Source organism: Dunckerocampus dactyliophorus, chromosome 1 (genome assembly GCF_027744805.1).
Source record: "Dunckerocampus dactyliophorus isolate RoL2022-P2 chromosome 1, RoL_Ddac_1.1, whole genome shotgun sequence".
In the NCBI taxonomy this organism is placed as follows: Eukaryota; Metazoa; Chordata; class Actinopteri; order Syngnathiformes; family Syngnathidae; genus Dunckerocampus; species Dunckerocampus dactyliophorus.
Window position 1 is genome coordinate 18,823,742 of NC_072819.1, and position 144,179 is coordinate 18,967,920.

General features: G+C 40.1%; 2 protein-coding genes across 6 annotated transcripts; one reads left to right on the top strand and one right to left on the bottom strand.

Annotated features, from left to right (window-relative positions):
• Positions 1-44,683: 44,683 nt before the first annotated feature.
• Positions 44,684-82,930, top strand: LOC129182491 (carbohydrate sulfotransferase 11-like). 2 transcript variants are annotated; one of them, XM_054778707.1, is made up of 4 exons: positions 44,684-45,169; positions 70,890-70,966; positions 71,069-71,233; positions 73,664-82,930. In XM_054778707.1, exons 1-4 carry the CDS (start codon positions 45,010-45,012, stop codon positions 74,342-74,344), a joined length of 1,083 nt encoding a protein of 360 aa, XP_054634682.1. In that variant the 5' UTR covers positions 44,684-45,009; the 3' UTR covers positions 74,345-82,930. The 2 variants fall into 2 exon arrangements, with proteins under 2 accessions (XP_054634682.1, XP_054634691.1); XM_054778716.1 differs by having other exon boundaries at positions 71,072-71,233.
• Positions 81,037-108,730, bottom strand: LOC129182480 (solute carrier family 41 member 1-like). Of its 4 annotated transcripts, none has more exons than XM_054778673.1 (11): positions 108,591-108,730; positions 106,112-106,457; positions 97,066-97,173; positions 95,296-95,367; positions 94,998-95,142; positions 94,755-94,901; positions 91,943-92,087; positions 91,668-91,747; positions 89,646-89,780; positions 87,731-87,879; positions 81,037-83,636 (listed from the first exon to the last, which is right to left on the bottom strand). In XM_054778673.1, exons 2-11 carry the CDS (start codon positions 106,421-106,423, stop codon positions 83,463-83,465), a joined length of 1,467 nt encoding a protein of 488 aa, XP_054634648.1. In that variant the 5' UTR covers positions 106,424-106,457; positions 108,591-108,730; the 3' UTR covers positions 81,037-83,462. The 4 variants fall into 4 exon arrangements, with proteins under 4 accessions (XP_054634648.1, XP_054634637.1, XP_054634659.1 ...); XM_054778662.1 differs by having other exon boundaries at positions 108,185-108,708; XM_054778684.1 differs by having other exon boundaries at positions 108,564-108,695.
• Positions 108,731-144,179: the final 35,449 nt, after the last annotated feature.

Below are 144,179 nucleotides of genomic sequence, written 5' to 3' on the forward strand. Positions count from 1 at the left end.
AATGCCTTTCGCAAGGATTTGGTTTATAATGCTAAACCACGCACCTTCGGGAAAGGTGGTGGTCTCGCCCTATTTTATCGCAAGAGTTTGAAGATCCTCCCTGTTCAAGTAAATGAAACCTCCTCATTTGAAGCCCTTGCCGTCCAGTTAAAAGGGGCACACACCAACTATTATTGCAACTGTTTATCGTCCTCCTAAAGAACCTTCCACTTTCATAGCCGAACGTTCATCGCTTTTTAACAGATTTGTGTGCCATTACTCCAAATATTATTTTAATTGGAGATTTTAACGTTCATGTGGACAATGACACCCTATCCAAGGATTTTAATTCCACTTTAGACAGCTTTGATTCTACCCAATTTAGTAATTTCCCCACACACAAAGGTCATATTTTGGATTTGGTCTGCTGCTCAGGTATTCCTTTTTCTGATTATATATATATTTTTTTTTGCCATCTCACTCCTGTGAGCGTACAATATCCTTCCACAACATTAAGAACATCAGTACCACCGAATTTAACTGTCTTATTTCCACATCATTAACCAACTGTTATACTCTGTAAATGACCTTTACAATTCCACTCTCCATTCGGCATTTGACTCCCTGGCTCTGCTAAAAACTCACACAGTCTCCTTCCTCAGATCTGCACCTTGGTTTAATCCTGAACTCTGCCAACTCAAACCTGTAGGCCACCGCCTGGAACACCTTTACAAGAAGACAGGTCTCCCTGTACATCTCCAAATGTATTTTGAACACACTATAATCTACAAATCTGCTCTTAATGCTGCCAAATCCGTCTACTATGACAACATTTTTCACCTTTCCACGATGAAAATACTACAAGAACCTTATTCTCAACTGTTAAGAAACTCCTCAATCGTCAACCTGCCATTTCTCATCAGTATCACAATGTCAACAATATCTACATTTCCTGTATGCTATGGTCAACTCAATCAGAACCTGAAAACTTCCTGTTCACCTTCGCTTAACTCCCCTTGGCTCAATCCCAGCATTGATCCATATCGACCCATAACAAACTTTCCGTTTATTTCCAAGACACTTGAGCGTATAGTAGCCTCTCAACTCTAGGACCATCTACTTACAATCTCTTCGAGCCCTTCCAGTCTGGTTTTCGGCCCAATCACAGTACAGAAACAGATCTCATTCTAATAACCAACAACCTCCCTCTTGCAGCAGACTCCGGTCTTCTTTCCATTCTCGTTCTCCTCGACCTTAGCGTAGCTTTTCATACTATATCTCACACTGTCCTCCTGGATCGTTTAGCCTGCATTGGGGTCTCTGGCACAACTATACAGTGATTCTATTCTTACATGTCCAACCATTCACAATTTATTCAAGAGTACAATGTTAAATCTTCATGCTCACCAATCATTCACGGTGTGCCCAAGGGTCAATCGTTGGTCCCCTACTTTTTAAAAATTTTTCTTCTTTCCTTCGGTAATATTTTATCTTATTTTGGTATTCGTTTTGATTGTTACACTGATGACACTCAGATCTATCTCACAACCAAGCCCTTCTCAACATCACCACCTACTGCTCTTACAGACTGTCGTCAGGCCATCACTAAGTAGATGTCCATGAATATGCTCAAACCCAATGGCAATATAAGTGAAGTTCTTCTTGTAGGCTTTAAGTCATCACTCTCCAAGGCCCATTCCTTCAACATTAAAATTGATGGTTGTATAGTTCCTACCGTTTCTCAAGTCAAGAGCCTCGGAGTCATCCTTGACAGCACACTCTCCTTCAAATCCCACATGAATAATATTTCACGCTCAGCCTTCTTCCATCTTCACAACATCTTCCAATTCCAACCCTCTCTCTCCCAGCACTCAACAGAATTTCTCATTAATGCTTTGGTCACCTGTAGCCTTGATTACTGTAATGCCCTTCTTACTGGTCTTCCACAGAAATTCACCCATCAACTACAGCTTATTCAAAACTGCGCTGCCAGAATTACTACCAACACCAAATACTCCCACCACATCACACCCGTTCTCTCTAACCTCCATTGGCTTCCTATCTAACAACGCATTCAATATAAACTCCTCCTCATAACCATAACCTGGCGCCCCCATACTTGCATGACCTGATCTCACCCCACATCCCGTCCCGCTCACTCTGTTCATCATCCGCTTCCCTGCTCGCCACTCCTAGTTTTAACATCTAGTTTTAACATGCCTACTTTTGGTGCTCAGGCTTTCAGCTGCTCAGCACCCAGACTCCACTACTTCTTCCACTACACATCTGTCTACTGGACTGTGTCGATATTTTTAAATCACAACTTAAAAACCTCCTGTTCAAAACTGCTTACTCCTCTTGACCCTGGATTTTTATTTTTATTTTTTTGAGAGTACAGCTGTTCCCCCTTTGTATTATTATTTTTATTTTTATGTTTTATTGTAATTCTTTTATTGCATGTAAGGTGACCTTGGGTGTTTTGAAAGGCGCCAACTAGTAAAATGTTTTATTATTATTATTAACATTGTTGGTGTTTTGGGGATTTTTTTATTTTAGGGCTTCATAGGTGTGTCCATTACATGCATTGTTATGTCCAACATGCTCACTGTTTTTTGCTGTTTTTCTCTCTTTAGAATGCACAGAAAAGAGAAAGACGTGGTTTCATGTTTCATATAAGGACTGTAGATGATGGGCAAAATTTTAAAAAAAAAGGCAGTTTTCCTTTAAGTGGTGCCATCAAAGATGCTTCCACATCAGGGCCTTCAAAGGAGTTATACAACAGGGCGCTGCAATAAAAGAAGGCAAGGTCTGCGAAGGGAGGCTGGGGAGACACAGGACAGATTAAAAAAATATGAAATCCAGGGTGTATTCATACAGTGGGAGGCCACTTGAGCTTCACTGCCAAGGATCTTTTCAATGGGAAATGGACCTGGAAACCAGAGAGAGAGCTTGCGTGTGTAAGTCTTGATGGGTATGTGGTTGGATGAGAGCAACATGTGCTGCCAAGGAGTGTACTGTGAGGCTGGGTGCGGCCTCTTGTCTGTCTCTTATTTTCCTCCGATCCTCTCTCTTTCCAGACCCGCCTGGCTCATCTAAGATGGGCCTGAATTGACGGTACATGAAGTTAGGACTCCTGGGCGGGGAAACAGGTGGTTGATAGCCTAGCGCGGCCGCAAAGGGGGACATACCCAGTGCTGAGCTGGTCATAGACTTGTGTGAGTACTCAATCAAAACTAAGTGTTCTGCCTAGGCACTAGGATTGGTTTCAGTAATGCATCTAAGGTTCATGGTTGGCTCACTCACACTGTCCATTTGACTGGGGATGGTACCATGATGTGAGGCTGGAAGTAGTTCCCTGTGTCCAAAGGAGGTTCATTCTCTGGATGTGACTCACCAAACTGAGTTAGTATCACTTCACCTTTCTGGTAATCATCATGAGGCTATTAGTTTTTTTGAAAATCTGGTCATGCTCTTTCGGCTCACTAACACCCCAGCGATGTTTCAAAATTTAATTAACGATGTCCTCAGAGATATGTAGAACCAATTCTGCTTTGTTTATCTGGATGATATTCTGATCTTCTCATGTAATTTAAAGGAACACATTCACCGTGTACATGTGGTACGCCAACGGATACTAGAGAATCGCCTCTACATCGAAGCAGAAAAATGTGACTTCCAAAGGGTTTGTGAACTTCTACCGAATATTTTTTCATAACTTCAGCAGCAGGGCGGAACCTCTGACAAGGCTTACATCTACTAAGATCCCGTTTATGTGGAAGCCCGAGGCCGAGGCGAGTTTTGCTAAATTAAAATTATTGTTTACCTTTGCACTCGTACTTGCTCACCCTGACCCATCTTTACAATTCTTTGTAGAGGTTGACGCCTCGGATACAGGAGTGGGAGCGGTCCTGTCCCAGCGGTCCCCGGTCAACCAGAGGCTCCATCCGTGTGCGTTCTTCTCACTTTGCCTCACTGCAGCAGAGAGTAACTATGATGTGGGCAATAGAGAACTGCTGGCCATCGTTCTGCCGTTGCTTGAGTGGAGGCATTGGTTGGAGGGTATGGCTTATGGGCCCTGCCATTCGTTGTGGTAACAGATCACAAGAACCTTGCCTACATCAGAAATGCGCAAAGATTAAACTCCCACCAAGCACATTGGTCACTGTTCCTATCGAGGTTTAACTTCTCCATTACATACCGACCCGGCTCACGCAACTTTCCATGATTTTTGGTCCGGAGGAGGCGGTCAAGAGACCATACTTGTAGCCAGAGTTCTAGGGGCTCTCCAGTGGGAGGTGGAGCAAAGGGTGACCAAAGCGGCCGTTGCAGTTGAGGCACCGCCAGAGGTGTCTCCTGATGGCAAGTTGTTTATGCCGGCAGAGATGAGGTAGGATGTGCTACAATGGGCACACTCGTCTAAGATGGCTTGTCACTCTGGAGTCCGACGCACCCAGTTCATCAAGGACCAGACGTTTTGGTGGCCTGCCATGTCATCAGATGTCAAGGAGTTTGTGGCAGCCTCCTCTGTCTGTGTCAGGAACAAGTCCCTCACCAACCGCCTTCTGGATCCTGCAGCCGTTGCCCATCCCCTCCAGCCCGTGGTCGCACAGTTCTTTGGATTTCATCACTGGTCTGCCACCCACCAAAGGCAACACGGTCATTCTGAACGTTGTTGACAGATTTTCTGAGATGGCACACTTTATCACACTACCTAAACTTCCTTCATCCTTGGAGACAGCTCGACTTCTGGTGCGACATGCGGCATCCCCTGGGACGGTGGGCCCCAGTTTGTGTGGAGGGCAATCTGTAAGGCGTTGGGGGCATCGGCGAGCCTTTCCTCTGGTTATCATCTCCAATCCAACATCCAGACAGAGCGGGCCAATAAAGATCTGGAGGCTACCCTGTGTTGTGTTTGCCACCGACACCCCTCCGCATGGTCATCTCAACTCACCTGGGTGTACGGAGTACACCCACAACTCCCTCATCAGCACGGCTACAGGTATGTCACCATTCAAGACTGCTTACGGATATCAACCCCGTTGCTCCCATCACAGGAAGCTGACATATCTATATGTCATCCATCCAACTGCACCTCCGGAGGGCTTACCAGGTGTGGCGAGAGACCCAGGCGGCATTATCCCGGACTGCTGCATGTAACCGCCAGCTGACAGATCGCCACAGAGTCCCCGCACCTGAATACGAACCGGGCAAGGAGGTGTAGTCGTCATCCCGGGACCTACCCTTGGTGGGCACCTGCAAGAAGCTAGCGCCCAGATTTGTTGGACCTTACGTAATTGATTCCAACATCAGTGCCTCTTATGTCAAGCTCAAGCTACCACCATCACTAAAGGTCTACCCAGTCTTCCACGTGTCCCGTATCAAACTGTTATCAAACCGGTCAGGTGCGGTTGAGCCGCTGCCTCTGCAGCACCTGGTTGATGACCTGCCTGCTTAGATGGTGAGAACACGGGGTAGGCGGGTGCAGTGCTTGGTCGACTGGGAGGGGTACGGTCCTGAGGAGCACTCCTGGGTTTCCCGCTCCTATATCATATCATCCAAGACTTCCACTCACTCCATCCTGATAAACCAGGTAGGCCGGCAGGGGGTGCCTTATAAGAGGGGGGATATGCAGCGCACTGGTGATCCTGCAGAAGAGGAGCCTCTAGCACACACCTGTGTGTAATCAGCTGTCATCCTTCTTAAGCTTAACAATGGAACGTCCTCATTGCCAGATTGTCTTTGTTCCTCACATCTTACCATGCTTATCCTGCCTTTTGCTTACTTACCTGTATGCTAACTTTCTGGTCCCTTTTGCCTCGGTTGCTGTGAGTAGTTGTGCCTCACAGCTTTTACAATAAAACTCTTGAATCTTGAATCTCTACAGCCTTGTCTAGTACCTGCTTGGTTCTCAGCAGCGTCTTTTGTGTTTCCACCTGTTTGGTTTTCAGCAGTTTACAATTGTAATTTTTCCTGCTAGATTAGCAGTGCTTTTAGCTCCTGTATAGTATTTTTCGTGCTATTATTTTTCAGCAGCGTTTTTTGTATCATTTTGTGGCTAAGACCCCAGTGATTTCTGTTGTACTTTTTAGGACTGTACATGTTTGCATTTTTGTATGCCGCATTGTACTCCTGCGGAGTTACCTTTTTTGTATACAATTTTTGTCTCTGCATCTTGGGTTCCATACACTGACTTGTGCCGCTTGTGACAGTATGAGTGAAAAACAGGCAATTGTGAATCTGAGATAGAACAGAAAATCAATCAGAACCATTGTACAAACATTGGTAATGGCCAGTACAACCATTTGAAATGTCCTGAAGAAGAAAAAAAAACACTGGTATACTAAGTAACAGACGTCAACAGGTAGACCAAAGAAAGGATCAGCAGTAGATGACAGAAACATCGTCATGGACATAAAGACCCTAAAACACTGACAACTTGCACAGAGGAAGTGAAGGTTATCACTATCTACTGTTGAGAAGATGCGGTGAAGCCTACTCTTTTACAAAGCTGTCCTCCATCCAAAAATACTGTTTTTGGATGTATTCACGCTGTTTCCGGCATTTAGTAAAATGTAAGCACACTGATGTCACAAATGAAAAGTAGACATGACAATTTTTATAAAGACTAACAAAATAACTAACAATAACAGTACCATGCTTGAAGAAAATATGTGCTTTTTTCCCAAAAATAAGCCAGTACATGTATGTATTGATGTTTCTTTTCTTTGCAACAAGGGTAGAAAAAGGGGGGAGGAGGAGCAGTCGAAGCGTATTGAAGATGAAAGGCTGGTGACTAGAGAGTGGACATGAGAATGAGCGAGACTATCGCTTATCATAATAATAAAACCCTCCCAGAGACGAGGACATGGGTAGAAAATGACAGAGGCTCCTAAGTGCACTTTGTGATGCTGAAAGCAAAAGGCAAGGCTCTTTGAAAGCGGCTCATCATCTGTCCTTTGCTTTCTTTTTTCCCATTGCAATGTGTAGGAGCATGCAAGCAGACACGGGTAAATAACACCTGCAGGTACCCAGTCATTGGGAACCAACGTACAAAACCACTTCAAGATCAGACAGTTCTAGTGTTTGTGTGCTCACTGATGTGTGAACTACATGACGACTTTCACACAAGGAGTCAAACCACTCTTATTTTCAGTTGTTTGAGATATCCGACATGCCCATAAACACAACACAAACTCTTTAAATATGTTTTTGAAGGTTATTGTTGGAGGGTGGGGTATTTCATACAACAATTGTCTCCGATAAGAAAATGTGATTTGTTTTAAATAAATTAAATAACTTTGTTGTACAGACCCCAATTAAAATTAAAAAAATTGTCAGTCCTCCAGAGACGCTACTTCTAACTGGTTAAATAATGTCATAATGTTAACCAATCACTGGTGTGGCTGGTGTAATGATTGGCATGTGGACTGGCCAATGACTGTACTGCATGCCGACTGAAGTAATGAAGTCCCAGTGAAACTGCAGTGCAGATCTTGGTCATTTTCTTTAATACCGTGCAATGGTTCTCAAACGTTTTAGACCACATACCACCTCACAAATAATTTACTATGCAAGTACCACCACTTAATAAGGCTGTCACGAGACACCCAACTCACGAGACAAGATGATGCACAAGATTGAGACAAGATTTTAACATAAATTTTAAGAAAAGTACAATTTTTTATTAACAGCAGGTGCCTTGTGAAATGCTTCTTGTCCCACAAATTAACGCTCAAAGATATTGTCAACATTTTTTCAGACCAAATAAACCACTGTTATGATAATATACCCTATAATAATAAATAATAATAATAATGCAGCTCACTGTTTTTCTCTTATCTACTTGTCTTTGTCTATTCACATCAGGGCTGTCGAGCTGTCCTTTGAAATTTAGAATTAGAAAACAATTTTTAATAAAAAAAACATATACATACGTGATACATACATACCAACATTAGTACCAACATTTTGGCTTTTTCTATTTATATTATGCTTTTTTGTTCTATTTTCCACTTTTGCTGGGTTTTTGTTTATTTTATTTCTGCAATGAGTCGTGTTCCACAAATGGCCCTACGCCACACTTTGGACGCCCACAAGTGTTTTGCCAGGAAGGTGTGGTGCAGCAAGGCGCAAAGGATCGTGTCCAAGCTCTTACTTCTTGGCTCTGTTACATTGTGGAGAGTTTTTTTTTTTTTTACAGCATTCAGACATGCATTGCACAGCGTCACTCCCGCTCGCCTGCTCGGCAGATTCTTCACCTTTGTTGATGGCTTCTTTTTAATTACCGAAGAAATGCGTGATAGAAGAAACACTTATATGCACACCCTTACTGGCTAAATATATCGACAATGTCGCTTAATTGTTAACACTGATCTCATCAACTGTATGTATGAGGTGTGTTATGAAACAGATGATTGCCAGAACTTGAAAGTTGGCACTGAGCCATATGAAATGAGCGTCAATAGAAGTTCCCTGAGATTAAAGGGTGCAGACAAGTCTGAACATCTACGTGGGTTGATCTGCCTAATCTGAAGTAAAGTTGATCAAATGTGGAATAACTACAGCTTCTGCTTGGACATGAACAATTAGGAAGCAGCTTTTTTAACTCTGATGAAAAAAAAGCCACATGTCACTCACTGACGCTGATGCTGGGAACACCGAGGTAAGTTGGATTGCCAGGTGTGCTTAAAGCACTTAATGTGCGCTTCCAATAATGCGTTGCACCCTGCCACTTTCTTATTACTGTATTATCATTCAAAGTAGCCATGCCATAGATCTCAATCTGATTGGCTTCTGGCTGCCCTGCTCTCCCGATAGTTTTTCTCCGAACGAGAAAACTCTACCACTTAACCATTGGTTTAGCCACAAATGTGGCTTGTCCTGTAGTCATTGTCTTGACGCATATGGAGCAAGTTCCATCCATAAACATGAATATCTCAGCAAAGGGAATTTGAATTTGAATTCAATTTCAACAAAACTTTGGATAGTAAATATGTATTTGTACGATTATTTCAAATGTATGTGTTTCTAATTTTATTTTTGCCATGAGAGCCCACGTACCACCAGTGGTACTTGTACTACAGTTTGATAATAAATGCCATAGCGAATACTCGATGCGAATTGATGTCAATGTGAAAGCTGCCTGTCAGGTGTAACAAAAAATAAATGATTATCGATGCACGCGATCACCTACAAATTAATCTGATTTCTTTGGTGTAGTGGCTCTCCCTAGTAGGAAACATCTATCTGTCTGTCCATTCACATACACATAATATACAGTAAGTAAAGGATAAGTGCAATGTGGTAAACCTGCCAGAAAGCTTCCCACTATTCCTTTACTGTAATTGGTCAAATGTAGCTGTTCCACAGCAGAAGAAGATGTGAGCGTCTTCATCAAATACACAAGAATGGACAGGCGACAGTGCGCAGAGATAGAGCGGGAGACGAATATAACGGCGAGCCATTTGTGAGGTCTGATTTTTTTGTGAGGCATTTTTGTTATGCAAATTTATTAGTGTTCCCTCGTTTATCGCCGGGATAGGTTTCCAAAATAGCCCGCAATACTTGAAATCTTCAAAGTAGCCAACTTAATTTTTTTACAATTATTATATATGTTTTACGTCGAGAAGTCCAACCTTTTGTGTGATGGTTAGCATCCTCCTGTTTTGTCGGCATTGTGGGTTTTGTCGGGGAGAATCTTGCAAACATACAAAGACCGCAAGCTGGCAAGCAAGCTAGCGATGACACAGGAGATATGGCAGGCCAGTATAAAGGAGATTGTTTGACATGTCTACAGCCAACCAGGCCACAGACGCTACAGGAGTTTGAAGTCCAAGACCACAAGGCTGGCAAACAGCTTTTACCCACAGGCCATCAGACTTCTCAACGAAGCACTCACACACGCCGCACGCAACACACGCACACACTCATAGCACTTTATTTATTTATTTTTTTCATTGCATGGTATAACTGCTGTTTTACCATGCACATGACAATAAAACTCTCTTGAATCTTGAATCTTGAGAAGACAATGGGCGGTGCAGACAGATGAGCGAGGGAAGAGAGAGACACTCAACTTCCCACAATGCAATTCTTCTCAAAGGGCCAGGCTCGGCCTGTAACAACAAAAACACTTAAATTGCAGTAAAAAAAAAATACGCAAAAGCGAGTCCACGAAAGACGAACCGCAATAGAGCGAGGGAACACTACTCTCTTGAATGCATATTGTTTTGAGAAGCCAAACTCTTTCCTTAAATGGCCCCAGCAAACCAAGTGGAACTACGTTCCTCATCACGGATCTCCAAACAGAACCGGACTCATGGGACCAATTGGGGGCATCATTGTTGATGTACCACACTGCTGATGCGGATGTCATACAACTTAATGTCAAAAATTCCAAACTATCCCTTCAAGCTAGCTCATGTGGCCGCATGGTGAATCACATCACATTTAAGAAGCTTCAATGTACACCGTCTGGCACAATAAACTTTGCAACAATACTTAAACATATACAAACACAGTAGATCAAGGATGTATATTTTGGACACATTGCTAACCTGTAAAAGCCCACAGAAGTAATAAAGCGAGCAGCAAGATGTGTTGTCTTCTTTCCCTGTCTGATAAAAGCCTAAGAATGCCTGCAGTGGTTCACTGAGGCAGAAATGCCCCCTCGTGATTAAGCGGAGATACAACTCCCAACGTGAAAGTTCATATAGTGCAGTACTTCTCAAATACTGGGGCACGATGAACTGTCGGGGTGGTGGGGGCGTGAGAGGCAGGACTGTCAATATTAGTGCAGACCTGCCGACATGTATCAATTTGTCGTACTCAGCATGCAATGATGCAACATGACTCTTGAATATGTTTGTATGCTTCACTGCTCTCCATTTTGTTGCATTTCGTTGGTTTCACTTTCGAGGTCAGTCGTAATGACAAATATGGTACTCTATGTCTGTCTGTCCATTCACAAAAGACACTCTGTCTGTTGCATTAACAATATACTCTGAGTTGATTTGATTTATTTGAACATTATGTTTCACTTCAGTGCACATCACATCATATAATTCCACAGGAGTAGTAAGCAGAGCTTATTCAATCCTACCCCTTCTTTTTCACATCAATTGCTAATACATCTGTTAATTTCCCCTTCAACATGTTGCCTTTGCCGGCTCTGAATAACACAAGAAAATGATAAAGCAATATAACTATGTATTAAAATGAAGTTGAGGTTTGTCAGCCTGCATGGATAAATTGCATGAAGTGCAGGTGTCATATGGTTTAGCATAGTATTTCCCTGTGGTTCAGGACTCCTCTTCCTTATACTTTGTAAACATCAACTGCTTGTACTGTTTCTTGAAATGGCTCATTTTAGTCCATTGTTTGAGTTCTTTACTCAATCCGTTCCATAATTTGATTCCACATACTGATATGCTGAAGGTTTTTAGTGTTATGCGGGCATATCAGTGTTTTAAGTATTATTTTTTTCTAAGGTCATATTTCTCTTGATGAGAAGAGTTATATTGTGTTATTGGATAGCATGTTAGTTTTTGCTTTATGCATAATTTTGTTTGAAGGTTTACCAGGTCAACAAATTTTAAAAGTTTGGATTTTAGGAAAAGAGGGTTTGTATGTTCTCTATAAGCGGCATTATGGATTTTCATTGCATCTGTGATTTTTTTTTATTGGCTTTACAGATATCGTTTATGTATAAGTTGAACAGTATACATATATACTCGATATGAAATGCTTTTAAGTCCATAAATACTGCAGCTGCACACTCGCTGCGGTCTATAGAGTTGGTAATTTACTCAGTTATTTTAATTAGTGCCATGGAAATTGAAATGTTAGCTCTGTATCCGAATGAATTAATTCTTATTTATAAATGTATCAAATCTGTTGCTGAATAGCTTTTCAATTATTTTTGAAAATTGTGGCAATAAAGAAACTGGTCGGTAGTTAGTGAATTGATGTTTGTCTCCATTTCTGAAAATTGGTACTACTTTAGCTACTTTCATTCTATTTAGAAATATACCAGTCTGAAATGATAAATTATTGATGTACGTCAGTGGTTCCGCAATCTCGTTAATGACCTTTTTTAGCGTTCCTGTGTCGATTCCATTACAGTCAGTTGATGTTTTTGCTTTACTTTTATTGACGATAGTCCTAATTTCTTTTTTTGTCACACCAATGAGGAACATGGAGTTAGGATTCCTGCCTATACTTTCATCCCCTTCTTCCTTTCTTCCAGGTTTGGTCCAATATTTACAAAGTATTTATTGAACATTTCAACTACCTCGTTCATGTCCTCATTTTTGGTATTTCCATGTATAAAATATTGAGGGTAATTTGCTTTCTTGCATTCATTCTTGATAATACTGTTCAGAATGCCCCATGTTGCTCTAATGTTTTTATTCTTGTCAAATAGAGTACAGTAGACGCCCCTACAACGTAAATAATCCGTTCTGAGAACGTTTACGTTATAGGGTTTTTACGTTATACGAAGCGTAAAATACATGAAAATAGCCTAATCCGTTCCAAGATCTTCCCAAACTCACCCCTTTGGCTCTTCAAAATATCAGTCCAAATATAAATATAGTCCACCAAGCATGGTGGGAAAATATAAGAAAACGTTAGCATAAACATAGTAGAGTAACATTCCAAGATAAAATAAGGTAATAAATAAGATTACTGTAAATGAATAAAACTGAAAAACAAAACCAATCCTACCGTTCACGAGATGTCTTGATCAGGAGCACAAGTGGAGGCAGGAAGGAGGAGGAGGACTAGCCTGAGTCGAAATGCGACTCAAAGAGTCTAAGAGTCAGCTGGTCTCACAGACAAACGCACACCCACTACACGATAACGCTGTGTGCAAAATTTAAATTTGCAACTTAACTTAATTGTTTAAGTTTCAGGGGGACTACGAAGAGGAAGGAGGTTGAAGGGACAAGCCTGTCTCTCACACAAACTCACGTACGTGCTGTATAACTCAGTCAATGGGATGAGAGCGTAGGCGGTGCCCCGATAATCAGCCAATGAGATGAGAGCGTAGGCAATGCCCTGATAATCAGCCAATGAGATGAGAGCGGAGACGGTGCCCCGAAAATCAGCCAATGAGAGCGTGAAGCGTCAGAAGGCGTCACGAAGTGTTAGTCTGAACTTGCACCGACTTGAGGCATTAATAAAGTTGATTGAAAAAAAAAAGACTTGCACTGACTTGACGCTTTATGTTATATGGAATTTCTTCTGTAATACGATGCAAAAACTTTACATAAATTCTTTATGTTCAGTGGAATTCATGTAAAAGGAGGTTTTTGTTATGTGAGGTACTACTGTACTATAATATTCTCTCTTTCACACACTTGTTTTCGTACATGAACTCTTATGAACTCCCCCAACTGCCAGAAGGCTTCCTGCTATTTCATGATTGCAATAGGTTAAATGCAGATGCAAGGTGGTCTCTATGCATATATGAACAACAATAAGAACTGCGTTGTTCATCTTAAATCCCAACATTCATCCATGGCTAACATCACAGACTGTTGTCTATTGCTCCACTGGTCCTAACACCTCCCGGCCCCTGCTCTTTGTGATCTGACAGCTGTTGAATGGCAGCAATAGAGAAAATGTGGACTTTGCACTGTTATGATATTAGACACCTTCTTCTTGCTGTCAGCGCTACAACAGCAAATAGATTGCTTTAACACTGCACTTCACACGTTCCAATAGTTCTCTCTTTTTCCTTTCTCTGGAGCTTCTCTTTTTTTGCTTCCTCTCACGTGTCATCTCTGCAAAAGTTGCATTTTTTTTGGACTTCTTCCATATTAGCAACATGGACTTGACAATAACGATAAATTTGTCAATGCACTGTACATCCAGTGTTATTGCCCGGGAGAGACTTGTAATCAAAAAGCGTATTGATCCACAGTGTAATTTTCTTGCTTGCTTTGAGTGTTGAAACAATGTCACATAATAACACATGATGAATGGCCGAGGCATCATACTTATAAAAACGGTATTCTGTAGACCAGTGCCACCATATTATGCCTGTTTGTCACATTGCTCACATACACTCATATTTCACATACAAAACACACTTAATATCACTGACATGTCCATTCACATGCACAGTATACAAAGATAATCCATTCATTTATACATGTTAACATCTGCCTGTCCATTCACATACACGCATAGCGAGACATCACTCTACTCATTTGCATACAGTACACACAATCTGTTCATTCACATACTGTACACATAATGTCACAAGATATCTGGCTATCCATTTTCGCATGCAGTACAAATATCATTCTTTCCATTCACATGCACGCAATGTAAATGTCAGTATGTCAGTTCATCTACACAGAGTAAACATCTATCTTTCCATTTACATACACCAGTGCTTCTGAAATAGTGAGTCGGGCTCCCCTGGAGCAGCACGGTGAGGTGTCTGGGAGGCGTGAGGGGCAGCAGGCAGCGTCCCTCGCTACATCTCGGTTTGAACATCGCTCCCTCACTCTTATCGCGGTTGTAACACCCACCAATGTAATAATGTCCACAAACATATTGAACAAGAAACGTTATAAAATATGTGCAGCTTTTAATGTGATAATCCTGCAAACGTACATTTTCCCCAAACGTAACACGTGACTTGCCACAAATGTAATTACTATTACGTTTGCAGAGATACAGTATATTATGTTTGTGGGGAAGTGAAAATCTTCTTGAATGTTGTAATAATTTGCCAGAAACGTAATAACGCAATGAATAATAGTCGTTGTGTTGGTTGTTGTTTTTTTGCCTACTACTGACCGTGGGTGTGAAATCCAGCTGCTGACTCTCCGCTCCACGATCACGGACAGCCCACCCTCTCACCATGCAAACAGCTTTGTTATTTTCAGTTCTCTCTCGCTCGCTAAATTGACTTGAATGAATAAACCTTTAGATTCTTGCCTATTTAGACTGATAAGTGTTGTGTTTACAAATGAGCAATCGATCCAGATTTCTTCATAATTTTTTTATAGCCGATGGGATTCAAAAATATATATTATCAAGCTGTCGCCCTCTGTCAATCAACAATCTATGCCCTCTGTCAGTATCAGCCCTGCCAATATCCAATCTAAACTAGAGCTTATCATTTGAATGTAGACCAGGGTGTATAGCCTACATTAAAGATGGGATTGTATTCATTATGAATCACAGAAAAATTCTGAAAAGCAGAACATCTGTGTGCTTAAGCTTCACCCATAAGGACAGTGCCCTATTAAAAAAAAATAAAGGACGCACTATACGCTCTCCATGTGGCTCAACTCAGCTGTCAGAGTAGCTTTGCTGTCCCTCTCTCTCTAACCAAAAAATTCACCAAAAATCACAAGCACTTTCATAATGTGACGTGTGTGTATTTTATTGTTATTTCTGTAAAACAGACCGTTGCCAACACACCGCTATGGATGCCGTTCTGGTCAGAGGAGCACAGAAAAGACCTTATGTTTCATTTTTACCATCATTAAACTGCTTGGGACTAGGCTAATTGCAATGACAGATGACTTCTAAATTGTTACAGGGAGAGTGGGGGTTCCTGGCTAAAAACCAAACCTACTGATCAGAGGCGCATACCCGGTGTCACGGCTCTCCTCTCGTCTCTGTGACACCACGATTCCGTGGCTCAAACACACCCCGTAAACTGTAATCTCTTGTTTATGACGGATATGACAAATACACACATCATAACATGTAATATGATAATGACAACATATGAGTATGGTCACCGTGAGGAGGGGTTTCTTACAGCAGACAAGTGACCGGACTTGCAAATTTGCTAAATGATGCAATTTAGGCTATAAGTCGTATGTTGATCAATCTTTAATTATTTAGTTAATTATTTCACTTGTAAGCCGGAGTTAGTTAGTCTCCATAACAATTTAACAATAAAAATCCTAAAGATCAATGATCAAATTGTAGAAGGCAGCTTCTATTACCGGTAAGTTTGTGGAAAATGTATTACTTTTGCAGGATTATTACATTAAAAGCTGCACATTTATGTAACGTTTGTGGTTTATTACATTTGCAGACATTAATACATTGGTGGATGTTAGTTTTTCAGAAATAATGAATTAATAAATGATCGCTCTTTAAGGGTTGACTATTTCTTATTATTAGTCAAAAAATATTCTGATATACTGTTAAGAAAATCATATGCATTTTTTTGCCCAGATGAAGCATTTTCAAGCATAAAAAAGGCGAAATTAACAAAAATACCGTATAAGCCACTGACATGATTTATCAACTTTGCTTAAATATGTTCTATATTGTTTGTAATTATGTTCTACATTGTTTGCCTTTTGAAAGTGTACAGTAAATTCATAAAAATCGCATTTTAGTACGTGGCGGGAGACATATTCGACTGTCCACCGCAAAAAAGGGGCCTTTCCAGAAGTGACGTCGGCGAAGGCGTATATGTCTATGGGCTCAGCGCAAACAAAGGCTTCCAGAGGCAGGATGTCAACTTTGTTTGTTTATTTTTCATCAAAAAAGTAGTCATGCCAAATCGTGTTGCTGCTGGCTGTTCAGTGTTCAAGTGGTACTGTAAGTTTGTTTTCTTTTCCAAAAGACGTAGGTTTAAGACAACAGTGAACGAAGAAACAAATGGACCCCCGCCTCGCATTCTGTTCTTTGCAACGTTGATTGAAGGCTGGTATGCAGCAACACCTTTACAGGAAGCATTTGGCTTGAAAGTACGGCACAAACACATTTTGGATGCTGTTGCTTATGCTATGCTACCAAGGACAAAAGGAGCAGGACGGCGTCGGTTGCCACAGAACAGAGTAAGTCATGTCTTTACATATTCTAAACACTATGCCACCATAGCGACAAGCATTCAAAGCATTATACAAGTCATAAAACATACTTTCACAGCGATATGTTGATGGTGGTGGGCGCGACGGCGACAGCGACAAAATACACAATAAAAAAGGCTCTAAAGACCTGTTTACGCTCATTAAGAAGACAATTTAAAACAATAATTGAAGGATAAGCACCTCCAAGGTAATTTACACTTTTGAAGCCGACCACTCTTCATCTCCATGTCTTTGTCATTGGACACCTCCGCATCAGACATGCTAGTTCCATTGTCGGTGGTTCGAATAATAATACGTCTTAATTCCCTGTTCTGCAAGTTCTCTATTTCATCCCCAGATGTTTCTTACTCCTCAAAAACTGTTGATACATCACTCAAATCTCTGCTATTATGACTAAACATCTTCTGTCTCATACATCCTCTCATGTTTGTTTACTCTGCTTAAGATGGGAACTGCACCTTTGCCAACGTCACTTCCGGAAGCGCCCCTTTTCTGCAGCGGTCAGTGAACATGTCTCCCATGTATGTGTGTAAATAGTGTAAATATCAGTGTCTATTTACATACATACATTTTAAAATTACAGGTCTGTACTGAGGCACTTCACAGCAGGCTCAAATCCAGATTGAAATTAATGAACCACCTAAACAAACACAACTAGCAGGTTCTGGACTAAAGTAAGCCTCCATCACAGTACTAATGGAGCGTGTGCTGCATTCATATTTACATTGGGGATCATTTAATTCCTTAGTTTCCACGTAATTGTGTCTCCAAGGACTTGCGTGGATGTGGATGCATGTGCACCTCAGCATGACGGGTTTGTTTGTTCCCTGGTTGCTGATATCACAGCGGAGTTGTGTACAGACAACACACATTGGATACTTCTTTCAGTCTCATTATTGCAGTATCCAAGTCTCCACTGTGAAGACATGGCAGGAGCTACTCTGTGTTTCTGCACACACACACACACACACACACACACACACACACACACACCAGTCTAAATAATGCAATTACATCTGCGAAGCTCATCCTTTTAGCTCACATGTAGAGTTTCGAAGAGAACAGTATGTCCAGTCAGCTGTCCATTTAGTTACACACACTCTAAATGCCAGTATGTCCATTCACATATACACTAAGTAAACATCTGGCCATTCACATAGGAAATATCTGTCTGTTCATTCACTTATACTGTACACACACAATGCAAATGTCAGTATGTCCGGTCAGCCTGTCCATTCACATACACATAATATAACTTGTTTTTCACACTTACATTTTAACAATATTTCTATCAGCGTTTACTTATATAAGACACATACAAATTCCTATAACTCCTGCTAAGAAATGAACCAGCTTCGTAGTATGGCATATGTGGATGAAATGTTAGGCAGCGGTCCTCTCCTTGTGTGTGAGAACCAAGCAAACACACGACATCAGCATGTAGCCTGAAGACATACCGTATTTATTTGTCATTACAGACTGCAACCATGAACATCACATCACCGAAGCCAGGCTTCCTCATTATTACGACGCCATGGGTGTTACGTCACTTCCTGGTGCAACACATTACAAAATACAGTAAGAGCATAGTACACAACAACGCAGATGACTGCCAAATATATCAACCACCCACAAAAAATGACCATGCCCCCCGACACTGCTCCTCAAGTGCTTAAGTGATATCAAGTGTGTTTTTACAGCTCCATGAGGGGAAGACTGAGGTTATATTACTGAATCACAACGGCCCCTTTTTGGATTTGGGCCCCCTCAAGAACCAGGTATGTCCTGCAGCCACCAGCCTTGGCGTCACGATAGACAGTGATATTGAGTTTAATAAACATATTAGCGCTGTTGTAAAAAAACAGCTTTTATCATCTTCAGCTTTTATCGAAAATCAAATAATTTTTGTCTTTGCAACATTGTGAACAAGTCATAGACGCTCTTTTATTTTGTCATGTCTGGACTACTGTAAGACACTTTACACTGCCACAATGCAATCTCTCGCTTACAGTTAGTAACATCTGTGGCATAGCTTTTAACAGGAACCAAAAAATGGGAGCGCATCACCCCAATTCTTGCCTCCCTGCACTGGCTGCCTGTTCGTTTTAGAATTGTTTTTAAGATTGTATTGTTTGTTTTTAAGGCTTTGAATGGACTGGCCTGTCAATACATCTTGGAACTCGTATTTACTTTCCATTGCGCTCACTGAGGTCGGAAGGCCAGCTCCAACTAAGTGTAAATTGTTATTGTAAATTGTGAATTTTTAATTTTAAAAAGTGTGAATTAGTGCATGTTGAATACAGGAAGTGAACAAATATTAGCGATTGATGTAAAACAGAGGGGGGGTCTGCTTCTTCCTATTCCTTTTTGGATATGTGGAATTGTGAATTGTAACATGAAGCATTTCAATGTAAACGGTACACATCCATCCATCCATCTATCCATTTTCTATACCGCTTCATCCTCATTAGGGTCGCGGGGCATGCTGGAGCCTATCCCAGCTGACTTCGGGCGACAGGCGGGGTACACCCTGGACTGGTCGCCAGCCAATCGCAGAATGGTACACATGTTTTAAATCAATTAAACCATAACCACAGCTAGTGGTGCCCAAAACAAGACTTAAGACCAGTGGAGACCGGGCCTTTTTTGTAGTCGGCCCCAAGCTGTGGAACACTCTCCCCCCTCATGTAAAAACAGACCCTACAGTTGACTGCTTCAAGTCTTGTCTTAAAACCCGCTTTTATTTTCTCGCTTTTGATGTCAGTTGTGTGGTCAGGGTTTCCGCTACATGTAATCGATGGTGGTGGTGCTCTACTACAAAATAAAAGCCGCGGCACCCTAAAAATGTGTTGTTTTTTTTACTTGAGTAAGTAATATATTGTGCGAAACAATATATATACTAGCTATATAGATACATGTATGGCTTATTATTAACACACATAATGACCACAATTAGTTTGAAAACCATTTAAAACATCAAAATGTTTCACTGTGCTTTATTTTGATAAGCCCGAACTGGAATCACCTGTCCGCCTTGCTGGCTCTTGCGCATGTGACCAGATACGCAGCGCCCACACTTCTTGTGTTGACTTTCACTTTGTTTCTTATTATCGGGAGAATGAACAGTAACCCATACAATGTGTAGTCAATTGAGGACAGCTTGTGAGATGCTAAGCCTAACGATGCCAGCGTGTGTGATCGCTCATGTTTCAATCTCATTCCAATTTCTGGCATTTTTGTTTACATGCCTTGCTGGCGGCGTCTGACTACCTATGAGCTACGTTCATGCGATTCATCAATCATCGATCATCATCACAACGCACTTTTTTAAAGTGTCACTTGATCTTGCTCTCTTGTTATCATTATAATACTTATGGCTTGTCTCAAAATGCTAGCTGTGTGTCAACGTTGTGCAACAGAAGCACATAGTATGTACAGCTGTAAAGACAGTGACGCTATCACAGGGGTCTCCAATGGGTAGCTCATATGCTAGCATTAGCTCACCAGCTGATGTTGAGTAGTTCACCAGAGAATATTTGCTTCACTTCTTAGTATTTTTATGTTTTTATGATTGCTGTTCTATTCAAACATGACACCTGTGTTTAATGACAAATGAGCACAAAAGTAGAGATGTGCTTTGTAAATAAAGTGCAATTTAAATGTTGGCAGTGCTCTCAGCAACTTTGCCATTAAATGTTTGCAATGTTCTAGGATCATGTTCTGGTAGTTGTTGAAAAAAGTTAAATAAGTTCATAAATAAATAAGTCATAAAAAAATTGCAGACGCAGCAGCGGCGCGGCGGCAGCCCGCCCTCCCATGCAACCCACCACCACAGCTTTAAAAAAAATCCCAAGGGAAACCCTGATGGTCTTCTGCGTCTTTTATTGTTTTCTTTTTTATTATTTTATTAGTTCTACTTATTCTACGGTTTTTTTTAAATTCAATTTTATTTATTGTTCATAATATTTTTCTTTTTATTTGAAATAGTAACTTTTATTGTATTAATTTTTACTTTTACTTTTTTTATATTTACTGTTTTGCTAGTTTGTGCTGCACTTTGTAAACTGTGTTTATAAAATGTGCTATATAAATAAAGTGAATTGAATTGGACATTCCGGATGGCATGTGTCGATCTAACATCATTTAATAGGTAGTCAATCGATTGCATCGATACTAGAAAATAAAGCATTAGATTTAAACACAGCAGGCTTTATATGGGTGTGTTTTTTTAGCACTTTTAATGACAAAGATGATAAATGTTACTCGATTCAGTCTGCCTGTCTGATGTCATCGCCACGCACCAGCAGACAATAAAACGTGGCATGGCAGATGGCAGAGGAAAAGCTGGAGAGTGAGAAATAATTAAGCCACCATTGGGGTCCAGTGCGTGGAAACACTTGGACTTTTGTAAAGAGGGAGATGTTCTAAATAAGTCGCTCTCTGCTTGTAGGCTATGTAAAGGTCAAGTAAAATACCATGGCTACACGACAAATCTCTCCAATCACCTACTAAGGCGCCATGGGATTTCACACAACACTGACCATCCAGGCACCTCTCGTTCCTGCTGATGCCACGCGACCAAACAGTGGTTGAAAATCCAGGGTTCTGTGAAATTATTCAAACATTGGAGCCACGGTACCAAAAACCGAGCCGACCACACTTCTCAGAAAATATTATCCATGCATTGTACAAAAGTACACTAAGTCCTCGACTTTCGAACATCCGGCATGCGAACTTTCGGAGATACGAACACAAGCCGACTGGTCTATTTTTTCATGTATTTTGCCTTGTAGTACTGTACTGTAACTCCATATTTAAACTGCTACATGCTTGACCAGTAGAGGGCACTGTGACACTGCTAATGGGACCAACAGAGGAAGAGTTAGACGCTGGGCAGAGAAAGCTAAATGGACAGAGCAGGAAGGCCGGAGGACAATCAGCCCCCGAGACCGGCGATAGACCGGGCAAAAAGAGAGGGTGAAACGTCGGAGCAAGGTGCATTGTCACTACGCCAGAAAAGTAGTTCCTTGTTGTTAGCTCCTACAATAACAATGTCACTATTGCTTGGTTAATATTCAGGTCACTGCATGTAAATTAAGCGTTATCGGCAGTTTTTAGATTTTTTTTGTAGAGGGCTTTATAGGCGGAATAAGTGAATTACAATTATGTTTATTCTTAATGAAAAACTGCCAGCATGAGGTGGCTATCTAGAAAAAACAGAAAAGGGAAAGACGTGTGTCCTTGTCTCACATAAGGATTGGGGATGATGGGCAAAATTCCTTTTTAAATAAGCCCTGCTTCTTCCTACTCCTTTTCGGATGGTGTAAACATGTGACCTTGTATGCATGTTTGAAATAAACTAAAGCGTGACCATTACAATTAAGAATGCTAAAATATTTCCTGTAATGTAAGTGTTCGACGGAATTTCAATATCTGGGACTAATGAATTATTTTTCCATTATTTCTTATGTAAAATGAACTTGAAATCCAAACAAACTGAAGTGCAAATAGAAACATTGGATTACTATTTTTCTCGTAATTATTCCAAGGACACACTCCTGTCAAAGACACTTGCTTGTACCGCATTTGTCCCCCACCCCGTCATAGCACAACTGTCTTGATCTTCTTATGTGAATTCATTATCATCACAAACCACAGCCGCGCAGCAAAGGCAGTGTGCTGCTCGATTAAACCAAATAAAGAAATATTTAAATAAACAAAATGTCACCTCGCTGGAGAATCTCTCTGGGGACGCTGACGCATCCCATGTGGCTTTAGCGCTTCCACTTGTCAACGAAAAGAGGAACTATAAATCTAATCCCAGCCCCTTCATCACAACAGTGGCACTATTTCAGGATTATATGGAGTTAGCATACATCAACCTCCTTTTTAATGCTTTGCATCTTTCCTGTTTGTCCTTTTCTCAGACTTAAATGACTTTATATCTGCACCTCATTGACACATTACCACCTTTTCTTCCCCTTTCCTTTAAAGTGTTTTGTCTGTTGCACCAATACATCTTTGGCTTGTTCTACTCCAGGCAAACACCTTTTTGTGCCGATCAGTATAAACTTGGCACAGCTAAAAGCCAGCACCTGCAGCAGTTGCTTAGGAGACAGGCGCTCCCCAAAGTGTGAATATCTGTCAAAATGAAAGCATACTCCTTGTCGGCCTTGAGTCTAATGACTAACATCGAAAAAACAAGATTTCAATAGCAGCCAATGCATTGACATTAAAATGGTAGGCTTTCGACAGACAGACTGCCCTCGTTTACCTTTAGAGAAAAAGCATCTCAAGAAGGACACACAAATTACAACATTTAGCTACAAACACAACCTCAATGAATGTGCTGGACGCCACATTGTTTGAAGTGTTCAATTCAAAGCTCTGAGCGTCCACTTCACACAGAAAAGATTTAAAGAGGAGACGATCTCACGGAGCGTTTTTATACTCTTCCCCCAGGGGAGCAGCAGCAGAAGGGTTTGGGAAGTATTGATTTATATAAACCTCAATGTTCCCTGCGCTGCTCGAAAGATGAGTGTTTGATAAGAGGTCGCGAGTGAAAAGCAATCGGATAAGATGACCTGAAGGTTCCAATTCTTTTCTGCTGTACGTTTTTATCTTCTTTTCTCGTGTTTTGGATCTTGTTGAATACGAGTGTTAACAATTGGGTTCTCCCAGACCCATCTAAGCCTTTAGCACCAAACCTTGTATGAATTAGAAAAACTGTAAGTGTAAGTGAATGCTGTTTGCAAGACAAAAGATATAACTAATATAACTGAAATCACAACATGTCCAACTATTTCCATAAGTAGGAGACATACTTGCAAGCCTCCTTGCAGGGCTGGTGTAGCCACAAGGGCACCAGGTCCTGCCCCCAGATGTCCAAAATGTAATTGTTTTGTACCGTATTGACCAGAATATAAGACTGTATTTTCTCCCTAGAAAAAAAGTCTGAAAAAGACGAGTCGTTTTGTATTTGGGGTCCAGAGATAGCCACACAGGTAGCCACACAGTCAGGAGATCGGGAAGACCTGGGTTCGAATCTCCGCTTGGGCAACTCTGTGTAGAGTTTGGATGTTATAACCGTGCGTGCGTGGGTTTTCTGCAGGTACTCCGGTCTCAACCCACATTTCACTTTTTTTTTCCAAAAAAAACATGCATGTTAGGTTAATTGGCGACTAAATTATCCATAGGTATGAAGGTGAGCGTGAATCATTGTTTGTCAGTGCTAGTTGTAACTACACTAGTATTGAAATTTAAAAGATCATAAAAAAAAGATTATTTTGTCGTTTTTGACATTGGATTTTCCAAAAACAGGTTATGAAAAATAGAGTTCATCTTATATTCATGGTTGTCATTCAGGTCAATACAGTGTATCCTTTGTCCTTGTGCATTATCTATTTATCCAAGAGTGGCTAATTATTTCTTCAATGACTTTATTATATTTCATTATAGACACTCCAAACAATTGGTCCTTTTTTCTTCATATTGTCAATAATCTGTCCTGCTTTCCGAAATCCAATTATAGTACAGTCAAACCTGTCTTAGCGGCCACCTTTATAAAACGGCCACCTGCCTATAGCAGCCGCTGAAAAATCCCCCGCAGCAAATTTACATTTTATAGACCCTGTGTATAGCAGTCACCTGTCTAATGCAGCCAGCACCACCAATTTTGTCTCCCTTGGTCAATATCTGACTGCATGTAGCAGCCAAATTACCAACTCAAGTAGAAGCTTCATACACGAAAAAGTTTAGTTTTTCAATCAATGAAGCCGTCGTGTGTAGACTTTAATTACTGAGTCCTAGCTCAGTCACAATCATTCACAAGATCCACACAAACTGTCAGTTGTTCCACATAAAAAAGCCGTCTCCTTTTGAGCTTGCTATTTCCTGGTCAAACATGTAACTTTAAGAGCATTTGCACCAAAACATTACCGCAAATTAGGCTGGGAACAGGACGTGCTCCCAGCGACGCTACAATAAAAAAAAAAAAAAACATACGCTAGAATGCATGCGGCAGCGGGAGCAAAACTGAGTTTGGTTGTACCTAATTGAAGTATTTTAGAATGTACTCACGTTATTTTTCATCAATCCTCATCCACAAATCCATCAAAGTCCTCATCTTCTGTATTCGACACAAACAAAGTTGTCTTCTTTTCCGTTCGCTACTAGTCTGTTAACTTGTCAGTGTTATTCAGCTCCGAAGCAAAGAAGGAAACTTCTCCTGTTGCTTCTGCCAACTTTATTTATTGAACACACACACATCTCTCAGCATCGTCTCTCCTTCCTGCTTGCCCACAAGGCAAAGGTTAAACAAGCCCCACTACATAGCTGTCCAGCCAATGCCTGTAAGAAATGACACCGTTTATTTCCTGGTGTGCACTGGTCAATACTGTAATGCCGCTTGTTGTGGGGATGGAGAGACTCACGTCGCCGATGCACTTTAATGGTTTTATTAACAGCGGAGAACACTGCAGGACTTTACATCCACGCCAACATAAACACACTTCCCAACTCTCTTGAAACTCACAGCTAGCACTGAGCCTAGCTCTCCTGCTCGGGACCCCACCGTCACTTCCCGTCACTTCCTGATGAACTAAAGCTGTAATGACAACTCTGCCATATAAAAAGTAAAATATTTAAAACAAGCGTAAGACATTACTAGCACAGCTTTGTTCTGTGGGTCGTGGATATATTCTATCAGTTATTATTAAGCCTCTAGCTTCCTTTTAGTAAGTAAAAACCTTGGCTATGATTGCACTACATTGTCATGTAGACCTACAAAGTACACTTGGAAGAACAAGAGGTGAATAAATGTATTGCAACTGATGTGAAACTGATGAGGGGTAGGATTAAATAAGCTTTGCTTCTTCCTATTCCTTTATGGACATGCAAAATTGTGAATTGTACTATGTGATGTGCTACTGTTTGACTCATGCATGTTCAGGATGAATTAAAACCATGAACCATGAACCATGATAACAACAAGCCTAGTAGTGCCGTACAACTTTTATCCGCAGTGCCCTCTACTGGTCAACATTATTATTATTATTATTTCCCCTTTTTTTTTTCTTTTTTTTCCTCTACTGGTCAACATTCAAACTGGATGCCAACCTGTCTATAGAGGCCACCTGTCTATAGCGGCCACTTTTGCAGACTCCCTCTCGTGGCCGCTATAGACAAGTTTGACTGTATTTACAATTAAGATACCGTATGCGTGTAGAGACATTTTTAAATAAGTAGTTTTGTGAAGCACTTTATTCCAAGTCTAACAGAGGATATTATTTTAAGAATTATGTCATCAAATGATTAAAGGAAATGATGCATTCACTGTCACCTGTTGCACACAGCCTGTTTTTTACTGAGCATTTTTAATTTATTTTATATGCATTTATTATTTAGCATGTCAAACACAGGAAGTAAGCAAACTATCAGTAATTCCTGAGCTGGAGAAGGGGTAGGATTAAATAAACTCTGTTTCTTCCTACCCCTTTTCAGGCATGATGTACTGTACTTCAATGCAACTTTGTTAAGCATGCCCGAAACAAATAAGCCGTTATCGTTCCCATTGTGTGTTGGTTGTCTGCACATGACATTGACATTGACATTTGAGGTCTCAAAAGGTTTCTAACATTTGAATACCTGTATTGTTATCGTAGCAAAAAAAAAAATAATTTGAATGGCGAATGAGATCAGCAGCAGACAGGAAAACTGTTACATGCAGGCATTTATTGCTGAGAGCATACTGTAAATGATTATAGTTACTAATGTGAGCATAACATTTAGATACAGAAAATGATGACAGTTATGTATTTCTAAAAATACCTGTCAGGCACATCAAAAGGATCAACTAATGTCCATGTCTCACAGTGTAAGGCTGCTTATCGAAGCAAGTGTAAGGGCAACTCCCGTATTATCATACTCCCATCAGGAGATAGATTTTTCTGCAAAGAGGCCACGCTAATTGGACCCCAGGTGGTTTTTAAAATGTGGAAATGGCGGCATCATGTGGACAAAAAAGTAAAACAGTGGACTCGATCAAATCCAACACAATCTAATTTGGTTTATTTACAAATTGTTTGAATAAAAAAACTAAATCTCCTAGGAAACAGTCTCTTTCAGGGTGTAATTGTCATCGTCACGAAGTCTTTATTCACGGTACAACCAAGGTTTTAACTATTAAGAGAACTTCACCAGTCTACAATAACAGTAAAACTAATTGTCCTTTGATGACATTAAATGATCAGTGCAGTCTCCTGTCAAGCGTCCGTGGTCATTTTCATGCTAGTCATTTAGCATGATGCTATTTACAGTAGCATCTGTTTTTAAATATCAATGATTGTATTGCTCATATTGTACTGAGAAGCCAGCCCCATTTGTATGTCACAGTAAATTTGTCAATTTGTCAGTTTTATGGTTATCATATTTTTTCTTGTTGTCAATGGGACCTTTTCTGTGGTGGTATCACAAAAAAGCCAAAGAAAAAGCCAGTTAATCATCCCAATGCTCACTTAGCTGAAGTCTGACAATATTTACAGACATCTCGCATGATAATGGTTTGAAATCCAAGTTTTTTTTTGTACTTTTGAGACTATTTTTTCCAGAAAACTTTGGTTGTGCTCCAAATTGAAGACTTTTGTGGCATTCAATTTGGGAGAGCCCACTGTATCTGTATGTCATGGACAAAAATAAGACTCATTTTGTCAGCAAATAAGACATTTTGTAAGAGTTCAAGCAAAACTAAGCATGCCAACAAGGTAGTTCATATGTCGAACTACTACTAATAATAAAGCTAATTCCTCACAGAGACTAGTGAAAATGCTTTTTGCATATTATATATTTAATTTTGTGTGTAAATAGATTGGAGGATGAGGGCCAGAGTGATTTATCTGTTGCCTAGAAACCATTTAGACTCATGCAGCTTGTGCATCATCTTTTGGACTTTGATTTCCTCGCAAGCCTGCACATATACAGGAATGAAAACATGACCATTTATTAAAGATTTATAGTTCCTCTGCTTCTGTTAAGCGTGTTCAAATTAAGAACAACAGCCAAACTAAACAATTACAAAGTATGCTAAGAAAAAATGCATATCAGACAGCGGTGGCATCACAAACAATATTGCAGTAAAGGATGTTCTGTCACAAATGATTGCTAATTTTCATCCGTCATCACAAACAAACGAGTGGTTTATACAATGGAAGCAGAACCTTTGTGAGACAGGAGCTGTCATCACAAATAACCTGCTATGTTTACACAAATGCATGGAAATGTTTCTGTGCAATGTCTAGTAAACTTGTAACGTGTGATGACAATGTGTGTATGATATCATATAAATCTTTAAAATAAATAAAAATTTGTTGATCTCCAAAAAGAAAAGAAAATGTAGCATGGATGCTAAAACAACTACAGCAAATGTGTTAGAAATGAAATCAACCTGAATGGAAGAGAGGTGGTCAGATTGTCCAACCATGTAGGATAGTAATTCAGTCCATCATTTTCTATGCTGCTTAATCCTCATTAGGGTCACATGGATATGCTGGAGCCTATCCAAGCTGACATTGGGCAGGAAGCACATAGTAATGTTTTTTTGTTTGTTTTTTTGAAATCTGAATTTATAATGACCTATGATATATACCTGTAATAACCTATGGTCATGAGCTTTGGGTCATGACGAAAAGAACAAGATCACGGATACAAGCGGCTGAAATGAGTTTCCTCCGTAGGGTGGCTGAACACCCTAAGAGAAAGGGTGAGGAGTACAGTCATCTGGGAGGAGCTCAGAGTAAAACCGCTGCTCCTTCACATCGAGAGGAGCGAGTTGAGGTGGCTGAGGCATCTAGTCCGGATGCCTCCCGGACGCTTCCCTGGTGCGGTGTTCCGGGCATGCCCAGTCGGGGGAAGGCGCCGGGGCAGATTTAGGACAAACTAAAGGGATTATGTCTCACAGCTGGCTTGGGAACGCCTTGGTGTGCTCCCAGTGGCGCTGGAGGATGGTGGCCGGGGACCGGGAAGTCTGGGCTTCCCTACTGAGACTGCTGCCGCCACGACCCAGACCCGGATAAGCGGAGGAAAATGGATGGATGGACGGATATAATGGGAGAATATAATAATTCTGCTGCAACTTATTTAAAGTTAAGCCACATATGCTGGGAGACGGGCCATAAAAAAATTTAAAAAAATCACAGTGACCCCATCCCCCCACCACCCCTTGGGACCCTTGGAATTGTCCTAACTTTTTCCCCTATATGGTGCCCCTGCTGGGAGATACTACTAATCGCAATAATAATCATAATCTTCATGACTAATTGGAGATTCTAAATTGTTATTTGAATGGTTATTTGTCTACATGTGACATGCGACTGGCTGGCGACCAGGCCACACTGCCTCTTGCCTGAAGTCAGCTGAGAGAGGCTCCAGCTTACCCGGGTCGTGACCCTAATGAGGACAAGTGCTATCGAATATGGATGGATAGATAAACATAGAACATAAAAACATGTCAATTCTATTTTTTTTTATTTTACTTTCTTTAAGGCTCATGGTGTCTTTATGTGGTCAATGCTGGCCCCTAGTGGTGAACTGAGACCTGTTTGTATTGAGCGTGTGCTAGACGGACGGACAGACAGACAGACAGACAGACAGATAGACAGATAGACAGACAGATAGACAGACAGACAGACAGACAGACAGACAGACAGACAGACAGACAGACAGATAGATAGATAGATAGATAGATAGATAGATAGATAGATAGATAGATAGATAGATAGATAGATAGATAGATAAAGGTTTTAAGGTCACAATTCAATTTATTTTCAGTACAGTAAGGGAACAAGATGCAAAACAGAAAATAGCTGTTATGTTTTATGTTTAATGTTTTTTAATTAAACATGAAAAAATGCAATTCATGAGCAGGCAATTCTCCATTAAAAACAATTTTCAAATAAAAAATAAAAATAACAAAAATAGCATATGGAAAAACTGAAGGATGAAGGGAGCCACTTTGACACATTTTATACATTTAAGATGCTAAATCCAATCCAATGTACGTCAATACTGTATAGTAAATTAGTGTAATATCTAATAAGCTATCACATTATTACATTTTTTTTCGAATTATCAAGAATTTTAGAATAAGCCGTGTATGTCACACTCCGTGAGTTAGCCTGTGTGACAGTTTGGTTTGTGTTCACTTTTATGCCTTACAGTAGTTCCTGTTTTATGCCTTTATTTCGTTGTATTTCCTGTTCTGTTTCTGCATGCGTTGCTATTCCTTTATCACTCGCACCTGTTGCTATCTATTTAATTCAGGTGTGTGCTTCTTCTGTTGTCGTTGCATTGTGCGGTTTAGCGCTAAACGCCACTGCAAGACAGCTATTATTTAAACATTTTACCTTCACTCCTCTGCATACTGGGGTCTCCGCCACAACACCATCAAGCCAACAAGTGACAGTGTAAGGCCAATCAAAAAAAAGAACCCTCCGGGTCTTCGGACATACATGGTTTACAATTCTTCTTTCTTTTTAAGGAAAGTGCAAGTGCCACAGTAACAGTTTGAACTGTGTGAATTACACCGAATAAAACTGGAACACTTTTGTTACCATCTTTCATGAGCTGAACTCAAATATGTAAATGTTTTTCTATGTACACAAAATGTTACGTTATGGTTGGTCTGGAGCTGTAGGAAGCTTGCCCCCCGATATGCAGAGACGAGGCGTTTGGCGTGCAAACAAAAAAGTCTTTAATTGTACAGGTGCAGGGATAAACAAAAAGTGACAAAAGGTGCAGATAGTCCAGATAGTAGTGGATAGTTCACGTGACAGCACTAACTAGGAGACGAGAAACATGACTCGCAATGGCAATGAACCAGCGCCGCACGTACGACGGCGCGGGCCTTTTAACCGCCGCCAATGACAATTGGCCGCAGCTGTCCGGCCACCAAGCGTGAAGAGGCTGTCTCCGCCACCACGCAGGAAGTACAGCTCTCCAAAATAAAGGCGCAGGACAGGAAGAACTCGCTCCTGTCCTGCGAAACCTAACACAAAAGGCCTATTTCTCTCGAATATTGTTCACAAATCTGTCTACGTCATAAATCTGTGTTAGTGATCACGCGTTAGCTGTGTCCCATTTCGGGGTCTGCATCCTTCAAAGGACCCAGCATATGCGGGCGATGAAGGCTGGGTCCAGAGAGAGAAACCATTTTTGTAATAATATTATTAACTATGTAGTTACTTAGCTAATTAGCCCATTTGTACAGCACTTTGTGGTCAACGTGTGTTTTTTTTTAAATGACTTTATTTATAGATTGGATATTTATAGATGGATATCTACAAGTTATGTTTTTTTTTAAATAGATCATTATTATATTATTAATTTATATTTTAACTGGATGGTTCAGAAAAGTCTGACCATTTTAAAACTACAGTCAAACTTGTCTATAGCGGCCACTAGAGGGAGTCTGCAAAAGTGGCTGCTATAGACAGGTGGCCTCTATAGACAGGTTGGCGTCCAGTTTGAATGTTGACCAGTAGAGGAAAAAAAATAAAAAAAGGGGAAAAAAAATTATAATAATGTTGACCAGTAGAGGGCACTGCGGACTGCGGATAAAAGTTGTACAGCACTACGAGGCTTGTTATTATCATGGTTCATGGTTCATGGTTTTAATTCATCCTGAACATGCATATGAGTCAAACAGTAGCACATCACATAGTACAATTCACAATTTTGCATGTCCAAAAAGGAGTAGGAAGAAGCAAAGCTTATTTAATCCTACCCCTCATCAGTTTCACATCAGTTGCAAAACATTTATTCTCCTCTTGTTCTTCCAAGTGTACTTTGTAGGTCTACATGACAATGTAGTGCAATCATAGCCAAGGTTTTTACTTACTAAAAGGAAGCTAGAGGCTTAATAATAACTGATACTTACTTTTTATACGGCAGAGTGTCATTACAGCTTTAGTTCATCAGGAAGTGACGGGAAGTGACGGTGGGCGTCCCGAGCAGGAGAGCTAGCCTCAGTGCTAGCTGTGAGTTTGGAGAGAGTTGGGAAGTGTGTTTATGTTGGCGTGGATGTAAAGTCCTGCAGTGTTCTCCGCTGTTAATAAAGCCATTAAAGTGCATCGGCGACGTGAGTCTCTCCTTCCCCACAACAAGCGGCATTACAGTATTGACCAGTGCACACCAGGAAATAAGCGGTGTCATTTCTTACAGGCATTGGCTGGACAGCTATGTAGTGGGGCTTGTTTAACCTTTGCCTTGCGGGCAAGCAGGAAGGAGAGACGATGCTGAGAGATGTGTGTGTGTTCTGAGCTGCTGTCTGGTGGCCGCGTTCAATAAATAAAGTTGGCGGAAGCAACAGGAGAAGTTTCCTTCTTTGCTTCGAAGCTGAATAACACTGACAAGTTAACACACTAGTAGCGAACGGAAAAGAAGACGGCTTTGTTTGTGTCGAATACAGAAGATGAGGACTTTGATGGATTTGTGGATGAGGATTGATGAAAAATAACGTGAGTACATTCTAAAATACTTCAATTAAGTACAACCAAACTCAGTTTTGCTCCCGCTGCCGCATGCATGCTAGCGTATGTTTTTTTTTTTTTATTGTAGCGTCGCTGGGAGCACGTCCTGTTCCCAGCCTAATTTGCGATAATGTTTTGGTGCAAATGCTCTTAAAGTTACATGTTTGACCAGGAAATAGCAAGCTCAAAAGAAGACGGCTTTTTTATGTGGAACAACTGACAGTTTGTGTGGATCTTGTGAATGAATGTGACTGAGCTCGGACTCAGTAATTAAAGTCTACACACGACGGCTTCATAGATTGAAAAACAAAACTTTTTCACGCATGAAGCTTCTACTTGAGTTGGTAATTTGGCCGCTATATGCAGTCAGATATTGACCAAGGGAGACAAAATGGGTGGCTGCTGGCCGCGACAGGTGACTGCTATACACAGGGTCTATAACATGTAAATTTGCTGCGGGGGATTTTTCAGTGGCTGCTATAGGCAGGTGGCCGTTCTATAAAGGTGGCCGCTAAGACAGGTTTGACTGTACTTGTATTTAATAGTTATGCATTAGTTTATAGAGGGTTTCTTTTGTACTTAGTTTGTGAATGTTGACTTTGACTTATTAGTTTGTGTTTATATAAAAGCTTTAGTATTTTAATTTGTTTTTATCAGACTTGTTTCTATTAATGCCAAAACTGAATTTTTAATCATAAATAATCCCTTGTCCCTACAATATAGTTTTCCAAACCCATTATAAATGGCACTGTACATGTGAATATTAAGTGGAATAGATCATGAGGAGTACCGGTAGCAGAATTTATTCCTGAATCTTTGCAAGGAAATTCATGACATCACAACAGTAGTTTCAGCACATTATTAACAAGCATGGATGAATAAAAACAACAACTCTGTTTACAAATGATCTTCCAAAGCTGTAGTGTATATACGTTTTTATAATCCACTGCTTTGTGCATGGTCTGTTGTCCTTCAATTTGTCTTGTGAGTCCATTTACTCCTGGAATGTTCTGAACAGAAAACACAAGATCACATTAACAACAGTTATGTAAACATTCATAAAAGTTAACATTTGCCAATAAAGTTAAATGCATATGATGTCCACAAACAATACTATCTCCATCCTGTCCATTTACGTCCGTAATATTTATAGTGCATTTATAGTGCAAGTCGTTTAGAAACGAAAAACTATTTCACAGTTACAGATATTAGTTAGACATCAGTCAAATTCACACAGTATAACAACTGAAGTAAAAAAGTACAAGAGTTATGACTTTACTTCCAAAGAAAAAAAGCTCCATGCATGAGGCTGTTGCCCACTTACACAGCTCCGGTATGAGACTCTCTCACTGGGTAAAGAGCAGTGAACACCACAGTGGTCGGTCATAATTGCGGTAGTCAAGGGCTCGTATTTTAACACAAATTAAAATTTCAAATGTCACACTAAGCTTTACATGTACGGTGTTAAATGCTGTAATGAGTAAATAAATCTGTACTTACGTTACAAGTCATTATTTTTCCCTCCATGCTGCCATATTGAAAAATGTTTTCAGAGCTGGGCGCGAAGGATCTTGGCATATGGAAGGCCGGTAAGGATGGTCGCGATAAACACTTGGAGCTAATGGCAGAGGAGGACACTTTGTCTGCAGCGTTTTTAGGACCCTTGTAGCTTTTTCGAATTGGGACAGCTTGCTCACTTGAAGGATGCAGACCCCGAAATGGGACACAGGTACAATTCATAATCCATCCACCTTATAAGTGTGGCATATCAAGACAGCATGATCAGGCGCGGATTTAGAGGGGGGTGTGGGGGGTGTACACCCCCCTCTGTTTTGAGGCACCCACGATTTTTTTTGCCTGATTCTGATGTATGTCCATATGGACATGCATCTGAATTATGGGCGCGTGGTGGACATAAAATTGTACTCAAATCCTCGGAATTCACAGCTGCTTCAAATTGGAAAATATTTCAGGAAATTGAGCTAAAATGGGTTTCTCCTAGTACCGGTAATTTTATAAATAGAATGTTTTGGCTTAAACGATATATTCCAAGCATAAAAATAACAACAAGCTCTTGAAATTAAGGACATAAAATTGGCCTCAGATATCACCATATTGCAGGAAATGAGGTCTAATTTTAAAACATTTTATGGGGGACGGCCCCCTGACCCCCCGCTCCAATTCCAGCGCCCAGGCGTGCGGCCTCGGCCACACCCCGCCTTTTCAAAAAAGCTCGATCAGCCCCTGATGATTATTGCACAGGTGTGCCTTGGGTTGGCCACAATGAAGGGCATGAATGAATGCTCACAAACATTTGCGTTTATATTTCCTTAGAGTACTTTATTTTTATTTTTTATAAATTAAAGTTCCTTATTGGCTTAACTGTAGTACTAATAGTTCCAGCTTATAGCCCCGTTATCGATCTCTACTGAACAATGGCTTCTCCTCGTTGTCTGTTTACAAAGTGGTCAAAAACAGAAGAGTTTAACAACAGAAGAGGGTCTCCAGGCTCTGGATTCTCCTTGGCACTATCGCTAGCCAAAGGCTGATTTCATCTCCGCGTCTGTGCAGAATGTCTCATATTTTCATCTGCTTTTAGAGACGCTAAAAAACCTTGTGGAGGTGCATTGCAAAGCCGAATGTACACTGCCTGTCCCTCACTTGCGTTGTGTACAGCGTGAGAATACATGTACCCTTACAGCCCTAGTAGTAGTGTCTATAATAAACACAGAATATTTTTTTCTGTAACATACTAACCAGTTGGTTAGCTTTCATTTTTTTGTTTTGGTTATCAAAAGGTCTTGTAAAAAAGTCGTCCAACAGCATCTCTGTTGCTTGCTGCATTGTTTTTGATGTGAACGTGTATGAAAACATTTTAATTTAACATCATTGTTGCATAGCAATGCAGAGCTGTAAACCTTTTGTGAGGTCATGTTTTTGGCACCTGTTTGAGCAAGTCACCTGGTTTCAGGAGACTAATAAAATAACACAATGTATATAGCCAATCGCTGGAATTCTAACTATGTAGTGTTTATTATGTCAGTGCAAAAGCATGTTTGCCTACATGTGGAAAGCACTAAACTGAAATACATGAAAGTACTTTGGAAATTGTAGATTTCACAGCCAACTAACATTCAAAGCTGTTATAAAGAATATGTTCCATAACTTATTGTATTGGGCACTATAAACTGCAAAAAGACAAATTTTCCTCCATGACAAAATTGATAGTCAGTACCAACATCTGCAACTTTACCACATTGCAACACAATGATCTAAAACTGCCATACATGGCAAGAAACACTTGTGCCAATTTGAAACACTTTTATACTGTCACACTATTATTTTTTTCTCATGGTCTCAATATGACACAACGCAAAGATGTCTTTCTTTGCGTTGTGTCAACATGATGTTCTTATGTTTCAAGTACATGGGCCAGACGTGGCCGTCAAAGAGGCCGGGGGGGTCTGGTACTATGTAGTTCCTTGTGCATGCTTACTTCAGTGTTGCTTTACTTCCACGTCTAAATTGGCATGGTGATGAAATCTTCAAGTTTTTAAAGAGATGTTTTGATAAGTCTGACAAGCTGATAAGTCTGACGACTATGAATATGTGCAAAGGTAGAACCCTAAACGGTGGAGCACTTCAAGGCTCTGTCCTCTGCCCTTTCACAATTAAATTAATCTTCATGTTATTTATACTACTATGTAAAACATCTGTCTGGCAGAATTCTGCTTTGTCTTTGCATAAAATGGTAAAGATTTTTATAATGAATAACTTATGGCTCAGTAGGATGGTATTTTGAAGACATTCTACTCTGATGAGACAACAAGGGTGTGTTCACACTTGTCATGTTTGGTTCAGTTAAAATGCTGGTGATTTGCTCTGCTGGTACGGTCCGTTTGGTCAAGTGTGAACTCGATCTTCCTAACCCTGATGTACACCGAACAAGTGAACCAAAACTACTTGTCTCGGTCCCTTGCAAGTGAACCTTGGTGCAGTTTGGTTTGCTTGAGCTCAAATGTGAGTGCCACGCAAACCAATGTTAAAATGACAGCAAAAAAATGCAGCGATGACAAATATGGAAGTGTTGTCTCTCCCTCTGTGTGACAAAGGCGCTCAAATGATAGAAGCTGTTAGTGAAATGTAAGATTGTAAATATTGCGGAATATAAAAATATGCGACCAGTCCAGAGTGTACGCCGCCTCTTGCCCGTAGTCAGCTGGGATAGGCTCCAGCATACCCCCACAAACCTAGTGAGGACAAGCGGAATAGAAAAGGGATGAATGGATAAAAATATGTCACAAAAAAGTCACGACAGCTGTCCTATTACGTCCTTACTTTATTCATATGATTTTTACTGTATGAACGTTAAGCGAACGGCACCAAAGTGCGCACTTATGATAAACCGATGCGACCGGATATCTGGTTCAACAAGTGAGCGATACGGCTTCGTTGGAAGCAGCCTCCTGAATGGGTACGAATCAGCCCTAAATCCTTTGATTAATCAACTGTGGGGAAATGCGAGAGCCTGGGCTACCGGATTGCAGCACGCTAGTGCTGGCTAGTCTCTCCTAAAGAGTTTTCAAGTTTGGAACATCTTTGGATTATGCAAGAAGGACGGGAAACTCAATAAAAGCATGCAAAAGCTTTGCAGAGCAGCTCGGAAGTCCACTGGTAGCCCAACAAATCTTAACTAGCGAGGCCAACAGACAAGTATGGTACCCATTTTTTTTAGGGCTACCGCACGCTTACCTTTTTTGGTTTGTAACTTGTTTACTTTGAAATGCTGCACATTTAATACCTACCTGGAGTGTTGAAAACAATATGCTCAGGCTGAAATGTTGCACGCTTACCATGACATTTTGAGGATAGGATTGTTTACTTTTCCAAGCTAACACAGCATTTTCATTGCACCCACGTGACAAATAGTTCTATTTACCTATCTTGGCTTGGACACATTTTTGCCGCTTTTGAAGAAATGTGTCATTATGTGAGGACTTTGCACTATTTTTTATTTATTTTTATTGATTGGACTGAAGGCTAAGATTTGTTTTTTTATTGATATATTTGATATAGATCCCATCAAACAAAACGATGTTCATTCAGCCAGTCCTTTTTTGTCGAAAAATAAATACATTTGACATACGATTCTGTTGTTTGTCTTTTTCCAGTGCTTTACAGCATGTTTGGGGATATGATCTTTTGCTCTTTCACACATTTGAAAATACTGTAAGAATGCCACTTTTATAGAATTGGCTTGTTTATTTTATAATACATACAGTATACACCTGTATAACTTACAAGAGCAATTACATTAAACATAAAACAGATTGTTAGGCAATATACATAGTTATCCGCTTGGAACGGACATTACCCATGAGCACAGGACTGATTTGCCTCTAACCAACTACGTTACAGTCACCCCTGGTTAACAATCTCGTATTGGCTCGATTGTTATTTTTCTTCTGTATAAAAACCTGTCATGGTGGAGGGGCGAGTCCATTCAGAATCTTATAAACAAGATAGACATCCAAGAACATCTGATAATTGTCCAAATCTAACATATTATACTTACTAAGAATATTACAATAATGAAACTGAAGAGGCTTTCTTGAAGAGAGACTTGATAGATTTTAGTGTATAATTTAAAGTCTACATCTACAACCGTAGAATCGAATCAAATAAAATTCTATCAAATCACATTGGATGGTATCGTTTGTATACTGTGTCAAATCGTTCTGTTTTCAAAATATATCGTATTGTAACACATGTATCTGGATGAGAACCGAATCATCTCTCACAAAAACATTTAAAACCCTAGTGCGTACCAAGTATATGTTTTTTTTAAATGTTGGTCCTTACCAGACGATCACACCACAAGTATGAATGCAGAGCACAAGAGCGGGCTGGGAGCTGATTGGCTAGACACAAGAAGGTGGTACTAACAAGACAAGATTAGGTAAAACTAATAATCGGACAAGGACAGGGAGTACAGTCGTCCCTTGTTTATCGCGGTTAATTGGTTCCAGACCCGACCGCGATAAGTGAAATTCCGCTTAGTACGATTCAATATAAATAAATGGAATACTTTCGTAGTTAGAGCATGGAAAACATGTTTATGACCTTCCAAAAATTATTTATAACATTATTATAGAGCCCTCAAGACATGAAATAGCACCTCTATAGTCAGCTTTACACGCCTATTATTCTTTGTTTACGCCACATTGCTAATGCGCAGGCAGGGGCACAAGACAGTCACGGCTTTAAGCATAGCATAGCGATTTATAGGGAAATTTATTTATTCTAAACTAAAGAAAGGGTTTCAAACTGTTGTATTTTACCCTTTGGCACGTTGAATCTTGTGGTATTACTAAGGTGTGGATGGACTACTCCCAGCTTTGCTTGTTTATTAAGCCATCTTGGATCACACACCCAACACCACATCTCGCAATACTTAGTTTACAAAGTACTATGGTGTCCTGTAATGCTCACGCAAACTCAAATGAGAATGTTACACAAATTCAGTCAGTGTGCGCATCACCAATAAGTTCCATCCTGGCAAACAAATAAGAAATCAAGAAAGCTAATGTTGTGAAAGGGCTAAAGGTGTTAAAACAGAGCTCACAAACGTTTCAAGATGTTGCAAAGACGTTGTAATGTGGATCTCCTCCACTCCTCGCTGTATTTCCCAGCAAGTCTCAAAAAATAAAATGTTAGTTAACTGTTAAATGTTAACGGTTAGAAGTTTATTTATCAATTTTATTCATTATTATTTTTTGTATTGTTTTCTGCATGTTAAACTATAATTAATCTCTATAAAATGTATTATCTTGAGTGTCTGGAAGGAATTTGTTGGATTTACATGATTTTGTATAGGAAAAACGGCTTTGGTTTTAGTACATTTGAGTTTTTGTCCGACCTTTACAAACAAATTACGATAACAAACAAAAATTGAGGTACCACTGTATCTTGCATTTGTATACAACATTGTAAGTAATCCCAGCATTCAGTCTTCCCACATATGAACAATATTATACACCACTACTAATTCTTGGATGCCAGGGAAACTGATAAACTGATCGTGTACAATGTCACTTATTTGCGGACTACATTTCCATTCTCAGACATTTATGACAACAATACGCACTGATTGTGGAGAAATTTTCATGCAGGTTTTGTGATAAAAAATGACAAAAAATAAATTATTCACAGTTCAGTTAAAAAACAAAGCTTTAACTTTCTAAGACTGTAACATTGTGCCGTGATTTGGTAATAATTTGCCATTTGGACCTATTCATAATTCACTCCATTTCACTTTACTAGATTGGAAAGAAAACTCAAGTACTCTATATCCAATGTAGAACTTGCTCAAGTCCCATCCGCATCCCTGTTAAATGATCGTTCACAGTTTTAAAGTACACAGTCAAAATAAACAAGTGTCAAGATGGGAGTTAGTTAAGGGGGCATGTGCTCTCCTGGGACCACAAATAGTCATCAAATGGTTCGGAAACTGTGGAAATGAACCCAGAAAAAAAGAGCATGCAGCTCTTCAGATGTCAATCCAGTGGTTGAAGTAGGACTCTGGTTTGTCATATGAGACCTGGTATTTTCCACTGTGATTAAAAAGTGTTTGTGTGTCACCAGATATAATTTTTGGGCTATTTTAGTCAGTGACACGCTATTGTGCTTCACAATTTTTATTTTAGAGAACTTCTGTTTTTAGGTAATGAGTGCACATTTGCACACACATACATTAATTCAAGATTCAAGAGTTTTATCGTCATATGCACAGTAGAACAGGTAGTTCTGCCATGCAATGAAATTCTTGTTCTGTTCATTCTCCCAACAGAAAGAAAGAAAGAAAAACACAAGAAAATGAATGAGAACAGGAGAAACATTAATAACAATAAATTAAGCAACAACAACAGTAGAGACATTAGCTTTTCCAAAATGGGGACTTGGAAGAGCCTTCAAAGCACCTTTCATTTTGCTGTAGACTTTGTTACAGGATGCTATTTGCCCTCGGACAAACAAAACACAAATATACTTAATAATCCTTATTACTATTTTTAAATTTTTATAAAAAATTCTACCTTGGTGGGGATCTGCACTCTACTGAATGACCTTCTGGTTTTATATGGTCATTAAAGTATTGCTAAAACAACACATCTAATGATGGCCAAAGACTTTTGCACAACCCACATATCCAATTCAAAACAGCAGCATCTCCCTTATTATGTATTTGCTGGTAACGTTTGGGGAGAGCAGTCCCAAGGCTCTGTGTCCACAAGACGCCGCCGAAGTCCGATCTCCCCAGCAAGCGGCAAATGTCCCCAACCGGACCGCCGAGTCCGGTATATCCTCCGTCCAGCCAGGCCTCCGCGAACACACAGCACTCTCCAATCTCACGTAGAGCTGCAATCCTTGCTGTCAGCTCGTCCATCATGCTAATTCATGCTTCCTATTGGCTCATCTAATAGTTTATTTATTAGCAGGGTTTGTGCGATATAATTATCACCCAAACTAAAAGAAATAGCCTCATTTGATGAGTAAATATACTTCACAAATACTCCTTACATACTGACTTTTTCCTTGTAACCTATTCTATTGGCTTGCACAAGCTATTCCATCAATACATTACACTGTTTTCATGTACTGTGCATTACAGTGTGGATAGTTCTGTCTATCTAGCTGTACATTGTATAAAATAATATATAATGTGATATTACATGATACACTGAACTGGGAGGACTCATACATATTTAATTCAAGTCTGTGATTGTTGTTAGTTAGCAAGCAAATAGGCTACTTTCTGTTTCAGTGATGGGACAAAACATATTCCTCTATCAGTAATTAATCGATTTTGTACTAAACTTTTACAAGTTGTGTCTCTACACAATTGCCACCCAAACATGTGCCAAAGTTTAATTGCAGTCGGTTGCTAAGTTTTTGCGTCATTGTGCTAAAGCTAATAAACATCAACCAATTATTCACTAATTTATAACACTTCATCCAACTGAAGAAAAAAGTGACTTATATATTTAGCATTGACAAGAAATGCCGTATTGACCCGGATATAAGATGAACCTCTTTTTTAAAGACATAAAAACACAAATGAAAATGTTTTCAATATCAGACAACATGAGACAATATCAATATAAGACAACTTGTTTTCAATAACTGTTTTTAAGACAAATCAAAGACAAAAAAAAAATCTAACTCAATAAAAATCTATTTTTCAAAATCAGACTCCGTAGATAAGACAAAGACTTTTTTCCAGTGGAAATAAGACATCTAACATAAATACCAAATCGAATAGTATTTGAGGCATGGGTCATCACATATACAGCCGGGTTCCAGCTACATGTTTACATAGGCAGAACTGTTTGGTTGTATTGATGTCATGCTGATTAGGGGGTTTCTGCACAGTGCAACGACGCATAGTCATTACACAGTGAACATTAAAGTCAAAACAAGGTTTTTCATGTCATGTTTTTTTTTTGCAGGAGGCTTTTTGTTGTTCTTACTTGATAGAAGGAGGGCAGGGATCATTGGCAGGTCCTTTTCAAAGGATGTCTGTTCAAGACTAAATGTGGATTGGACGTATTGAGTACTTTACAAATACAGTTTACTTGTTAGAAACTCCTTGATATTACACAGATTATTACAGGCTGGAGTCGCAGACTTGTGATTAAACACTTTCAGAGATGTAAATATAGAGTCCAGTTTCATGTCCGGGAAAGTGTCCCTTCATGTAGCACAGCATGTTTGGAAGGCCCTATCATTGTCTTTGTAGCTTTGCCGGGTTATGTCTAAACACTGGGCCGGCCATCCTGGGCCCATCCCGGAACCACAAATAGAAAACCAGATGAGATCAGAGGGTTGCATTCAAGCGAACTGCTAACTTGAGGCATAACAGCAACCTGCACATCCCAGAGGGGAAACTACAGTACACATTATTACCTCCCTAAAGTTTGCATCACTTTTAAATAGGTTAAAGACTGCTCATTAAAAGTCCTAAATTTTTACAGAATCAAACAACCCACCTCATTTATTTTATTTATATAGTGACAATTGACAACAGGAGTTATCTTAAGGCACTTTGCATATAAGCATGTCTAGAACCACTGTCTAGAAGCACTTTGGTGACTGAGACAGGGAAAAACCTTTAAGGGCATCTTTTTCCTGACCAAAGACCTTCTTCTAAATAAAATCTGATTTTGACTTGAGTGTTAACAAAGAATACGACGGTCATAATGCGGTTTACATGTCACATGGCAGAGATTCGTAGAGCATGTACAGCACTACAGCCCGCCATAATGTCTTAATGCCGCTTATTTTTCATTGCCGTCTTGGAGTAGTAGTAGAGTGACATTATCTTACTGAGACAACTTTGATGAGGACGAAAATGAGATACAGCAAATCCCTGCATATCTGCGACCCCGCAAATTTGCAGATTTTGATTAAAATGTTTTTTTGTGTGTGTGGGGGAAAAAAAAACCTGCCATTTTGTGCTTATGTCCATAATTAGGGTGTTTATTGGTCGAAAAATTGAAGCTCTATGGGGACATTTTGAAAGTACAGGTAAGGTTTGAAAAGGAATTTTGATCTACATATTCACAAAAATTTGCTTTCAATGTTTTATGAAAAACCTAGGAGTTCAAACCATCATTAATGCATGATATGCAAGACAATCGGAATATCTGAAAACTCAATATACCTCATGCCATGTCTCGGAAAATAGTAACAAAACATTTTTTCATTTTTAATATTAACAGAGGTTAACGTCTCTGTACGTGAACACCTCTGATGTTACGACATTGGTGATTTTGACCCTGGTTTTCCTGAAAACTATGCTTCTAAAGCTGCGAAAAAACGTTGTATTTCAAACCACCATTATGCACGCTACTATGCGAAACAACAGTATATAATTTGAAACATCAAAGTACCTCATGTGAGCTCAGTCCAGCAAACTTTGACAAAACACCTAAACAAACGCCTCCGAAGTTGTACAATTCAGAATTTTGATGTACATTTTTATGAAAAATATGCTTTTAACGGTGCAAAAAACAGAAGTTCAAACCACCATTATGCATTATATCGTGCAAGACATGGGTATGTCGGTCAAAACCTCACCGGATACCTCATGAGCGCTCAGATCAGCAAATGAATGCCCCATACAATCCGTAATTATGACCTACATTTTTACAAAAATATTTCTAAAGTGGCAACATTTTGGATATACTGATTTGTCCTAAAGACAAAAGTCCCGGAGGTCGTACAATTCGGAATTAAAAATTCTAATTTTCCTGAATACTATGCTTCTCAATTCGAGAAAAACAGAGAACTGTGAAGAAAAACATGAGGGCATGATGTTATGTAAGACTGCATATCATTGAACATACCTAATGAACCAAGATAAATTCAGCAAACAGCGAAGGTTCGGGTCATACTTACACTAGGCCATTCGTACCGTGCTACACTTGAGCCCAATTCCCCTTCCCTCTCCTGGCCCCCGCTGGCCTGCACTCACACTGAGCATTCATGCTTTGCTTGTCCCATCACTTCAATTATGCCGTATTACTGCAATTTCCCTGACTTTGTGGATTAAATCCAGTCTTATTTCATGTTGCTCTGTTTATTTATATTGTGGAAGGTAATGGCTGTAATTAATTACTTGTGAGAGGAGCAATCACATTAAAAGCCACATCTTTATTATGCACACTAATGTATTGGCGTCCTAAAGTTATGTTATGACTTTTAGTTTATTGAGTATTCCAGTTTATTTCTGTTATGAATTCTTTCGCTTATTCTTAAGCACTGGGAAAGAGCGATCCCGTTAATGTCATTCTATGACTCGGCTACATTGCGCACATACTTGTGCGTGTGCATGCAATCATATTGTGTCCTGGCCCACTTCTTCCAATGGTGGTGGGAAGTGTGGGGTGCTTGGGCACAGGTCAGAGCACTCACATTAGACACTAAGAACTGGTGTACAGGTGTTTACATCTTAATATCATGTTTTACAATAGTACAATAGCTAAAATGTTGAGATGCTACTTTAAAAAAAATGCCTGTACAGGTTCTTATTATGGTGACACCTTGACTAAAGAACAGATGAATTCTATTAGTTCCCTATGAAAGCATTTTTCATGCATAAGAAGTGAGGAAATATTCAATAATAATGATATAGATGAGTATATAGTTAGACTTTGGAGCATCATAATTATAAAGTAATAAATGAAAAAAAGTTTCCAAGAGCTGGGGGGCGGTTGTGGGAGTTGGTGTGACGTCATTATTTGCAGCCACGTCCATGTTTGGTGATTGAAGAAGTCGGTAAAACTTGGATAAAATGGACACGTCGGTACACTTTGTGACTATATTTGTGATTTTGTAACTTTTTTGGCTAGTATTAGCGACTAATGTGTTCCGTAAAGCGTGACGTATTTTTAAAGCACACTTCGGCAGTGAGTCACCAATGTCTCACGGAGTCTTAACGGTTAAAAAGCGCAGCCCACACTTGTTTCGGATGGCGGCTTACAGACACTTTTCGGCCCATTTTATCCACGGAAAGCCTCCCCGTCCCCCCACGGCGAGTCGTTCCCGTATTGTATGAACTGTGTCGGAGGAGGGCAGTGGCGAGAGGTCGCATGGCCGGGGGCTTCGCCGCCAACATCACTACCAGCAGCAGTAGAGCCGGCCGGCGGGGCGTCACTATGAGGATGCCCCGAGGAGGACGCCTGTTTCTGGCGACGTGCCTCGGCTCACTCGTGGTCCTGGTGCTTTACTACCAGAGTATCAGCAAGCCCGGTGAGTCACTAGTTAAAACCTGAATATAACCTATTTATTTCATTTCCAATATAACTAGAAGGCTATAGTACTGTTGCAATTACAATTTAGGTGACGTTTAAGCTACACCATTAACTTCTGCAATAGAAAACAAAGTATTAAAGTTACTCTTGCGTCTTTATAAAGAAGAGTATTCTTTTACATGAAAAATGATGGCTATATGAAGTGTATCATCTGAAGTACTCCTGTTTTTGACTCTATTTTTCACGTAATTAAGTGGCTTTATATGGCTGCATACATGTATGATGCACACTTTATTAATGGATAAAAGACATGCGTCCATGTATGAAAATGCACTTAGTACTGAATTTGTGTTATTTGGTTCACTGTGGTTGTACAGTAGATAACACTTCTCGATACTTCCAAATATTGTTTCTCATAACAGAGCTCAGTAGTGATAAGACGCCCATCAAGTCCACACAATCCTAAATTATGTCAAGATTCATGCACTATATAGTTCTGAAAACCTGAGGTATCACTGTAAATACAATGACTCATGAACCAGATTTTTACCTCAGAGATGGGAGCCAGAGAGTATGAATAAGTGCACTGTGCAAATGGGAATGTTTTGAAGGCCCCCCCCCCCAATCCAAGAGACCCCCTGCATTCCTCGCCTTCACCCACACCCCCCACCCCCTTTTGTTTACTGGATTTAGCCCCCTTGTGGACTTTGGAGGGCAGATATTGGTCCCCTGGGGGACAAGCAGACTTCTCTCTGGGAGAGGAGTCCTAATCCTCAGAGTGAAAGAAAGAGTGAGGAAGTATAGCCTTGATTGATTAGTGCTAAAAGAGCTTTTTTTCTCTCTATATGTAAGTAAAGAGTGGCGCGGCAAGGAGGTTCAGACCAGGGGCCTCACCTACAAAGCTTGCGTACGCACAAAACAGAGCTGAAAAGTTGCGTACGCCGTTTTCCATGGCAAGTATGTTCCTTATAAAAACACAACCTGGCGTGAGAATTTGCGCACCGGTACGCACCCTTTATAGTTACCATACGCACTTTTTGGAGACATGGCAAAAAGGCGACGCACATTTTACGTGGTGAAGTGAAATCATATGTTAGAAATAAACATGCAATGGAAGCCAATAAAGATTTATCCATCATTGTATGAAAATATCACGCCATTATTGACTTAAAACATTTGTGGAAAGTGTTGTTATTTTACATGACACTGATGGATATTATTTGTCATTTCTCATAAACACCGTTACGCACGAGCATATAGTATCCGGACTAAAAGATACTTGAAAAACACAACGCAGCGCTTGAATACTTAATTGTTTTATTGTACAATCATGATAATATTATTGGATTAATAGTTAATTAATGTATTAATTCATTAATAATTAACATTTGATTCATATTAATTATAACAAACCAATGATTCTTGGGTTTAGGTTTATAAGACAGCGCTAATATGTCCTTAGTGCTCTCTTTTTCGCTTTTCTTTGGACAGTTTATCGTTGCATACGTCAAGTATGTCATCAATAGCAACATTTATTTACCATGCACAGCCTTTATTTGTGTGGACAGTGTCAGGGCCGTGTGTGTAAACTTACTCTTTCCTTTTCCACAAATGATGGGGCTTCTTTTGTTGTGCTTTGAAATAACACACATTAGTTCCTCATAAAATAATTACAGTAAACATAATAGTTTTATGGTGTTTATGTCATTATTAAGTTAATATTAATTAATTATTATGAAGTTATTTTAAAAATATCCATCTGGAATTGCAGCAATTAGTTTTCAATATAACCTAATACCCGTTTGGAGTTTTTGCATCCACCTTTAAATAAAACAGATTCTGCTTCATCTAAAATGTGGCATCAATTAGGACAAATGTAGAAACAAGCTCACTAAAAATGGAAATGTGTGCCTTGATATCGGACCTTTTTTTTGTTTTTTGCCTCGGTTGGCCCCATCATTCACACAGATGGCAGCGGACGTGCTGTCACTCTCTTTGTTTTATTTGTTATGCCACTGCTGTGTCTTCCAAATAGGACACTTTTTCCAGTATTTCCACCTCCATTTCCGTGAAAGCCAGCTTTGTCATCGTCGTCGTCTTCCCACCAGTCGTGATTCCAATGCAATCAAAGCTCTTTAAATATGGAGGCCACATTCATGATGCACTGGACCTTCTATGGCGAAATGGAGGCGTGGAAAGGGCGTAACTTGAGGCGGAGTTGCGTACGCACACTTCTCCTCAAGGTGGACTCTATGAACCACAAATTGCGTGAATGTGTCCGTATGGCACGGATTTTAAGTCTGAATATTTTTGTCCATTCACACATTTTGGGTCTCTGCCGTGCACAGACTTTTAGTCAGATTTCCACGCAGGCCCCAGATCTTGGAGACTTTGTAGGGCCAATGAATTGAGTTCTACCAATCAATATGAATTTTTTAAGGGTGCATTCACACTTATTGTTTCCCTTCGGTTTGCTTCCTTTTCAGACTGTAACCAAAGTACTACACCGTTGGTTATGTCCCAAAACAAATTCGATAACTATCTGATAACACCAGATCAAGCGAACCGCCCATGTGGGAAAATGAACAAGAGTTTTGATAAATACTGACTAAAGGGTGCTAGTGCTGAAGAGTATGATTTGGCACCTATAGATTGCTTTTTCTGGTCAGAATCAGTTGGTTAGGTTTGTAATCTTTATCTGTTTCCACCCGGTTACTTTTACATAGTAAAAAAAACAAAAGCGAGTCAAAATACGGCACTTCAAACTACGGACAAAACGGTATCCAGTGTATCGATAAACCGTGATAACTAAGGGTGCACCGATGTGAGGAATTGTGACTTCATACCGATAAATTTGATAACGGTAAAATATACCTCAATAACCAATAATTAAAAAAAAAACTCTCCAATGAGGCGAGATTATCCATACTGTGCTGTAGGTGAGTTAGGATGAGCAAATCAAGCGCTCCTTTTCACCTACGTGTGATGTACTGTAAAAACATGCCGTAAACAAACATGCTGTTGATTGTGTGGGCCCTCCCAACGCAACAAACACTCCGCAAACACTTTGTGATGAGAGAACAACACATCGACCCTCAACACACCAATCCCCACCAGCCACCTGAGATGCCAGCATTGCCAGAACGGCCCCCGAAAGCCCCCGAAGAACCAAAGAAGCTGCCCTAAGGCCATGGTGTCCTCCACCATCCACAAAGATAAGGCCCCCATCAACCAAAAAATATCTGAAGCACGGTTTGTTCTTCCGAGCCGCCGCTACTTTTATTTTATTTTTTTAACTGCAGTGATGTCATTATATTTGGTAAGTACAAATCTACAGGTACAGTTTGTCAAATCCAACTCAATTTGAGTCGTTGTGCCTCCAGGTATGCACAAACTGTGGTTAAATTGTGAATTAAAAAATAATAGATATAAAAAGTTATTGGTTATCAATATCAGTATTGGTCTTGAGAGCAGGTTATCTGTATCAGCTTGAAAAAAAATCCTACATTCATAGTGATAACATTTAACGGTTATTCTACTGTTTCAAAATGTATAAATGTATAAGCCGTTCCTTTTTCTCAAACTCGCGGCGTTGCGTTTGGGCTAATTTATGGCTACGTTCTAATCTCTTGACATCTCCTTTTCTTCATAACTACAACTAATCGTTTAAATACTGTGCCACTCGCAAGTCAGTGAGGAAACGGCAGCTCTGTCTTTGGCGCGAGTAAAGCTTCAGTAAACGAGCTAATGACGAGCTTATCAGCCCATTGGAAATCGCAGGAGGACATTAATCAATATAACAGTTTGACTCACTGTTTCATCTTACAAAGAATGCTAAAATCATCACACAGCAACTTGACACTGAAAAGGTAGCTACAGTACTGTAAGTACGAGTATGAGTTTAAAATAAAAAAATCAACTATTTTCATGTTTTCTCATAATGCATTTCTGCATTAATAATGCAATAGCTACCTTTTCAGTGTTAAGTTGCTGTGCACTGGAGAACTGTTCATTTAATGGCAAAGGACTTTTGTACTATTTGACACAAACCTATAAATTTAATTTGATGCCTGTTTTAGAGTAATACGACTACATTGGAAATGAATTGTTGAATAATGTAATTTTTTCAAAATAACACAATTAACAAAATGACAAATTACATATTGTTGTTATAGAAACCTCTCCTGTATAAACAGTATAACTTGAGAGTCCAGGGTAATGATACCACAGATGTATCCAACTTGCACCACTACGCAAAACTACTTTGACAAAAAGAAAGTAGTTCAAACAAGTGTTTGAATAGAACACTTATAAAATTACTAAGAAGTGAAGCAAATATTATTTGGTGAACTACTCAACATTAGCTGGAGAGCTACTGCTAGCATACAAGCTACCTGTTGGAGACCCCTGTGTTAGCGTCTAAAGCTTTACACACTACATGTTTCTGTTGAACAACTTCGGCACACGTCTAGTGTTTTGAAGACAAGCCATACAGTAAGTATTATAATGATAATGAGACAGAAAGCCTGTTAAGTGACACTTTAAAAAAGTAAGTTTTGATAATGATCGATGATTGATGTATCCCATGAACGTAATAGCCACTTGCAGCTCGGGACAAAAATGAGCTAGATAGATGCCGCAAGCCAGGCAATATGTGTGAACAAAAATGCCAGAAAATCAAATGAGATTGAAACGTTAGCAATCACACACGCTGGCATCGATAGGCACCTCGTCAATTGACTACACATTTTAAGGGCTATTACTCATTCTCATGCCTGGTCACGCATACACAAATGCCAGCAAGGCAGACAAGCGATTTCAGGACATGCTTATGAAAATAAAGCACAGTGAAACATTGCTAGGATATTTTAAATCGTTTTCGTAATTGTGGTCAATATGTGTGTAAATAATAATCTATATATGTATCTATATAGCATATATATTGTTTCATACAATATATTTGTTAAAATTATTTTCAAGTAAAAAAAAACAAATTTTCAAGGTATGACGGCTTTTATTTTGTAGTGCCGCATGCCACGATAAATTACATATAGCGGAAACCCTGGTCTAGACATCAAATAATACCCATATAGTCACCTTTCCATTCGTATTACCGAATATAGTAGATATAATTAGAGAAAATAAGCCATTTAAGACAGTTTACCTTGTCCGGGAGCAGAATCGATGGTGGACAAGAAGTGATGTCGGGGGTTCACAGTTGAGTTTTAGCTTGCTGTAGGCTATGGCTGCAACAGTAACCCGTGTTATTATTCTGTTATTATTATTGTGCCTGTTGTGAGATAATTTAAACCTGCAATAAAAGCCGGCTGTTCACGTCTGGCCTTCCGGTGGTGGTCTCACCAAAGAATTACTGACGCCTAGTGACCAATGTAGAATACTACATTCACAAGTTGGTGCTCCTGGTCACGATAAAGAGTGGGGGACAAAATGATCGACTCCGACTGAATCTACTGGATTGACAAAATCAGCAGTGTAATAGTAGTGGTATTAGCCTGTGGAATCACATACTAAACTTATATTGTTGTGTGTACTTAAAGTGATTTATCCAGTTGTCTTAACAGTTCTAAAATATTGGACTTTATTGAAGACCAAGTGCTAGCTATAGAGTTACTAATGCACCGCCTAAACAATGACCTCAATGTCCAATCACAGTGCAAGTCAGCTTGCTTTGCTTTTGTGTGGATGGACATGATAATTGATTACTTGATTAATTGATTGTTAAGAAGAATTTGGTAGATTTTGTAAAATCAATTGTTGAGTAGTCATGTTTTTTAAGCAGTTGGTCAAAATTGTGTGCACTATTTGATGCAGCAGAGGCACTGTTAATTCAATTAGTTTGAGACCTAAAGGACAATGGGATGTCAGCTCTCGGAGAATGCAAAATAGTAAATTAAATCATAATGAGAGCCAAGATGCCAGTACAAGGTGTAAAGCCACATTAACATTTATCACACATGACAAACCACACCTGAATAGCCGCGAGGGCAGCGGTTCAACACCACACATACTGTTTTGTCTTGTCTTGTCTTGTCTGCTCAAAAGACTCGCCAGTAGCCACTTGAGGCCCCAGCGAAGTTCATCACAGATGTCAACACACAGGATGTCATCATTCTCTTCTCCCGATTTGACTAGTGCACAAGGAGGGGAAATAGTTTGTCAGCAAATATGAAATGGGAAGAATCTCTTCAAGTATGCGCCACAGTGTTTTTGTTTGACATTGCTCATTGCTCCCAAATACTGGACAGGAAGCTTGTTGAGTATTATGGTTGTGCACTATTGTCTGACTTCCTGAACCAACACCCTGGTGATGGCGCTCAGGAAACAAATACAAGCTCTATGCAGTGCTAATATAAACTCATCAGTCATGTCAGACTCATTGCACTAAAGGGGATGTTATCTATGAATTTCAGTCAGATCGATGTGTCATTTTCATTTTCATCATTTTCAGTTCAGTAGTACCTTTGTGGTTGATGTGCTAATTTTAAAACCTAGGGCTGGATGTTGCATGAAACACTTCATCAGAAGAAATGCATTCAGCTGAGGTCAGAGATTGCTCTGCCATACTGCCATACATTTGTTTACCTTATAAAATGGCGAGTGTAGTGAGAAAAAATGTAAAACAGAAGCAATATGTTTATGCTAGTGAAAGATCCTCTATATCAGTGGTTCTCAACTGGTGTGGCTGCGAAACCCACCATCACCCTTCACTGACAAGTGGCTAACCCAAATTACGGACATTTTTGACGTAAACTTCTGAAATATCTTATTTATTTAATACATCACATTTATTTACATTTTAAATGTAAAAAGCCTGTTTGCAACGGTTAACTTCTGAACGTGTTGCAAGCATTATATCCCACCCTCTTCCTGCTGAGAGCATGTAAGCTGCGCCCCAGGTAACACACACATGTGCAGGAGCCTTTGCCAAGCGCTGGCGGTGTCATTTTGAGCCAGTTGCAATCAGTCCCTTCAATGAAGAGACATTAAGTGCAGTTTGAATTTGAGATTGTGAAAAATAACTGAAAAATAAAAAAAATAAAATAACTTTGTGCCAGCACAAAACAACTTTTTAGCCACAATTTTTTAATTTATTTGAAAAAAAGTGTGTGTAAAGGTTTTCAGTACATATTTTATCTGGGGAGTTGAATAACAGCTTTATAAAGAATAACAGGCAATTTCAGTGAGTTAAATATCAAATGAAAATCAGTCCCTCTGCCTGGGCCAAGAAATCAAATTGGGCATGAATTGCCTTCCAGTACCGTCACACCTTACCTGTTAGTCTTCATTGTGGGTGGAATTTCCCAAAGCGTAACACAATGTGAGCTTTCGCTTTATACCACACTCTCCTCCAGACGTCAGACGGATGGCGCATTAATTCCACAGTCGATGTCCTTCCCCTTCCGCTCAAACTTGACCAAATGTTGCCTTGTGGTGGAGTAGCAAGAGAATAGCACTGACGCGAGGTGCGTTCACAGTAATGATGTGGTGGTCGCAAATAAAACACCTCCAAAAACCTCCCACAAGGTTTTATGTTTTTTATACGCATGCTGTAACCATGTAGTAACAGGTACAATCATGATAACATGCAATACTTACAGTATTTTGCTGTATTTTGGTCCTTTTAAGCATTACCGGAACTTCTTTCCTGGGCGCATTGATTTCACATAGCAACATAGAAATGAACACCGACACCTAGCGTTAACTTTTCCAAACGCAAAAATATGTAGCTTTACCTTTTTGGTAGTGGTCTGAGGCATTGGGCAAGTGTGTGGTGAAGCTAGTCGTTAGCCAGCTAGTAGCTAGCCGTTGTGGTGTGGCGACGTGTCAGTGCACCGATCAGCGTAACAATGTTAATTATGTTAGCAATAATAATAATAACAATAACAATGTCCCTGTGGCTTTGTTAATATGTCCCATTACGTCACATTACATGTAAATGGAGCGTTGTTGGCACTTTTTGGAGTCTTTTTCAGAAGGCTTTATAGGAGGAATATGCGTTTCCCATTACATGCAGTAATGAGCTGTCTCTTTTTATCTATTTTTCTATCTTTAGAAAGCACAGAAAAGAGAAGAACATGTGTTCATGTCTCACATAAGTAAGGATTGTGGATGATGAACACAATTCCAAAAAAAGTGCAGTGTTCCTTTTAAGGTGTTACTCACTTAACATCATAACAGAAAGGAGAAACTGGATCAGCCCCTCAAAGCAGAGGCACTTGATTTTATTTTGAATGCTACAACTCTTACCTGATTGTTGCTTTTTCTTTGTGTTTTGCACGTTTTAATTTGTGTTTTGTTCTGTGGTGTTTTGTTGACGTTGTGTTGTTTGATTGTAAATAGTTAGAAATTTGCATGCAGAGATTTGACCTTGTCTATTGAGATGGGTCTTTGTTTTTGTATTTTATAAGATATTATTATAATATATTTTTTGTGGTTAAATCAATTTAAATAGTACACATATGTATTTTTTACATTAGTAATTCATTTTACACAATACATAATTTGGTAATAAATTAAGACAAAAAAATCTGAGGAGCCACTTGGGCTCTTTAGTGAGCCGAGCCAAAAGAACTGGCTCTCTAAAAAGAGCCAGAATTTACATCACTAGTTCACGGACGTCGGGTCATGATCAGCTTATATACAGCCTATTTCACTTTGATTGTTGTTTGCAATAAATTGCTGACTCAATTTTTTTTGTCTCACTCCCATTTTTTTTTCAATCTGAAGCTTTACTTAGAACCTCCTTAAGTTACAACAGTGCAAAATGTAAATCCTTCAAATTCCTCAATTTCAATTTTTGGTTTCAATTCAACTGGTCTTAAAATTTTGATCAGGAGTGTATTGCAAAATCGAAAGCCAAAGGTCTTCTGTGTGAGAGAAGTGGTCTGCTGTTTTCAAAGACCTACTGCAAAAAATGCTTGTCAAAGATCCCCTCCATATGACAGGAGTGCTCTGCTGTTTTTAAGGGCCAAAACAACTGTGGGCCGTCAGTTGATGAACCCCAAACAATCCGTTCAGTGATGCTGGTCATTCTTTAATTGGTTCAGCTTTTTAAACACTATTTCTCATAGAGAATTATATATACATTCCGTCCTACAATGTGTTGTCCACCATGGCAACAAGAAGTCATGTGGTTGTTAAGCCATACGGTATGAAAGCAATGGCACACCCTGCAAAACCAATATAAGCTGGATAATTGCATATTAAATGTACAGCATGGTTGGCTAGTCAGCACCATTCATGCATACATGTAATGCCCTTCAGTATTTCCCACAAGTCTGATGTTAAACTTTGGCGCTTGGTTACAGGGTTTAGATGATGTCATCGTCTAATTTGCATAATTGGCTAAAGGAATGGGCCATATGTCCTTCCATATTGCAATATACATTGCAACCTCTTGTGATAACGATATATATCACAATATATTCTTTGGCATATAAATTATAATACTGTATAACTATTTCACATAACTTTGGCTGCTGCCGTATGCAGGTTTTCAGATGTGTGGGCTCAAATTGTACTTGCTATGTGTAAATTTATTATTCTCTCCTTAGACTTGTTGATCTACTTGCTAATTTCCTGTTCATAGCTGGTTACTGCCAGTTGTAATGAAGTTTCAGGTAGACTTCTGTTAGAGTGTACTAAGCACTTATTCATCTGATGTTTCGCTACTTTACATTCAAGCTAGCCTAGCTGTTAGCATGGCTTCTCTGTCTCTTCCTGCTCGATGTGTCACATGATTAGCTATTTCTTGTCCTCCAGTGATAATTATACTTGTAAGAAATTAACTTGTAAGAGAATTAGTAACTTAACTGTGGAAGGACATACTTTAGCCACACAACTTGTCATAGTCAATTTTGCAGGACATGGCTGGATTCCATTATCAAAATACATGATCGCGGTAGGGCGATAACATTAGTTTCTATTGCATATTGTGTATATTGCCAGTTTGTATATCTCACTATATTGTAGCGTAGTGCATTGTCGGTACTACTGGAGTACCCAACATGACGTGCGAGCACTTTGTAAATAACAGTTAAAGTTATGTGTTTGTTGTTAGCGCTTGGTTGTTGTTACCCACATAGAGGGGTAGTTTGTTGTTGTTGTTGTGTGTTAACTTACCTTTTACTTGTTATGCTGTTAATTTTTTGGTTTTGACCGTGAGCAAGACTGTCGTTCTGTTCAAACACTCTCTCTCCGTTCGCACTCCATGTCAAGCTAGTCAGTGGCTTTTTGCTTACAAATGAAACAACGTCCTACGCAAGCTCAAGTGCGCCTGCTATATAGAGCTACACTGCCATCTACTGGCTGAGTTTGTAACAACGATCCATTCAGTCACATTCATGTAATGAGAATGTGTGCAGATAGTGTCAAATCTTAAAAATAAAATAAAAGCTAGCACAAAATCTATCTGTGGTGGCCTAAATGTAATTGTCGCGGGCCAAACATAAATGAATTAATGTATTGAAAACACAGACTTTAATCATCCTTAAATCATACATGGAGCCAACAATGCATTTGTGTGTCACACAGTAATTCAGTAAGTAGTTTGAAGTATCCCAGCATAGTGTGAGGGGGCGGTGTGCACTTGTTCAAGTGAACTTGTGTTTACGAGTGAAAAACCACCAACTCCCATGTGCTAATTTGCTAACAGTTCCTCCAAAAATCAACCAAAAGTCAACACTGTAAGTGTATGTCAGGACTAGACAAGTTTCTCATTGATGCTCCACAGTGGCAAATACCACCCAGTAATGGATTCCTCCTTGCAGCTTTAAACATTAAGAACTTTTCTGATTGAGTCAGCTCACCAATGCCAATTTTAGCCCAAACCTACTGTTGCATAAGAACACAAACACACGCTTATGCACACACAGTGTAGTCTTCTAAACTGGACACGTATTTACCCTGAAAAATGCACGGTACACACCCTTTACACTACACCTCTGAGTGTAATTGAGCACATCATTGGTACTTTATGTGCATGGCCACCTCCTGTTTCATGTGACATTGACATGAACAAGACCATAGTGAAACAAACAATGTACTGATGCCTGTAAAGTTGCTTATTAGAGAATGAAGCACAGCAAATGCTACACCAGCATCCATAGTCACATGTCTACTGGGTAAACAAGTACAGCAATAATGCCAAGGAGAAGCTACAGCTCAAAATCCCTATTCTGTCATTAAAGTATCCTGTTTGGGAAAACATGTGAATGGACAAAGACATGTGAATAAGGCGAAAGTGTGTTGGTATTGTTCAGTGGCAATCAGGAGGCTACAAGCTTCATTTTTATTTGAGAATTATATTTATTGGAGAATTACCTGCCAGCAATTTGTATGTTTTTATGTTTCATTTTCAAATTCCTTAAAGCTGTTTACACAAAAGCGAAGCAGTTTTATGTTTTGCATTTTGTATGGTGTACTTCCTCTTTCCAGAAGCACTGTTCCCTTGGTCAAGGCAAAATGTATATTGTAGACTTTATTGGTCCTATTCTGGTATTTACTAGCAGCATTAACAATTACATAAAGCAAGCAAACATACTGTATATGCCTATGTACAGTCATAGGTAAGCGGTAATGGGCGACACACACGGGAGGCGACTGCGATTGGCGAAACGTATTGTCAATGCGTAGCAAACCATTCACACGGGGGGCGATGAGGGGCTATGACCAGCTACACTGGTGAGCAACGTGTTCACATCCAGAGCGAATTGTACGAGTCTCCCACGGTTTTGATTGGCTGTCAGATGTGGAGGAAATTTGGGGGTATCAAAGTAGTTCAGTGGAGGAAAAGCGGCCGGTGTTGATCGATTACTCTTGGTAGTACGGGATCTTGCTAGTATTAAAGGTAAACCTACATAAATGCCCGTTTAAGTAAATGTAAACTTACCCACTATGTTTACTCTGGCACCAATGAGTTCCCATGCCGCTGAATTTTTTTTTAATATCTCTATATTCTTTTTTTTTAGAAATGTCAAATGGAAATCTGACACGTTAAGTATAGCGTACTGATTAGCATCCTGTCTGCTCATTGGTCGATCAATGAAACCCCCGCTGATTGGTCCTCGTCTGGGCGACAGCGATGAAAAGTTGAACATTTTTCAACTTTCTGGGATTGCACAAACTTAAACTTTCACACGCACGAATTTCACGTGTCGCTTGGCTGCGCGGTGACACGCGATAATCACCCTATTGTGCAGGTTCCATTGAAAATGAATGGAGTAGAGGTGATGTTGCCTCCCATAATACTTATAAAAAAGGAAGCATGAGGTAAAAAAAAAAAAGTATAAGGTAATTTGTGAAAGTGATATAATAGATTAAAAGTTGCGGGATGATAATACAATTGAGCATAGCTAGTAATGAGGCGTCTTTCAACTGCCTGTTTATACACTCTCTACTTGTATATCAATCTTGCAAAGGGAGATGGTCTACCATCAGGTTTAACCTGAGTCAACTCGTAGCTTGTCAAACCAAGGTATTCTTTCAGTATGTTATGTACATAATTAGAGGGGCCTGAAGGTCTGTTTCAAGATAAATTGCATATTTTTGCTAAACTACAGTAGTATTTCTTTTGCACTTTTGAGCCATTTGAAAGTGCAAGTACTAAAGCTTCTTCCGACACAACAGGTGAGCATTAGCTCACTACTCTAAGGCCATCAAAGCACTCAAATGTCATAAACATTTTTGCAAATCATGCCAAAGCATGGTATGCTTCCCTGACCCCAACATGGTTGACTGTTAACAGCCTGGTGTTTATGCATTGTCATGTACCTCAAATGGGTTACTTTGGTTTGGAACCCTGCATTACATGTCCCTTTTTGGTTGCTCCAACCTTTTTACCTCTCCAAGTAAATATTTATGTAATTGATGTCACACTATGTTCTCAGCTCTTAATCATGATCACAGAGGGGAAGAGGTTTTTAAACAGGGGAAGCTAATTTGCCCACAAAGTAGGACAGAGATTTGGTGATGTACTAAAGATAAAAAAAAAGTCCCATCTCCTATTTCCACCCATTGTTTTAATGTGGTGTTGTCCTTTTTATATCATTGATACCATCACGTAGGCTTAATGGAACCTTGTTTATTTGGGAGCTACAAGACCACTTGACAGACCCCCATGTTGGAACACTGGCCTTTTGGTGTGTGTATATGTGTGTGTGTGTGTGTGTGTTGGGGCTGCTTTGCTTCAACCATCTGCCTTGCATCACTTCCTGGGTTTAAGAGGAAGTGGTGGTTTTCTGGTGTGACAAAACACATGACGCAGAAAATGATGTGGTTCATAAAAATGAGAATGTAGCACACTCAACCTGTAACTCATTCTTTCCTGTGAAGCAGGACCAGTTCAGAGAATATTTAATTAGGTGGTTCTCTAGTTGTTATTAAGCTTGGTTCGACCAAAACTGGCCACTCAAATGTTATCAAGCTGTACAGGGCAGCAGTGCCGGAAATCAGACACAGGAATGGCATGTAGCGGCTGGAATGCAGTGCCGGAGGAGGTGGCATGAAAGAAAGTTAACAAGGCAAATTTAAAATGAGGATAGAAGACAAAGATAGATGAACAGATGCTCACTCTTGATAGTGAAAGGAGGGAGGGATCGAGGTAGAAGTGACAGTATGAATAAAACATTCAAGTACTATCTGAACTCAATTCTTAACATCAATCTAATACTTTTCAGTTGTTGGGTACAAACAATTAAAAGGCCATTAATGTCAAAATGATGTCAGTATAAATCACAGCATAGTCTGTAAACTCTAAAAGCTCCCACAGTCAGCCAGGAAGAGGATTTGCACATGGAACGTACAGTGGAATCTTTACGATGAACATCCCTGAGGTTGTATGATTCTGGTAGGGCTGGGCGATATGGACCAAAACTCATATCCCAATATATTTAGGTTGTATATCGATATACGATATATGTCCCAATATCGTTTAAGCAAAGTGAGTTTAGACAAAATGAAAGCCAAACATGCATGTCAAGTTGTTTTATTAAAATAATAATAATAAATACTTAACATGAGGATGTTTTTTGAAATTTTAAGCCTTCATGCAAGTTGCACATAAAAATCCATCCATCCATCCATTTTCTATACCGCTTCTTCCTCATTAGGGTCGCGGGGGCATGCTGGAGCCTATCCCAGCTGACTTCGGGCGACAGGCGGGGTACACCCTGGACTGGTCGCCAGCCAATGGCAGGGCACATATAGACAAACAACCATTCACACTCACATTCATACCTAAGGACAATTTAGAGTCGCCAATTAACCTCACCTGCATGTTTTTGGAATGTGGGAGGAAGCCGGAGTGCCCGGAGAAAACCCACGCGCACACGGGGAGAACATGCAAACTCCACACAGAAATGCCCAGGGGAGAATTGAACCCAGGTCTTCCCGATCTCCAGGCTGTTCCTGTATTGGCCAACGTGCTAACCACTAGACCACCGTGCGGCCCGCACATAAAAATATCTAATCTAATTTAAAAATAGCCTAATAGCTATGCTCAAATCCTCAGCTAATAGATGCCCAGTTTAAGAGGAAATTTAAAAATGTCAGCAACTCAAAAATTGAACTACTATATATAATACTAAATTGAGCGGTAGTATTTTTTTAGGTAAACATTTTTAGAAGACACAAGCAAATGCAAAATGTCCTTATTTTGTGCCAGGAACACCAACCTGTCAACTGCATCAGGCTTAGCAACTGTCTAACTTTCTTGTACATTTGTGGTAGAGCTTGTCGTGCTAAATAATTGTGACTGTGAAGCTCACTGGACATCACGGGTCCATCGTTGTCAGCAGGTTTTTAAAGCCGTTTTTTCCACTGTTACAACGGGGACCATATCTTAGCAATGTGATAGGACACCTCTTTACAGTATAATAGCACTTTGCTTTTCCTTTCATGAGGAACGCAACAGGAGCGCAGCAGGCAGTGCGTAGCTTCACACATTCCTTGTCTTGGAGTTTGTGCCAAGTTTAAGGTGGTGAAAAAGATATTGATTTTTTACACTTGTCCGTTAGCGTTCCCTGATGAAAGTGTCTATGAGCGGTATAGATTTTCAGACAAGGGAATAAATTTGTTCACTTTGTAAGCCAAGCGTCAGGAATAAAAGAGAATATAAAATATTAATTCGGCCAATGTTAGCAGAGGTATATGTCACAGCAGTCCTTGCGTGAGTACTCAGCCCGTTGGTCTTCTTATAGAACAACATTCGCTGAAAGAATATGCACTCTGAGGTATTGATCAATGGGAAAAAAATCACTTTTTTATACTAAATAAAGAAAAACTTGTCAGAAAGGAAAAACTCGTCACAAAGCAAGTCGACACTGCCATCTAGTGGTCAGCATTATTCCTCCTAATTCTTCAACTGTCTGAGCATACATAAAGGACGTGAACATTCCTTGGACCTCTGTGAGCGCCATCAGACTTGCACACAAAATAAAAGCACATGAGTACTACATGCACGTTTAAGCCACATATTCAGTCCAGACTTTTCACTCAGAAATAGCACACCTGTACAAAACTTGAGAACTTGAGGTAGTCCAACTTCAATTCTGTGGTATTTTGTATTTGAGTGGGTTCAAAAGGACGGTAAGGCGTATTTCACAATGTAGCGTTCTTTATTGTGAACCTTATACAAAACAAACTGTGAAACTATCTCATCCAATTAATGATGTGAATCTTGTAGGAAACCTCTAGTTTATCATTTCATTTTCCTTTTGTTTTCTTGTTTACCATGTATTTTGGTAATTATGTATATGTTAATTTCTGTCACGATCTATGTGTTAGCCTGCGTGACAGGTTAGTGTGTTTACACTTTTATGCCTTAGTTCCTGTTTTATGCTCTTATTTTGGTAGTACTTCCTGTTTTGCCTGGTTTGTGTCCGCCTGCTTTGCTTTCTTCTTTATCTCTTGCACCTGTTGCTAATTTGAGTTGTCCTATTTAGTTCAGGTGCGTGCATCTTTCTGTGGTGTTGCATTTCGTTTGCGTCGGTGTCGGTGTCTGTGTCATGTAAGCTTGACACGCTACTGCAAAGCTTTGTTCCTTTTGAGTTCCTGCCGCTGCGCTGCAGCCACCATTAAAAGATAAGTTTTTCCTGCAATTTGTGCCTGCTTTCTGCATACTGGGGTCATCGCCACTATGCCAAAGACAAGACGTGACAGAATGCAACAACCAGAAGAAGATGACCTCGCAGAGAGCGATTTTTGGACCTGGCAGACCCTAAAGGCTATGGAAGAGGAGTGCACAATGTTCTCCCCAGAGGAGCTGGAGGACATAGTGTGGGGACCGGACGGCACGCTTATTCCTATGGCGTGGGTTTACCCGGGACCCACCAAAGGCACATCTGACCATCCGCGACGCCAAGGCTTGTTTGGACCGGCTCAGCGAGAGGTTCACGGCGTAAAAGGGTGAAGCCACTCAACTCCTCCTCGCCACGCCAAGCAGAGGTGCAACTCCCTCTTTGCAATGTTGCTGAGTGCCAGCTGATGGCTCAGCCCATTACGGTCCCCGCTCAGCGTCAGCACGACGAGCTCTGGCTGCCCCCCTCCTCCGTTTCTCCGCTTCCCACGCAACGCCAAGAGGAGGTCAGTCTCCCTCAGATCCCCGCGTCCCGAAGCTCCGAGCTCCAACTGCCCTCCGTTGTTTCCAAGTTGCTTCCCAGGCAACGTCAAGAGGTCAGTTCTCCTCCCACCCCTGCACCTCGGCTCAAAAAGTGTCAGACTCACCCTGTGCCCACTCCACGCGGTGTGAAGTCACAGACGCCGCTGGAGCCCACACCACACAGCTTCAAGCTTCAGTCCCTCCCGGTGTCCGTGCCGTGTTGCTTGAAGTCACAGACTCCCCCAGAGGCCACACCTGGCTGCCTCGAACCTCATAACCCCCCCGTGCCCACCCCGCGGCATTTCAAGCCCGTTCCAAGACCACGCCTGAGGCCACCTGCAGTTCGGTTCGGGAGGTCAGAGCAGGTGGAACTACCAGAGGACGAGACTCCTGCATATGTTCCGCCTTCAGTTCCTGTCCCGGCGTTTCCCACACGTCAGCCGGCTTCGCCTGGAGTTCCCGTCCTGGCGTCTCCAACACGCCACCGTGCCCCAACTCTCGTTCCTATTCTGGCATCTCCCACGCGCCAGTTGTCTTCTGCTGAAGTCCCTGCCACTGCTCAGCTCTCCTGCCAGCTCCGCCAGGCTCACCATCCTGGCCGTCCTCCGGAGAGGTTCCGCTACTCACTCCGCCGGACCTGCCATTCTAGCCGACCGCCGGAGGGGTCCCAACTCCTCTGCCAGGCTCACCATCCTGGCCGTCCTCCGGAGAGGTTCCGCCACTCACTCCGCCGGACCTGCCGTTCTAGCCGACCGCCGGATGGGTCCCAACTCCTCTGCCAGGCTCACCATCCTGGCCGTCCGCCGGAGGGGTCGTGCCGCTGACCCACCACCGGTCCTCCCACCACCCATCCCTCCTTTCTTTTGTTGTGACTTTGGACTTTTCGGACGTCTAGGATCCGTCCTTGAGGGGGGGGGCACTGTCACGATCTATGTGTTAGCCTGTGTGACAGGTTAGTGTGTTTACACTTTTATGCCTTAGTTCCTGTTTTATGCTCTTATTTTGGTAGTACTTCCTGTTTTGCCTGGTTTGTGTCCGCCTGCTTTGCTTTCTTCTTTATCTCTTGCACCTGTTGCTAATTTGAGTTGTCCTATTTAGTTCAGGTGCGTGCATCTTTCTGTGGTGTTGCATTTCGTTTGCGTCGGTGTCGGTGTCTGTGTCATGTAAGCTTGACACGCTACTGCAAAGCTTTGTTCCTTTTGAGTTCCTGCCGCTGCGCTGCAGCCACCATTAAAAGATAAGTTTTTCCTGCAATTCGTGCCTGCTTTCGGCATACTGCGGTCATCGCCACTATGCCAAAGACAAGACGTGACAAATTTCCTTATTTCTAGGGATGCTCCGATCGGGGTTGTATTCTACCGATTCCGATACTGATCATCCAGGACTGAAATCGGCCAATACCGATCACATGAATTACTGTAATTATGCATTTTTCAATGTATTTATAAGTCATTAGCATTATGATATGAAAAAAGAGAGTACATTGGTGAAGAAGCTCTAGCAGGGCTTCCAGGTGAGTGAGAGAGCACTCAGCGAACCCGGTGTCTTCCACTGCTGAGAAAGGCTGGTCATCTCGTTCGATGAGTTTTGTTAGTTTTTATTCAATTAATGACTAAAGCCCCCGCAAGATAGTTTTCGTGGCATGTGTTGGCAGTTAAGTATTCTATGCTCTATGAAAATATTTGATTTATAAGTAAGGATTTCTACTTCGTGGAAATTCTTTCATATTGCAGTCGGGTACTTAGTGGAATTTCTTGCCTTATCAAAGGGGTTGGAACCATGGTTGTGTTGTGTGTGTCCAAACGTTTGGCCTGTACTGTACTCATTTACATGGTCAGCAGTTTTCTGCCAGCAGTCCTTCCTTGCTCTATTGGCGGCAACGGTGTTGCTTTTGGCAGTGATATTTTTTTTTAACTCCTCATAACGCTCCATTATAAGTACTTGCTCCTCTTGTGTAAAATGCACTGTCCGGGATCACTCAATTTTTGCAGAGAAGTAGAATAATATGAAGTCAAACTTGTCCTTTAATGTGAACGCTCACTGGGGACAAAGCCAAGACCCGGACATTAAAAAGTGCGTTGATAACAACCAGTACTCTTTAAATCTGATTGGGCAATCATGAGCATTATGAGCACTAAAGCCTGGGCATGTTGAGCCATTTAAGCAGTACGCCATTTAAGCAGCAATCAGTAACTCATGGTTAATGACACTCCCTCAAGCTCACAACATGAGGATGCAGAATCAGGTCTTTGTTTTTGCTTCAAACGATCTCCAACCACATCTATGGACAGTTATTAGTTACTGTGTTCACAGCACAAGAAAACAAAGGTGCAAGAAGGCACTTCAATGAAATCTTGCAACGATTAGCGCTTAAGGAAGTGTCCTGGAAATGAGGTAGTGGGCACTGCCAGCTAACAAAAATACACATCTGGTAGACGCTCCTTCACTCTCCTTTAAGATTGTTCATCAGCTATAAAACCCCACTCTCGTCCTGAGCAGCCACATAACGTCTCTTGCTTGCATTTTTGCTACAGAAAAATGCTGCCGACTGCTTTGAAAACGTAACTTTTGTGAGCAGTGAGAGACTCAAGTAAAACCATAAAACAGAAGCTAAGGCAGCTCAAGGGCTTCTATAAATCTCCAGTTGCAGAGTTAATGTGAACCTGGTAGGTTGATGACAGTGAGCACACAATAGTACATGTGACATTAAATTAGTACAGCCTTTTGAGTATAGTATTTTTAGCAGCATGTAATACATGTGGACTAAGGCTGTAATGGTTTGTGTATTTGTATCGAACTGTTTAGTATGCAACTTTAGATTTGGCACGACACTGGGGCGTATTATTGGGCGCAGGATATTATTATATTTTTTATTATTCAGTTTTTGCGAGCTGAACTATTTAAAATATCTGTTAATTGTGGACATACCGTATTTCCCGGACTATAAGTCACACTTTTTTCATGGTTTGGCTAGTCCTGCGACTTGTACTCCGGAGCGACTTATATATGTTTTTTTTCACACTAAAGGCTCTTTAGACTTGTGTGCCAGTATTTGCTACTCCTGTCGCTCCTGAAAATTTACAATGTAAACATCAACTTATAAAGACAACTGAGGGGCTATCCACACGGAAAAGTTTTCAGGTCAAAACGGCAAAGTATTTTATCATTTCAACGTCTCATCCGCACGGGAACGGCGTTTTGGCTGACCTGACACAGTATTTTTTTAAAAAGGCTTCCAGACTGGTAAAATCTAAAAATGCCGGCTTGTCGTTGCCGTGTTACAGGCAATACGAGAACAATTACGTTACCGACCCGCCATCGCCTCGTCGCCATCACGTGACCAGAAGTGAGCTTTAATATGGACATGACTCACCTCAGTTGACATTCTCCTGATATTTTGTTGTCTTATACTCCATAATGACTCGCAGAAGTAATTCCACTTGTAAGTGGAAGACGACAGACTTATCCGTTCTTTCTTCTTCTATGGTTTGGAGTGTCACATGGTTCCGTCTGTGTGCCTGTTCCTGTTCAAATAAGTGTCTGCGTGCCTGTGAAGAGCATGGACCTGCAGTATGTGAGCAGGACCTATGAAGACAACTGAGAAAGACGGAACACATCCATCAATTTTCTATGCCGCTTATCCTCATTAGGGTCGCGGGGGTATGCTGGAGCCTATCCCAGCTGACTTCAGGTGAGAGGCAAACTCTGGACTGGTCGCCAGCCAAATCATATTCTGCAGATTACAAGCAGCAAGTAGTGAAATATGCAGCCGAAAACAGTAATCGAGCAGCAGAAAGAAAGTTTTGAGTGAAGGAGAAACGTGAGGTACTGGCAAAAAGCGGAGGACGTGGCTAGATGGCCACAGCTAGAGGAACACGTTCACAAATGGGTGCTTGAACAACGTGCTGCTGGGAGAGGCTTGTCAACAGTGCAGTTATGGTAATGGTAATGGTTTAATTCATCTTAAACACACAAATTACACTGGAGCACATCACATAACACAATCCACAATTCCTCATGTCAAAAAAGGAGTAGGAGGAGTAGCAAAGCTTATTTAATCCTACTCCTCATCTGTTTAACATCAGTTGCAATATATTTGTTTGATGCACAACCGACTTTATGATGATAATAAAGTGATAATAGCTGATGAAATAGTTCAGAGACACAGTTTGATGATGAGTGAGTAGAGACAATGTACTCACCAGAAATTAAGTTAGTTGTCAATGTAAGACTTGTTAGACATAGCATTGTATGTGCACAGGGCATCAGGTGTCTTCTTTCTTGGACTATAAACATCAACTGCTTGTACTGTTTCTTGAAATTTCTCATTGTAGTGCAGTGTTTGAGTTCCTTACTCAATTCGTTCAGCAACTTGTTTCCACACACAGAAATGCTGAAGGTTTTTAGTGTTGTCCGTAGCCACGTCCAGCCAAACCACACTTCCAGATGAGCTGAATGAGTTCTATGCCCGCTTTGACACCCAAACTCCTGATGAGCAGAGAGGGTGGCTGGACTTGGGGAGCACACAGGACTCACCTCTCATGGTGACATCAGCTGATGTGCACAGGGTTCTAAACAAAACAAACCCACGAAAAGCAGCAGGCCCAGACAACATCTCAGGACGTGCACTTCGGGTTTGCTCATCAGAGCTAGCTGATGTGCTTGCCGACATATTTAACCTGTCGCTTGCACAAGCATCTGTACCGACCTGCTTTAAGTCCACCACCATAGTGCCCGTACACAAGAAGAGCAACGTGACCTGCTTGAATGACTATCGCCCTATAGCACTCACTCCTATTGTTGTGAAGTGCTTTGAAAGAATAGTCATGACCCACATCAAAAAGAGCATCCCGGCGGCAACTGTGGACCCTCTACAGTTTGCATATCGCCAGAACCGGTCCACGGATGATGCAGTCAACACTGCCATCCACACAGCCCTTTCTCACCTACAGGGCCAGGACACTTTCGTCAGAATGCTATTTATAGACTATAGCTCTGCTTTTAATACAGTCTGCCCCCACAAACTCACAAATAAGCTCCTCACACTTGGCCTGTCTCCCTCCCTCTGTAACTGGGTGTTTAACTTTCTCACAGGCAGACCCCAGTCAGTCAGAGTCCACAATCGCACATCCAGCTCAAGAATTGTGAGCACTGGGACCCCACAGGGGTGTGTGCTGAGTCCGCTCCTCTACACGCTCTTCACCTATGATTGCGTGGTCTCCCAGAACAACACCAGCATCATTAAATTTGCGGATGACACGACAGTCATCGGACTGATCACTGGTGGTGTTGAAACATCATACAGAAGAGAGGTGGCGGACCTCATAGCTTGTTGTTGTGCTAACAATCTCCTTCTCAATACAGATAAGACTAAAGAGATGATCATCGACCCAAGAACAAGGGAAAAGGAGCCGCATAGACCCCTGTTTATTGATGAGACTGAGGTGGAGAGGGTGAAAACCTTCAAGTTCCTTGGCACACACATCAGCGAGGACCTCACCTGGTCTCACAACACCCAACAAATTATGAAGAAGTCCCAAAGGAGACTGTACTTCCTGAGAAGACTGAGGAAATTTGGGATGTCCACCACAATCCTGAGTTGCTTCTACAGATGCACTATGGAAAGTGTCCTTACCGCCTCCATCACTGTTTGGTACGGTAACTGTACAACACGTGATAGGAAGGCACTCCAGCGGGTGATCAAGACCTCACAGAACATTGTTGGGGCAGCCCTCCCCTCACTGCAAGAAATTTATAAATCTAGAGTCCTACGCAGAACACACAACCTCATCAAGGACAGCACACATCCACAACACTCATTATTCACACTCCTACCGTCAGGCAGACGCTACAGGAGTTTGAAGTCCAGGACCACAAGGCTGGCAAACAGCTTTTACCCACAGGCCATCAGGCTTCTCAACGAAGCACTCACACACGCCACACGCAACACAAGCACACACTCATAGCACTTTATTTATTTATTTATTTATTTGTATTATTTATTTGTATTAATGTCTCTTCTGTTTTTGTTGCTTAATTTATTGGTATATATGTTTATGTGTTTATGTTTCTTATGTTCTTATTCTTTCTTGTGTTTTCTTTCTTTTCTTGGGAGAATGAACAGAATAAGATTTTCATTGCATGGTATAACTGCTGTTTTACCATGCACATGACAATAAAACTCTCTTGAATCTCTTGAATCTTGAATAAGTGTTTTGGGTTTAATTTTCCCCTAAAATCATATTTATCCTCTTTTGTGGGAAAGAATTGTTTTACATTTTTGGGTAACATGTTATTGATTCCTTTATGCTTAATTTTAGATGTTTGAAAGTTTACCAGATCAGCAAATTTTAATAATTGTGATTTTAGGAATAAAGGGTTTGTATGTTCCCTGTAAGCGGCATTATAGATTATCCTAACTGACCTTTTTTGTAGCAAAGTTAATGAGTGAACTTGTACTTTTATAGTTGTTTCCCCATGTCCCCCCATAATAAGTTAGATATGGTAATACCAGAATGCATAAAGACAACGAGAACATTGCTTGAGGGGAGATGTGCTTTGTAAATAAAGTACTGAAATGTTGCCGGTCACATAAAACACAAATAACTCACCTCTCCTTTTTTTTTTGTCAAAGTAGCTTTAATAGTGCTGGAAGTTGGATGCATCTGCGCTAGCGTAAACCTGGACACTGTATTCATACTGATTTTATATAAAGTCATATTTTATTCTGCTAATTGTGTTATTTAGAACTAAAAAATAAATTATTGAACAATCCATTTCCCATGGATTGGCATTACTGTAAAATATGCATTAGATTAAATTCACGTTTGTGTCAAATCATACAAAATTTGTTTCACACAAATAAAAGCAAAAAAATAAAAAAAATTACAGTCCGTTGGCCCTTTATTTATTTATTTATTTATTTATTTATTTATTTATTTGTCAGGGAGCTGGCAAACCTAATAGCAGCTGATCCTCAACTGTACTTTGTAAAATATTGTCTGGCCAAAAATACGAAAGTTGATGATGATAAGTGAAATGAAAGGAGGTGCTGTTTCTGTTAAATGCTACTCTGATGGCTCCTTTTGCCAGTAATGGTGCTTTGACACAGTGGTGTTCTAACTTATTTTAGTATTTCCATGTGATTTACTGTCTCAGTTCCTCATGCAGTCATATCAAGAGTTGAGTCACATCATGACAGGAACTGACTGACTTTGACTTAATATTCATGGGTGGAATGTCCTCCACTTGTCTCTGTCCATGAAAATGGTCTTTGCTTGCCACATGCTCTTCTGCCACCATTCTTTGATATCATCTAGCCATTCTTTCTTGGGTCTGCCACATTTGTTGTTGCCTTCAATGATGCCAAAGACCGCTGATTTGACTAGTCTCTGGTCTGGGATTCTGCAGATGTGGCCAAAAAATGTCAGCTTTCTCTGTATGACAGTTTGTACCATGTGTTTCTTTTGCCATCCATCATGCTACCCTCTGCCATAGCATTTCATTTCAAAGGCGTTGAGTTTTGTGTTTTTTTTGAGTGTCCAGGTTTTGCGGGCATACAGTAAAATGCTGAAAACACATGTCCTGAGTACATTGATTTTGGTCCCCAGGCTGATGTCCTTACTGGTCCACAGTTTGTTGAAACCTGGTGCCCCCGTATGCCATCTCTATCCTGCATTTGATTTCTTGGCTGCAGTTGTTGTCCCATGTTATGACAGGAACTGCAGTATGCAAAAGACTTGTAACTGCTTGGAACTTATGAAGAATGAGACGTCACCTTTTTTGCCAGGCGTAATACTCACTTTTCAGTCTTACGCATTTATTTTTACTTACCACACATCCTGTAAATTCTGTAATTATGGCGTACAGTTTTGAATTCAAAGCAGTTTGGAGAAAGGCTGTTATTTCTGGATTGTGAAAACTCATTGTATATAACAACTAGGGATGCTCCGATAATATCGGCCACCGATTAGTATCGGACGATTTCCGTAAAAAACACGTGATCGGCATACGCTGATAAATGCCTTCCTTTCAAAGCCCATCACAAATGCCTTTTCAAAGCGGTTCGCCGTACGGCGGCGACATGACAATTCATGTCATGACAACACAGACATGACAAGAATGTGCATGTGTGCTGTGTGACATAGGGTGGACAACACTCATATTGAGCCGACAAGGAATGTACTTTGTCCCGTATTGCCATGAGAATCAACACCAATGCTATAGACCACAGAAAGTGTGCAGCTTCAGTATTTATAGCTCTGATTTCCAAGCTTTTGATACAATTAATCACAGCATCCTAATTACAAAATTAAAAAGGTACACAACCTTGCAGCGCGTTTTTCTACCTCTGTTCCAAGTCAAATACCTCCAAATGCGTAATATTGGCGGGTTGACGTTGTTTCCCCGTTCATACACTGAAAAACAAGTTAAGCAATTAACTTGAGTATGTTGAATTCTACCTTCCGTTCGTGTACCAAAGCATACCTCTGCAATCTGCACCCTGAGAAACGATTTGGATCAGATACATTTAGAAACTCCTTACACTGAACTGAACTATGCTGCTTGATGGAAGCAAGGCATAAATGGCAAACCAATTTAAGGGTGTCAATTCATACAAAATTCTTTCTCTAAGACCCTATCACATGTACAGTAATAAATGCCTGTGTCCTTCTGTAGCTTTGTGTAAATTTGTGGAGCAAACATTGTTGAGGCAACATGTGCAAAACAAATCACTCTTGCTCAGCACCATTGACTTCTTTCACCATCATTGGGCCTGGAAGGGGGGGAAAGGACAGCAGAATGGAATAAGCGCTTGAGGAAAAAGCAAGTAAAGTTCAGATCTTTCCAGTCTGTTGTTCTGTGCTCAGCCCACTGGGACATATTTTGTTACATTATGGAGTGTAAGTGTAAAAGAAAAAGAGGACACACTTAAGCTGTGTCATCATTACAGCACCATGCTGTTCTTATGGAATTTGAACAAATGCAGACTAGAGCAGGGGTTGACCCAATAGGATATTTACAAGGACCTGAGCATCATTATGCAACATCCATTGACTTTTTATGTATGTGGCTTGTTAATATGTATTTGCATTTGCAGAAGCCAGTGTTGGGGCAGTCAACAGACCAGGCAAAAGCAGGAGAAGTCCCCTGCAGACCCTCTACAGTGGAGACCAGGTGAGAACTCTCCTATCCTCATGGTCATGCAACTGTTCCAACACTGCTTACAGTATGTTTCTTCAACCCTTGCCTCCCCACCATCCTTTCTTGTCCTACAAGCAGCTTGAGCTGTTGGCTGATCAGAGGTCACTCCAAGGTCGCAGGGAGCTGTTGGACCAAGCCTGTCTGAGTCATACCAAGAAGCGTCGGGTGCTTTCTCCAGAGGATCTCAAACACCTCATAGTGGATGACAAACATAGTCTGATTTACTGCTACGTACCCAAGGTTGGTGCTGATGACCTTTATGAACACAGTTGGAAGTACAGTCGTTCCTTGCTACATTGAGGTTCAAACATCATTCTCTCCCCCTATCATGGTTTTTCAAAAATTAATACATGATCACTGTTTTGTGGATGACTATGGTCTATTAGTCAAAAAATATTGAAAGACAAGTTATATGTAGTATTCTTTTCATTAGGCGTCAGTAGTGTTACATTGATGAGTAACATCAATGTAACATTGACAAAAGTGGTGCACAATGTAGTGTAAACAAAGCTAGCAGTATTGTCGGAGTGTACGTCAGTGTATGACAGATTAATGTCAGACTGGCTGTCCTGTGTATCAGTCAAGTCACAAAACGTCATAGTGAGGATAGATAATAGGCTGATGTTGATCTTTTTATTTTTTAATGCTATGCGATCGACTCAATTTCGTTCGAGATACTACAACAACAATGCCAACGGTGAGTTACCGTATGTCTTATTATTGCTCATCATGTCTACTATATTAATACAAGTATGAAGGTGACTACAGGGCTCTAATAATGTGTAGAAGGTCATAAACAGGTTGTCTATGCTTTAACTACAAAACTACAAAAAACTACAAAAGTATTCAATTTATTAATATTGAATACTACTTTGAGGAAATTCACCTATCACGGTCAGGTCTGGAACCGACGAACCATGATAAACAAGGGATGACTGTGCAGTAAAGGTTTTTGGTTAAATTAAAATGTATTTCATGAGTTGAAATGAACATTGAAACAAATGTTTTTGTTGCCGAAATAAGTACAGTATAAACAAATTAGAACCTTTATAATTAAAGTATTTTTAGATGAATAAATCCAAACATTGAATTGGAACATAAAAAAATAAATGTCCAAAAATAAAAATAAATACTGCACACTACCATGAACTATTAAACAGTGACTTGAGTGATGTGTTGGTCGCGAACAAAACAGCTCTAAGAGCCCGGCTCAGGAGCCGGTTCGCGTCGGTGGGAGCCAGCTGGGAGCAGATTAGTTTTTCCCTCGTCTTTTTTTTTCCCTGTTAAAGTTGAATGTCATTGGTCAACATGTGTGGCGGCATCTCTGTGTCCCTACTGAGCAGGGGGAGTGGCGGGGTTAAACACGCTGTGTTGCTCTTAGAGCCGATTCATTTGTAAGAAATTTGCATGAAAGGATTTGACCTATTTTGATCTAATTTGTCTATTGAGATGGGTCTTTGTTTTTGGATTTTATAATATATTGCTAAAAAAAAAAAAAAAGGGAACACTAAAATAGCACTTCCTAGATCTGAATGAATTAAATATTCTTATTAAATACTTTGGTCTTTACACAGTTGAATGTGCTGACAACAAAATCACAAAAAAATATCAATGGAAATTGACAATTTCCATTAATAATTCTAATAATTTCCACTGATCATTTCTATTGATGAAATTGATTGTCAATCTGTTTTGCTTCGTAAGGGGTTTCACAGAAGTGTGATTGACTTGGAGTTACATTGTGTTGTTTAAGTGTTCCCTTTATTTTTTTGAGTAGTGTATATTATATTTTTGTAGCTGTTCATTGAGGTTTAACTAAATCAGTTTAAATAATAAACATTTGATATCTTGTATTTTTACATTAGTATTTTACACAATACACATAATTTGCTAAAAAATTAATTTAAGACAACAAAAAAATCTGAGGAGCCACTTTGGAGCCGAAAGAGGCAGCTCTTTTTAGTGAGCCGAGCCAAAAGAATCAGCTCTCTAAAAAGAGCCGAAATTTCCATCATTACGTAATAATAATTAATTTGATATCCATACATAAACAATGACTATGCAAGACCATATTGAATACAATTTAAGACCCATTTCACATCCACACTGGCAGAAAAGTACAAAAGACATGTAGGAAAATTGGAGGCCTGAGGCGCACCCACAGCACATTGGCTGGTTGTGCTCGATACGTTCTTTTTTTCTGCTTTTTTGTGCTAAATAAATTCTGACCTGGCTGCACAGGTACTTTATTTCCGTTTTGTAGTTGAAGTTTTTGCATTTGTTTTAAATTTTGCAGTAACATTAATACATTTTCAGACCTTTCAAAATCATATTTCTGACATTTTAGGAAATTTTAAACATTTTAAGGTCCTGAATTCAAATTATTTGATTTTAGACTTTTTAAGACCCTGCAGATACTCTCCTATGGTAATACACAAATAACAAATTTAACCGTGCACACAAAGCTTATATGTACAATAGACGTTATCGTAGATATATGATTATCAATCACAACAAATCTGATGTTGACCAGCATCCTACAAAAGATTAAAATACACTCCTGAGGTTGCATTGTAGCCTGTTTGAAATATTTTATTAATTTTTTTGGCTTTGACTTCATGGGATGTTATTGTATGTAGTGTGTCTCAAAGGAAAAGCTCTCACTTTCAGGTCGCCTGCACCAATTGGAAGCGCGTCCTCATGGTCCTTACTAGTGACGGCCGCTACACCGACCCCCTGGCCATTCCCGCCAACGAGGCCCACATAGCAGGTAACCTGCGCGCACTGTCCGAGTTCTCTGTCCCAGAGATCAACCGCCGCCTCCGCACCTACCTCAAGTTTGTCTTCGTGAGGGAGCCTTTCGAGCGCCTGGTGTCAGCCTACCGCAACAAGTTCACACGCAGCTACAACACAGCTTTTCACAAACGCTACGGAACTAAGATCATCCGGCGCCACCGGAGTAAACCCGACCCAGAAGCCCTGGAGAAAGGGAGCGACGTGTCCTTCCAGGAGTTTGTGCGGTACCTTGTAGACCCCCAGACTCAACGCGAGGAGCCTTTCAATGAGCACTGGGAGAGGGTGCACTCCCTCTGCCAACCGTGTCTCATTCACTACGACATTGTGGGCAAGTACGAGACTCTAGAGCCAGATGCCCAGGCCGTACTTTCCTTGGCAGGGGTGGAAGACAAGCTTCAGTTCCCCACGTCTGGTAAAAGCACCAGGACTGACGGAAACATGGCGGCACGCTTCTTTAAGCACATTAGTCCCTTTTACCAGAAGAAACTCTTCAATCTCTATCGTATGGACTTCTTACTATTCAACTACTCCACACCGGAGTATCTTAGAACTTGATGATAGCTTAGATTTAATCAATTAGGATGTTTTATGATGTGAGCAATTGTGAATTTGCACTTTTTCATCACCATGCACTCCTCTTCCCTGCTGGATGACGAGCCTCCACTGCAGAGAGTTACGTGATGGTTCGAAACAGAGCCATATCACTTTCCAACTAGAGCCAACATGCCTTCCTCTGCTGACCACCACCACGAGGGATCAAACATGAGGAGTTATTTATGAGGAGCAGGTTCTCCTCTATGAATTTTCTATGACTATGAATTTTGAGCTGGATTTAAACTCCGGGTCCAAGTACCAAATTCCCATGTAATGAATTTATATTGTGTTTTTTAACCGTTTACCGTGATTTCCGGTGTAAAAGGCTCTACTTTTTTCTAACTTTGAACCCTGCGGCTTATACAGCGGTGTGGCTCATATGTGGGTCATGTTCTAATCTTGTGACATCTCCTGTAGTTCAGAACTATTACTACAACCCCTGGCAAAAAATTATGGAATCAGCAGGCTCGGAGGATGTTCCATCAGTTTAATTTTGTAGAAAAAAAGCAGACCACAGACATTACACAAAACTAAAGTCATTTGAAATGGCAACTTTCTGGCAATAAAAAACATAACAAATTAAGAAAAAAATTGTAGTCAGTAACAGTCACTTTTTTAGACAAAGCAGGGCGAAAAAATAATGGAATCACTCAATTCTGAAGAAAAAATTAAGGAATCACTCTGTAAATTTTAATTCACAAATCTAACTCCTGGATAAAGATAAGATCTACTCGTTAGTCTGCAGTTAAAAAGGAGTGATCACACCTCGGGAGAGCTGTTTTACCAAGTGGACTGACATGAATCATGGCTCCAACAGGAGAGATGTCACTTGAAACAAAGGAGAGGATTATTCTTAATTAATTAATTTCTTAAAGAAGGTAAATCATCATGCATGTTGCAAAAGATATTGGTTGTTCAGTCAGATGTGTCTACAATCTGGACTAAGTACAAACAACATGGGAAGGTTGTTTAAGGCAAGCATACTGGTGGACTAAGGAAGGCATCAAAGCATCAAGACAGAGAACTTAAAGCGGCATGTCTTGAAAACAGACAACATATCAAGAGGAAACAGAAGTCAATGTCTGTGACCGAACTGCAAGAAAGCACCTAAAGGAAGTGGGATTTACATCCAGAAAAGCTAAACAGAAGCCATCATTAACACCTAAACAACGCCTCGGAGTATTACCAAAAGCTTCAAAATCAAAACGAGAGTGCCAAGGAGAAAGGACACTTAACCAGAGCCAAATCCACCTCAGCAGGGGCCTGTGTCTGTAAGTTTTCATTACTTACTTCTGGCCAGTACATCGATCATCCGCAGTGGACTCCGACTGGGGCACATGCGCGGACGTCTCGTTTTGTGCCACCATTTGGCGGTATCATCTGCCATTACGGCAGTGGTACACAAAACCAAAAATGGTACTGGTCCCACTTTTCCTGAGACGAGTGCCGGTAGTGCGGCTTGTTAGCGTATTAGATCAACAACTCGCTTCCTGCTCCATCGATGTCTGCCTGCTGGGACAGCCACCGCTGGGCCTTCGGCCTTCCACCACCAGGCCCCACCAACTGCCACTGGGCTGCCTTCATCGCAGGGTCTTGAAAACTGCCACCACCGTCACCACCAGCGATGTCTAGTGCTACGAAGCTAGTGCTGCTAACATTAGCTGGAACAGCCACCACCGTGATTCGCCAGCTGCTGCTGGGCTCCAGCCCTTACCACTGGGATCACACCTGCAATCACCAGGCCAGGTTGCAACTGGCAAGATTTTGAGAGAAGATGGCTACCAAAAGGGGCATAGAGGAACTAAAATGGTCAAACGAAGAACTGAAGAAAGACTAAAGACGTTGTCTGTATAGAACACCTAAGTCAAGCATTGAAATATTCGTGGACTGGATCAAAGCAACCTTCATCAGCCAAAAATGGTTACGAAGTAATCTTCGTATGTAGAGATTTCAATATTCCATCCATTTTGTATGCCGTTTCTCCTCATTGGGGTCGCGGGGGTATGCTGGGACTTCGGACGAGCGGCGGGGTACACCCTTGACTGGTCGCCAGCCAATCGCAGGGCACTTATAGACAAACAACCATTCACACTCACATTCATACTTATGGACAATTTCGAGTCGCCAATTACTTATCGTTCCAGACTGGTAAATTCACAAACAAAATGAAAACAGCTAAAACAGTTACAATTTTTAAAAATGGAGACAAACATCAATTTACAAACTGCCGACCAGTTTCCTTATTACCACACTTTTCTAAAAGCATTGACATTTTATTCAAGAACAGGTTGGACAAATTTATTAATACAGTCTGAATGATAAATGATAAGTTACTGATGTACCTCAGCTGTTCTGCAATTTCATTAGTAACTCTTTGTAATTAATACAGTATGAATGATATGCCTAGTGGTTAGCATGTTGGCCACACAGTCAGGAGATCGGGAAGATCGGACAGCCAATACAAATTACAATACAGCCAATACAGAGGAAATTACCAACGCTAGCTGCAGCTGCAGCATTTATGGATTTCACAAACGCCTTTGATACAATTAAATCACAATATCCTAATTGCAAAACTAGAAAGGTATGAACTGGGTTAAAAGCTACTTAGCAGACAGGAGGTAATATGTGAAGCTAGAATATTCGTATAGAATATACAAGCTGCAAGCTTAAACATATCATGCGGCGTACCCCCAGAGTCAATACTGGGACCAGAACTGTTTAATCTATATATAAACTACATCTGTAAAGTCACGAAAGACTTAAAGCTAGCACCGCCCACACACACACACACACACTGTGGTCGACTGCCTGATACCAGGAAGCCTCGCTGCAAGACGTCCCCTACCGGGGACCCAGGGCGCAGCGGAGTAGGGGGCCCCGGTGTCCCAGACACACAACCCAGAACCCGAGGCGTGGAGAACGCAGACCACCAGGGAGCAGGAAAACCCCAGGCCACCCTATCCCAACGGCAGGATGCTACCAGCAAGGCAGACAGAGGAGCAGGCAAGGAGGAAAGCCAGCAAATGAGCAAGCGGGTGAGCAGCCGGGCGAACCACCACACAGGGAGAATAACTATAAAGGTACACTTCACTCAGTAACTGTGCTACAGAAAGATCAGTTAGGATAATCCATAATGCCGCTTCCAGAGAACATACAAACCCTTTATTCCTAAAATCACAATTATTAAAATTTGCTGATTTGGTAAACTTTCAAACAGCTAAAATTATGCATAAAGCAAACAATAACCTGCTATGGAAAAACGTAAAACAATTCTTCTCAACAAGAGAGGAGAAATATGATCTCAGGGAAAAATGTAACCTAAAACACTTATATGCTCGAACAAGGCTAAAAACTTTCAGCAATTCTGTATGTGGAATCAAGCTGTGGAACGAATTGAGTAAGGAACTCAAACAATGCACTAAAATGAGCGATTTCAAGAAACAGTACAAGCAGTTGATGTTTATAAATCACAAGGAAGAAGACACCTGAACCACTGTGTACATACAATGCTATGTCTAACCACCATTACACTGACTACTAACTCTTCATTTCTGGTGAGTATATTGTACTGTATGTACTCACTCATTACCAAAGTATGTTTCTGTCAACTATTTTATCAGTTATGATCAATTTATTACTATAATTACAGTAAGTATAAACCTTGACTGTCATTGCACTATATGGTTATACTGCCTTATCACTTTTCTAGGTATTTACAAAAGGCAAAAAGTACATTTGGAATACAGGAGGTGAACACATGCATTGCAACTGACATGAAACTGATGAGGGGTTGGATTAAATAAGCTTTCTTCTTCCTACTCCTTTTTGGACATGCAAAACTGTGAACTGTGTTATGTGATGTGCTCCAGTGGAACTTGTGTGCATGCTGAAGATGAATTAAACCTTTACCATGAATAGAAAAAAACAATGTTACAATGGGCAAAGCAATGAAAAGCAATGGTGGACGGTGGATGACTGGATGAAAGTCATATTTAGTGATGAATCGCAAATCTGCATTAGGAAAGGTGATGATGCTGGAACTTTTGTTTGGTGCTGTTCCAGTGACATTTCTGAAGACGACTGCCTGAAGAAAATAGGCAAATTTCCACAGTCATCGATGGTATGTGGCTACATTTCAGGTAAAGGCACTCATTAAATCTTCAATAAATAGACTTTTACTTTTCTTATCCCATCAATTGAAAGGATGTTTGGGGATGATGAAATCATTTTTCAAAATGATTATGCATCTTGCCATAGAGCAAAGAACAACACATGTCTGAGGTCAATGTCAGGGCCTGCAAATAGTCCAGATCTCAAACCAATTGAAAATCTGTGGTGGAAGTTGAAGAAAATGGACCATGAGAAGGCTCCAACCTGCAAAGCTGATGTGGCAACAGCAATCCCAGAAAGATGGAGCCAGATTGATGAGTCCTGTTTGTCACTCATTTAAGTCCATGCGTCCAGAATAAGTCCAGAATAAAAGCCAGAGGTGGTGCACCAAAGTACTAGTGCTGTGTTGAAGTGTTCTTTTGTTTGTTTGTTTGTTTGTTTTTCATGATTACGTTATTTTTTCCTCAGAATTGAGTGATTCCCTATTTTTTCCCTCTGTTTTGTCTATAAAAAAGTAACTTTTACTGACTACCAGATAATTTTTTCTTAATTTATTTTAGTGTTTCTTAAGGCCAGAATGTTGCCATTTGAAATTACTTTGGTTTGTGTCAGGTCTGTGATCTGCTTTTTTTCTACAAAATTAAACAACTGAGTGAACATCCTCCGAGACTGGTGATTCCATCATTTTTGCCAGGGGTTGTAATCGTTTAAATATGTATTTCGGAAAAAGCTATTACCAAGACAGTCCATCATAACGGAAAAAAAGTTCAGGAAACAACCAAAAAATGCAGAGAAGCCACCATTCTCTGCGTTTGCTAACCCTGTCGCTCTCGTTGAGTGGAGCCGAACGCACACACTGCAGTTTACAGTGAGCAACAACAGGCACAATTTAAACTAAAATCAAATGTAAAACATTGTTGGATTTGGATTATTCAATAAACACCATAAATATACCGCCAAGATTGCAAAGCCTGTTATGTTGAATGAAAACAAAAAGGGAAAATAACATATAAAAGTGGGGACATGTTGGAATTTGTGCAGCAATCGCGTTGTTGAGACATACCTGCATCCGCCGGGGGATCTACACACTATGGATGACTCAAAGGCAGACCATGGTATCCCTGGACCCACTGCACCGTGGTTCTTATTATGTAAAAAGTAAAATGAACCCGAAGCTTCGAACCTTGTGTCAGACTTCCTGAATCACACTGCTTCGAAATACTGTTTCAGAGCTTATATTGGTCTACAAATATAACGTGATCAATTACGTTGGAAGCGTCATACGTCAAAGCGCACATTGACAGTTTGAAATGGATTGATGGCTGTCATTGCTTCGACAGGTTATTTTGTCGCTAACTTGTGTATGTAATAACCACAAAGCTATAGCTCAAAGTTCGCTTGTAATGAGAGTTTTGGCGAGTTTGTTTGTGCGATTTTTAATGGCGACCTGTGTTTCACTGCGTTTGGTGACATAGATTGCTTTGACCTCACTCTTCCACCGGATGTCGTTAATGTAGCTTTTCACTGAAGCACCAAAGGTCCGAATCTGTTGCGGCACAATTTGAAAGAAAGCCTCAACGCTTCATGAGGCTTCACCCGCCCGTCTCTAAATCATATTAAACAAAACATACAATGCTGTGTTATTGGAATCTAAACAACCGCTGTCATTAGTAGTACAAACTGTTTAAGTAGCCGTGTACTGTTTTGCACTGTTTAAAAAGCATTTATTTGATTAAACGTTTTTAAAAAATCATTCTGTGTAACGTCTTTATGTGCACTAAATATCCCATTTTATGATGTGCACGACTGCGGCTTACAGTATTGAGTGGGTGCGGCTTATACACCGGAAAATACGGTACATGCATTTTCAAGTGCTTTAAATGAAAGTAACTTCAGCATTACTCCACTGACTGCTGTCTGCAGTTGTTGGTATTTAATGGTCTGGTTTTGCTGTATGGTGTTACCATGGTTGTGTTGTTTGGGTAGACATGCGTATATTTAGACTACGAGCATCGACAGATATCTGAGCCATATCTGATGTGGCGTTTGACATTTCAAAGAGGCCTGTTTGTGTTTTTCCTCTGAAGTGTGTCACTTGAACCTTGTTGTGTAAATCCAGCCTAAGTTAATGTTTCCAAAGCAGCTCTTATATCTGAAAGGCCTTAAGTTATACATTTTGTTGGATGAGGTTTTTTTGTGCAGAAATGTCTTTCATTCTTGTTAATTTGTGGTGAGAATTGCAGGTTTTCAATAAATTTACAACTTTTTGTCCATTTAGCATGCACAACAATCAAAAGAATATATATAACAGATGGGTTATATATAATATTCAATCTGTTAATTCAGTTTAGGATTCTGTCAATTGTTTGGAATCGGTTGTAGATTAATATCTTCTTCAAGCAGGGGCTTTCTAAAAGAAAGTTGTTGGTCAGCATTCCCGTGCTCAGTGGCAACAATTGACATGGAAACAACAGTTCAGAACATTCAGAGAGATTCTCAACAAGTAATATTTTTAAAAATGACAATCGATTCTCCTTAATTGCAACAATTGCATCACGCAAAAGCTCATCCCTAAATCATTTAATAAAAACATTCACTTAGTACAGACACAAACTGTTATGAGACAAATTTAGTCGCAGATATGAAAATCTACTATTTCACTCATGTTGCACATTTCCTGTTTTAAAATGTTAAAGCGGACTTACGCTTCAGCACACATACATGAAATAGCAGTTGTTAGATATTTTGCTACAGTACAGGTATATGCCGCAATAGTCATATTTTGTCCCACCCCTATTATTAATGGAGTTTGGGTGCTGATGTTGGGTCGTTTCCACTTCAGCTTCCACTCACTGCCTAACTTCCAGTAAAAGCCTGCAATCCCACCACCTCTACCACGGCCTGTTCTGCATTGAGCAGCCTCGCTGAATAAACAAGTGCATGACTGTGGTGGGAGCTCAAGTGAAGCCCGGTCGGGTCAGAGCTTCCCTTGTTGGCTTCCACCACATGGAGCGACTGAATACACCTTTAGCAACAGCACCGCCGCATAGCAATGTAGCCATGGAATGCAAATATATCGGTCTTTACACAGATGCTAGTAAGGCTTTCTGGTTTGGTATAGCTTTTTTTCAACACAATTACAATGGTCTTCATTTGCAAAGTAAAGTTGTGTACTTTATTCTACAGTTTATGACAATGTCTCCTAAAAGAAATGTGTCGTTTTATATCATTTCCAGGTGTCACAATGATCGCTGCAGATCTACGTTAAAATCTGCAGGTGAACTACAAGTAGAACTTTAAAGTGCAAACCTTGATATATATATTTTTTTTCCATAACAGCAATGTATTTTTTTTTTCAATCATTCTCACCGACATATCAGGTTTCGCTTGAGATGTGGGTGCCAAATTACTTTCAGCACACTGTTATGTTTTTTTGTAATTAAAATATAACAACAAAACAAAAGCACACAAATACAAATGTGGCAAACATCACATTTCGATTGAACACGTTTTCTTTCTGTGTTTTCATTTTGCAGGCATAGAGGTTGAGGTGACTGTATGATCTGTAAATAAGGCATTTGGAAACCCTGCGTACATGTGTAATACATGTGAGCATGTTGCCATGGTTTCCCACTACACAATTACAGACGCAAAAACAATACTATATTTCCTCATAGAGTGGCCTGGAGATTTAATTGGATCAACAGCAGAGAGCGCTGTATGGGGGGGCATTGTCTAACTTTTCTCCCCCATACAGTGCTCCTGGTTGCAATAGTTTTTATTCATATTTTGAACACTAAGGCTGAGGATGTAAGAAAGGGAAGGGAGACGCTTTGTGAAAAACATTCTTTATGATAAAGTGCATTTTTTATACTACTGAAATTATGACTTAACCTTTCCGAGCCAAACTTTCAATGTACATCCAGGCCTCGATGCGTCATTCGCTGATCTGACCTTTTATTGTCAAAAACTACAAATTAAAACCAATGTTGTAATATAACATGAACCAATGTAATCTAATTAAAACAATGTATGTTTCTAATAATCATGGTTTAATTATGCCAATGTATACAGTTAATGATTGTTTATACAGTGCAGCTGGCAGAAAAGTGATTTATTGTTGAATTAAAATTCTGCCAACCAAAAATATTTCCAATTTGCACAATTTTATGTTGTTTTTTTTCCCATCTGGACCTTACTTGCTGGATTTAGTCTTATTGTTTGACAAATGAATGTAATGAATGTACACGATATCTAATAAGAGATCTCATTAATAATTCATTTTATTTTTAAGAATATGCCAAAAGCCAATAAAAATACAAGCTGTGAGTTGAAAATGCCCACACTGTGGACACCCTTGGGTTAAATGATGGAGTTTGATATCAAGCTGCAACGGCCAAAGTGCTGCCAACAGTGGGGTCACAGTGCTCTCTGGTGAACACACAATGCAACAAACATGTACTGTAAGACAGGACTCATGCCTCCTTTTTTAGAACATTTTTAGAAGATAAACGATTTTGACATTAAGAAGAATTCACTAACTAACTACAACTAACTACATTGAGCGTTCCTACAAATGTCTGTGCACAGCATGTTGTCACAGCGGAGGCGGAATTGAAAGGCTTCATAGTCACCAGTCTTGTGGTTGCACACATACAACAGCTTGAAAATTCCTAAAAAAAACAAACAAGGTGGGAGACGTGGTGAGCATCCCACCCTTCCCCTTCACTTGCTTCTAAAATCAGAGGAATGGTCGACAATGCAAGATACTTTTAAACAATGGGAAGGCCCCATGGCGATGATGGCTGATAAATGTGTTATCTGTGCAGTCTTTCCATCTGATAAATGTAATGACTTTGCTTCCCTAGCATGGCAGGAAATGCTTATTGTCCATCTGTGTGTATAGAGGGTAACTGAGGGTAACGGGACAGTGTCGACGTCAGTTTGGAGCTAAAAAGGAGATGATTTAGAGCTCTTGATCGTGAACCAGTGACACGCAGCGGTAGCACAAGGCCAGAAAGCCTGTGCCCAGCAGGTCCCCCAGGGCCGTCAGGTAAGGGATGGAGAAGTTGTCAGGGTCCAGGGATCGCCGCCACATCGTGCGGACGATGAGGTCAGCCGCATAAAGCAAGATGGCCACCTGTGATGACAATCAGTTTGGACCATAAACATTGTGATATCAGCAGTAGTAAAGCGGTTGTAACGGTACGCCATAATCACAGTTAGGTACAGACCTCGATTTAAGGTCACAGTTCAGTTAATTTTTGGTACATTAAGGGAAGAAAATGCAAAATACACCGTAAACTAGGGATGTCCCAATCCGATCTTCGGGATCGGCTGCCGATCCGCTGTATTTTGAAGATCGGATAATATAGGCTTCCGTCACGAGATCGGGCCGATCCGGTTGCCGTGTAACGTTCGTAAATCTAAATCTTATCTTAGTTTAGCAGAGTGTGCTAGTGCAGCTGTGTGTGTGTGTGTGTGTGTGTGTGTGTGTGTGTGACTCAGCGTAGATGAGTTTATTTTCACTGGGTTGTGTTTTACTGCTTTAATGTAAGGACCATTTAACAACGCCCACTGACGACATGCAGGTTCTGAATGAAGAAAGACGAGAGGCACGTTTATTCTTGCACCGTGGTGATGTGTTGGTCGCAAACGAATCAGCTCTTTGAAATGAATGGCAGGAGCTGGTTCGCGTTGTTGGGAACCAACTGGGTGCCGATTAATTTTTTCCTTGTCTTTTTTTCTGTTAAAGGCGAATGTCATCGGTCAAGATGTGTGGCGGCAGCTCTGTGTCCACACTGAGCAGGGGGAGTGGTGGGGTTAAACACGCTGTGTTGTTCTTAGGGCCGATTCATTCGTGACAAATGTACATGAAGAGATTTGACCTAATTTGTCTACTGAGATCGGTTATATTATTATATTTTTGTAGCTCTTCATTGAGGTTTAAATAAGACAATTTAAATAATAAACATTTGATATCATGTATCTTTTACATTAGTATTTGACACAATACACATCATTTGGTAATATATTTATTTATGACCACAAAAAAATCGGAGGAGCCACTTTGGAGCCAAAAGAACCAGCTCTTTTTAGTGAGCCGAGCCAAAAGAACCGCCTCTCTAAAAAGATCAGAAATTTCCATCACTATGCACCCAGTTCTTATCAACCGTCAATTGCAATTCTCAACACACACAACCACTTCTGGCCTTCAAAATAAGAGCGCTGTTTGTCATATTTGTCTAATTGTGTCAACAAAGTAAGGGCGTCATAAAAATATCTTACATTAATAATGTGATTGAAATTACATCAGTGACTACATTTTCCTTCATCACAAGCACGGGCATTACACTTTGTTGAAGACTTTGTAGCAATATGTGCTGAGGCTGACATCCCATTAGCTGACATCCCTAATATAAACATGAAAATGCATAGCTTTTGTGTAAAAAAATGATTTTTAAAGTGCAATTTTGCATGTTTTTTTAACAGTGTATGAACAGGCATTGTGTTCTGCATCCTTGTGGTGTATGAGAGCAATCTATCTGTGCTCTGTTGTATGGGTCTGATATTGTATTTACTACTGCTACCAGTAGAGGGGGTTGTATACTCATGTGAAAGTTGAGGTTGTGTGCAGCTGGAGTAACGATGTAGTCCCTCCACCTCATCTCAGTGTGCGTTTATGTGCCTGTTCGAGCCACAACAGTCCTGATTGGCTAAGGGAGAACCCACGCATTGTGTTCTGCGTCCTTATTGGCAAAAGGAAAACCTGCTCATTGTGGTCTGTGTCCCGATTGGCTGTAGACCATTATACATCAATCTCCCTGGTGCCGTTTCCTTTTGTGGTCTATGGTCGCTAGCAAACTAGCTAACCGTGTGAGCTGCTTGCTAACCGGCTTTAGGGTGGCATGAGCCATTTTAACAAGGATACAAAAACGCTACAGCCAAACGGCGCCATGATGGGGCGTGGTCAGAGGAGTGAAATACATGTGAGTCACTTAATACTTGCTTGTGCCCAACCTAGTAGGTTGATCATTAAAATTCAAAGGAAGGTTTGAACTGTTCTGAGTGTTTAAACAAGAGAAATGTGAGAAAATGTTTATGCCTGGTGAGGGGTTTTATAGCCGTAAAACATATACTTGTATAATAATTGTAAAAAAATAAAGCTGGCTATGTCGCGGATTTCACTTATTGCAGGCTATTTTGGGAACCTATCCCCCGTGATAAATGAGGAAATAATACACATATACATAAATATATATATATATATATATATATATACATACATATACTGTAGCTACCTATCTATATCAAAATATCTGTCTATATACACACATATAAATATGTATGTGTGTGTATATATAGATATACATACATCTATATACTCTCTATACTATATACTCTCTCTATATATACTGTATATATACATATATAGACACACACACACACACATATATATACATATACACTCCAGATCAAAATCTTAAGACCAGTTGAAAAATTGCTAGAATTTGCATTTTGCACATTTGGATCTTAATGAGGTTTTAAGTAGAGCTACAATATGCAAAAACAAGAAGGGGGAGTGAGACAAAAAACACTTTGAAAAAGTAATTTATTGAAAACAACAATTACACTGAAATAGGCTGTTTGTTCTCAGTAGGACTCAGTAATGAGTAGCTCCACCGTTCTTGTTAATCACTTTAAAAATTGCTTTGGGCATGCTGGATGCGAGTCTTTCCAGGAGGCTAGTGGGAACACTGCTCCAAGTGGTGAAGATGGCTTCATGAAGGGCATCAACTGTCTGGAACTGATGGCCATTTTTATAAACTTCCCTTGCCATCCATCCCCAAATGTTCTCTATGGGATTTAAATGAGGGGAACATGCAGGATGGTCCAAAAGAGTGATGTTATTCTCCCTGAAGAAGTCCTTGGTCAAGTGAGCATTGTGAACTGCAGTGTTGTCCTGTTGAAAAACCCAGCTGTTACCACACAGACGAGGGCCCTCAGTCATGAGGGATGCCTGCTGCAACATCTGCACGTAAGCAGCTGCCGTTTGACGACCCTGCACCACCTGAAGCTCCAGTGTTCCACTGAATGAAAAAGCACCCCAGATCATGAAGGACCCCCCTCCACTGTGCCGGGTAGAAAACATCTCAGGTGGGATCTCCTTGTCATGTCAGTAACATTGGAAGCCATCTGGACCGTCAAGGTTACATTCTTTCTCATCAGAGAATAAAACCTTTTTTCCACCTTTCAATGTCCCATGTTTGATGCTCCCTGGCAAAGTCTAAACGGGCAGTTTTGTGGCGTCGAAGGAGACGAGGTCTTTAAATTTGTGTTTTGTTTTTTAAACCCTTTTCCCGCAGATGCCGTCTGATGGTTATTGCGCTGCAGTCAGCACCAGTAAGGGCCTTAATTTGGGTGGAAGACCGCCCTGTGTCTTGATGGACAGCCAATCGGATCCTCCGGCTCAGCGCAGGTGTGATTTTTTTGGGTCTACCACTTGACTTTTTTGTTCCATAATGCTCAGGATCTTTCAAAAAATTTGAATGACTGATTTACTGCACCCAACCTCAGCAGCAATGGCACGCTGCGAGAGGCCTTGCTTATGCAGCTCGACAATCTGACCGCGTTCAAAAAGAGAAAGCTTCTTAGCTTTAGCCATCAGGAGGGCATGACAGTGTGACTACCTGACAGAAAATGACAATGTTGAGCAGATTTTTACTTTTATAGCCTGTGGTCTTAAATTTTTGATCAGCTGATAAACAGCCTATTTCAGTTTAATTGTTGACAGTTGATGCCCTTCATGAAGCCATCTTCACCACTTGGAGCAGTGTTCCCACTAGCCTCCTGGAAAGACTCGCATCCAGCATGCCCAAAGCAATTTTTAAAGTGATTAACAAGAACGGTGGAGCTACTCATTACTGAGTCCTACTGAGAACAAACAGCCTATTTCAGTGTAATTGTTGTTTTCAATAAATTACTTTTTCAAAGTGCTTTTTGTCTCACTCCCCCTTCTTGTTTTTGCATATTGTAGCTCTACTTAAAACCTCATTAAGATCCAAATGTGCAAAATGCAAATTCTAGCAATTTTTCAACTGGTCTTAAGATTTTGATCAGGAGTGTATAGATATATATTCAATGTATGAATATCTGTACCGTTACACCCTGTGTGATTCGGAGAAAAAACATCCCCTGTTATGTACAATGGGGAAGGTGCTTTGTGGATGTTACCTGGAGCAGAGCAGCACAAAGGTAGCAAGCGGCAAAGGTCAAAGTGATTGGCACTTCATCACCTTGCAACAGAGAAATGGCGTAGAGGAAGACCAGGTGACCTGGCATGACCAACATCAGCAGCACACGTGCTGATTTGGAGTTCAAACCTTCCGGATCAGACAGAGGAGAGTGTTAGTGAACACATGGCCTCTATTCAAAAGATCAATGGGTTAATTCTGCGCATGTGATTTGCTTTTCTTGAGCTTTTTTGCACCACCATCATGCATGACTACAGTTGAGCAAGAATCAAATGATTCACTCTGCTTTTCTGGTTTGCTTTTTCTTTGTCTTTTTGTGCATTTTTCATGTGTTTAGTAAGACTCTAGTCCAGAGGGTTTTTAATGTTTTACAGTGGTTAACTTCTTTCTCCACATGTACAGTGGATGTCCGCACGTTTGCGATTCAGTCATCACAGCCCCGTAAATTTGCAGAATTTTGGTTAAAAAATTATTCTTATTTTGGTTTTCTCCAAAAATTGCCCGTGTTTTCTGCAGAAAACACATCTCACTCACCATAATAATAATAATTTATAAATACATGATAATACAGGTAAAATGAACAACATGCACTGTACATGTACCACTGTTAGAAAGCCCACAAAAAAACATTTTTATGGGCGTCTCAATTACTTGCGACCTTTTGCCATTCGCTGGTGGTTCCAGAATGAAAGCCCAGCAAAAAGTGGGGATCTATTGTATAATCGTAAAAAAATATGATCAAAAGTTTTTTTAAAAATTGCCCGCTTTTATGATGGACACAGTTTGAGTCCTGGAACAGATGAAGTAGCAAATACACTGTTTCCATTACAATCTACTATAATTTGCATTGTCAAGATAGGATATTTTCGGAAAATGTTCTGCCATCATCTTATATGACTCATGTATCATGTATCACATCATACTAGGCTTGTCATGAGAACAAATATTGCTGGATGATGTCCTACAAATTATTGTTGATAATCGATATTATTGACAACTTTTTTTGAGACCATTTTTTATATGGCATCATAATGTGAGTACATTGTATCAAAAGCAAATTAAACAACATAATAAATTAAACAAACAAAAAAAAGACCAAAAAAAACCCCAACGAAAATAAAATGGACTCTCAGTCACTTTTAGCAAAAATTGCACTTAAAACTCACAATCATAACCAAAAACAACAAAAAAATTGACCCTGTCTCTGTTCAGAAAAAAATCTCATTCCAACAAAAAGCACACACAACAATAAATAAAGTGGAGTTTCATTAAAAAAAAAAATAGCTTTGTAGTTGTATGACTGTTACCCATAGTGCTTTCCTTCAAGAAGTGCAAATAGAGATTTAAACTCAAAAGGGTAACATACATTTTTTTTTCCGGAATATTTGACCTTTTCCTCATTTGCCATATGGTGTCCATTACTGGAAAAATGTTTTCCAGGCCACATAAGAAACCTTGAGGGGTTAACGTGTTGGTTCCCTTAATTCTCATTTTTTTGAAAGATTTGTTTTTATTTTCATGTGTCGTGCCATTTTAGAGACTTACATCACTGATATAATTGCGTAATAATTGATTTCTTTGTCAATCAGTGGACTTGAAGACAATGCAGTGTGAAAATGCCCCCGGTGGAAGGATGTTAAGGACTGACATTTTATACACTTTGTCCTGAACACAAGCGCTCACTGCAGATAAAATGGATGCTCATGAGTGGGGACACTGACTGAAAAAGCTCCAGACGGTAAAATCAAAACACTGTGAGAGATAACAGCACTAAATTGCCTCTATGCATTATTGTCTCTGCAAAGAACAGCCAACTTCTATATAAATGTCTACTTTTAAAAACGACACCTTTGCATCTTCATAGTGCAGCATCCATTCAAGATGGCAGTGGTTACCTGAGGAAAAGAATGACATGTAGGGATTGGGCCAGTGCTGCCTCATCTTGTAGGGTAACACCCCAGGGATGCTCCAGAGGTGCATGTAGGTGGACAGTCTGCTGGCCTGAATGGCCACCAAGTTGCCACCAACCCCTAAAGCAGTCAGATTGAAAAAGACACTCTCAGACCAGTAATGGTGATATGCAGCATCTGACAAAAGTAAGTACACCACTCACATTTAAGCAAGCATCTTTAATACAGTACAATATATCTTCTTGAAGGACAGTAATATAGAAATGAAACTTGGGTATACTAGAGTAGTCACTGTACATCCTCTAGAGTGGTATAGATTTACTTTCAACTGAAAATAACTCAACACAGAGACATTATTGTTTCAGTAGCTGCCACTAAGTTATACAGTGGTGTGAAAAAGTGTTTGCCCCCTTCCTGATTTATTGTTTTTTTCTTTGTCACACTTAAATGTTTCAGATCATCAAACAAATTTAAATATTAGTCAGTGACAACACAACTGAACACAAAATGCAGTTTTTAAATGAAACTTATTATTAAGGGAGAAAAAAAAATCCAAACCTACATGGCCCACTGTGAAAAAGTAACTGCCCCCTAAACCTAATAACTGGTTGGGCCACCCTCAGCAGCAACAACTGTAATCAAGTGTTGCAAAAAAAACTTGCAATGAGTCTCTTACAGCGCTGTGGAGGGATTTTGGCCCACTCATCTTTGCAGAATTGTTGTAATTCAGCCACATTGGAGGGTTTTCCAGCATGAACCACCTTTTTAAGGTCATGCCACAGCATCTCAATAGGATTCAGGTCAGGACTTTGACTAGGCCACCCCAGAGTCTTCATTTTGTTTTTCTTCAGCCATTCAGGGGTGGACTTCCTGGTGTGTTTTAGAGGATTATCTTGCTGCAGAACCCAAGTTGGTTTCAGCTTGAGGTCATGAACTGATGGCCGGACATTCTCCTTCAGGATTTTTTGGTACACAGCAAAATTCATCCATCCATCCATTTTCTATGTCGCTTATCCTCACCACGGTCACAGGGGCATGCTGGAGCCTATCCCAGCCGACAGGTGGGGTACACCCTAGACTGGTTGCCAACCAATCGCAGGGCACATAAAGACAAACAATAATTCATGCTCACATTGACAGCAGAATTCGTGGTTCCATAACAGCCCCAGACCATCACACTACCACCACCATATTTTACTGTTGGTATGATCTTTTTGTGAAGTGCGCCGTTACTTTAACGCCAGATGTAATGGGACACGCACCTTCCAAAAAGTTCAGCTTTTGTCTCGTCAGACCACAGAGTATTTTCCCAAAGGTCTTCGGGATCATCAAGATGTTTTCTGGCAAAATTGAGATGAGCCTTAATGTTCTTTTTGTTCAGCAGTGGTTTTTGTCTTGGAACTGTTCCACAAAGGCCATTTTTGCCCAGTGTCTTTCTTATGGTGGAGTCATGAACACTGATCTTAACTGAGGCAAGTGATGACTGCAGTTCTTTGGAATTTGTTATTGGGTCTTTTGTGCCTCTTGGATGAGTCTTTGCTGTGCTCTTGGGGTAATTTTGGTTGGCCGGCCACTCCTGGGAAGGTTCACCACTGTTCCATGTTTTTGTTCAATTTGTGGATAATGTCTCTCACTGTGGTTCGCTGGAGTCCCAAAGCTTTTAAAATGACTTTATAACCTTGATGACTGATAGATCTCAATTAAATTTAAAAACTGCATTTTGTGTCCAGTAGTGTTGTTATTGACTAATATTTAAATATTTAAAATATTTTTGATGATCTGAAACATTAAAGTGTGTCAAATATGCAAAAAAAGAAATCAGGAAGGGGGCAAACACTTTTTAACACCACTGTATATCCAATTTAATTTATACCCAAGTTAAAGTTCTATAGTATTGTCCCCTGACAAGATATGATCAAATCCTTGCCAAATGTGAGGGTTGTACAGTACTCACTTTCGTGAGATATTGTATTGTGTTTCTTTAGTAGTTATTCTTAGCCATCTTACCATTTATAACTGGTGTAAAAACAGCCATCCCCTCAAAGTTGGGATTACTGACCGTCTTGTCCAGTATCAAGCCTCCAAGACTGAAAATGAGCAAAATGGTGGCAATTAATAACATGTGGAATCTCATCCATAATGAATTACAGTAGGAGGAACACTTGTATGGCATACTAAAACTGTATAATACTTCTTCATCTGTCTGTATTTTACATCAACACATCCGCTTAAAAATTGGTATGATCATGAATAACATTGACAAAGTGTGTGTGTGCGTATACCTGCTAATACACATGGCTACTAAAACAGGATGCCACCCCAAGTAAAGAACCTCCTTGCTCTGAGGGTTCTGCCGGGCTGCCACCACCCAGAGTGGAATCAGAGCCAGGAAAACCACACACACCAGGGGGGATATGTACCATGTATCTATGGATGAAGAACAGCTAGCAATTAATTTAATTAAATATTACATTATGAAACGATGAAAGAATCAAGATATGGCTGAAGTGTAGCATTTTAGCTTTAATTTAAGGGTATTTATTTATTAATTACAGCAGGAGATACATATATGGTGTTGGAACTGCACTGCTCTTGATGTGTTCAGGTCAAAATAAAGTTATAAAAGAGCGTCAGACTCTGTGTGACTGTGGGGAGCTACACCGTGCCGCCGTATGTTGCCATAACAGAAAGCCGTGGCTTGCCAATGCGTTAATTACCGTATTTTCACGACCACAAGGCGCACTTAAAAGTCTTAAATTTAGTCCAAAATGGGCGGGGCGCCTTATAATGCGGAGCACCGTATGTGTGTACCGAGTTCCAAAATCTGTAAGAAAATCTGTAAGTGTTGCTGCGTGACTTTTATGAGCGCTCCGCTCGACTGACTGGGAGCCTGCCGACACGCTGCTTGTATGGAGGAAAGGAAAGGTGGACGTGACTGAGGACGCTAAAGGCACGCCCCAGTAGTTATGTAAGTATATTTTTATTATGAAATGGCGCCATCTATCCATCCAACTACATCACAAACATGGACGACATGCCGCTCACTTTCCATATCCTGGTGAACCACACTGTAGAGAAGACCAGCACGTTCGCGATACACACAACGCGACACGAGAAGTCGGCATTTACTGTTGTGCTTGGTTGCCATGGTAATGGACAGAAACTGCTACCTGTGGTAGACGCTGACGCTGCCTAAAGAAAAGTTTCCAGCCGGACCAATCGGCTGGAAGGAGAAAATGGCTGAGTGACGTGTACGGAAAGAAACCGGATGTTTTTTTCACACGCGTCACCACAAATGAACCTGGAGCTTAACATCATTCCGGGAGGCTTGACAAGGGAACTCCAACCACTGGACATCGGTGTAAACACGGCGTTTAAAGTTACGTTGCGAGCGCCGTGGGAGCGATAGATGACAGCTAGCGAACACTGGAATGCAGCGCCGTGCTAGTTTCGCCACAATTTGTGAATGGATGTAAACACAGCGTTTAAAGTTACATTGTGAGCGGCGTGGGAGCGATGGATGACAGCTAGCGAACACAGCTTCACTAATGGATTGTGGATGCTTGGGCTAACATGTCTGATGCACTGTTCGAGCCTTCACAAAAGCCAGCATCATTTCTGAGGCGCCGCACGGCAACGAGACTGACTGACAATGACGACAGGGAACCTGGCGTGTTTGATGGAGAACTTGCCCCGCTGTTCATTTGGGATACAAAAGATGAGGACTTTGATGGATTTGTGGCTGAGGATTAATCAAAAATAATGTGTGTACATTGTTAAATACTTCAATAAAGTACAACCCAACTCAGTTTTGCTCTCGCTGGCTTTTTAAAAACATACAATAGCAAGCATGCTAACGTATTGTCGCGTCGTTCCCCGGCGTGCTTTGCGGTAGTGTTTTGGTACAAATGCTCTTAAAGTTACATGTTTGAGCTAAATAGCTGTTAGTTATTGTTCTGCAAAAATTTAGGTAATGTCTTGTCTGTTTTTGCGTTGCTGTGTGATGTTTTTAGTTGTGCACCATGACTGAGACTGTTGTGTTGAGTGATGACCATCCTGATTTCAGGTGGGCTTGTTAAGTCGGTATGTGTTACCGTGCATACCTGCGCCCAATAGCACGGTGCGCCTTGTGTATGTGTTAAATACAAAAATAGCACCTGTAGCTGTGACTGCGCCTTTTAATACAGTGTGCTTCATGGTCGTGAAAATACGGTATGCAAAAAAAAAAAAAGTAACGTAATTAATTAAATAAATGTGTTACCGCCCTATTATTCACATTTGGACACAGTCAGCCAAAACTGAACAAACTATTTCACACATCAACACAACAAAGCTTTTTTTAGGACAATAACCAAAAATCAAGCTACTGTCAAACTTCAGTTTTCGCATGATTCATTTTTTCAAAATTTCACCTCGGTTGTAATACACTGTCTGGGTAATCATACAATATAGCACGTAACAAACTGTTGTATTTTGCCTTTCGGTACATTGAATCTTATGGTATTAATAAAAATGTGGACGGGCGATACTCCCACCATGACTTGTTTATTCAGCCATCTTGGATCACACACCCAATGCCAAATCTCACCATACTTAGTTTACACAATATTACAAAAACTCAAATGAGAATGTTACAAAAACTAGTCAGTTTGCTGCATCAACAATAAGTTCCATCCTGGCAAAGAAAGAAGAAATCATGGACGTTTTTGTGAAAGAGGTAAAGATGTTAATACAGAGATCACAAATGTCTGAAGATGTTGAGAAGTTGTTGTTGGTGTGGATCCCCCCCCTCTCCCCTCCCCATCCTTGCTGTCTTTGCCAACAAGTCTTCAATAAAGGTAAAAGTGATGTTAAATGTTCCATTTATCCATTTCACTCATTATTTCTAATTATTTTGCATTGTTTTCTGCATGTAAAATTATAACCATTCACTATAAAATATATTTTTGTTAATATGTTTGGGTGTCTGGAACAGATTAATTAGATTTACATTATTCGTATGAGAAAAAACGCTTCAGTTTTCAATTTTTCTCTGCGCTTGTGGAATAGCTCAATAACAAAAAGTGACGTACCAGTATAGATGTATATTCTCACCTATGTGCTCATAAAGGATGCTGCTGACTCCAGCCAGCAGGGACAGGGTGATCAAATCCCCCAAACTGGCAGCTATAGGGGTGGCCACATTGTCTGGGTTGATTCCTACCTTCTTGGAGCCAATGATCACACCGACCATCAACAAGCCTGAAAGGGAGAGCATACCAAAAGGAAATAAAAGAGACAGTGCAACTGGTTGTCCACTCTTAATCTTATACAATGATCGAGTCCAGGGTCACTCACCTAAAGAGAGAGCAGCCACAAACGCCGTGACGATGCTACTGGCACACAGAACAGCTGCCTGGTCCAGTTCAATTCCCCCTCTGGAAATTGCACCTAAACAAACAGCTGCAACAGCAGCAAGGAAGCCTACAACCGTCGCTTGTACCTGCAGAAAGTGCAAAATGAGTCTAATGAGTGTTTCATCAGTAAAAATAGACTTGAAAAATAGATTGAAAATCGATGACTTGCTTTTTATTTTATATGTAAACTGACATTACTTAATAACCTTCAATCACATGAATTTCAGTGTGTACAGTACCTGTATTAGTGCTAGATTGCTGCACACCATGGTCCATTGTTTATGTGGGTCATCCATTTGTCCCGTGTTGGCCTAAAAGACAATTCAATTCAATTCAATTCAGACCTCACAAGATGACCAAGACGCACAAATGGACAGATGCAATTTTATAATCAGATTTCAAAAATAATACTGCTCAGGGTTGCAGGGGAGTGAAGCCTAAGGAGGACTACAGTACATCATGATCAGTCACATGGAGATTTTGAATGGGACACTAAGAGGGAATCGAGCCTGTGCCAGCTGCATAAAAGTCAGCTATGTGGACTACTGCACTACCAATGTTACTTTTTACCATGTGTGCTTGGCCTTGGCTGGACCCAAAGAAAAGATTGGAAAAAAAGATGAGGGAAATGTTAATGACAATTCTGAATATACAGTAAGTTAGTGTGGTGTTATGTATGCATACACCTTCAGTGGCATTCTAGGTACTTGTCATGTTCGGTTGGGTTAAAATGAAACTCTGACGCGTTAGCTCTGCTAGTACAGTGTAAACACAATCAACCAAACCCTGGTGTGTGGTCTTGGCCCGCTTGTAAGTGAACTCTAGTGTGGTTTAGTTCACTTGAGCTCAAATCTAAACAAACCAAAGACTTAGACCAGTTTTAAAATGATAGCAGAAAGCATGCAGAAATGACAGCTATGTAAGAGAAAATGTGTTGGCAGTGCTCTGTCTCGAATCTGCTCTCTTCCCCTGCTTGTATAACACTGACACAGTGTATTTTAGAAGCTTTTCATGAAATCGCATGACTCTTATTCAACCCAGCAGACAGCATTTTGAAATATGAATTATGTCACGAAACATATCATGAAAGCTGTCCAATCAGGTCTTTACTTTATGGATATGGTCCTTACTGCTCAGCCAAAAATACCAGAGAGACTGCTAACTGAACCACATCAAAGTGGGCACCAAGTATCTTTTTTTACGGTTACATGAATTTCCGCAAAGCTGGATTCAATATTAATAAACAGAATACTTTCATACTTAGAAAACCTACATATAACTTGTCTTTCAATATTTTTTTAGTAATAATATTGCTGATTCACTTACAGTATTTAACCTGATAGGACATTTTTCAACATTTTTCTTCATTTCTTAGTGAATGCATGCATGCATTTAAATAACAACATCAAGGTATACACAGATGTTAAAGCCTTATACTTGGGTGGTGATCCGCTACAATTGCAGTAAAATATATATTTTATTGATCAACTTTCTAGCAGCAAAATATGCTTTTGTGTCAACATCGGGCGTCAGAGAGAAATATGATCTTAGAGGAGAAATAAACTTAAAACACTTATATGCGAGAACAACGCTGAAATCCCACAGCATTTCAGTATGCGGAATTAAATTATGGAACGAATTGAGCAAGGAACTCAAACAATGTACCAAGATGAGCAACTTCAAAAAACAATACAAGCAGTTGATGTTTGCTAAATATAAGGCAGAAGAGTCTTGATTATTATACTTACTGTTCTGTCATGATTGTTTTTTATTCTTTATTATTTACTTATTATTACACTGATTATTATATGGAATAATATGACATGGAATGCAGGAAGTGAATAATATGTACAGTACAAGATGTAAAATGCATTGGGGGTAGGATCAAATACGCTTTGCTTCTTCCTACTCCTTTTGGACATGTGGAAGTGTGAAATGATGATTCATGAGATGTCTTCCATTGTAATCTTTATGATTGTTCAAATAAAATTAAACCAAACCAATCTTACAGCAGTGGAGAGGCGGGCAGCTAGGGTCATCTCAAGGTTTCCTTTGAGTCCAACCAGTGCAGGTACCAGAATGAACACCTCTGTGATCACCTTGAACACATCCCAGTGCTGAAAGACACGTAAAAAAAAGACATTTTTAGAAACAACCATGATTTCTCCTCCTTTTAAAAAGAGATACTTCAAATTCATTCAAGATGTACCCCATGAACCTCCCTGTCTTGCAGACATCTTAAATAAGCACATTACATATTCAAAACGAACCCACTCGCCTACTTTTCCCTCATTCCACCTCTCCGGTCATGTGACAGAAGAAGGTTCACCGAGTGCACAGAACGTATGGCTTGGAGCCCGCCACCACTTTCTGACTACAAGTGTACTTGGCAGGTCCATGGGGTTTAGAGCTTTAAATAGATGCACATAGAACAGAGGACGGCAGCTGCTAAGAGACAAGTGATGTGGAGGAGAGGTGCAGGGAGGGTGGGCAGGAGACAAGGAAAGATGCGGTGAAAGATTAATGCATCTGATGCAAAAGTATTACAACTTTCAAATAACAAAACTATATGCAGGCACTCTTGGCTGCAGTTTCATAATATAAGAATTAAGAAGCAGCAGAAAAGGTTGCTCTACATTTTAACTTGATGTACTTTAATTGGAGGTCTTGTAATTTTGTGAAACCTTTTATTTATTTGGCAAAAAAATTGATTGTCCCCAAACATACAGAGAAAATCCAAAGTTATACAGTAGGATAAGGGCATTCAAGGATATTTTTAGACACAACTTGGAGAGCTTTTTTTTAGCTAGACTAATTAATTAAAGACTAGACACAGCTAAAATGCAATTCTGTAGGTTTGCTCCACGCTGCCATGTCATATAAATCCTACTTTTAGCATGACAACAACATTAAAAAGGGCTGTAATACATGTGACCTAATGCATGTACCATATTGATCCGGATATAAGTCCTAGAGAGATGCAACCGTGACACAGGCAACTGCAGGAAAAGTGTCTCAAAGGTTGTTAGCAAATTAGCAAACAACAGAGGAGTTATAATGCCAATTTTATGATTATAGTGATCAATGAAGTAGACTTGTTAAACAACTGTCCAGCAACTAAAAAAAATATATCCTTTGTGACTGTTGTGTCCAAAAAGGAGTCTTGGAAAACAGGTGTCGTCTTACATTTAGGTCAATAACAGTAATGTGCCAGAAGTAACTAAGTCTATCAATGAGGAATGAGGCTTGAATTATACACGTCACACAAGCAATGGGGACTATTAGGCGACTGCGAGGTTATGTCGGGTCATGGCCCGCTGCAGCAATAGTGCTCCTGATGATGCTGGTGGGTAAGGAGCCAATGATTAAACTCCAGACACCACAGGAGAAGGTATATGTCTGCCACAGACCTTGCCACTGTCAAGACTGGTATTAACAGTAGCGATGATTAACAAATGACAGAAAGACAAGGGGATTAGTGCTAAATCCCCTTCCATAAAGGTGTAATGATGGTTAAGCAAAGCTTGTAAAACTGTATTTGCCATCAAATGATTATTCAACAAATGATTTGGAGCATTGATACATTTCAGTACAAATGCCTCAAAAGTGCTTAAAGTGCTGATTTTGGCTCTCCATTCAAACTACATCAACAACTGTATAGCAATTGTACAATTGTACACCTGTCAAGGAAGTTGGAAAATGTTTAGGTGTATTAAAGAATCATTTCTTTATCAAATATAAATAATGAAGATAAAATATGCATGTTACAGGGTTTTTTCCCCAGTTTTTCCACGTTACAGTTTTTTCCCCAATTTTCCCATCATTAATACAACATAGAATTAATTACGCTCGTTTGCATACTTGTATGATGTCCATGACGACACCAGCAAAGACCAGTCCAAGGCCTGACACCAGGAAGGGTACCACGACCTGCAGAGCGATGAGCCACGAGCTCTCGGGTAGAAATCCATGTTCTGAGCGTGTTAGCTTCCACGTCACGCCGCGTAACTTATTCCCCTGGTAGAAAAGCTCCAGCTCAAGATGAGTCACTGCCATGTTTGAGTGACAGGGTTACTTCAGGTTAATGTACGTCATCACGGGAAATGTAAAGATGTGACTCAGGCAGTTGAAGCCTGAAATCAGCCAAAGTTTAAAGCAATGAGGAAAAAAGGACAAAAATCTTTTGGATGCTGTACTGAGCTCCAACTGATCACAGTCAAAAGGTCTTGTGGTCTGTCCATAAATAAAGCACTACATAATTAAAGGTCCAAAAGGAGCAGCTGCATGTACTTTCACTCCTGGAGAAGCTCATATGAAATGATGCATCAGTCAAGGCAAAACAGGTCAAGACCAGATACTCTCATGGACTGATTGGTGAGTCACTTTATCGACAGGCAAAACAATAACCTGAAACAGTTACATAAAAGCTATGCTTCCTATCAATGATAAAAGTTCATTGTCAAAATAAAACTAATAGGATGTGCTTGGTGTTAACTATTTAGTCAGTGATGATGCATTTCATTTACAATGGATAATTATTAGTTAACCTTACTTTAAAAAACATGCAAAACTATTGCCTTGAAAAAAAAACAATGGAACCTAATAGATGTTTACGTTTTTCTTGGTACACTCCAGTGAGATTAACTTTTTTTAAAATAAGTTTGTTCTACTTATTTATCTGAGTTGACAGTGCTAGTGGGTTTTACAGCATGTAAACTAGACATTTAAGTACAATACAACACTTCAAATTCAGCAGATTTAACTTAAAATGTTTAGGGTTCAAGTGACACATTTACTGTATCTCATTTAAAATTGAATACGTTTAAGTTACAATGTATAGTTTAGGGTTTAGTTTAGTTTATGGTTTAATGACTCACTCTGTTACACTGAAGTGTTTAAGTTTGCATTCAAAAGTACATACATTTTAAATCAATCATGGCTTTAGGTTAGTTCCTCTTACTTATGTTACAGTTAAGTGTTCAGTAAGACATTTTGAGGTTTGCATTAAAGAGCTAATACGAATTACAATGTCCTTTGTAGGTTGTTATGCTGTAGAACTGTAACTGAACTTGTGAACACTAACTTGCAATGTTTTAGGTTAGCTTTTCAAACTTCTACTGTTCAGTACATTTATTAAGTATTCAGTGAGTTCAACTCTGGTCTTTGGTTTCATTCAAGAGGAAATGCAAGTTACAATGACGGTTTTGAGGTTAACGGTGTTCCCATCCTCCATAGAATGATGCCTGGTATCACTGACCTGCTAGTGAGTCAGCAGTGATGAGGTGATCCATTTATCAGCACCAACATGAGAACATTAACACCATTTTGCCTACTTATGTCACAATGTTTGTCTTGTTGCTTTACTCTTGCTAAACTCTTATGGAAAAGTCTTTTAGTAAAAAAAGGTTATTCAAATGAAAAATACAGATAGAGACAGTACGAAGAGTACTGGTTTCCCATGAGCTTCAGTTGCAGTTAAGTCTTTGTTGTATTTAGTCCTCAATCTTTTCGGTCCCATCAGTAATAAACTTGACCTCCTGAGCGACAGCATCTTCCAGAAAAAAAAACAAAAAAACCAACGGTGTGACTGTTCAATCAGTTTAATGAGATGTCATTTGTCCTGGCAATAAGAAATCCAAAAGGTCCGGTAATAAGATGCAGCAGCTGGTGTCTGGCAGTGAAGTCTTCCTCTTGTGCTTTCAGCATCAGGATAGTACTGCTCTGCTCAGCTCTGCTGTGACGTAGTAGATAAAGAGGCAGGACCGATTCCACTGCACGTCATGCTCTTCCAGATGGGAAATGACAAGCTTACCGGCATACACTTAACACTATTCCCTCTTGCTTAGTCCTACTTCCGACAATATACAGTGGTGGGAAAAAATGCCCCCTTCCTGAATTTTTTTTTTTGTTGTTGTTTGTCACACTTACTGTAAATGTTTCAGATCATCAAACAAATAAAAATATTAGTCAGTGACAACACAACTGAACACAAAATGCAATTTTGAAACAAACTTGAGGTTCTGCAGCAGGACAATAATCCAAACCACAGCAAGTCCACCTTTGAATGGCTGAAGAAAAACAAAATGAAGACTTTGGAGTGGAGTGAATTCTATTGAGATGCCGTGGCATGACCTTAAAAAGGGGGATCGTGCTTGAAAACCCTCTAATGTGGCTGAATTACAACAATTCTGCAAAGATGAGTGGGCCAAAATTCTTTCACAGTGTAAGAGACTCATTGCAAGTTATCACAAACACTTGATTGCACTTGTTGATGCTAAGGGTGGCCCAACCAGTTATTAGGTTTAGGGGGCTTTTTCACACAAGGCCATGTAGGTTTGGAATTTTCTTCCCTCTTAACAATAAAACGTTTCATTTAAATCTGCATTTTGTGTTTAGTTGTGTTGTTATTGACTAATATTTGTTTGATGATCTGAAAGATTTAAATGTGACAAACATGAAAAAAAAGAAATCAGGAAGGGGGAAAACACTTTTTCACACCACTGTATTTCTACTTCACTGGTCTAATAGCATCCTACTAATCTCCTTACTCCTTTTTTAACCAACCATCCTTATGTCATGACCAGCCTATGCTTTTATTCTACCACTTTTCAACCTGCTATATGTTTACCCTTATCCTGTCGTATGCAAACACTACTAAAACTAGTTTTCAAGACACTTTTCTCAACGTAATGTCAAAGCTAATGATTGAAGCGCCACACTTCAACAACACCTACAAACTGTTGTTGCTGTAACAGTTGCCAGTTACCACAACAAAGACCTGTTGGTGTCGTGTGCATGTTTAAACTGTTACCTACGGTGGCTGACAGGGGCAACGCGCAGCAAAATCCAAACGCTCCAAAACCAGAAATGCACAAACACCATAAAACACATGGAAAAATGCTGAAAATTAAAAATGCTGCAAATCACATAAAAGCTGCAGGATAAAAAAAAAATGCAAAAGTAAAATGCTGCAAATTGCAACACACACAAACCCCCAAAACACAGGCATGAAGAGAAATGCTGCTTCATGGAAATTCACTAAATGGAAGTCAGACCTGAGGAACATCCGTCTCTTATGACTTACGTGATATTTTACAGTCTTATACAGCAACCAATTTGTACAGCCAAGGGTATTATGACAAAGACAAAGAAAATATCCTTGGCGGCCCTGATAGACTGGCTAAACTCCAATTTTCAGAGTCTAGCTTTAATTAAAAAAAAAAAAAAAACATTTTGATACACACTTACAGGCTGGAGTGGATTTAAAGTAAAGCAGATACTGTAAATCATTAAACTTGTTTGGCCAGCTTCACTTATTTATACAATGGACAGTTTTAAACACTGAAAGATGTGTCTTCATTCAAGAAAAAATAATCGTGCAACCTTGGTTATTGTATGCCCCGGTTTTCAACCAAAATTATTGCCAAAAATAAGTCTGTTTTTGTAAACTGTCTCAGTTATTATACGGCCAAACAGTGCCCAAACAAAGCACCCGCGCGTTGGTAACTTAGTCTCTGTGAAGAATGGACAGTGGTTCTTTTAGAATAGGGACACTACAGACAGATTCCGGCCAGGGAATCCTTTAATCATCTTTATTATGTGCGTGTGGGTGCTTTAACTGTTCATAGAACGCACACAGAACGATGAAGAAGTCATTTTCTCCTTTCTTCCTTGGACAAAAGCTGTGCTGGGGAGGCATTCACTTTTTTTTTTTATTATGGTTGCAAAATAACCCCACCATTGGGCCAAAGAAAGTTGCAAGTACCAATACTTTGATAAAGTAGGGGAGAAATAATAGGCAAGAAATAACTCATATTAAAAGTACAAAAGGTAGCATCTGCTACAATAAAAGTGAAATGTAATGTAGGATTATAAACATTTCTTAACACAGATTGCAGGGGGAACAGTTTAAAAGAGACACAATACAGTAAGGGTGACTGTACCTGCTGCTGAAATTTACAGTAAAATTCAAATGAGCAAGTATACGGCTCTAACCATCCTCCCACTCTTTAATGTTTGGAATGGATGAGAGTCAAATAGCGTCCCTGTGGCTCTTGTGTCTACCTCCCACCCTCCTTCCACTCATCTCTGTCTTGAATAAAGGTAAAAGTGATATTAAATGTTCATTCATCAATTTCATTGATCATGTATATGTACAATATTTTGCATCGTTTTCTGCATGTAAAATTATAATTACTTTCTAGAAAATGTGTTTTTTGTTCATATTTCTGGGTGTCTGAAACAGATTAATTGGAATTGCATGATTTCCTATGGAAAAAAGTTAGTAGTTTTTTGTACATTTCGGTTTTCGTCTACCTTTTAGAACAAAATAACAACGAAATTCAAGGTTCCTCCGAACGTAGTAGTAGTAGTAGTACAGCCATCCCTCACTACATCGTGGTTGGAACATCGCTCCCTCACTCTATCGCGGTTTTTGAAAAATTCATTAATTAATAAATACATTATTGCATTTTCGTGGTTGATTATGGCCCACTACTAGTCAAATAATATTGAAAGACAAGTCATACATGGTATTCTGGTCACTAGGTGTCAGTAATGACACAAAATATTGATGAGACATGACACCTTCACACATCCATGACATGTCCGACAAGATATAAGTGAAAAAGGTTCTCTCATTCCATGTGGAAGTGGTAAGTTTTTGGCTTCTTACTTTATCCTTCTTCCCCACTCTATTTGAAACTCTTTCTTACGTTTACAAAAAATACATAAATTGGAGGCTAACTACTTAGCTCGCTAACAAAAAGCATAGTCCCTGCAGTGATACAGTAGCCTGCGTATTAGCAATGTGGTGTAAACAAAGAATGATCGGAGTGTAAAGGTGACTGTAGGGGTGTTATTTCATGTCTACAGGGCTCCAATAATGGCACAAAAAAATAGGCTTTCTATGGTCTAACTACGAAAATATTCAATTTATTAATAATGAATTCTACTTCAAATTCACTTATCGTGGTCGGGTCCGGAACCAATTAACTATGATAAACGAAGGATGACTGTAGTTGCGAAATTATTAATTCAGTTACAAGAAATGCCTTGATGCACTCTCAGTGCAAAGTGCGGTGGACCTGAGGGATCAAAAAGGGTTACTAGTGTTCCATGACATGCAGGTGGCACTGGCAACCCATGCTATGCAATTGATTTGGTAACTCTTTAATGTCTGTCCCAGAACCGGTAATGTACCGTACATGACAACTTAGAATCTACTGTGACTTTTCCTTACTACACTAAGTCCCCTACTAACAAACATCCGACGTGCGAACACTCGTAGATACAAACACAAGCCGACTGGTCTATATTTTCATGCGTTTTGCCTTATAAGCCAGCCCATCATTATTTATATTTAAGTCCATATTTCACATGCTTGACCAGTAGAGGGCACTGTGACACTGCTAATAGGACCAACAGGCGATTAAGACCAGTGGGAGGAGACTGAAGAAAAGCTAAATTGGAGCTGAGCATGCAACCTGGCACAGCTTGTGATTAAAGTTTACGAAGAGTTAATAGGCCTGCTTATAATTCTACACCACCCACGGAACACTACCTCTTTTAGAAGAGTCTAAAGACACGATTTGTCCTTTTTTCAATATCTCCGCCTCCTCCTCCACCACCAACGACGTATGCTCGACCACTCCTCTTCAAAGGTAAATAACATTTATCATTACGTTTTGTTTTTTTTCATTAATTATTACTACTGCATCCAAACTCGTATTTACATACATACGCATATACTGTATATGTATACACGTACATCTAGTACCCATACCATTGGTACTATTACCTTTTCCCCTACTTAAGAACGACTCGACTAGCGAACGGTCGTCTGTAACCAATTGTGTTCGTTAGTTGGGGACTTAGTGTATTTAAAAAAGGTACATACAGACACACACACACACACACGTCTTAGTACAGTCATACATTCTGTTGATGTTCTTGTTAAATCCTGGACACCAAGGAAAATAAAAAGAGTCACACTACACACACATCCTCAGATTATAATAAGAAGCCTAAAACAAAAGCCTTTTTATTTGGATGTGCTTTCCATTCAGACTGCTCTGTCCTTTTGAATCTCCCTGCAGACATACCATTCATTCAGTCGAAGCCACTACGCATTGTCCTCTATCAGTCACAGCTGAGAAACTGATGAGCGACTGACGAAAAGCGAACGGTAAGACCCAATGGAGGATAAAATGTGTTAATCGGTGGAGGGTAAAGTGAAGGTGACCCACATCAGCGATTACCTTATCGCAAAAGCACACAGCAAGAATTTCCCAAGTCCAGTTAAATTGAACCGCAGATGAAGATTAAATGGAATCACAGGCTCATTAAAGGTGCTGTCTGTCATTGTTATGTACTGCACTGAGGGCGCTAGCGTTCAAACTTACTATATCCTGCCCTCTTCCTGCTCAGAGCATATGTAAGGCACACCCCACATAACACGTGCAGGAAAAGGTGACTTGAGCTGCTCTGAGACTGAGTGTACGTTTATACGTGCGCACACGATGGCATGAGCTGCAAGTGAGTGACAGCCATTAACTACTAGCCACTCCTACTTTTCGGGCTGAATGACAAATATCAACCGTTTTAATCCATAATTTAATTCTCCAAAACCACTACTGATAACATATACATGATATTTCAATCAATCCTGCTGAAATTCTATACACGTGCTTGTCAGTCCCCTAAAAGTGTGTACCAAATTTTGTGTTAGTTTTATTTGCAGAGCTGTGTGAGAAATTCTATCTGAAAGTCAGTCGACTTATGGGGTTTAATAACAGCACCACCATGTGGTGTATTTGTCAGGAAAATAAGCGCCAGCAATGCAGTAGGGGTGCATGTTTCGACACATTTTCACCCTTTTGTGTGCAGCGATTCAGGAGTAGAAGAGCTCGCTCACACTAATACATCCAGTAATGTGAAAACACAAACGACATTTTCCCCCAAAACCTCAGGTGACATTTGAATTTGTAGGTTCCACTACATATCTACATTTTTAACCATGATGTATATGCCATGAACAAAACTGCCTCAACTCACCTGTACACTAGCCAGCACCATCCCAGCCATCACCATTCCCATTCCAGCCAGCAGGTAAGGGAAAAGAACCTGCAGACATATCACTAGGGATGACTCCTCTTCCACTTTTGCTACAGATACTTTTGGCCTCGCCTCTGATGGCTTTTTAGAAAGCGGCTGAAGGATGGGGGGTAAGGTGAGCTCATCATGTCCATTGAGGCTATCTGCCTGTCCAGCACTGGGACTAGCACTGGAGCTCTTCCCTTTGGGCCGTGACTTTTTGGTCTTTTTCCTCTGGCGGGTTTGTTGTGGTGGTTTGTCATCGCCTGACATGATGGCTGTGCAAACAGTCTGGCACAGGATTAATCTAGAAAAGCACAAATGATATGATTAGGAATCAGAGAATACAATAGCGCAATGTGTTTTCCACCAGAATGGGCCTAAATGTTAGCATATTAGCCAGCAGGATTGCACAAAACTATTGAACCAATTACCATCTACTGTAGAGGGTAAGGCATGTAGCAAAGAAGAACCCATAACCATCCATCCATTTTCTATGCCGCTTATCCTCAATAGGGTCCCGGGTATGCTGGAGCCTATCCAAGCTGACTTTGAGCAAGAGACGGGGTCGCCAGTGGTCAGTCAATCGCAGGGCACATATAGACAACCTTTCACACTTATGTTCATACCTATGGACAATTTAGAGTCGCCAGTGAACCTAGCATGTATGTTTTTGGAATGTGGGAGGAAACCAGAGAAAACCCACGCACGCACGAGGAGAACATGCAAACTCCACACAACTGCCCAACGGAGATTTGGACCAAGATCTTCCCCATCTCCTGACTGTGTGGACAACATGCTAACCACTAGGCCACCGTGCGGCCCTTGAGCCCACTACATCTACCGAATTTAGCAAACAACAATTCTGGTATACACAATAAAAATCCCACCTGCTATACATACTGTACTTAATGAATTGCAATAGTGGTCACACATGTGTGATGTTTTTCTTTATTTTTCTCGAGCTCCTCTGCCCTGACGTCTTCTGGCACTTCCCTTATGCCTTGAAAATCTTTCTTTAATTGAGTAGAACTGCAGTTATGGTACTTTTCATTATCATGTACTATGCATGCATGCATTGTAAAGCTCGCTAATAGCTAACAGCATTAGCAGTTAAGCTAGCTGTTTGACCAAGGGGGGACTGACCAGGTACAAATACAAATACAATGCAATACTTTGTAATATTTAAACGTGCAATAAGTCAATGTGTGGGAAAAAAAAAATATGAGAGGGTAAAACATCACACGACATCAGTCTGACCTTAAATTGCAGCATTTTTAATCAATTCAAGTCAAATCTTTGTTGTATGTTCGTGAATATTGTAGCAATGTTACAACACTTTTAAATTTGTACAATCAAGTCTGTGATTCTATCCGATAAGGCATGACTTGAACTTTAATTTGATACCTCATTCACTTCTCTACCCCAAATATTAAAGACGTTAGAGCAGATTTTACACCCGAAAATTGTGCCTCTGGTCCCCATTGCTTTAACATTGAGTCAAGAAAGAAGCTGTGATCCACCCAAGTGACCTTGGCAAGTACAAATGTACTACAAAATATATAACTTAGGCTGTGAAAATCTGTTTTAAAAGTCAACAGAGTAGCATTTTACATTCCTTTAATAATAAAAAAAAAAAAAAAGTTCAGGGAAGAAAATCAAGCGTCATGTTTTTCATGCAGGCACTGCAGTGCAGCAGCAAGCTTAGTATTCGTTTTCACCCCACACTAACCACAAGAAATAATTAGCTAACATTGATGACAGGAATGTATAACATCCACTCCATATTTGAGAAAAATCTATGTTTTTTTGGCATGATTTTGTTATAATGAAGCGGCACAGAAAATGGATCGATGGATATCTAAATTATCCATATTTTATTTGCTTTTATATTTACAATCAAGGCATCCATATTGAAAATAAGACAAACAATACAAACGTGACATGTAGTATTTCCGGGTCAAAAAAAAACATATTTCTCACAATTTTAGTTAAATTTCGTCTGCAGATAGATATTAAAGTACATTAATATACCTTTTATCGTGTCCTGAAGCTCCGGTCCATGAGTGTGAAAGGCTTAAAGTTGTACTTAACTTTCCAAGCACTGATTTGCCTTGATGTGGTCCAACACTCAATATAAATCCGATACGAAATTGAAGATGACAAACATGTATACGAATGAAAATACACCTATCATATGAAAAAAGGCATTTTTAAGGATGACCCCACGGACTCTCCTAACAGAGCACTCACGCTCAGTTTCAGAATTTTTCATCACTAAAATACGGGTTTTGTAACATTGCTAAATATTGCCTCTGTATTGAGGTGTTTCATGTATTATCGTCGTAAGTGACAACATCAAAACATCCACACTTCATAACCTAGACTACAACAAATGAATTGAAATACATACGCTATACAGCGTCAAAGTCAAGGATACCTGAGAAAATACACTCATTTATGGCGGTGTCTATTAATGCCTTGTAAAAATGATATAAGAACGAGTGTGGTCTAAAAAGAAACGGCTGTTGACACCACACCGGAAGTATCCATGATGATTACAGCCATCCCATAATGAAGGACTCTAAATGGCAAGGACGGTGTCAACTCGGTATTACTTCCGTAGTATTCCCTGCGCAGGTTTGGCAGCCATGATGGTGAGCAGAATCCGGAAACATTGCATGGTGAACATATACTCGGCACACTGTTACGCCATTAATTGAGCCAATAGATGGTCCAAAAGACCACATTTGTCATAATTAGGGTTTCCCAAAGACAAAGACAGGTATGTGTTATAAAAACGTTGTAGATTTATAACTGCGGTTGTTCTAAATAGCCAAGACTGTGGATAAGACTCACAAAGTTTATATTGTGTGGGACTCACACAATAGCGCTTAAAGTCACTTCGTTTCTCTGGGTGATTAGTTGAATTAATGACAAGTCAGTGATGATGATTTAGGCTATAGTCTATCAAATGTATTAACATGTCATTACTGAAATAAATGTTGGCTTCCATAATTATCCATATAATATAAGTATTATTATTTTGTATATTAATTGTCAAGCATTGGTAACACTGTAAGGAAGGAAAAAAGTAAAATAAAGAAGGAAAAGGTTCATTTCATACTTCTGCTCAGGTTTTTATTGACATCTACATGTAGGTCATATTTGTCGAGTATAATAGATTTTTAAACCTCTCTCTCTCTCTCTCTCTGTATATTTACATATATATATTCATTCTGTTCACAGCGCATAACTTTATTTTACAATCAGCTCAGGGCTACAGAATACATTGTACACATATTGTGCGCCAAGCCCGCCCACCTCTCTTGCTCACCATCATGGCGGACGTACTGCGCGATGGCGTCCCACAATCTGTTACATGCGTTTACATTTAGAGTCCTTTGCCATAATACAGCTATCGTAACCTCTACTAAAAAAAACAAGGCGCTCTTTGATTGGGTGACTAAAAAATGTGGCAAAGCGAAACCCTGCCCCCATGCGGATATACGGAGTAACTAAACCCTACACATTAATCTGTATTCTAAAATATCTATATTTTACTCAATATGAAATGTTTGTTTGTGATTTAAAAAATGCAAAAAGGAATCTACTGTAAAAATCCATATAAAAACATTTCATGACACAATAAGGTTCTAAATTGGATATATGTGTTACAGTGTTTTTCCCAGGACAAACATGTCTCCCACTTCAGTAACATGCTCTCTATGCTAAGTCTACATATTTATTACGTCTTGGAAAAAACCCTGTTCTGTTGTCCTCCCACAATACAACACACATACAGTAAAAAGCTATAACAAACAGTGCATAACAAACTTTAATGTGAGGCTGAGATTTAAATGTATCGCCCTTACCTTTTAACTGCAGAGCTTGTGTGTGTAGCCAAGCTAGCCACACATTTCCAAAAATAACTGCACTTTTGCTGTGTGTGTCAATTTAGCATAAAAGTCGATCTATATTAAGTTTTTTTTCTTCAGCTCACACTGTGTGTCTTGTGTACTGTAAGGAGTACATGAAGCAATGTGCATGCATCATGGGACACCGGCTTGAATTTCATGGTATTAGCAGTTTAGGATACCCCCACCCCCATTCCTCCTGTCTTGTTCCTTCTCTGCTGGCAGCAGGCAACACAACTTGCACGTCTGAATGGGCCTCAAAACAGTTTACTTCTATGAATGAGATCTAGTTCATTGTAAATGGAAGCCTCATGTTCCAAATCTACAGCTTTAATGTACTGTGAATTGTTCTCTTTTCTTGCCTCAACAAATGGCAAATCCAAATTAATAAATCCATTAATTAGAACACAAGCAATATGTTTATCCTAGTCAATGATCTTCTATAGGGCAGGAGTGCTCTGCTGTTTTTAAGGCCATTAACAGTTGCATGTAACCTGCTGCATGTGTTGAATTAGTGACATTCAGTGACATCTCCAATATGCTGCGCCAACATGCAGTCAAAGTGCTGCATGTAACACAACTCGCCGTCATGTGGAAAGCTGAATGTCATAATAGTTATGTCATGGAGAGGCTGCAAATACATGTCAACCAAATGGATCTGCTTGTATTTATACAAACCGTAATTTGATGTTATTTTTTTTTTAATCCTGACATGGACTCAGCACATTTTTGTGGCAAATCCATATGGTAAACATTGTGGTGCTTATGTCATTTGACAGTGTTAAGAAATGTCTGAGAGCCAGATGCAGTCATCAAAAGAGCCACATGTGACTCCCGAGCCATAGGTTCCCTACCCCGATATAAGGGATTAACTCCACAAGTGTATAAAGCCTTTTCTTTTGCCTTTATGTGATGCCACCACAGGAGCGTAGAAAGAGAAAATGAAATGTGATGTCATGATATATATATAGAGAGCCATACATGGAACTTAAAGTGACATGGAGAAATCCCATTATTTAAACATCCATTACATACAACATACAATAGATTAAGCACATGCTAAAATATGTACAAGTACTTTCCATCCATCCATCCATTTTCTATACCGCTTCTTCCTCATTAGGGGGGGCATGCTGGAGCCTATCCCAGCTGACTTCGGGCGACAGTCGGGGTACACCCTGGACTGGTCGCCAGCCAATCGCAGGGCACATATAGACAAACAACCATTCACACTCACATTCATACCTATGGACAATTTAGAGTCACCAATTAACCTAAGATGCATGTTTTTGGAATGTGGGAGGAAGCCGGAGTACCCGGAGAAAACCCACGCGCACACGGTGAGAACATGCAAACTCCACACAGAAATGCCCAGGGGAGAATCGATTCTTCCCGATCTCCAAGCTGTTACTGTGTTGGCCAACGTGCTAACCACTAGACCACCGTGCGGCCTACAAGTACTTTATACTGATTAATTCCAGGAACACCTAAAAAAAAAAATGACAGTACTGCTCTGCAAGCACTGTCCTGTTTCTGTCTGTGAGCAATGAGTGAGTAATTTCAATTTATGTTATACAGGTATAACTGTTAAGAATGTTCAAAGGTAACAGAAAACATTGTCTGTGCAGTTTATAAATGAGGAAGACATTGAACATTATTTCACTTTACATTATTGTTGTATATTTTTTAGTATCTATGGGAAATTTTGAAATGACATACACATACTATTACAAAGATTGTGTCATTTTAATTGCATTTAATAATTTGTCATAGTGGGTACTGTTATATTAATGCGTTGAAGTATCACGTGATTATGAGTTGTACAGCACAGCTGTTCATAATACCGCCACTGAGTGGCAGCATAAATCAATGACAGCGCAACTAGCACTAACACTAAATCACATGTCCTTTTTATATCCCTCTTGCAGTGGCGGCTGCTGGTCATTCAAGGAGGGGAAACCCTTTTTTTCCCCGGCCTACATCATAAATGTGTTTATTTATTTATATCTAAATTCTAGTAACTGCCATAATGTGCAGCTTGCTAGCTGCTGGAGCTGCTTCGCGAGGCTATTGTGTGACCGACATGAGTGTGAGTGATCGTAATGGGGGGAGGGAGAAGCCGCTTTAAGTTCCCTGATTCGCTCATTTCACTGTCAATCAAAAAAAGGATTCTGCCTCCGACAGATCATCCAATCATCAATAAAGTATCTATCTATGCCAGCCCACTGCCCCATAGACCCCCAGAGACGCTGTCACTACCAATACGTACCGGAAACGCATTCGGTTCTACGCACGTGCAGAATGCGTTTCCATCCGGTGGACCTATTTTTCAGCAGGCATATGTTAGGCATGTGTAATCTACGCAATCTGTGTATTTCACAGCAGCAATACGCATCCCACCCACTCCCAAAAACGTTGTTAAGATTTGAGAAATTACAACATAAGAAATATTTTCTTTCTTATATCATAACCAGAAAGATATTGCTAGAAAGATACGTTTGGATGGATGGAATTTCTCCATTCCTCAAGATTACTCCGTCATTGGAGTCTACTCATGGGTGTTTACACTGAAATATCACTGCATTTTATGTGTTTTATTCAATTTATTTATTAGTTATAAGTAATCTGATATGCCTTTACATCTGCGCTACGTGCATTGCGTACGTTTTTACCTAGTTCAACCTTGTTGGATGTCATGGAGTGACGTAGTTCTTGCGCATGCGCTGAACCAATTGTGTTTCCGGTACATATTGTGACAGACGCTGAGCGTCCGATGGGCGGGACAAAGCCCAGCATTTATCCAATGACCATCCAGTTTCGCTCAGTGGAAAAACCCACTCTACGCTTCCCCATCAAAGTCAGCCACTGATCTGTATAATATATCTGGTTAGCTCATTGGCGATGACTTGTGAAGGCAAACGGCCGCCATATTGCTACTCGCAAGAAACACTTCTCAGGCAAGCTTTTGCATTCGTGGTGAACTTATTTTATTAATTCGGATTGGACACAAATTTCGACTTAAGATGCCTGCATGTGCAGCTATTAACTGCACAAATCGCCAGTTCAAAGGCTGTGGACCAACATTTCACCCTTAAGTATGATTGAAATGTAGATTTATGATGGATAATTTAAGGGTTTTGCACTGTCGATCTCTCAGATATTTATGATCCTGTAAAATTCCTCTGATTAAATGTATGTCCAGAATTGATACGTTTATATAGCTCTATAATAGCTGAGGGGGAATTTACATACTTTTTTGTTATATCATGATATATGTATTTCTTTAAGGGACGAAGGTTGCATTACTTGAAGGAATGGGAGAATCTCACTGTTTCCATGATGCTTATCAGGCATTGTACACGGTGCAGTTAGCAAGCCAGTTTGCATACAATTGACCCGGCATGACCCTTCATTTGGATAAACAACAATTTTTTTTTTTGCTGCTGAATGACTGATGTAAAAGGATTCATTCATATGATATGTTCTGGAAAATAATATTACTGAACATGCATACCGGTATGTTTGAGGTTGCAAACAACGTATTGTCTTTGGCGTCTCTTTGGCTTCAGCGGCTTGCACTCCGGCGTGCGACGTATGAGCTATCCAGACTTATTAGTACAGATCAGTGAAGTCAGCAGATGCTCAGCGTCTGACTGTGTAAAAATGCTGTGGCGCTGCGGGGACGAATGAGATGGAAGTTGTGTCAGTTACCTGTGATAAGTAGCTGATTCTGAATTAAAGATGAAGGTATTTTAGTGCATATTTAGTCAATGAAGTGTACGCACAGCAGTACATATTTCACCACCTTTTTTGTTTGACATTTTACGGTTAACTGAACATCCCTTGCAGTCTTAGAGCAATCGCCACTGCCCTCTTGTATATATAATTTTGAAGACTTGGAAAATGCACATTATTGGAACAAAAGTATTAAGACACAAAGCCACACATATAGGAAGTGGAGTAGAGAAGAAAAAAATGGAGGAGGGGCTTCCTTTGCAACTAATGTTAGGTTTAGGATTTTGCGTGGTGTTTTTATCCATGATGGAGGTCAGACCTCACTGATGTTGGGCCTGAGAGGGGGCATAGTTAGCTCACAATCCTTGTTTTATATGTTTGATATGGTTAAATAATCTCCAGTGCATTTTTAGTACCTGTTTAGCTGGGTGTGCCAAGTATCCTGTGCCAATACCATACGGATAATCTAAACCCCTGCTGGTTGTTAATTAATCAAGCAACCGTGTCACTGCATTATTTTAGAATACATGGCTGAAAAATGACAATTACAAACACACGTGCTAGCATTAACTATTAGCTGTTGCTGTGCCTTCGATCTGGACGCTGCAGTATTATGCTAAATAATCTCCACTTTGCAGTGTTCCATTTTCTTTCTGCCATCAGTCTCCTTGAATAAAATGTATTTCCAAACAGTCATATGCTAAGAATAAACACAGGAGACCCTCATTCTCCTCCATTGTTGTTAGCTAGCTTGTCTTGTTCCAAAACAATGCAGCAAGGTTTTTCTAGCTTCCTGCCATGTCTATTTGAAATGAAAAACTGACCTTTGCCACAAAAGTGTAACTGGATCAGTGCTGACACAAAGCACCCCAGTATAGACAAAAAAAAGCTTTTTGGACAATATCCGTGTACATAGTGTTTCTTTGTGAAGCAACACTGCCAACTAGTGGCCTGGCATGTATTTCACAGTATTTTTCAGTTATTTCTGGAGATAGGGAAGCATTTTGACAAGTATTGCAGGTACCACAGACACAATGGTCTCTTTAGGGCATAATGTCTACAGACCCTTGTGTAGTGCAACATCACGTTATTACGAATTTTGGCCATTTGGTGAGGTTAAAAAATAGAAATATGGCAGAGCCTTGCACTGACTGGTTTACATATCTTGAACATAAACCAGAAGCTTCCCTTTACTTTTATTTCTTGGTTATTTCTTGGTTATGGGTTATACAATATGATGTGGAGTACAGTATACAGGGATTCTGTCATTCTCACCACCTCGTTAACACCTTATTGCAGACATGTTGCACACACATGCACAGGCTGATAAATGTACCATGACATAGACAAGAGTATATATGGAAACATACAACTACTATAAGCGGGACAGTGTGCGTCTTTCTCCGTTTTACGAGCTGCCACTGATAGAGCACTTGTGTGTTGATAAGCATGGTGCTTGATAGATAGGTGGTCATGTGTTTCCACAGTGTCTGGCATGCGTGGTGGAAACTAGCATGGAAATTTGCAATGTGGCTATAAATAAATGTTGGAGTCTCGTGTTGCCAGCTGTGATATCAGGGTAGCCCTTTGGTCAGTCACTGGTAAGGTATCATCGCAGATCTTTAAATTTATACTGCAACCTTGTTTAAAACGATTGCATTTTGGTATCGCTCCAGATAGTAGATGCAATACTTTTGTTACTAAAAAGCAGATTTATTTTCCACTTTTATTATGCATTACTGCCACCTACAGTACTGGAGTGGAACATCATCTACAACAGCAGTTCAAAGCAAGGCTGTAATTGTTTAGGTCTTAACTTTTCTGGACACAGAACACATTTCCAAGTGGCTTGACTGTTTTCTGCATACTCCATTCTCTATTTATTGTATGTCTATTATATATATATATATATATATATATATATATATATATATATATATATATATATATATATATATATATATATGTATGTATGTATATATATATATATATATATATATATATATATATATATATATATATATATAATTAAAAATAGGTATTAAAATGTCAGATAAAACTAATAATGGAAGGAAAATAATAAAAGAACAGTCAATTTTAAAAAACACAATTTGCCATGTGTATGTAGAAATTAAATGCTGTAATTTGGTCTGGATCTGGATCTAACCCATATTTTACAGAGAATTGTCACATATGACTATCGGAATACAGTGGTGTGAAAAAGTGTGCCCCCTAACTGACTTTTTTGCATGTTTGTCACACTTAAAGGTTTCAGATCATCAAACAAATGTAAATATTATTCAATGACAACACAACTGAATGCAAAATGTAGTTTTTAAATGAAACTTTTTAGTATTAAGGGAGGAAAAAACAAAACAAAACTACATTGCCCTGTGTGAAAAAGTGATTGCCTTCACTGTTAAAACGTAACTTAACTTAGATTAATTGAGATCTATTAGTCTGGAAAAGGTTATAAAACCATTTCTAAAGCTTTGGGGCTTGAGCGAACCACAGTGAGAGCCATTATCTACAAATGGAGAACACATGGAACAGTAGTAAACCCTCCCAGGAGTGGCCGGCCAACCAAAATCACCCCAAGAGGGAAGCGACGACTCATCTAAGAGGTCACAAAAGACCCCACAACAACATCCAAAGAACTGCAGGCATCACATGCCTCAATTAAGGTCAGTGTTCATGACTCCAGCATAAGAATGACACTGGGCAAAAACGGCCTGCATGGTTCAAAGACAAAAGCCACTGCTGAACAAACAGAACATTAAGGCTCGTCTCAATTTTGCCAGAAAAAAACATCTTGATGATCTCCAAGACCTTTGTGAAAATACTCTGTGGTCTGACAAGGCAAAAGTTGAACTTTTTGGAAGGTGTGTGTCCCATTACATCTGGCTTAAAAGTCACGCCTAATTTCAGAAAAAGAACAAAATACCAACAGTAAACTATGGTGGTGGCAGTGTGACTGTCTGGGGCTGTGTTGCTGCTTCAGGACCTGGAAGACTTGCTGTGACACATGGAACCATGAATTATTCTGTCTACCAAAAAATCCTGAAGGCGACTGTCCGGCCATCTGTTCGTGACTCAAGCTGAAACCGATCTGGGTTCTGCAGCAAGACAATGATCCAAAACACACCAAGTCCACCTCTGAATGGCTGAAGAAAAACAAAATGACGACTTTGGAGTGGCCTAGTCAAAGTCCTGACCTGAATTCTAATGAGATGCTGTGGCATGACCTTGAAAAGGCGGTTCATGCTGGGTGCAAACACTTTTTCACACCACTGTATATTGTTTATGAGACACTTATCTATTAAGTTACTTTGCTTTCAGTGGTAAACCTTGCCTCTTTTGAGCTATTAAGATCCTAACTGTACACAGTTTTACACTGTCACAGGTTTGACTATCATATTGACTGTACAATATGACGACAAGATTTACAGTATAGACCAGCCAAGTATGTGAAGCAAATTTTACACACTGAATGCTTGAGACTGATTGTGTTTACCTTCGAGCACCTGCTGCTGATCACACCAGCTGTTGTTGGCCTGGTGATACGTCACTCACTTTATCTCCCCCCCAGATGCACCACCGCCCCCATCCCCCGCCCGTCCCTACCCACACACACACGCACACACACACACACACAGACTTACTGTATTTCACCCACTTTTGCAACCATAAAAACTCTCTTCTGTCTCCATCTTCACTGTGTTAAAGTTGAGTATGTTTCTTAATTTAGTTGTCCACTTAAGCTGGATGAAAGATTCCATTATTTTACCTTTCCACACTTTTGAGCACATGTTTACACAACATTTTAAAACGCTGCGAGTGGTCATGTGTGGTCAGCATCCAGCAGCTTTAAGTACCTCTGCATATGCTTTAAAATGTCAGTCGTGGTAGCTGTTTGTGTGTAACTCACACGTTACCCTTGCCGTGCTGTTGTTTCAGTGGACTCATCAGCGCTATCAATGCTGGCTGAGCAGTCTGTTCCTAACCACTATTACAACATTGGTTCTGTTTCTGCTGTGCTGTGCAGTATACTAGTTAATAAATTACCTTGTTATTGTGTACTTCCAAATAAAACCCCATCCTCTTTGCGGTTTAGGTAAATACACAGTATGCTACAATTCTAGCATATACGGTATGTAATGAGTGTTTTTGCTGATCGTAATAGCTGTGTATTGTACAGTGTTGGGCAAATCACTTTTAAAAAGTTAGTAACACCGTTATTTTTAACACAGTTACTCCCAACTCTGGTAGTGTACGCTGTGTTGTGGTTGTGACATAATCATGTAAAACTACACTAAACGTCCACACGAAAATGACATTTGAAGCACATTTTCATATGTTTGCATTTTTAGCCTCCAAAACACTGTTGTGTACTTTAGATGAAGGATGGCATGTTCATGCCACAGCAATGGAAGGCACTATAACCTTTTTCCGCCAATGAGCACCCTGAGAAAGTCATTAATGCGAGCAGGAAAACAGCAAAAGGTAGGTCACAGGAAAGGAACATCTACCACCTATCTAGCATGTTTAAGTTGTCAAATTAACTAAACCAAAACATATCCACCGCATTTTTCACCAATGCCCAAATGCTGACTGTTGAATTTTGTCTGACTAGGATGTCCATGTGTGGATTTGGACTCCGTTTTAAGCATCCATGGGTTTTGGACAATTGTAAGACGCTCTCTGCATTGACACTTAGCTTGCTCTGATGTATGGCGATGAGTCACAATCTACATACACACATTGAAAAAAAAAAACATCTGTCATAAAACAAAACGCAACTGTAATGGCATGCTTGCAGCTGTTTAACACAGGCAAGTGGACCAACATAATGCTCTCTCTTATATGCTGTATGGTCTTTAGCATTGAAAAGGAAACTTTTTTATTTGTTTTGTTTGTTTGTTTACATGGCAACTGTGTTTTGGATAGTGAAAAGGTTTCCATTTATTTCTATTCAGTTAAATTCAGTTTTAAATGTTATCTCTAGGCACTTTACACATGGATTGGGTCTATGACCACGCTCACAAATTAAAAGAGAAACCAACTTAAACGCCATATGAGCAAGCACTTGGCGAAAGAAGTAAGGGAAAACTCCCTGTGGGGAAGAAATCTTGAACAGAACCCTAGGTTCTATGGGGTGGCCGTCTGTCTCGACTGGTTGGGGTAAGATATGGTAATGGAAATGGCAATGGTTTAAATTCATCCTAAACATGCATACAAGTTCCACTGGAGCACATCACGTAGCACAATTCCCAGTTTCGTATGTCCAAAAAGGAGTAGGAAGAAGCAAAGCTTATTTAATCCAACTCCTCACCAGTTTCACATCAGCTGCAAGACATTTATTCACCTTTTGTTTTCCAAATGTACTTTTTGCCTTTCGTAAATAGCTAGGACTGTGTTAAGGCAATATAACCCTATAGTGCAATGACAGTCCAGGTTTATACTTACTGTAAGGAAACTACAGACTTAATGATAATAATTGATAACTGTTCAAATGGTTGACAGAATCATAACTTGATAATGAGTGAGTACACAACAGAATGAAGAGTTAGTAGTCAGTGTAGTAGTGGTTAGATATAGTATTGTACAGTAAGTACACAGTTTGTTCAGGTCTCTTCTTTGTATTTTGTGAACATCAACTGCTTGTACTTGTTCTTGAAATCACTCATTTTCGTGCTTTGTTTGAGTTCCTTACTCAATCTGTTCCACAACTTGATTCCACATACAGAAATGCTGAAAGCTGTTAGTGTTGTCCGTCTATACAAGTGTTTTAGGTTTAATTTTTTCCCTAAAATCATATTTCTCCTCTCTTGTTGATAACAATTGTTTTACACTTTAAGGTAGAAATTTAAATCTCCACATACAAATATTCTTTTTTGGCTGATGTCTGTGAATGTTGCTTTGATTCAATCCTCAAATATTTCGATGCTAGACTTAGGTGTTCTATATAAACAACTTTTTAATACCTTTTTACTTTTCTCTTTATTGATTTCAATAGTTATGCATTCTAAAATGTTATCAATAGCAAATGACATGTTCTTTACAACTTTATAGTTCAGATGTTTATCTACATACACGACCGCTCCTCCTCCACTTTTGTTGTTTCTGTTGATGCAGTTTATGTCATAGCCTTCCAGCTCAAAGTCCATGCACTTGTTTCTGAAATTGCCATTTTTTTAAAGGGTTCCTTAAATTGACTCACTTGAATTGAAAGTTATCATTATATTGTTCGTCTGTGTAGTAGCAGCAGTCATTTCTGAGAAAAGAAGTTTGTATCTGGATCTACAGGTATATCTTCCTCCAATATTGTTTGTATATGTTGTGAAATTTAGCAGTTTATCGTCCACATGTGTTAACCAGCAACCATTAGGTCCATGAGGTCCACCATAGGCTATTATAAATAAAAAGGGTTGCATTATATTAGTTTGTCCTTCAAACTCCTGACCATTAATACTTTTGCTTGTTCTGTTCTTTTGTACATTTTGCAGTTGGAGGTCCACGTTGCTTGATTTTTTTTTCTTCTTTTAGTAGATATGGGTCTCTCTTTGTTATTTCCGCATTGTTTTTAGTCAGGTGTTCATTGAGGTAAACATTTGTTCCTTTGAAGCATCTTATCTTGCCGCAATAACTAATTTTTAAATTTTCTGTTGACAAACCTCATGATAATGGCCACTGGTTTGCATTTGTCTTTCTGTGGGAGAGGATGACAGGCTTCTGTGTTGTCTATGTGTATATTAATTCCTTTGTCTTGCAAAAAAATCTACCACTTGCTGCTTGACCAAGTCCAAATCTTGATTCTCATAAACTGTTCCTTCGCCCTTGGCATCACTGCAGCAGCAAATGCCCAGGGTTGTGTTGGTAACCCAGTACTAATCACACCATTCATACGAGTATATTGTTCTACTGTAGCTCAGACTGTCACGAGCTGGTAAATACTGAGTTTGGGACACTACACTACAGTGGTACAAAACGTTTAATACAAAATAAAAAGAAGAAAAAAGGAAAACAATAAATAAAAAAAACTGGGAGCAGATTCCAGACCAAAAAAACAAAAAATAGACAAAAAAAACAGAACAAAAATAGACGGCGAGCAAAAGGCTGCTGCATAAAAATACTAATACGAGGAACAAAAAATTACTGTGGACAAGCCAGTTACTGCCAATAATCTTAGCATTAATTAAAAAAAATGAGGGCATTGCTGGAAGTTTATAATAGGATAATACTCACGACCAAGAATACCGAAAATATCAGAAAGTGAGGGAAAACAGGATAATTGGCAGGCAGGTAAAGTTGCAGGCGAAGAATGAGGACAATCTGGCACAGAGCAGAAGCAAACACTCAGTATCAGAAGTAACTCTAAGAAGTAACACTAATTGCCCGCATGTGTGGGCTGGCAGCTCCACCTCAGGAGGACCGCATGCATTGCAACACAAGGCAGAAAGGCGGCAGATCATGACACAGACAATATACTTTCCAGATTTGCAATCACGACATCTTTCTCTTCATTTTGTCTCTTCAACTCTTTGATTTCCTGAATCGTGTTAATTAATCTGTCTTGCTTACTTGTTACATCTTCCATACGGTGACTAAATTCCACAGACTTCCTTAGTTCTTTGTTTGACCTTTTTAGTTCCTCCATGTCCCTTTTTGTAGCCATTCTTTCTCAATCCTTGCCAGTTGCAACCTAGCCTGGTGATTGCGACTGTGATACCGGTGGTGAGGGATGGAACCCAGCATGCAGTTGGCGGTTTACGGCGGGGAAGGCTGAAGGCCTTGTGGCGGTCAGCGGCGCTAGCCGTCGATAGCAACAAAGGCTATGGCGGTTGTCAAGACTCGGCGATGCAGGCAGGAGCCTGGTGGCAGTTGTTGGGGCCGGGTGGTGAAGGCCAAAGGCTCAGTGATGGCTGTCCTAGCAGGAAGCGAGTTGTTGGTCCGGAGCTAATACGGCTAGCAGGCCGCGCTACCGGCGCTCGGCTCAGGAACTCTGAAAGATACACACAGTGGCCAATACCATTCATAGTTTTGTGTACCACTGCCATAATGTCAGATGATACTGCCAGATGATGGCACAAAACAAGACTTACTCGCACGGGCTCCGGCTGGAGCCCGCTGCGGATAATCGATGTACAGAAGGAAAGCAACAGAAACTTACCGACACAGGCCCAAACAACCAACGTGTAGGCAAAAGTTCCTGTCATCTGAAAATTATGTTTATAATCTGCAGCTGACAACTAGCGACAGCTAGCAAGCTAGTGACCCACCAAGTATTTAGTTGTAACTTTATATTTTGCATGCTAATAAATAATAGAAAGATATAATAGAATAATAGAAATAATAGAAAGATAGAGTACAGCAAGAAAATTTAATTAGTAACACTGTCAACATAAGGACTTGCCTCTTTGTGATTTACTTTTAGGTGTCGCCACAAATGTCTAGTGTTCTTTGCTTTGCTGGTGCCGGAGCCCTGGCTAACTTTCAGACTGCAGATATTGCATCTAATGTAACGCCTGTTGAGTCTTTTGTGAAGTGGCTCCACACCTTACTCTTCCCCTGTGCCTGTGAAATGAAAATACATACATTTAGTGCATTTTGGTAATTTGCATTTAATTCATGGACATTTTGTTTACTGACACAAAGATCACACACTCTATGGTGGTAAAATAAGTGTAAAAAATAGCAGTAGTAGTACTAGTGGTAGTAGTAGCGGTGACACTGGCAGCACACAACATTGACAAGTTGGATGCTGTGAGGAACCAAAACAACACGTCCATTTTTTGAATGTAAAATGCAAATCATTCAATAACTCATACTTTAATAAACAATCACAGCATAGATGCTTAACAGTTACAAACCAGTTTTTAGTAGAGCGCGCATTTCCATTCTTCATTTAGACCAAGGGTGTCCAAAGTTTGTCCAAAATTGAAAATGAAAAAATTTAGTAAATACAGCTAAAGGCACTATGTAAAGATAAAACACTTGAATGTTGATACTGTTAACAAATAACACAAAGCTTTGTCTTTAATTATACTGTCCATTTTGTTTAATCATTTTACAAACTATAAAAAAAAAAAAACATCAAAGTGGCCCCTGCATTCTTTGACTTTTCAGTGTGAGACCCTCGGTGAAAAAAAAACAACTGGACACCCCACGTATGTACAGGTTTGTCGCTTAAACATAAATAGACCACACCACTGTTGTAAAACTTACGTGTGCTTATGTTAAGCAAAGTGTTACTGTGACCAACTACTCGCCTGATATGCACATTGTACTCATTTTGCAAGTCTATGAAAATGTCATGCAACAAAATAAAATAAATTCCCCTACTTAGTAGACCAACTCATACTGATCCAGGGTGGTTGTATGTGCTTGTATTTAATAACTTGACAGGTACACCACACGCCCACATACATTGCCATGATCTAATGTTGCTGTCTGTACAGTATGTGCATGTGTAGTGAGTGTGTGTATGTCAGCTGTCTGTGTGAACGAGCCAATGGGAACACGTGTCGATGCGCTGTAGCATGTGTGCACACAGAGAGTCTATGCCGGTACATGTTGCGTAATAAGGCTGAGGTTTTGCAGCATGATGGATGACTGAAGCTACTTACACACTTGTTGCGCATGCCAACACCTTTGGTCAAGGATGTTGTGTCATCACACACACGCACACACACACATAGTGTATGTTACAAAATGCGGCCAATGTGGCTTGTGTTGAGAAAGCTGCTATGGCAACTTTCACATTTTTAAAACAAACTAAATGAGGCTTTTTGTTTGCTCTGTTGATGTTAATTCTAACCACTTGTTTTTGATTAATGAAATACAGAGCATATTTTCACGTTAACCACAGGAGGGAAGGTTTTTGCCTTGACGCTCATCCACAAGAATGACATTGATTTACACTGCATCTAATGCTATACATTTGAAAATTAAGAAATGGGCAGTCGCAAAGAGCGAGCTCAATGTGCCAATAAGCTAATGGCATGACTGCATGCTGCACTTCAAGTGATTGGGTTCAAGAGGAAACTTGCACAACGATAAAAAGGTTTTTAGGTGCGTGCCACTGAGGCATCTGAGGACAGACTCACAGGGTTAGGGTCATCCAGGTTGTGAGTAATGTGTCCTGCATGGGAACCAGCCAATTGCAGGCCATTTTATCAAGATCACACAACCCCCCCCTATACACACGCACATAACTTATGTTTGCTCTGTGTCCTTTTTCCGCGCCTTTGTGTTCTTTAAAAATTATTATTTCAGGAAAAATGTGATACAATTTCTTAAATCTTGACATTACACGAACAATGAAGGACTCTCAGAATTAATACTCCATGCTCATGCGTGGCTCTACCCATGTCATGTCAGGTATCACTTGAAAGCTGAGAAGCTCCTCTTCCCATATATGGTCAGTGCATGTTGTTTCCCACTAACCAAGCAGTGAGACAAAGCCTGATGTCCTATTTCACAAGTGTCAAATCTTGTGTTCATGTTCCAATATTTCATCAATCCTCAAGGCTATTCTTATCAAGTGCAACAAATACTTTCTTTCTTGTTGTTGGCTTGAGCTTATCCACATGCTTTTACGATGAAAACAGATGCCATGGCAGGGTATATATATATATATATATACACTTGAGGTGGGCACCTTGATGTCATCTACTGGTTTTCGATGAGTGGCATGAGAACAGCTTCAATGCCGTTTTCTGTCATTTTGTAGTCAGTGCAAGCTTCCCAGTGAGATTTGTCACGCCGATGAAATATAGTGTTTTGGAACCTAAAAACAACAAACTGTTAGCAACTAACTAACAGGGATGTTCAGAGTCATTGCAACCCACCGTTTGTGTTTTATTGGCCCCATGCGTAGTAAAAGAAATTCAATCAAATGGTACTTAATCTTGTGCTTCCCTGCTCTGCACTTCTTACTTTCAACACTGGATGGTGCTGGACAGGAGGAAGTCATTCAAGGTAAAATGGGCATGGTGTGAAGCAATCGACGGCGACAATTACTTTCAACACAAGAGACCAGGAAAAGAGGTGTCATAGGTGTTAAACTTCAAACTCCGGTCCTAATATCATGAATACACCTCCCAAATCTGTTGGGACTCCGATACTACCTCAGAAGATAGGAAATTTGTGGGTTATCTTCAGGTAGCATCTGTATGTTTCAGCATTCGTTCACTATAAATCTCAGAGGCCTGAGCAGTTGCTGACTCTGTCACAGGTGGTGTGATGACACCAGCTCATGTCACTCACATATCATATTAAGTTTACAAACGGCATAAGAACTACTGATGAGATTAATTCTGGCTACCGGTATTCACATCATAATAAATACTATGCACAGAAATATATTTTTTTAAATGGCTCAGATGTTACCTTGCGTAATTTTTCTATCCAGGAAGTGTGTTTTATTGTCATAAAAATCTGTATTTATGTTGTTAATTTTGGTCTTAGGAAATGATCAAATAAATAAATAAATAATAAATAAATAATAATAAATAAATAATAAATAAATAGGTACATTTTATCATTTTTAGTATTTACAAAAGTGTCGTGTCAGACTTATTTTTGCATTTACACGATTAACTGTGCTAAAATGTTATGTATATATGTATTTTATGGTATGTCTATTGTAATGTTAGTTGGTATGGTCTGTTAGCTTGTGTGGTCCATAGGTGGCAGCTTGTTGGTTTAAAATGGAGATATTTTAAAGTGCTGACAATAAGGTAGTGGTGCAGTTATATAACGAAGCAGGCAGACTCTTTGATTCCACCCATAGAGCTGATTGCCTGCTGTGAGTAAAGGGAAGCAGCCAGAACTGCTTGGTTGTAAAACATAGCAGAAAGCAGACAACCCCCCCCACCCCCACCCCCCCACCCCACCCCCCACCCCCGAAAAACATCCACTTATTCTCTGCTGTCACTTAAGTGGAACAGCTGCATGTCAGTGTGTGTTTTTATTTTGGTTGAAATGTCAGGACCTTTTTTGGACATTTGATATTTTCTTTGTGGAATCACATTTGTTTTTAATAAGTGGGACTTCTGAGTACTCATGCCAATTTTATTTGCCTTGCATTTGCTCCTTTTGAACGTCAGCATTTTCAACTGATCTTCCAGGGTTCTTATGTCAAACCCAGATACTTTTTACAAACTGCTGATGATTACCAGTGTTACCAAAATCCCCATACTGTATTTGCAATTTTGCGATTTTTTGGTAAAAAAAAAAATTGTTTTATTTTTTTCTCTAAAAATAGACATTTTTTTCTGCAGAAAACACACAAAAACAAATTCACCCTAACCCGTAATAGTTAATAAATATGTGATAATTAAGCAGAAAATTTACAGGATACATATAACGTCATTGCAAGATGGCGGCGCCCTGTTTGTGTCGTTACACCAGCACTAGCTTCTACAGTCAACTTTCTTCAACTTTCTCAAAACTTGTTTGATTCTTGGTTTGTTCATTTAAAATTGTCCATCACTTAATCAAAATAAAATGATTTTAATATTTTATCTCAGCCAGCGCCTACCACCTTTTATCTTGCAGTTAAGACTACTTCTTTCATCACACAACGTTCTTCCATCACACGTTCTGACACACTGACAAGTCCGAAGGAGGCTTGACTGTAATGACTAGTCAATTAATGAAGACAAACATGAAACAGGGTGCGATCCACCCCGGCGGCATTGCGCCTCACGCATGCGTGTAGCTCCACCATGCTCTAAGTATGCCGTGGAAGCTGGCAGTGCACTGACGGCTTGTGACTGCTTTGGGGCGGGGTGGACCTCTCAGCAGCACCCCTTGCTGCTCAGTGAGAACACAAATGGCACATCAATACGTAGTTTCACTTTTCCCCAAATACCAGAAAACTCACCAACGACGCCAGAAAAAGTCGTCAGATTTGTCGCTAGTTGCTTTTGAAAAAATATGTTGCTAAATTGACAACACTGACAGGCAAGCATGTGGATTATGTGGCTTGGAGAAACGTCATTTCCAACAGCTAGCCATGACAAGTATCCTGCGGAGCCGCGTATCTTATATGGAGGCACCCCCACAACAGATGGAAAAACGGATGCTGTTCTATCAACCATCTTGCATTACCATTCAGTAGCGGTGAGTACCTATACATTTTATAGTTTAAAATGTGTTTAATAAGTGTGTGAGTCATAGGGCTTAAACTTGGATTGTGCTTCTATGAAAATAGTTTATTAGCTTCCTATCTGAAGAGAGACGGGACAGGGCTCTGGAGCTGAATATAATCTGAACAACTGTCACTTTAATTGCAAATGTTTATCCAAAATCAAAGGAGAATGTCAACGTCAAGCTTGCAGGAGGGTTTGGAGGGCTCGGAGCGAGCCTTTGGTCAAAAATAAACATTTATAGTGGTGTGAAAATGTTTGCCTCCTTCCTGATCTTTTTGCATGTTTGTCACACTTAAATGTTTCAGATCATCAAACAAATTAAAATATTTATCAATTACAACACAACTTAACACAAAATGCAGTTTTTAAATGAGACTATTTATTATTAAGGGAGAAAAAACTCCAAACCTACATGGCCCTCTGTGGAAAAAGTGATTGCCTCCTGAACCTAATAACTAGTTGGGCCACCCTTAGCAGTAACAACTGCAATCAAGCATTTGCAAAAGCTTGCAATGAGTCTCATAGAGTGATGTGGAAGAATTTTGGCCCGCTAATCTTTGCAGAATTGTTGTAATTCAGCCACATCGGAGGGTTTTCCAGCATGAACCTTTTTAAGGACATGCTACAGCATCTCAATAGGATTCGGGTCAGGACATTGACTAGGCCACTCAAAAGTCTTCATTTTGCTTTTCTTCAGCCATTGAGAGGTGGACTTGCTGGTGTGTTTTGGATCATTGCCCTGCCTTTGTCCTGAGTTTGCATTTTCAAGCATAATAATGTTTGAAATGAACTGAAATACAAATACAGTTTAAGGCAACACACGGCGTTGATGAACTCCGGTCTACATTTGCCACTAGGTGTCACTAATAACATGCACCAGACTTCATCACCAATGACAGGCTTTCATTATTTAATAATTACAGTGGCACCTTTGTTAGCGTCATTATCTGTTCCAGAAGGTCTGATTCAAACTAAACTGGACTATATCCAAGGCAAGTTTTCCCATAGAAAATCATGTGAATCCAATTAGTCCGTTCCAGACACCCAAACACTTTAACACAAAACACATTTTATAGACAATAATTATAGCTTTACATGCAGAAAATGATGCAAAAATAATTACAAATGATAAAATGAATGGACGACTGAACATTTAACATCACTTTTACCTAGTTTTCCAAAGAGGGATTATGCTTGGAGAGCAATCCCTTTTTTTTTTTAACTGTTACTGGATCCATGTGGCACAAACAAATCTATGCAGAGAGGTCTGTTAAATACTTTTTTTAACATGCACAGTTTTACATTCAAAAAACAATGCCACAAACATGACGTATGATAGGGAGAAATGAACATTTAACATCATGTTACGTGTAGTGCACACCTGTGGCGAACAACAACCAGAAAAAGGAAGGATGGAGGAGTTTGGAGGCACATTTGTCTGCACTTGCAAACTCGCCATGCATAACAACGCTGTGTATGCCTCTTCATTTTTTCAAAAATTTTCAAAACCAGCCCCTGCCTTAAATTTGTTAACACACTCACTCGTCGTCGTTTTCTTTGTTGCATCCGCATGCAGCAGCCTCTTCTCTGAAACATTGTCTCCCGCTAGCTCCCATTAGCCATTGATCCTCACCAGCAATAACTTCTCAACATCTTCGATGGTTTGTGGTCTCCGTTACTCCTTTCGCACCATTAACTCCCTTCATTACGTTGTTATTCTTCAGGTACGTATTGTTGATGAAGGCTTCCAGTACATCTGGACGAGATCGGCAAGACGGACCCCATCTTTGAACTTGCAATGACTTTTTTCTTGAATTCAACTTTCTTTGTACTCAGGGGCTTATTTAGAGTTTGTCGCACTCAAAAAAAAAATGCATGGACAGGAGTCATCAACGCCGAGGGTCCATTGTTTGGCCCCTGGATTCTGGATGCCTTGCATGTATGTGCCTTACGGGCTGGCGTAGTAAGTGTGAATTAAGAGATTTTGGCTTGGGCGCGTGATACAAGATGTCTGCGTTACCAAACCAGTTACACAAATACAAATACAACAAATACAAATTCAAGAGTTTGTTATGCACGCCAGATTGCATGTGAACTGCAAAATGTGCTAAACGGGGTGGACATTAACCAAGGTACCACTGTATTTACCTCACAAAGAGCACAATAATAACATAATAATAATAGTCATCAAAATAATAATAACAAGGGCTACTGTTGTGGCTGTACTCCAGCTAAAACTCAACTCTGAATCCTCAGCATCACTTCGTGTCCACATGTCCGGAAGATATTTGTTGAAACACACACAAGCACAAGTCCTACTTATGTGTTAAATTACTTATTTTCGTTGATTATATTGACTATATTGGGTAAGGGGAGTGTAAAGGTGACTATAGAGGTGTTATTTCATGTCCAGAGGGCTCTAATAATCGTAAAAATTGTATTTAGAAAGTCATAAACAAGTTTCTACGCTCTAACTACGAAATGTATTAATATTGAATTGAATTATTACTGAATCCTATTTCGCTATTAATTTCCGCTTAACACAAAAGCATTAATTCACAATGAAAATTTACCTTTATAATTATGAATTTGCAGCCTAAAAACCCATGAAATGATAAAAACATCTGATTATCATCTGTGCAAAGACTTACGCAAATAAAATATACCATAGAAAATTCATAACGGTTTTAGTAGAGTATTGTCGAGGCACAAACTAATTGTGCAGTTGTTTATTATGTTTTTATGACTGCCTGGAAACAATTGCGTTGCTGCTGGGAAAAAAAAACAAATATTTCACCATATTTTTTCTTTTGTATTTAGTCCTTTCATTAGTGTGTTCAAAGTACGTTTTTGCTTTCTTCATTGACATGCACTGTGATGTAATCTTTCTTCCAATATACTATATCGGTTATCACACAATCGCTGTATTGTGATTTCAATATCTTTTACATTTTTTAATGATAGTGGAAGATTCGGGTTTGTAATCACAGAATAACTCACAATACAGTTATTATTTTTATTTGGTCTATGGTCTCAACATTTCTACTTGTTCGATGAAGTTTCACTGTAGGTCAGCGCACACTATGTGAAATGTGCGTCATTGCTGAAAGTGCAAACTTGAATAGGATTTGTTAGAATCAATCACTGAGCCACTTTTATTGTGCAGAGTCTCACACATTGAAAAGCCATCAAAGTGAATGCGTCATGAGATGAAAGCAAGATGAGAGACAGAAGGTTTTTATTGCTTGTGTGTGACAGAAATGACTTTTCTTCTTCGTCTCCATTCCAAGCAGCATTGAGAGCTGCAGCCGGAAGACTTGGCTGGAAGGGACCTTGCAAAGTTAAAACAGATACACAAATCAAATCATACACAGAAGATTATACATGCCAACTGATTGTTCATTTTCTTTCGTTTTTTTTTTGTCATCATTTGTCATGCTCATGTCATTGTGTGGATTTGGAGTACAGTGTAGTGTGATACAACACAGGATTCATCCATCTATCCATCCGTAGGTTGACTACTAGTCCCCCATAGTTTCATGCTGCAAAAATCTAAGCAAGTTTAAATACCTGAAATCAATGTAAAACATTTTTAAAACTTCTCTTGCTCGGCAGCTTAATCATGCAGTATGTTTATTTCAGTGACGTCCGGTAAGGTTCATAGTTGGTGAGCCACTGACTCCTTACGAGTTTTTTGAGTGTTAACACAGGTTGCTCATTACAAGGATAACCAAAAAATGAGAGAGAGCGATTCACTTCGGTGAAAAAAAGGTTTTACAATTGTTTTCAGGTAATACTTAGTCCATTTTGTTTTGTTTTTATTAACTGAAAAACTTTTGTGTTCTTACCTTTTATCTCTATATGAAGTACATGTATCCTCCTTCTCCAGGAGAAGTTCTGATACTTTGTTGTAAAACTCTGATCACCACCTGGTGAATTTGCATATATAATCCTCTATTTTGGCAGTCAATTGGCGTGGTTGGTTGGGTGTGTGTGTGTGTGTGTGCGCGCGTATGTGTGTTTTAATTCCATAGTGTGGCATGTTTAGTTTTCCTAGAGAAGTGCACTCACTCTGGCGCGCGGGTGGTGCGCCGTCAGTTCTGGTGGCGTGTGGGAAGTCTTGCTTCCAGTGGCTGGTGAGGTCAGGCGGCTGGTCTGCTGCTGGTCTCGCCTTCTCGGCTCTGGTGCTCGGCCTCCTGGCAGATTGGGGTGCGGCACCCCCACTCCCCCTCCAGGGATTTGCTGCATCGCTGGGGTCTTGTTCGCCCCGCTGCTCGCCCATTTGCCCACCCGCTTGCTCATTTGCTGGCTTTCCTCCTCGCCAGCTCCTCTGTCTGCCTTGCTGGTAGCGTCCTGCCATTGGGATGGGGTGGGGTTTTCCTGCTCCCTGGTGGTCCGCGTTCTCCACGCCTCGGGTTCTAGGTTGTGTGTCTAGTACCCCGGGGTCCCCTACTCCGTTGCACTCTGGGTCCCCGGCAGGGGACGTCTTGCAGCGAGGCTTCCGGGTATCGGGCAGTCAACCACAGTGTGTGTGCGCGTGTGTGTGTGTATGTGTGTGCTTTTTTTTTTGAGGGGAGGGGGGAGGGGCGCACAGGGGTTTGCTCCGTGGGGTCAGGTGCTGGGTATTACATCTCTGCCGACCAGGCCTCCGTCGGGTGGGGAGCGATGCCTCCTGCGTCACTGGGCGGGGCGTTCCTGTGTTGGGGGTCGGGCATGGGGTGGCCCGGGGCTTTGTTTCCTGGGCGTGGGCGGCCTTCTTTCCAGTTGTGGGGGCGTCTCTGGGCCTGCTGGTATGCGGCCCCCGGTGCCCGTCTGCCCTTGTGGGGTGTGATCTCTCGCCAACCTCGGTGGTTGGCTGTTCTCCAACCTGCCGGCGCTCTGTTTCTGGTTGGGATTGCCTCTGTGCAGCCCCTTGCTGGTCTACCCGGGGTGGAGGGCTCTCTGGACTGGCACTTGGGGGGCTGATCTTTGTGCTGCCTGCCCCTGTGGGCCCGGTGGCTTTCTGGCAGTGGGGCTTGGCCTGGCTATTTGGGGCGGGGCTTGCTGGGTGGTGGAGGGGGGCCCCTCTCCTTTCATGAATTCTCAGTGACAATTACACGCTCACCCACTCGCTCACCTTTATATATATGAAGACTTGCACACATACAGAGATACTTGTACACACGTACATATGCACACTCACAATACATACGTACTTCCCCACATACCAGGTACTTCCCCAGGGTGTTATTATGTTGTTGGTTTCATTCCAGCGACGGTGATGTCAGCAATATGATTATAGTTTTTACAATGATGTGCATTATGGTTATTGTCATTCTGATCACTATCATAGTTAATCATTTCATTACTACTATTATGTGTGACTGTTTCAATGCAGTATTGTCATTGTGGTTGTTGATATTATTTTGCCCCTTCCGTCAGGGTCTTGTAAAACATCGCCGGCACTTTTCTTACCGTTCTAGTTGCCCCCAGCTGAACACCGTACAGGGTGGAGACTACATCGGTTCCATATTTCTCGTCTTCAAGTACATTTTAGCACTTAGCATCATTGCTTCTTTGATAACCTCCCCGTCTGTAAAGGCCTTCTTTTTCTTAATCAAGAATTGCGTGGCTCTAAATGAGGCCTTGGTTGCTTTTTGGGAGTTTTTAACCAGTCTAGTGAAAAAAGATTTTTGTTTGCACAAAGTTGTCTTTAAATCACAGGCTCTTTCTGCTCGGAGTACGCTGCTCTGTGGGTAGTTAGCATGGTTAGCTTGTGTGACACGTTGTGAAATGTCTCTTCACATTGTGCCATAAAAAAACTCTACCTCCCATTCATCACGAAAATTATGTTTTCTTTTTTCTTTCTGCCATCTTTTTGAAGGTCAGTCATCTCATTTTTCACTGCGTCCGCTAGCTTGTTCCCACCATGTTTGTATGATCTCCACAAATGCTACGTTTTGGTCACGCGCACAATACTGACCTTTGAACTACACTAGGTCAGAGTTAATTCATATTTAACATTTTGTGTTTTTGTGGGGGGGTTTTAATATAGTGTAGACACACTGTTGTTGTGCTGGTGTGCTTTTGGTGGTGTGGTTACGGCCGACAGTAGCTATTATTTCTTAGCAAAAAAGAGCTTGTTGATCAACCACCTCCTCATGATTTTAATAGCATCTGTGCAGATGTTACACTGGTGTCAGAAGTGAAACTTCACACAGCGGGCCGAACACGCACAAGAACGCATTTTGTTCTTTTTTTTTTTTTTTATACCATCTGTGTAAAAAAACCCGCCTGGAATGGCACAAAATCCTTCCTCCAAATATGCTGCTTGTGATTTTCTCATCTCATTGTGGTTCTGGAAGCGTGATGTTGGATCATTTTACAAGATGAATGTTTCTCTTGGAAAGCTGGTCTTGCAGTCAGATAAAAACAGTGTGTGAAATTGACTGGAGGACTGCACACTTGCACATAAACACTGACACGTGTGCAGACAATAGTGTAACCGCTGAGTAAAAAGTGCAGTATTAACCAGGAAATATTGGAGCACGACTGCAGTTTCTGGAAAATACATTTTCAGAATGGGCCATGCATCTCTTACATAATCCCATTGTGTGTTCTTATAATGTGTGTGTGTGTGTGTGTGTGGCTCTTGTTGACTTTAAACAGGAAGAAGTCTCATATTAGGCTACACTGTCTACAATGAATAATAAAACTACATTATCCTAACCACACGCACGCGCACACATGCACACACCCGCACAGAAGAAAACACATATTGTGCCATGCACAAACACAACTATGTGAGCATGACTACAAAAAGCGCACACACACAAACATAAATACAGTGCGTCTTTCAGTCAGTGTTAGACTGCAAGCATGTGGTAACGTTTAAATGCTTGTCTCCAAGACAAAGCTCAGGCCCGTGCTGTGTGTATGCTGTGTGTGTGATGTACCTATCTTCTCTTGCAAAGCAGGGAGTCTTCACACAAGGTCACAATTTCTGTACATTCCCATGTGACAGAGAAAATCAAATATCCTGTAAGAAGGTCTGTTTTATAGCACACTAAATACCACCCAATGCAGCAATATTTAAACGTGCCACTACCACCCAATAATGGTGTGTAATAACATTTTTTGAGGGGCAGATGCAAGACAATGCCAAATTATTCTCAATGAGGAGTTGGTAATTTTTTATCACGGGTAACAAGAAGACAAGACATTTCTGTCAGTTTCCCTTTCTTTAGTCACATAGACATTGTGATGTATGTATATGACAGATCACTCTACTTTAATTATTCTACGATTCTCAACCCTAATATAGACCCATTTTGACCAGGCAGGTTTGGTTCAGTGCTATACTGTACTCGGGTTGTGTTTCTATTGTAAAAAGTGGTAAAGCATACAAAAATACTGTATACCGTTCCACTTTTCAGCATCCATTTGTCATTTGGTGAAAACTTGGCTCATCTTTTTTTTTTTTTTTATTGATATGGCGCTTGCAGGATGTCACTTGACAGTCTGAATTGTCCATCTCATCCATGGCAATCAACTTAAAATGCAGTGATTCAGTTCTAGAAGAAGACATTCTCAAGTGGAGAATGTTCTTGTTACAATAATGGGCCTTTTGTGAGGCAAATCTCATTTCACAGTCGTGTCAGGTGAATAAGGCAAAGCTATCAAACACAATCTGCAGGGAGATCCTCTGAAAGGTGCTACACGAATGGATAAAGCCTTTCAGCATGAATACAGAAGTAGTGCATTTCATGGTGTGTGGTTTAATGCTTCCTTTTCACCGTCTTGTAGTGGCCGTTTCGGTAAGCCTTGATCATTTGTTTTTTAAATGACGGAAGCTTTGCCCTCTTGAGTATTTTGCACCTTGTTTACAGCTACATTGTGATGTCCTGATCTGGCGATTGCGCGAAAAAGTAGTTACTGTTAAAGGAAAACTACACTTTTTTAAGAATTTTACTCATCATCCACAATTCTTATGTGAGACATGAATATATATGTCTGTCTTTTTGCAGTGCATTCTAAAGATATAAAAAGTTACTGGTGCATTGACACTTCACCATACCACACAGATGAGCTTCACCGGAGACTCCCCCGCAGCGCCTCAGAACACAACCAAAAGGTAAGGCTACATATTTGAGATGATGCCAGCGCTGTTGTGCTTTTATTTTTGATTTTGTTAACGCTAGGTGTAGCCGTTTCTATGCTGCAATGTGAAATCAATGCACCGTAAAAGGAAGTTCCCGTAATGAACAAAATACGCAAAATACTGTTAAGTATTACATGTCATCATGAATGTACCTCGACTCGAGATGTTGTAGACCTGTGGAAGGAATACTTCGAAGACCCCCTCAATCCCACCGACACGTCTACCAATAAGGAAGCAATGCCTGGGAACTCCACGGTGGGCTCACCTATCCCTGGGGTTGAGGTTGCTGAGGTTGTCAAAAAAATCCTCAGTGGCAGGGCCTCGGGGGTGGATGAGAACCGCCCGGAGTTCCTTAAGGTCCTGGATTCTGTCTTGTCTTTTTTGCCACGACTCTGCAGAATCATGTGGCCATCGGGGGCAGTGCCTCTGGATTGGCAGACTGGGGTGGTGGTCCCCCTTTTTAAGAAGGGGGACCGGAGGGTGTGTTCCAACTATCGTGGGATCACACTTCTCAGCCATCCTGGTAAGGTCTATTCAGGGGTTCTGGAGAGGAGGATCCACCGAATAGTTGTTCAGGAGGAGCAGTGTGGTTTTCGTCCTGGTCGTGGAACTGTGTACCAACTCTTTACTCTTGGCAGGGTCCTTAAGGGTGCATGGGAGTTTGCCCAACCAGTCTACATGTATTTTGTGGACTTGGAGAATGCATTTGACCGTGTTCCTCGAGGAATGCTGTGGGGAGTACTCTGGGAATATTTAAACGATTTTGGTTCTGATTCCTCGTTTCGATTCCAATTCCTAATTGTTCTCTATTTCGATGCTTTTAAGAGTAAGGGTCATAAAAGTTTGCATGGTTTAAAATGAGGGCGCTAACCAGAATTAATTTTGGATGTCACAACTTCTCTGTGAATTGTTGAATGATATTAACTTTTTTTTAATCAACTTTACTCTGAATTTCTCACAGGGCTGTTTTCAACCAGTACATAAATATCAAACCATATATGTTATGAAGTTTCTTTCTACAGTTTTCTCCAAACGAGAAATACCATCACGTTTTAATCTTGTGACACTACTGTCTGCACAAGCAGATTAAGTAAAATAGGGGCACAAAAAGTGGAAAAATAAGGGCTTTTACACTGAAATTCCATATTTCCATAAAATCCTATACTTTCAATAAGTCTAGGCTGTCTAGTTGACTGATTATACAGCCTTGTCTACAAAAGAAAGTTGTCCCCAACGAATATATCTTTAAAAAAAAGACAATTTCCCTAAACAATTGAGAAAAAAATAGATCAGCCCTGAGGTTGTGGTTTTTCTGAGATTTAACATTTCATTGAAACACCAGCACAATAGATCATAAAACTTTACAGCTTTAAATATCTGGATCGCACACTTATCTATGAATAAACTGCATAGAGACATCAACAGCAGTTATGACACATCACTTAACCATGTCTCTCCATCTAATCTGCTTTGGGTTCACTTGGACACTCCGTCATGATCATAATCCATAACCAATATCTATTAGCTGTAAAGAACAGCTATCATCATCTCCAGTCACTTTTGGAAATGCTCTAAATGGGTAACTTTCCAAGCTTGGATCTCCTATGCTTGTGCTGGTGCAAGGAATGCAGTGGTTGTTTTAACATTACAATGGCTTGGCACGACTTTGCTGTGGTCCCAGATACCCACAGACTTTTCCCGCAGGATGCAGAAAAAAAGTGGAAGCTATTGCAAATATGGAGTATAGAAAAAGAATAAACTCTCCTGTGAAATACCATTTATGCAAAATGTTAACTGAAAAACTTGTGATTTTACAGAATTATTATTGCATATATGCATTTTGATTCTAAACCATGGTCAACAAAAATAAAAAAAGTCTTAATCAAAACATGCCAGTCCTCCCAATGTTCCCCGGCGTCACGTAATGAACCAAATATTTGCCAACCATTTCAATTTTCCCAAGTTACTCCCATATTTTGCCACATCCTCTCTTAGTGTCACATTTCCACTAAGACGGTGGCATCACAAAATGACACAATGTCACACACATAATGTCACTCACATAATGAGCTGTATACTTGCCAACCTACCTGATTTTCCCCAGAAATTTCCCTTTTTCACTAGCGCCATGCTTCTCCTGCATTTCTCATGTTTTTGATGTTGTCATTTAGACAGTTGCACTATACTTGCCAACCCGCCTGGAAGATTCACGTATTTCACTGCACTCTCCCACTGTCACATTTATTATGATTTTTGGAATTGCCACTGGGATAGTTACACTAGATGCATCACAGGATCAACTTCATACTTGCCAACCTTCATGATCTTCTCAGGAGATCCCTGCCCTTCCCTGGGCTAGTTCCCACGTAGCTGAATGCATCAGATTTACTCCTGATCAAAATTTTAAGACCAGTTAAAAAATTGCAAGAATTTACATTCTCCACTGTTGGTTCTTAATGAGAATCTCATAGAGCGTCAGAATGCAAAAAGAAGAAATGAGAGTGAGACAAAAAAAAATTGCATAAACAATTTATTGCAAACAACAATTAAAGTGAAATAGGCTGTTCATCAGCTGATCAAAAGTTTAAGACCGTGGCCTTTAAAAGCCAAAATATTGGCAAAAATGTGGATTCAAAGAAGGTCGACACAAAAGATGGCAGAAAAGTCGATTGAGTGCAATTGAAACACAAGTGATCACACACGCTAGCGTCGATAGGCTTAGACTGTGACAAGCTGTTGTCGACCAACTCCATATTTTACAGACTTTTTCTCAAGGTTGTAAAGGACAATGTGTGTCCCTTGTCAACGGGCGTACTTTTATCTGGTCGCACTTAGTCACGATGTCTCATATTTTAGTTGCAAAATGCAACCATTTAGTTGCAGTCTGGAGCCCTGCAGTGCGTTAGAGTCATCTCTGCAATCCTCAAATAAGAAATCCCAGTCAGTCAGCTCAACACACCTTGTTAGTGTCTCAATTGCTTTGTCATTCCAAACCCTGATTGTTTTTGTTACAGGTGCCTCAGTTTTCAAAATTCAAGATTCAAGAGAGTTTTATTGTCATGTGCATGGTAAAACAGCAGTTATGCTATGTAATGAAAATCTTATTCTGTTCATTCTCCCAAGAAAAGAAAGAAAAACACAAGAAAGAATAAGAACATAAGAAACATAAACATAAATACCAATAAATTAAGCAACAACAACAGAAGAGACATTAATACAAATAAATAAGTGCTATGAGTGTGTGCGTGTGTTGCGTGCGGCGTGTGTGAGTGCTTCGTTGAGAAGCCTGATGGCCTGTGGGTAAAAGCTGTTCGCCAGTCTTGTGGTCCTGGACTTCAAACTCCTGTGGTGTCTGCCTGACGGTAGGAGTGTGAATAATGAGTGTTGTGGATGTGTGCTGTCCTTGATGAGGTTGTGTGTTCTGCGTAGGACTCTAGATTTATAAATGTCTTGCAGTGAGGGGAGGGCTGCCCCAACAATGTTCTGTGAGGTCTTGATCACCCGCTGGAGTGGCTTCCTATCACGTGTTGTACAGTTACCGTACCAAACAGTGATGGAGGCGGTAAGGACACTTTCGATCTGTTTTGAGCTTAGACCTGCACCTCGGTAGTAACAGAATAACATTGTGATTCAATCTACCAACAGGGGGACGGGATTTGGATACATATGCATTTGGTATGTTACCATAACACAAATACAGTATTTTTTACATCCTTGTGGGGACTGTAACATATTGCTCCAGACTGGGAAGCTAATAAGAGATGTCACATTTGTTAAAGTCCCCTAACAGAAATATCGGTTGGTCACCAGCAACATTGGCAACTCTATTGTTGCAGTCTGATATGTGCTCTGCAGCCAGTGTAAAATTAGGCTTTGGAACATATAAGCTAAAATTACAGTCATCTGGGAGAATTCACAGGGCAGGTAGTACGGTCTGAATTACATGACCATCAGTTCAAAGTGCTTGCAGCTCTCAGTCTTTCTCACTGTGAAGTTAGACGGCCATTTGTTATGCAAAGCTCGCCCCCTACGGACTTTCTTGTTTTGGCTGCATCTCTATCAAAGCGTACTATATTAAAATCATCCAAGTGAAAGTCCACGTCCTCAGAAAGACAACTACAGAAAAAACTGACAAGTGTAGAAAGCTCGTCCCCCTTGCTGTGGGACGATTGGACATTTGACATAATAATGACAGGTAGCAAGTAAAGACAGGTAGCAGTAGATGGCTTATCTTTCTCCTCAGTCTGTTCTGTATCCCTCCACACAATCCCTGTTTCCTTTTTATTCTTTTCCTCCGGCATTGGTGAAGAAGCTCCATGGGGATAACCATTAAGCCAGGTGGTGTCTGCCATGGCTCCGTGTGGACGTGTAGGTTATTCTACCTGTGTTGATGGCCGATGGTTGGTCAGTAAGGTAAGACAAAATAGTTAAGCTAATAGTTACAGTAAAGGCAACTGTTTGTTTATCTGTGGGTGTTCAAGGCAGTCTCATCTTTGGTCTTTAATGCAGAACCCCAGAACAGTTGACAGTTGACATGTACAGTTCTGTTACCTGTCACTCTCCTTGACCATAGAAAATGTGTGGTCGGCGGTCCTCGTAAGACAACTGTGGGTCACTATTTACAAAAGGGTCATGGATGCACTGAAAAGCTCCACCTTTGTGAGGAGAACCAGGAGTTATGGGGCATAACTAATGATCGCTCTCTGGAGCACAACATTGGGTCATAATGCGTCATTAACAACGCAGCACAGGAAAATGTTTTAATCTTAGGAGGACCAGACCAAGAGGAAGTCACTATTTCCCCTTCTTTTAGTACAGTCCCTACTTTTATTGTGTGCCAATTAGAATGATGGCTATGTTCAGACACATAAAATACAAATTAGTATTAAAAAAAATATCAGAACATTGTTGACGCACAGATTCAACAGTCGGTTAGGTTATAAAACCCTGCCTTTTCTCAAACTTCTAATTTTAGATTGCATTTTAGATTAGATTACATTCAAATTTATTGTCATGACACATGCACAAGCACAAGGCAACGGAATGTAGTGTGGTATCTAACCAAGTTGTGTTGCAAATGCAATGTTATTCTAGAAAGAACAACAATTAATTTCAACCTTGAAATTGTTTTGCACACTTCATAGTAAAAAAGAAGATATAGTAGTAATGACGCTGTGATTTCTCAGCAGATTAAATTTTAGCTACAGAAGTCAGAAGGATTACACAACACGATACCAATAGCAGAAATTGTTTATGCATTCCTGTGTTTGTGTGAGAAACTTATTAACTTTTGTTTGTCGTGGAATATGTGGGACATTCTGCAGATGCTATCCCTACACAAATGATTTCCACTAAAATAAAAAAAGAGTTGACAAATGTACAAAAGGCGCAAATACAGTGCCAGTCCGATGAAAGTAAGACCTCAGCAATTCAATATAAGCGTCTACATTGGATTTTGTGGACATACCATATTGCCCGTATTGCAAAATAAAGCAAATCAAATAACACAGGCTGCAGAAGAGTTATAGGTATAGGACTGTGTTTAATCTTTGTAATACTGCCTGAAGTACAAAACTGGGGTTGTGAAACCTATCGGACTAAACTCAAGGCCATCCAAGAAGATCATCCGTACTCCTGGGATTTTATACCCTGGTTGCAGTCTATGTAACACGACCACGGGAGCAAAATGTTTTTAAACATTAAATTATAGAGTAAATCCATGTGGTATGTGTGTGTTTCATTAATAGTTCTACATTCAACATGGAACCAAAAACCTCAACTATGGATCTTAATGACTTCTCTCTGTTTGCAATGTCCACATTTTGACATATGCATATGACAGAAAAGCACTTACACTTTAAGGTCAAATATAATAAAATATTTGCAGGTTTTATAAGGCTTATGTCCCTGACACATAACATTTGCAGAATCTTTTTAGGATAATCAATAAGCATTAATATGTACACCCCTCATGTTTCTGCAAATATTTTACTATAGCTTATCATGGAACAACACTGAAGAAACACTTTGATACAATGTGAAGTGGTCAGTGTACAACTTGTGTAAGTGTAAATGTACTGTCCCTCAAAGTACAGTAAGTCAATATACAACCGTTCATAGTCCAAACTGTATTTAACAACTTCATCTTCATCTTCTTTCCCGCATATGATTACTTTGTGTATTCTACTATTATATACTGCATTGTTGTGCTGTGCAAGTGCATACTGAAGCAACCATCTAACCACACTGCATCGAGGGAAATGTGACGTCAATAACCCCCCTGTCTATTTCAATGCCAATATTTCCCACACTATAATTTACGTTAAAGAACGTTGTTTGTGTTAAACCCTTAAGGTTTGTGGACATTTGCAAAAAATAAAGCCTCTTGCCAACACACGGCACACGTTTGTGCTATATATACTTGATTCAGCGTTGACTAAAGGTTTTGTGCACTTTGGTGCAGTCCAATAATCGCGTCAACTGCAGCTACAGTATAAATAAAATATAGCATGGAGTCTGAGTCTATAAGGCTTCTTTTGTGGACTTTCAACTTATATTTGGTAGAACATGTAGCTATGGTCACATTAAAATAAGCACACAGTATACACATACTGGACAGCAGCATATGAGAGGACTGTAAACGTACTGCATGAAGGCAAGATGACAGCCATTGTTTTTGATTCAGTTAAATGGTTTGCAAGAGATCATGCTTTAATTGTGGTACTTCCTGGTTGTTGTCATTAGAAATTACATTAAATGTGGGGCAAAAACTATTAGATTAATCCAAACAGATATAGAGTGAGTAGAAACATTGACTAATTGCATTTCTTGGCTTTTATGGTGAGCTATGATTATATAGTGTAGTAAATTTAACAAGCTAAAATAAGCTGAGTAAACTGATCCGATATTGGCAAGCTTCTTACAATAAATGTAGTTTTTTATTTTTTATTTTACAGGCTCTACCTCCCAGGGCCTGGCCCGATTCCTGTTTGGCTCTTGGCTCCCTGGATTACAAAGTCATGAACAAGGTGGAAACACTACTGAGCTTGTCAGCCTAACACACACACACACACACACACACACACGCACACACACACACACACACACACACACACACAGAGTCATGCACACACCCTCCCCCATTCCCCTCTTTTCCAGTCACTCTCATACGCACACACAAATTAATATGTTGACTTTCATTTGCATGTGTTTTTCAGTGTTTGCATATTAAGAAAAGTCTGTATTGTGGTCAATATATCAACGCCATCATCATCTTGATAACACAACCAAAACACATGCCCACCATAGTGTATGAAAGTGTGTTGTCAAATATCTAGCCTTGGTCCAAGAAGTTAGACAGTTTGCAGTGTTTATAGTATAGTGTTTATACTGTAGTACGCCCTATTGGGAACACATTGTTTAGTGTGTCTGTACCTTTGCTGTAATGTGAATGAGCAATGTGTTTGTCCACGCATGTCTTCAGCTGTGCACTAGTGCACAATAGCACTACATGTACAACTGTATATGTAAAAGTGGATGAAGCTTTATCCACTTTTTTTGAGCAATAAAAACAACTAAGGCCCTGTGCACATGAGAACGCTCCTGATTTTTGGGGGCGCGTTGAAAACAATTGTGTCCACATAGTGGCGGATCAGTAAATAGTCACAGACGTTATTGGATCTCTAGGTGAAAACAATGTAATACAAAAGGCAGACCGACGTGTGTCGCTTTAAACGCAGACAAAACCACGTGACACCACATCAGGTGAATGTCGACTGGGGTGAGTCATAATAGTATATTAAATATAACCTGACCTGAAAACGTTTTTCGTGTGGACAGGCCCTAAATAAACTAAAATACAAATATAAGACAGAAAACACATTGAAAGGCATGTTGATATGTAGTATTCTCTACTCGTCACTGGGTATCAGGAATGTTACATTTTCCACTGCAAGAATATACATTCCTGATCAAAATCTTAAGACCAGTTGAAAAATTGCTAGAATTTGCATTTTGCACATTTGGATCTTAATGAGGTTTTAAGTAGAGCTACAATATACAAAAGTAAGGAGGGGTAGTGAGACAAAAAGCATTTTGAAATAGTAATTTATTGAAAACAACAATTAAACTGAAATAGGCTGATAATCAACCGATCAAAAGTTTAAGATCATTACTCAAAAAATAACAAAAAACTCTCCAAACCGGTACAAAAAAGGTTCTCAGTAGGACTCAGTAATGAGTAGCTCCACCGTTCTTGTTAATCACTTCAAAAATTGCTTTGGGCATGCTTGATGCTAGTGTTTCCAGGAGGCTAGTGGGAACATTGCTCCAAGTGGTGAAGATGGCTTCACAAAGGGCATCAACTGTCTGGAACTGATGGCCATTTTTATAAACTTTCCTTGCCATCCATCCCCAAATGTTCTCTATGGGATTTAAATGAGGGGAACATGCAAGATGGTCCAAAAGAGTGACGTTATTCTCCCTGAAGAAATCCTTCTTCAAGCGAGCATTGTGAACTGCAGCGTTGTCCTGTTGAAAAACCCAGCTGTTACCACACAGACGAGGGCCCTCAGTCATGAGGGATGCCCGCTGCAACATCTGCACGTAAGCAGTTGCCATTTGACGACCCTGCACCACCTGAAGCTCCAGTACCAACTGAATGAAAAATCACACCAAATCATGATGGACCCCCCTCCACTGTGCCGGGTAGAAAACATCTCAGGTGGGATCTCCTTGTCATGCCAGTAACGTTGGAAGCCATCTGGACCGTCAAGGTTACATTTTTTCTCATCAGGGAATAAAACTTTTTTCCACCTTGCAATGTCCCATGTTTGATGCTCCCTGGCAAAGTCTAAACGGGCAGTTTTGTGGCATTGAAGGGGACAAGGTCTTTGAATTGTTTTTTAAACCCTTTTCCCGCAGATGCCATCTGATAGTTATTGCGATGCAGTCGGCACCACTAAGGGCCTTAATTTGGGTGGAAGACCGCCCTGTGTCTTGATGGACATCCAATCGGATCCTCCAGCTCAGCGCAGGTGTGATTTTTTGGCTCTACCACTTGACTTTTTTGTTCCATAATG

Bases quoted from the DNA above. Each gene is read 5' to 3' on its own strand.
- LOC129182491 (XM_054778707.1), top strand. From the start codon at position 45,010: ATGGCCGGGGGCTTCGCCGCCAACATCACTACCAGCAGCAGTAGAGCC. The intron at 45,170-70,889 runs GTGAGTCACTAG...TTGCATTTGCAG, and splicing joins CCAGAGTATCAGCAAGCCCG to AAGCCAGTGTTGGGGCAGTC. The intron at 70,967-71,068 runs GTGAGAACTCTC...TTGTCCTACAAG, and splicing joins CCCTCTACAGTGGAGACCAG to CAGCTTGAGCTGTTGGCTGA.
- LOC129182480 (XM_054778673.1), bottom strand. From the start codon at position 106,423: ATGTCAGGCGATGACAAACCACCACAACAAACCCGCCAGAGGAAAAAG. The intron at 95,368-97,065 runs GTAAGATTGGTT...ATTGTCTTTTAG, and splicing joins CTGCCCGCCTCTCCACTGCT to GCCAACACGGGACAAATGGA. The intron at 89,781-91,667 runs GTAAGATGGCTA...TGACTGCTTTAG, and splicing joins TTTTACACCAGTTATAAATG to GGGTTGGTGGCAACTTGGTG.